General features: G+C 40.7%; 5 protein-coding genes across 5 annotated transcripts; 3 read left to right on the forward strand and 2 right to left on the reverse strand.

Moving 5' to 3' along the window:
• The first annotated feature begins 12297 nt into the window (after positions 1-12297).
• Positions 12298-49735, forward strand: doc2g (double C2-like domains, gamma). The gene is made up of 11 exons (XM_004549548.3): positions 12298-12444; positions 15590-15995; positions 16497-16576; positions 17141-17215; positions 20095-20204; positions 28138-28264; positions 29173-29229; positions 29830-29954; positions 39695-39776; positions 40018-40114; positions 46902-49735. Exons 2-11 carry the CDS (start codon positions 15608-15610, stop codon positions 47039-47041), a joined length of 1281 nt encoding a protein of 426 aa, XP_004549605.1. The 5' UTR covers positions 12298-12444; positions 15590-15607; the 3' UTR covers positions 47042-49735.
• Positions 49736-49791: 56 nt separating this feature from the next.
• Positions 49792-55715, reverse strand: serping1 (serpin peptidase inhibitor, clade G (C1 inhibitor), member 1). The gene is made up of 11 exons (XM_004549549.5): positions 55576-55715; positions 55197-55244; positions 54966-55077; positions 54723-54872; positions 54319-54618; positions 53970-54191; positions 52764-52907; positions 52469-52672; positions 52252-52391; positions 50521-50743; positions 49792-50270 (listed from the first exon to the last, which is right to left on the reverse strand). The coding sequence occupies exons 2-11, from the start codon at positions 55242-55244 to the stop codon at positions 50023-50025; spliced, it is 1791 nt and encodes a 596-aa protein (XP_004549606.3). The 5' UTR covers positions 55576-55715; the 3' UTR covers positions 49792-50022.
• Positions 55716-58666: 2951 nt separating this feature from the next.
• Positions 58667-67246, forward strand: tmem134 (transmembrane protein 134). Its single transcript, XM_004549550.2, has 8 exons — positions 58667-58898; positions 59260-59501; positions 61312-61379; positions 61466-61552; positions 61621-61697; positions 62196-62240; positions 66716-66769; positions 66874-67246. The coding sequence occupies exons 2-8, from the start codon at positions 59304-59306 to the stop codon at positions 66954-66956; spliced, it is 612 nt and encodes a 203-aa protein (XP_004549607.1). The 5' UTR covers positions 58667-58898; positions 59260-59303; the 3' UTR covers positions 66957-67246.
• Positions 67247-70445: 3199 nt separating this feature from the next.
• aip (aryl hydrocarbon receptor interacting protein) lies at positions 70446-75992 on the forward strand. The gene is made up of 7 exons (XM_004549552.3): positions 70446-70604; positions 71070-71252; positions 71338-71526; positions 72199-72375; positions 72521-72662; positions 74864-75093; positions 75221-75992. Exons 1-7 carry the CDS (start codon positions 70506-70508, stop codon positions 75224-75226), a joined length of 1026 nt encoding a protein of 341 aa, XP_004549609.1. The 5' UTR covers positions 70446-70505; the 3' UTR covers positions 75227-75992.
• Positions 75993-76254: 262 nt separating this feature from the next.
• On the reverse strand, positions 76255-82846 carry cdk2ap2 (cyclin dependent kinase 2 associated protein 2). Its single transcript, XM_004549553.5, has 5 exons — positions 82702-82846; positions 81275-81430; positions 80904-80995; positions 78481-78601; positions 76255-77026 (listed from the first exon to the last, which is right to left on the reverse strand). Exons 2-5 carry the CDS (start codon positions 81327-81329, stop codon positions 76959-76961), a joined length of 336 nt encoding a protein of 111 aa, XP_004549610.1. The 5' UTR covers positions 81330-81430; positions 82702-82846; the 3' UTR covers positions 76255-76958.
• Between the last annotated feature and the right edge of the window lie 29509 nt (positions 82847-112355).

Here is a 112355-nt window from a genome sequence, read left to right on the forward strand (position 1 = left end):
AACTCAACACTCTGCTTTTAATCATTACTTATTATCTCTAGCTCTCCCCTCATCCCCAACCGGTCGCATCAGATGGCCGCCCCTCCCTGAGTCGGGTTCTGCCTATCTTTCTTCCCGTTAAAGGGGAGTTTTTCCTTCCCACTGTCACTAAGTGTTTGCTTATAGGAGGGCGTTTGATTGTTGGGGTTTTCTCACTATTACTGTAGGATCTTTGAAAAAAAAATAGTGATCAAAAAGTCAAATCAAGAAGCCAGTGAATAGCATTACTTTAAAAAAAACAAAACTTGGTCATCTTCTTTGCATATTATAAATTTGATTCGGGTTGTTTGAGGCTGCCACTGATGATGGGAAACTGCTACATCGCTCAGCCAAAACTGCAAACTACAAACACAACCATCTCAGAACTTCTCTCAGCTTTGAAGCGAGTGAAGGATACTCAGAATACATCAGAAGGTGCAATTCCCACTGCAACTAACAGCCACGAGGTACAAAATGATGCAGATGAGCGAACTGCTGTATGGATCGGAGCTGATGTTGCAAGAAAAACACATTGAATATTTTCTCACCGAACAATACCCCCATTATTTATTTTTTTACTTGGCACATTATTGAGATCGTATTTTCTTCCTCTTTCTGCCACTTGCTTTAGGAATTTTCACAGCGACTACACCGCATCCATAAATCTTCTCTGATGTCTTCTTTTCCTCCTGCCCGGCAGCTCCAATACGTCCACTATCTGCAAACGTCCAAACCATCTCAACCTTGCCTCTCTAACTCTTTATTCCCAAATTTAGTCGTTTCTGATGCAAATTACTAAGAATAATATTAAGAAAGAATTCAGCTGTAAATTGTTGTTATCTGAGCTGAGTGTGTTAACAAATGAGCAAAAGCGAGACGCTAAAGAAGAGAGGCTATTGGAGGGTTTTGTGTTTAATGAAGTATTCACTTATTGTTGACTGATAATGTCCTATCAGGGACTAATTGCCTGCACGGTTGCCTCATTAAACATAGCATGACATCCTGCCACGGGACGCTGGCTGCACACCTCGCTGCAATCGCTGCGATCTCAATACGCTCCCATTCTCCCCCTTCATCTGCTGCCCCGATGCTCATGGTTGCAGTCACGCTCTGTTTGTTGTTTGATAGAAAAGACCATTATGAAAGGACCTGGAGTTCTGGAAGTGCTCATGGATTTCCTGTTTTTGCTGTGGAAATGTTTCATTCTCTTTTTAAGCTCGTGTTTATTCCCTCCTCTTTTCTTTTCTCCCTGCTTCCTGCTCTTTAAAACGCATTTCTGACTTCTTCACTGCAGTCACCTTCACACTCCTGATCTGAAGCAGTTGGCTCGTCTCTCCCCCTTCCCTCTCTGTCTATTCAACCCTCTATTTCGCACATGCCCACCGCTCTGCCTCTGGGCCACACTTCCCTCCACCGCTCCCTGCAACCACCGCAACCTCTCCCCCTGCTTTATTTATGGGAATATGCTGATGGGGCAAACCCAGGTAAAGATAGATTTCTTTTTTTTTAGGGCCAGAAACATAAATTGAAATAGAAAAAGGAGGGGGGCAGTGTAAGAGAGAAAGACCACATGCAATTAATCACTGAGTTGTCATTTTTTCTAAAAAGCAAAGTCATTCATCAAAAGCAGTGGAATAAAACTAAGAAATCAGGGAGCTGGCAAGGACAGCGAAAGAGTGTATCATGGTATCTATTCAGGATCTAATTGGGTCAGTGGCAAATAATGTGGCTGTGTTTGTGCTGAGCTTTGCTTCAGAGTTGAAACAGCAGGCTGGAGATCAGCGTCAGCAGGAGAGTAATTCAATCTCATGAGAGACAAAACAAGAAATAAGGAAACCTCAAAGCTCCTGAGCAACCCGACTCAGATCCAGCGGCATGTTTCTGGCTCCACACTGCACAAGAAGTTGCTATATGAAAACAGTCAATCGAAAGTGAAACAACAGCGAAGCTAAATGCCACAGGGGGGCATTGTGCACGTAAACTACAAAAGAGCAAGGGGACACATATAAAATAAACAAAGGGGGGAAAAAATGAAATAACACATTTAGCCTGAGGGAATATCCTTCTGTCAGTCTGTCATTTAATTTGACAGAGGTCATTCTTTCTTTTGCGTTGCTGGCTGTGCCTGTCACAAAACATTAGAAAAATGAAAACTTGCTTGGTGACATTGTGCGTGAATGTAGACGGGAAAAAAATTCCACACCTGTTTTTTTTTTTCTTCTTTTTTGGGGTGTGTGTGACCCTGCTTGTCAAAGTTAAGGACAAATCAGAGAGAGAGTTAATGGAATCTGTCTGTGTCAAAAAAGAAGAAAAAACCCTCAGAGGGAGAAATGGAGAAGGAGAAAGGCGTAGAAGTTGAGGTTGAGCCTGGTAGTAGATCATATCAGTGAAGGGAGGGAGGGCTGAGAGCGACTGAAAAACAAGGACGGGGGAGCGGCTTCTCGTGCGAGACTAGAAGCTCCGCATGCAGGATTTAGCATGTGGTGAGAAGAATAATGTACCTTGACAGAGCAGCGCTCTCTTCCAATGCGACCGATCACTCCACCCCCACCTCGAAGCGGAGTGATGTGGAGCGCGAGCACCACCTGTGACACCAACTGCCACCCTGGGGGAACATCCGCAGCTAGCCACCTGTTAAAAAATTCAGCCGCCAACCTGTCTGTTATATTCATTCAGTTCCCCGTTATTGACGTTGATTTGAAATGCGATGAGTGCCTCTTAACAATTCTTGAGCAGAATTCAAATGCCACTCAAACTGTTTCTCACAGGAGGAAAATTTGCATCATGCACATCATGTGCTCATCAGGAAACATCCTCTGGCGGCTGCTTAATAAGATGTTGATACAGCGCCTCACTGTTCCACACTTCAAAGAAGGAAAAACTGTCTTTGGCTAACGTATACACGAAGAAAGAAAATAAAGTGTTTTGCTTGATATAAGATACTGTTGATGTCCCCTTACTCCTTTTCCCAGTCTTTTCTATTCCCAGTGGCAGAAAGGTGCAGTTTCTCCAATGGCCACTTGAGGCTGGCTCCAAACGCAAGTCAACCTCCCATGACTTTCATGTTAAAAGCATATTTCAAAACTGGTTACACACTCGCACACACACAAATACAAACACTTTGTTTGTCCTGAAAAATAACATAGCCTACTGTGTGTTTAGGTGAAGGAAATTCTTGTGTTATATTAGCAGACACGTCCCTCAAACACAAACAAACACGACTGAAACAGCATTTTTATATTTCAGGTCAACAATGGTTGAAGTAAGGTGGCAAAAAATATAGAGTAGAACGGTCAGATTGTTGAGGTTGTTTCCACCTATTAAAGGCCCAGTGAGACAAAGCAACTGAACTCATTTTATTATGATGAAATGAAGAAACAAAATTTCTTTTTTTTTCTAGTCCTGTGAGCGATATGGTTTTGGCTTTTGGAGCTGAAAGTAGGAAATGCTAGAAAACGCTAAAACACAGCTGTGTCACGGGTGAATTTTTATTTTAGTTTGACTTTAGCAGCCATGCCATTAATGTGGCTTTGCTTTTTGCAAAAAGTAGCAAAGTTACTCGGGAACTTAATATAGTCTAGCAGTCTGTCTGCACACATTTGCAAGGGCAAGTGTAGGAAACGGTAAGCAGTTCTTTTGATCTCTATCAGAAGATTTATGCTGTTTCTTAGCCTGTGCTGTGGTCAAATGTTAAAAAATTCACCATATGCTAGTGCTGAAGTATGTAAATAGAGGTTTACTTAATCTCAGAGCTAATGGCTGGGTGAGAGGCTTGGGAGGCTGTGGTTATACACTTAATGGAAAACCTGCACTGCTTTGTGCTGTAGTAATGGGAGGAGATTATCTTGCCATGCAGAAGGACTGGATAAATGCTTCTCCACAAATTGCTCACAGCCTCTCCCTCCTTCCCACCAATCTCTTTCTCACTTATTCTAGATGTTTATTATTCATATTATACTCATGAGCGATGTGGATGCTTTAATCACGCTGACACGGAGGCTGAGGCGTGTGTGGCAGCTGAACGGCTTTGTTCAGAGATTCTGTTTTCCAGCATTGTTTCCCTCTTTACTTCTCTCTATTTTTTTTACTGTTTATTTAGGTTTTTAGTCGGTGATATCACTGACTAATATTTTCAGTTTATGCAGCTCCTTTCATCATTCTTTGTCAGGGTTTACGTTTTTTGTTTTTTTTTTTGGAACTCACTTCACTCGTTTTCTTTGGATGTTGCTCGCCGTGCTTCACTTTTGTCAGCTCATGGACAATGCAATGTTTACCCCTAAGAAAGATCAATACCTCAACACCACTGAGCAGACTTCATTCTTCAAGCACAATTGATTGGATTTCTTCCTCACAGCTTGCCTGGACATGTTAAACCAGACAAATCCATGACACCCTGAATGAAGAACAGCGTAAACCGAGCATGTGCCTGTTGAATGTACCACCTCACTCCCCTCATTGGTGAGCTGTAGTTATGATGTTTTCACTGCTAGCATTGAATACATTTTTTAGGTGTAGACTCCAAATTTGAGCCATTGATTGGGCAAAAACTCGTTTAATGGAAGTAACTCAAAATTTTGAGCTTTTATGTCATTATATAAACTATTTTGCCAAACCTACAGTTTCAGTGTAGCCAGTTAGGACGATAACTATTTGTACAATAACACACCACCACAGAGGAGTTTACAAACTGTGATTGAAGCATGGAGTTTCATCTTTAATTAAAGGATTTGAACAAAAAGATTTTGCATTAACTTTTTTCTGAATTACAGCCATCAGCCACAACATTTTCAGGGGCTCAAAAGTTATCAGACAAGCTAACATAATTTTAGATATAAGTATTATTTTTTAATGCTTACAAGAAATGAGTCTCTGAAGTCTAGAAGCTATGGACGGCACCAAATGTTGTGTTTGCTCTCTTGCTATACTCTGTCAGGCCTTTACGGCAGCTCGCTTCAGTTGCTGCTTGTTTACGGGGATTTCTTTTATTCAGTTTTGTATTTAATAACTAAACAGCATGCTCTTTTGGATTATGATCAGGTGACTGACTTGGCCATTGAAAATGTAATAATATCCCTTTTTTTGCTTTGAGAAACTCTTGGGCTATTTTGTAAGATGCTTTGGGTCATTATATCCATTTGCACCGTGAAGCACTGATCAGTCAGTTTTGCAGCATTTGGCTGAGTAGAGAGTCCTGTACACTACATTTTCACACAGCAGTCACACAATCAGCAATCATCAATAAACACTAGTGGTTTACATCTTTCTAGATAGATGTTGTGATGGTATTTTTCTTAACCATGGAAATAATTCAGTTATTACAGACTTAAGCTGTAATCTGTGGCCTCCAGACTTTTTGGAGCTGCTGTGCCGGCCAGGATTTAAAATGTCTTCGGGTGGAGAAACAAACTCTTTAGAACTGAGTTGTATGTGAACGGAGGGCCGAGAGCATGTTGGTGAAGGAAATAAAAAGCAAGATACAGGAAATCTTGACTAACTGCATTTTATATATATATATATATATATATATATATATATATATATATATATATATATATATATATATATATATATATATATATATATATATATATATATCCATCCATCCATCTTCATCCATTTTATCCGGGACCGGGTCGCGGGGGCAGCAGCCTAAGCAAAGAGGCCCAGACCTCCCTCTCCCCAGCCACCTCCTCCAGCTTATCCGGGGGAACACCAAGGCGTTCCCAGGCCAGCCGAGAGATATAATCTCTCCAGCGTGTCCTGGGTCTGCCCCGGGGTCTCCTCCCGGTGGGACATGCCTGGAACACCTCACCCAGGAGGCGCCCAGGGGGCATCCTTGTCAGATACCCGAACCACCTCAGCTGGCTCCTTTCAATGTGGAGCAGCAGCTGCTCTACTCTGAGCCCCTCCTGGATGGCCGAACTTCTCACCCTATCTCTCAGGGAGAGGCCAGCCACCCTTCGGAGGAAGCTCATTTCCGCCGCTTGTATCCACGATCTCGTTCTTTCGGTCACTACCCACAGCTCGTGGCCATAGGTGAGGGTAGGGACGTAGATCGACCGGTACATTGAGAGCTTCGCTTTTACACTCAGCTCCCTCTTCACCACGACGGACCGGTGCAGCGTCCGCATCACTGCAGCCGCCGCACCAATCCGTCTGTCGATCTCCGGCTCCCTTCTCCCATCACTCGCGAACAAGACCCCGAGATACTTGAACTCCTCCACTTGGGGCAGGAACTCATCCCCGACCCGGAGTGGGCACTCCACCCTTTTCCGGCTGAGAACCATGGCCTCAGATTTGGAGGTGCTGATCCTCATTCCCGCTGCTTCACACTCGGCTGCGAACCGTTCCAGTGCGAGCTGGAGGCCCTCACCCGATGAAGCCAACAGAACCACATCATCCGCGAAAAGCAGAGATGAGATTTTGAGGCCACCAAAGTGAAAGCCCTCCGCCACTTGGCTGCGCCTAGAAATCCTGTCCATAAAAATTATGAACAGAACCGGAGACAAAGGGCAGCCCTGGCGGAGCCCATCACCCACCGGGAACGAGTCCGACTTATTGCCGGCAATGCAAACCAAGCTCTTGCAACGGTTATATAGGGATCGAATGGCCCGTAGCAATGGGCCAGACACCCCATATTCCCGCAACACCTCCCACAGGACACCCCGAGGGACACGGTCGAATGCCTTCTCCAAGTCCACAAAACACATGTAGACTGGTTGGGCAAACTCCCATGCACCCTCAAGTATCCTCGAGAGGATAAAGAGCTGGTCCAGTGTTCCGCGACCAGGACGAAAACCGCATTGTTCCTCCTGTATCCAAGGTTCGACTAATGGACAAACTCTCCTTTCCAGCACCCTGGCATAGACTTTCCCAGGGAGGCTGAGGAGTGTGATTCCCCTGTAGTTGGAACACACCCTCCGGTCCCCCTTCTTAAAGATGGGGACCACCACCCCGGTCTGCCAGTCCAGGGGTACTGCCCCTGATTTCCACGCAACATTGTAGAGGCGTGTCTACCAGGACAGCCCTACAACGTCCAGAGTCTTCAGGAACTCAGGGCGGACCTCATCCACACCAGGGGCTCTGCCACCAAGGAGTTGTTTAACTGCCTCAGTGACCTCGCCTCCGGAAACTGGCGGGTCATTCCCCTCATCCCCAGACTCTGCTTCCTCCTCGGAAGACGTGTCAGTGGGATTAAGGAGGTCCTCGAAGTATTCCTTCCACCGCCTATATATGTATAATAAAATGATCTTCAAACTAATTTTAGAAGTTAAAAATGTCACACGTTATTCCAAAATAACTTCCACAAGAAGGAGGCCCTTCTATTCTACAGTCTACCTCACTTAATGGTGAGGTAGAGATTTCACTTTTAAAGACCATCAATTATTATCCAGAGTGTTTGAGTCATACTAATTTTTTGCCTTGGTTCAGTTTTTAGTAGCTATTAAATTTCATTTTACCTTGCTGCTTGGTTTAGGAATCAAAATAATTAGTAGTGAGGTTGAAACGTTCACCTGAGATGTTGCATGCACTTATTAAAGTAGCCAGAGGCTTCACACACCTATTCTGGGTTGTTTCCTGTTTATCACTGATGATGTCTACTAGCCACAGAAATGCAAGTAAATAAAGCTGATATCAGAGATTTAACAGCCATAACATTCAAATCGAGTGATTCTGGATACAGGGTACTCATGTTTCACAAACATTTATATTCCCTTCATTTTGCTCATACAGTGTGTAAAAATCACAGACATTTTCTTTCATAGGAAAATGTTACTGTGAAAAACAATGCCTGTGATTAATCCAGAGTAGCAGAGGCATTGTTTCTGGGCTGTGTTTTGGCTGTTTAATGTTTTGGATGGATGATTTCAGTGCTTTGAGGAGAGCAAACAAAATGAAAAAAAACTTCATCTGCAATGGTGTAGAACAGGATTTTAAGAAAACCCCACAAATCCTAAAATTATTCAGTTATTTAGACATGATTCAATAAAGGTTTTCTTATATAGTAACCTACATTTCATTTAAATGGTTCTTTAGAGCCCTTTTGTAAAGAGAGATAGATATAGAACAGCAAGAAGCTTTAATACACAGTGTTGATAACAGTATGGATGATTTCCTGAAGTATTCTTTATGCCATCAATAACTGAATAATGTTGAGGAAGAATGAGCTCCGCTGCTTGTGTGGTGATGAATGGAGCTGATGTGACAGGTATCCATGATGGAGAGCAGTTTTTCAGTGACCTCTTGTCCTCACTTACTCAAACACCTCCAGAATCTGGCCAGTGATGACTCCTGGCTTGTGAATTAGTTTGTTGATCCTGCACGGCTCTCTCCCACTGATGCTGCCCCCCAGCAGACAACAGTAAAATCGCCTCCACAGTCAGGTGGAAGATCTCAAGCATCTTTCTGCACACACTGAAGGACCTGAGCTTCCTCGGAAAGTAGGGTGTGTTGCTCATCCCCTTCTTGTACACATCATCACGGTTGCTCCACCAGTTCAGTATGTCATTCAAATGAACACTGATTTAACCTCCTCACCTCCTCACCTGTAGTTTTTTCCCCTCCGGGAATCAACCGCCATCTCTGAATGTCTGACATTCAGGAGCAGGTGATTTCTGCCTGACAAAATTCTTCACCGGCTCCCTGTGCTCCAACTGGTGCCCACCCCTAACACACCCAACCACTGCGATGTCATCAGTGTACCTCTGCAGGTGACATGAATCACTGATATACTCGATATCTGAGGTGTACAAAGTAAACAGGAATGGAAACAGGACTGGCCCCTGTGGTGCTTTGGTATTACTAACCACCACATCAGACATAATGCCTCCCCCAGCCACACAACTAAATAGCCTAAATACACTACCTACAAAAGCCAACCAATATAGCTCTCCTATAACCTTGTTCCTCTATATACCGTCCAGCTTAAAAAATAAAAAATAAAAAGAACAAACCCCCCTGGTGTTCCAGACACCACTCAGATAATTGAAAACTTTTTTTTGCAATTGTTTTGCTAAACTAACTCAGCAAAAGTGCCTCACAAATCTGTGGTTCATTGTTCATCCATGACCTGAACATGCTGCAAGAGCCCTCCTGGTGGACTACAGTGCACAGACACATGAAGACCGTCTGAGAGTTTTGGAGGTCAGCTATGAGCACTCTAATAACTGACGCTGTGGGTGGAGTGAAATTGCTCACCTATGCTTCTTCATTTTCACCAGACGGCTGAGTAGCTGTGTGGAAACCAACACCATGAAGACTTTGTGTCCGTGTAGCCAGAACTCAGGCAGATGTTTACTGTAGGAGAATCAATTTCAAGCCCCTCGAAGCATGTGGCGCATGTCGAAAGCACCTATTTAAAAATAGTTCATTTTGGCACCGGTACACTGAGTAATCATTTATCTCATTTCAACTCATTTAGCCAACATGTTCTTCTTGCAAATTAATGAATAAACAGTGTAATGGTTTGTTAACGCAATATTGATGTGGTAATCCTGATAGTGATGACATGCCCAGACTAAATCTGCCTATAAACGGATGAGCTGACACACCCACATGCATTTACCCCTCTTCTCCTCCGACCATTAACATAACTGAATATGCTTGATGTTGATCATTTGTTACTTTTTAACAATGCAAAATGACATTGTTAATGTTTACGCCAACCCACTGAGTGCAGCTCAGACCAGCATTTACTACATATATTAGTAATTATAGGACAGGTGTAATTCTGTAATTCTGAGAATAGCTGAGCTGCTATCAGACAACTCTTGTCATCTTGGTTGCCAGAATAAACACACTGTTATTATTAGACAAGGGTCAAAATGCTGCACTCCCACCTGAAAGCAATTTTTCAGCAGCTCCAGTGACGCTCCCCTCATCCACCATAAACTTTGTGCTCTATGACCACAGTACTCCACTTTACCCTTAGCATGACTTGGGGTTTTTTTGCCAGTCAAGATTATCACAATGAAATAGGAGGTAATCATAGACTGTATATAAATGATGGATGCAGCCAGCCTAATATTAGCCACTAGTTTGTACAAAGCTTGGATCTAACTGAAAACCGATGAATGCATGCTTATATGGTGGAGACTCGTCAATCAGACTAAATTAAGCTAAATCACATCCTGCTTTGTTCTGTATTTTTATCTGAATAGGACTTTAATTACATATTTAACTTGTTGCATAACTACTGAGGCTGTAATGTCATCAGGAATTTTTTATAAGATCATAAATTCAGTGAGCAGTGGGGTCAGTTGGGCTTCATCTCACAACCAGATGCCCTCTGATGGCCATTACAAAGATTTAGAGCTAAGACACTTAGACACTGGCTTGACTTTTCAGACCTGACGTTATGTCTGTTTTTCATATACAGATCATAGCTGGAATAAGTGTCTCAAACAAATCGGGTCATTTAAAGGCAAAAAGCCTGTTTGTGTCTCTGAAGAAACTCAGTTATATCAGACAAAACAAATATACTCACGTTTTTAAAATGCTTTTCTCAAAGCTCTTTAGACTGAAGGCGAATTTTAACCGTGGTAAATGGACTGGTTCTTATATAGCACTTTTCTACTCAAAGCACTTTATACAACTTGCCTATACAAGTGTTTTGTATCTAACATTCACACTCCGACAGACACATCTGCAGCAACTTAATATCTTGGCATGCTGACTGCAGCCAGGGATCAAACCAACAACCTTCCAATGGGCTCCCACTCTACATGACACATCATGTAGCGTTCATGTCTTTGTGCAGTTGTTTGTGCTATACACTATCGCTAGCTCACTTCCATGGCCAATTTAAAATCACTTTGTCTTTGGACTCTGGGAGGAAGCCAGAGCACCAGAGGACATGCCAACTCTCCCCCAGCTGGGATTTGAACCATGAACCTTTTTGCTGGGATTCCAAAGAGCTGCCACCCAGGTTTATTGGTTTACTCTCATTTTTCTCATTGAGACTGGATATTTTCTCTTTTATATCCATTTTTCCATCTTTGTTCTCCCCTTTTCCTTAGAATACTGGAGATGGCCCCTTCTTCACCCCTCCTATCAAAGCCTCGTGTTTTATTGATATTGGCTGCATGTCCCATCGACCTTAATGCTCCTCATGCTAACATTTACAAAATGTTATCTTTCCTTTAATTTTTCCTTCAGATATTCTCTTTTCTTTTGACTTGATTAAAATCCACTTCAGAAAGTTTACTAACCAGTCGCTTTGAAGATAATTTAATAATGTAACCAAACAGGACCATAAAACATTTTTATTGCACCAAACAGTTCACATTTTATGCCTTAAGGTCTTTGAATGACTAAAAAGTATAAACTATTTCATACATTTGGATGACTGCCAGGTCTAAATGCATGTTGAACCTCTTAGAAAATAGGATTTGGGGGTTAAAAAAGTATTATCACAACAAATAAAACACAAAAATCGACATACATGTCTGATTTGGAGTTTTCTAATGCTAATAAGCCCTCTAATTTTAAAAACCTCATAAACTTGCAGGGTTTAACGCACTCAGTCAGTCCTATTCTTGCTCATCCTTGTGTCCATCGCTGATTTCCATCAGTGACATCCCACATAAATCCACTGCTACTGATGCGTTGCTGCCTTTGATTCATTTTATTACTGTGGCAGGTGGCAGCCGTTACTATCAGCTCTTCTTGAATTGGACACATGCAGACAAACACACACGCACACACATATGCTTGTCTGATATTGGCTGTAGTCATAGCCCACACAAAGTAATCTGGTAGTGTAATTTAATGGTTGGCGGTGTGTTTTGTTGAGCTCAGTCAACACGTTGAATTTAATTTCCTTTCTGTGTCCTTCAGCTAGTGCCCCCGTCCCCCTTTTTCCCACCCTAAAGTAATGTTTCCTATTGTGTGCAGTCAGTGTTTTCACACCCATTTCCCTCCACATGTACTGTATGTATATATATATATATATATATATGCGTCTCTGTGTGTTTGTCTTTGCTCCTACTGCCTTGTGTTTGTCTGTATGTCTGTTTGTCTCCCCATCTGTCCCGATGTATTGCTCTTCTTGTCTGTCTGTCACTCTCTCTCCCTCTCTATCCCTTTCTGTCAAAACCCCACAAACACTTCTCCCTCCCAAGCCTGCCTTTTTACCCGGATTTCTCCCCACTGCCGAGAAAGTGAGTGACAGTACTATATGCACAGTCTGGAAACGACTGATGTGGATTTTAAGCACATACGTCACAAGTAAAGGGGAAGGGAGAGAGGGAGGGGAGAGGAGAGCAAACGATGAACAGAGACAAGGAGAAAGCAGAGAGAGAGAGAGAGAGAGTACAGAAGGATATATTGACTCAAAGCTGGTCTGCATGCTCCACAGAGTGTGAGAGACAGAGGATGTGAGAGCAGGCAAGATGGAGTGCTGGCACAGATGAAGACTGTCCCTGGGTATGTTTTTTTGAGGGTGGCTATAATTGTGAATGTGTGTACGAGTGTCTGGAAGTCTGTGTGTGTGTGAGCACATGTGCTCGCATGTGCGCGTCTCAGTATGTAGAAGGACGCGAGCGAATGAGTTTGCAAGCAACATGCTGCAAGTGAACATTTGAACGCGGGTTCCCAAGCAGCGAATTTAGGTGCTGTTACGTAAGAGCGGCGTGAGTGACTGAATGAGTGTAGTTGTTGAGGACGGGGACAGGCGGTTTGGGGTCTTTATGTGTGTTGAGGGTGTGAATAAATGTGTGTAATGAAGTATGGTCAGGAATGCGGGATGCTCTTACAGATGCAAGTTCAAAAGCGAGTTAAGGTGTTGACACAGAGGTGCGTTAAAATTCAGCCTCACATGCACGTGAATGTTTGTGCGTGGAGCTTCACCGTAGACTGGAGAGGAGCTACACCAATGCTGATGAAAACAAGGCATTGTTAGTCTGTTTTTGTTTTTCCCCCCGTTGCTGATTTTTGCTCGAGTTCTGACTCATGTAGATGGAGAAATTAAGCTCACTGTGAAAAAAGATGACATCGAACGACATTCCCGCAAAGTCTCATTAAAGCTCGAGCTCATTTCAAAGGAGGTGAAACAATCAATCAGTTATTCTGTGTGCAAATTGACAGGACAATAATCAATAACAATTTTCAAGACTGATTAAGTCATTTGTTATGCAAAAATGGCAACGATTCCGAATTTTTCCATGATTTTCTGTTTTTCGTGAACTATCTTTGAGTTGTAGACCCTTGGTCAGCCCACAGTCAAAAAAACCCAAAAAAGCCTGAAATGCTGACTTTAACTAATTTAATTACATGCAATTTTTTCATCTAATTTTCTTACAAAATTTTACATTTAATGGAATCTGGTCAAGTGAATGTTGCTTGAGTACAGTCTCAGTTTATACCAATTACATTTTCCTTATTAATTAATTATTTGCATGAATAAACCTTTGATTTTATTTATTTCAGTTGCATTTTACTCAGACTCATTGCCTCACATTTGCTGAGGGTGAAAAACTATTTTTTTAGTGCAACTGTGTTAACAATTTGGCCAAAAAGCTGGTAAGAGAATATTTTCAGTCTATTTGTTTTTTCCCTAATGAATCGCCCCCTCTGTGCCAAGAGAAACAAATCTTTCAGGTCTTCATCACACTACATTTGAACATTTAGCCAGTGCAAAACTGATGTGACACAACAAATATATATCGTCCGCTGCCGTCAGCGAATGCTGACTTGTTTGCAACACCATTCGACCGATTTATCATTGCATCTTTCTCTTATCTGACAGATAAGAGAAAGATGCTCTTGAAACATGCGTTAGGTTTTTTTCTGTGCACTTTTAATTAATAGGAAAGTCATCCGCAATGAAAACTGCTTCAGCACTTTCACACGCAACTTTTCAAGTTAAGGAAACGTTTGTGCCTTCAACAAACGAATCAAGTTGAATCAGTCAAACACTAAAGAGCGAAACCCTTTTATTTGGAAAGATGTGTGTGAAACACAAACTGCTCAGATATTAAGGAGCAGATGCCACCAGCTGAATCTAAAAAGCTGTGACATCATGGACATGTGAAACATATAGGAAGGATGACGACTGGCGTGCATCCTCACATGACCTGCTGTTGTGATGTGGCTGTCGACAGTGACTTCGTCATGCTCGTTCATGAAGTGCATCTGTATATTTTTGCACACACTAAGCCAGTTTTTTCTTTAATGGAGTTATTTTTATATTTAGCATTTTAATCTGGGACAGCGACAGTAAACAGTCTGAAGTTGGTTTTTCTTTTTTTGTTGTTGTTGGGTTTTTTTGTTTTTCTTTTTTTACTGTGACCAATAAAATCAAACAGGATCTTGAAATATTAAAGACTCAAGAGCACCGTGGGAGTACATGAGATAGCACATCTTCAGTATTTCTTAATTACTGCCAGGAAAATAGGAAATTAGAGCATTTGGCTTAATGATGATGGAGTCTAGAAACAGTCATTATGCTTCATTTAGGTACAAATATGCTAAGGACTGAGAAAGGCTCCAAGTAGTATTATGTAAATATTGCTCCGGGGAGTTGCAGATGAGAGAGAGAAGAGGGAAAAGAGGGCGGTAAGGGATGGATTTGAGAACCGATACACAAGTGACATCTCTTGTTCATACTCTACAGCATTGCATTTGAATATTCATTCAGAGCACAGACTCGGTGCTGACACAATGTGTGAGTCATGCTTGAAGTGCCAAAGGTTCTGGCAAATTCTATTTTGGCTTTTGACAGGTCAGGATTTCATCAGTGGATTAAAACAGGAACACATTTCAGTTTTTCACAGGATGTTGCAGATGCGTGTCATGACCACCTGTGACTGGATTTTCACCTCCCTGCTCCATATGCAAATAAACACATGGAAATATAGTGTTGATTTTAACCCGTGGGAGGCAGCAACGCGCTCCCTGTGCATAGTCTGCCAGAAAATAAAAGAAGAAGACAAATAAATACTAGCTGGATCCACTTATGTGGAGGGTGTGGGTTGAGTAAGTGGTCCTTCACTCTGGTGCAGGGCACATTTCTCATGGGAAAAGTTTGTCTTCAGTGGCTTTCTGCCACGCAGAGATTGGAAGACACAGTAAACATTTAAATGAAGGTGGGTTTAAACCGCAGGCTTTATTTTTTGCTATATCTACCTATTTTGGTGCCTGTATATAACTGAAGAAGTGAAAATAATGAAAGATATATTAAAAAAAAATTTTTAAAAAGCTTTGAGAGACAAAGCATTTCTGGCAGAAAGGTAAACTTTCTCCTTACATAGTGCTAACAGAAACAGCCCAGACCAGCTCCGAATGTGGTCTGAATGATCTCAGAGATCTGAGAGTTCTTGCATCTCAGTGCAGCCTGAATGCATCTCAGGGGACTCAGACCTTTGCTTGAAGGTGCCCACTAGTGATGGGTTCACCCATCCTTCCATGTGAATACGAGACCAGTGTGCTCTTTGAAAACCGCTGACCCCCTGCAAAGTGGAGTGTGACAGAGTCAGAGGAGGCTGACGGTGTTTTCGTGTAATTATCTTTGTCTTTCTCACCTTTTTTTTTTTGTCCTTCTCCGCTTCACTTCTCCATTTTTATTCCACAGTCCCGTCTGACAGTCCACATGAGTGTCTCCAAGCCCCCACCGCCACCCTCGACCTCCCACCTGGCCATCCCCCCTTCCTCCGCCTCCACCCCTTCCTCGTCCGCCTCCTCCCCCTCGGCGACGCCCCACTCTATCGCCCCGCCCCCGCCCTCGCCGGTCAAAATCTCTATGCAGGAGCACTTTGCCATTAACGTGTGCCCAGGGCCCATCCTCCCCATCCCACAGATCTCAGACTTCTTCCCGCGTTTCCACGACTACCCCTGCACGCCGCCACCTCCCAGGGAGAAGAAGATCCTGAAAGAGGAGACTTTCAATGGGGAGACGGGCGGAGGGTACAAGGATGGCGAGAGAAGAGGGGAGAATGAGGGTGACAGGGAGGAGCTGATCGACTCTGATGATGATGACAGTGAGTTTTGCGGTGGGGAAAGTTGTGTTCGAAGTTCAAAGTCGGGGGTTTTCATTCATGTGAAAATGACTAAGCACCGCAGCATAAAAAAACAACGCTGTTTTATGCAGTTTAGAGTGGAACATTATCTTGTTTTACTTGATTTGAGCTTCTGCTTTTTTCCCCCTTCCCCTTTCAGAAGCACAGCATATGCTTGCAGAGTAATTGTGGAGTGAAGCATTTTGTGTTTGTGTGTTTGTCACTCCCACTTTATGTGACACAGCGGCTCTAATGATTTATTACACCGCGCTGCAATAGCAGGGCTCTGGTTTCTGTTCTTTCCCAAACAGTAATCAAACAAGACAGATCAATTCATATTAGGCAGCATCGTATTTTGAAGAGCCCATCTGCTACAAATATGACTCAGAGCTTTTGAGTGTGTGTTAGACTGAACGTGTCTCTGCTTTTTACTGACAGTAATTGGTGTGTTTTGTGCGTGGTTGTTTTTCTTCTTTTTTATAGCCTACCTGGGAACGCTGGAGTTCAACCTGCTCTTTGATCAAGAAAACAACTGTCTGCATTGTACTATTCACAAGGCAAAGGTACGCGCAATTGTAAAATCTTCTTTATAACTAGGCTGTCTGTCTGCATGTGTGCCGTTGCGTAATCCTCCTTGAAGGCCCAGTGAAAATAATTCTCCTGTAATGCTTTTACGTTTGCAGAAGACGTCAGACTCCTGTCTCTCAACCTTTGTAGGGAAACAAATTTGCCACGTAGCCTCGGCATCTTGTCAGTTCAAGACTAAATCATCTCACAGCGCGACGTAATGCTGGATAATGTTGCTAGGTTGCTCTCGCAGACACATTTTGGTCATCGTGCAAGGACACGAGCCGTCCGTTGCATGCTGCACGCACTCCCATGATGTCAATTATACAAATCTCACTGAACAGTTCCCTTGAGGACATTACAAAGGAGGTAGAAAACACTAGCCTAGAGGGAGAAAACCGCCAGAAGAACTACTGAGATGTGACTGCTGTCAAACAGGTCCGTCGTACGTGCTGTCTTTTTCTGACCCTGACAGTTACGTGTGAATAGTTGGAGGGCACCATGACATCACCTTTGACACTATAGTACTTGTGTGTTTGTGTGTCTGTTTGTGTCCACAGGGACTGAAAGCCATGGACTCCAATGGGCTGGCTGATCCATACGTCAAGCTGCATCTTCTCCCTGGGGCTAGCAAGGTCACTGCTTCACCCTTACCTCAACAGCAATTATCGTAACATGCCGCCACGCTGGGATGTCCCAGTTACTAACTGTCGTTGAGCTTGTATGTCACGCAGTAACTGGTAGTAGAAGTAGATCACTTACTGAGGAAACCAAAAAAAAAACCCCAGATGCAGTTCTATGTGAAATCCCCCCTTGTGGATTCTTCCTTATGAAACATCATGAAGAGGTCAAAAGCCTGAAAAACAAAAATGCAACATGGGAGCAAGCTAATTTGTTGTGTGTGTGTCGCTTCAATCCAACAAGCAGGGAGCGTTTCAGTTGGTTACTGCTTAATGTGGCTCGTCCGGTGCTCCTCTTTATCGAGCGCAAACACGTTCTGGTCCACTGGACTTCTCTTGTCTTGTTTTCAGCTCAAGCAGCAGGGAAGATAAAGCTTGCCACAACAGCAGCAACCCCATAATACAACCTGTTGTCGGCCATTTTGGCTCAAAGTTGACTCCAAATGAGGTTATGAAAGTGCTGCGGGTGGAGACGATGAAGGCGGCACAGCCCGAACAAGGCAAACGTCTGAAGTCTTAAGGTGCCATAACGACGTCTGGGGGATTTTTGTCCTCCAGCCTTCCTCTGTCTGTCTTCTGTCCCATTGTTGTAATTCTCACCTCCCCACTTCGCCAGCCCTATCTCTGTCTCTATCTCACTATCTGCCTGTGACCCTCTTTGACCTTGAAATACCAACAGTGTGCAGAGAGGGAGACAACTGAGAGGAGAGGAAGAAAGGGGGGAGTGGAGGCAGGGAGGCAGGGGGGAGAGAGGGAAAGACAGATGAGGGGAGGACAGCAGCAGGTGGTTGTCATGGAAACAGGGAGGATTGTTACACGGCTCACGTCAACAGGCAATTGTTGATGGGGGGTGTAGGCGGTGGTGGAGGGACGCAGAGACGGCGTCAATGAGTAGTATCCATGAATGACTGTTTGCTAAATACCCACCACATGGGGTGGGGGGTATCTCTCCTCTGCCCCGGCACGTTTCCTTGCTTCCTTTCCTACTGTCTCACACCCACCGACACACACTCTTTAACCAGCAGACAGCTAAGCGCGCCTTCCCTCGCTGTCGAGTGCACAACAAGAACACATGCTCACCGTGACCTTGTACATGTGCTGACACATGCTAAGGATTTAGTCATAACCACACAGAGATGCTCCCACTTTCCCTCTCTTACACACACACGTAGAGTTGTAGTTCTTAGTGCACGTCTGTGATGGTCACCGTTATCTTCATCTCTCCATTACTAACCGACATGAAAAGAATATTCATTCAGAGCTTTGGGAAGTAGGGACTGAGGAAGAGGGAGTATGAAGTATGTAAAATGATCTATGCAGACAGATGGGGGTGGTGTGGTGGACAGATGGAGTGCTACTGATAAAACATTTAAGAACAAAGCAAAACAAAAAAAGGCAGGAGTACAGAGGGAAAACGGAGGATGGGAGTGACAGAGACGGAAGTGGTGTTTTTTTTAGTTTTTTGTTTGAAGATGGAGCAGAAACCAAACCTGATCCGGGCGCAAACAAGTGATGAGTATTACAAAAATAACTGTTCTGCTGAGTTGTGCTGGCACGCACACGGCAGGCGGTGAAACACCGCTGCAAGTCGTGATGCTGCTTAAGCGTGGCTCGTCTCGCACATTGATGAATCAAACAAATGACACGAATCGAAGACACTTGTTTTCCTCGATCGACCAACTTCTGAAGAGCCGAGTGCGGTCGATAAGCCAGATGTTTCCAGCAGGACACGGAGAATAGAGGAGGAGACAGAGATGAGGCAAGAGGGGAGAAGAGGGAATTTCTGCTCAGGCAGAACAATAGGACGAGGGGACAAAAACAGACAAAGAGAAAGAAGATGGCATGGAGCATTCAGCCTCTGGCCCTGAGGCATTATAGCAAGAAGCTGACAGTGGCAGAGAGGACGAGAGTTAAGGCATCTGACTTCACACACGCCTCAGACACGAGCAGGAGGGTATTAAGAGGGAAATGTGTATTTGTAACATACATACAGTATAATTTTGCATAGCCTGCAGTGGTGAAAGAAGAGCAACAGCACAAAAATACTCCATTAAGCAAAAGACTTGCAGTCAAATTAAAATATGCAAAGTAACTGTTGTTTATTAATGTATTTTTTCAACAGAGGGAGAAAATACACAAAAACACACATCTGCACTTTACTAACCCGTCAGTTCGTTCTGCCAGTGTCTCATCATGGTCCTACTTGTTTGTAGAAATTGAAGACGTTTTATGGGATGCAATCCAAATACAGCATATATGCATATATATACAAGTATATAAGCATCCTGATTAAACCTGAGATAAAAATCAAACAAGCTTAGAACTCCCGGAAGACAAGCGAGGCAGCACGTAGATGCAAACTTTATTTATGGTTGCTGAAGCCATTAGGAGCTCGGGAGCATTTCCTCTTCTGGAAAGGTTTAATTTTTCATGCACGGTTTAATTGGCTGCTGTGTCGTGTTGCGTTTGAGACGCGGTGTTTGTTTTGGCGGTCTGGCTGGTGCTAATGCACTCTCTAATCATGTTGAGAAGGAAGCAGACGGACAGGTGAGGTGAAGGTAGCCGTGCGTGCTTTCACCTCTTTTTCTTTTTTTAATAGCCCAGGCAGCAGATGTCTGTGATGTCCAAAGGGACAGTGAAAAATGATGCGTCCCCACTCTTTCACTTTCTTTTTTCTTGATCTATTGTCTCTCTTATTTTTTTCTTGTATTATGTGAATCTGAGCTATTGAATTTGCTCTCCTGCCCTTTGAACATTCCTGACTCTTCTGTTTGTTCTTTAGGTCTTCGCCTTTCTGTGACTCTCTTTTCATCTGTCTCGCTTTTCCTCTGCAGGCAAACAAACTACGCACAAAAACCCTGAAAAACACACTGAATCCTGTGTGGAACGAAACGCTGGTGTATCACGGCATCACTGCAGCAGACATGACCACCAAAACGCTCAGGTAGGCACTCAGCTTTGGATTTCAGTCCTGCTGTTACACCCCCGCCCTCCCTGAGAGCCAAAATTTATTATGCGAATGATGAAAACCCAAACTTGAAACCCTCCAGTGACTTGCCAACAGCCAGTCTGCTTCCCAGTGGGCTTTTCCAGGTACTGTAATTCATTATTCCAGCCCAGTGACACCAGCCAAATGTTCCACTTGCTACTGCTGCAGTAACTGCCCAGGTGTTGGCTTTGCCAGGAGGCTCCGCCCTCCTTCCTCCCACATCGTCCTGCATGCGGAGTGATTGAGGTCAAACGTAGCCATCTTGGCCCAAAAACTCTGACGCACGCGTGCCCGTCTGTGCGCTGATTCAGAGGCAGAGTTTTTTGTGTGTTTTGTTTGTGAACATGTAATCAGTGTCAGTTTAGTCAGAGGATTCATAATAGGTTTGGATAGCATTGTTTATCCTGTGGAAATGCAGCGGAGAAGCTATGCACGCATTCGTGCATGCACACACAGGGAAGTGCATTTACTCACACGCACATGAGTCCCATCTACTCAGCACACACAGAGGCTGGCAGTCAGGTGTGTTGCTTATCCTCTTGTGTCCATGTCAAGGGCAATCACTGGCAGGAAAGATCATGCATGGCCCTTCCTCTGCATGTAGTCAGAAAACACACATACACACACAAACACTCAAACAACAAAAGTCCTTGAGCGTGTACGTTTGAGACAAAAACATTTACTCTCCCGACCCAAAAAAGCCACAAAAAACCCACGCTTGACATGCAAACAACAGCTTGAGGAGAGGCCCCTCAAACTAGAGGAAACCCACCTGACCTTTGTTCAAGGACATAGCTCACAGCCACAGACCAGCAGGGGGGCTCTGGGTTGCCAAAATGAGAAAGAGGAGGAGGTGGAGTGTGACCAGTGCCAAGCAAGAGATGATGATGATGATGAGAGAGAGAGAGAGAGAGAGAGAGAGAAGTGGCTGCCAAGATCAACAAAAAGAGCAGGGGGGAAAGCGCGAATGATGTCGAGTGACAGATGAGGGTGCGTGGAAGAGGAAACTAGGGAGGCCAAGACTGACAAAGACGAGAGAAAAGAGGGACGCAGAGAATCCAAGAGGTCAACTGGCAGTGTGAGAGAGTAGCTGGAGTAGAGTGTAAGATGGATGAAATGATGAATGAAGACAAAAAAACGAGTAGAGAGCTGGGGAGGAGTTTTCTCAAAAGGGGTGGCCAAAGAAACGAAAGAACGAGGACAGTAATATATATGAGACAGTAAATGAGACACTGTCTGAAAGTAAGGAGAACGGAGGAGAAGGGGAGGCTTAAAATTGGATCAGTGTCTCTCTGGATGAGTTCAGGCACTAGCACAATACCTCAGACAATAAACAGACTTTGTTCTCATTACTCCCTAGAAAGGGGCAAGAAGTCAGAGAATGGGAAAGCAGATAGGGATCCCCAGAGAGATGTTTACTCGCTGGGGTTGTGCCCTGCTGCATCTGCTCTGCTGGGGATGCTGTAGTATTTGATCCCTGTGCTCTGTGCACTGCTGAGAGGGAGGGACTCTGCCCAGACTCGGCATTCTCGTAGACTCGCCCGAAGGCCTGGAGAGTGCAAAGTGCACTGTCAAACTGGGCCGTCCTGTCACATCCAATAGGTCCTGTGTTTAAGTGATGTGTTTTTATGTAAGCGCAAGGATTACGTCCACGCAGTCCTAAACCTGCAGTAACTGAGTTTGTCTGCGGATTTGGTGTCGAGCGGGTAATGTACAGCGAGTGACTCTTTGAAAACAGCTGCGGCCAAAAGGAGGCGCCGTGAGGGTGGTGAGAGCGAACCACTCGAGTAAAGTCGCATAGCTGTGTTACAAACTGATACGTGATACAAAGTTGTGTTGTTTGGCATGTTTGTTCTGCACAAACTAGTCTTCATATTGATTCAGTAGATTGTCATAAGGCTATAGTCCCTTATATTTAAGTGTGTTAACATGGTGTAGCCCATGATTGTTATGTAACAGTCGTTGGTCCACTCCTTAAGCAGCTGTTTGCCATTGTGCTCTCATGTCTAGCAGCTATAGAGAGACCTGATTTACACTGGCTGGCCAACAAAAGTCACACACCCTAATATTTCATTGGACCGCCTTCATATTTGATGACAGCGAGCATCCACTCTGGCATCATTTCCATAAGCTTATGCAGTGTCACAACATTTATTTCCATCCAGAGCTGCTGCGTAAGGTCTTCTCCTAAAGCATATCCCTAAGATTCTCACAGGGGTTAAGGTCTGGGCTCTGTGGGGGCCAAATGTGTGAAAAAGGATGAAAACTGGCATTGTCATACTGAAATATACCCGTGCTGTGAGTGAAGAAAAAATCTGGTCACCTCAGTTTTTGGGCACACAGTGTCGCAGTATGTAGACCTCTGATCTAATGGGAAGCTCTTACTTATTTCTTTATATAAACTCAGCTGTTTTTTGTTTCCAGCTTGCAGTGACAGAGTAATTTGTTTCTGTTTTTTTATAGTGCTGAAGTAAGAGAAGGAGCTGTCTTTTTCCTCCTCATTTATCCTCACAAAAAAGTGTTTCACTGTTACGTTGAGTGAGCCGAGGCACAGTGATGTCACAGGAGCACAGTGGCTCTGAAGGAGGTTTAGCTGATAGCTGCGTTTGCTCTGAAATTGGAGGTATTGTGTTAATGACAGTGCTTCAGGTGATTTACCTGATGAGGAGCTTTCGACTCATTCATGAATAAGCAGATCTGGAGCAAAAAACATTAGGAGTTTGTATCAGACAGAAAGAGCTCTGGATTGTGTAGCTGTCAAACTGGGTTGCATCAGCATTCTGGCACTCGGGACAGATGAAGCAGTGACATTTAGTTACTTGATTCTGTAGTTTTCCATGCCAAATATCTACTTAGGAAGCCAAAATCCCAGAAAGGCTCACGCTCTTGGAGGATGCTGGCTCACAGATGCTGTGGGCACAGCTGGAGAAAAGGAAAAAGGGGGTATCAGGATTTCCCAAAGTTAATGCTCTAGTCTTCAGCAGTGATTGAAGAAAATCAAACTTGATGTTCACTCTGAACCAACAAGTCTTTTTCTGTTTGATGGCTGTAGTGTCTCGCCACTTCACACATATTTTACTTTTACTTTTTTGTTGTTAGTGATTGGCCAAAAGCTTGTAGGTGTGCATTACTGCCACTTTTTTGGTAGTGGCAGCATGTTATTTACCACCAGGTGCTCATAAAAACAAATAAATAGATAAATAAGTACTTTTGGCTGCTGTCATATTCACGCAGGGCTCCACAGCAGGCAGCTCTGCATGTTGAGATTTTTATGCCGGATGCCCTTCCTGATGCAACCCCAAAGGGATTTGTGTCTCCTCCCAGGATATAGCCTGGGATTTTTGCTTGTTAGGTGAATGTGTCAGTGAAACAGATGCAAAACCTGTTTTTGTTTGTTTGTTTGCTGGGTTTTTTCTTTTTACATTTAATTACTCCTCTCAGTCTTTTCTTGCCCAGAAACAGTTGAAAATAACTGAGGATGGCACATTTGCCCATCATCACACTGCCTCAAAAACAGTGAGGTGGTGTGCACTTTGTGCAAAAACAACCACATTGCAGTAACCATGAGGACGTTGCTCTGGCAGAAGTTAAAGCGGATTGTGAACAAATTACGACATAATCAGCATGAAATATTCATGAATTCTCACACATATTAATGCCAGGCCTCTAGAGACGTATGATATATACGTGTATAATAGTCGTGCATTTATGGGGTTGGAAATGATTAGCTATAAAACACCAATGGGATAACCTCTGTGACAAATTCATCAGGGTTTCCATGATTGCTTTTTGCTGCTTTGTCATTTTTTTTATCTGACTCTTGCAAAAGGAAATTTGCTGTGAATCCCTCTTAGTCAGAATCTAGTGCAGGAATGGATAGCTTAACCACTAAAAGCTACTGCATAAAGCCATAGTTAGTAGATGTGAATGCATTACATGGCCACTGCAGAAAAACCCTGTACACGTACCAAATATGGGCTTTGATTTCATGGAAATTTTAAGCACCGTGTCTTCTGATGGTGCTAAAGTGGGAGTGAGAGTCCATCCTCCTGCGCTGCTCTTTGTAGAACAGGACATAAAAAAAGAGTTCTTCAGTGAGTGGGTTTATGCATTTATTTCTTTTTTTCATCTTTCATTCAATAATTTGCGCTAAGTGTGATTATATAAAACCATTATGCTAAGGCAAAATACAAAAAGGGAACGGCTAAATTAAAGACAGTTCTGAAAAAGCCCTCAAAGTTGTTTCAGCGTTATTGTTTTTTTCTTTACATCCTTTATGCAACGCCTCAATGCTTCAGTGTGCAGACTGTATCTCTGAGTAAACTAATAACTAACGTCCTCAATCCAGACTTTACGGTTGGCCTCATACCAGCTAATCCTTTAATTGGTGCGGCGGGCTGCCGGAGGTGCTTTCGTCTTGAGTGAAAAGTCCACTGCAGTAAAACAGACTGGAAAAACCTCCAACCTTGCCACTTATTTATACAGGTTATGACTCGCAAAAATTGTCAGGAAGGGTAAGACATTTGAGATCATTTTTGCACAGCTTCAGCGCTGATAGTTCGCTATAGATATATCTGCTTCCTTTTGAATTCTCAGGATGAGACAGACTCAGCCTGTTTTATCACTGCGGGGCCACGTGATTGTGGGATTAGGCCCAAAATTTCTCCATCAGTTGCCGCAGTGTGAATCTGCCTTTAGGCGGTATTTTTAATAATTTAGAGAGCAGTGAGAGTGATAATGTGATACCACGATCCAGCCCCTTATTTCAATGACACCACTCTTGTGTGCATTTTAATGCACACAAAAAATAAATAAATGCGATGAGTCAAACATGAATGCATACCTTGGGGACAATCTTTCAAAAGTCCTTCTGACATTTACAACTGAAACGTCTGTCAGGCTCTGAATGATCAGCAGAGAAATTGATCATGTGGAGGTGTGATGAGAGCCGGGTATCACGAGATGTGGTGTGTTTGTGCGCGTGCGTGCGTGTTAAAGGAGTACAAACATGATTTCAGTGCCAGCTCGAGTCTGTCTCCTTTCACTTTCTTTCCTCTCTCTCTCTCCATGCCTCTGCCTCATAATAGACTTCCACCGTCCTCGGATGTGGGCAGATAGGAATAAATCTGTGGCTTGATTTGGTATTAGATGGAGGCTGAAATTGCCATAACAGGTGGCTTAGATGAGATTCAGTCAGGTACAAATATGATCAAGGAGTAAAAAATATATATATGTTGGCTGGGTGTTAGATGTTGGGTGGTGATGATATTGTTGTTGGAGTTGACTCAGCTTTATAAATTGGCTTTAAACTGAACTATCAACAGCCATGAAAGTTTACACAGACAACGCCTCGTGAATGCTGTGCTTCAATTGTTGTTTAAAACTAAATACTGGTAAAGATTAATGTCTGTAATAGAAGAGAGCTGTAATAACTCTTGCTTTTGTGACTTCATTATGAGATCAAACTTGTCATTTTAGAGTTTGCCTGCCTCAAATACGATCTGGACTGTTTTTGGGTTCATTTTAATCGGCTGGTTTTTATCACACAGAGACCTGACAACCCTGATAAGGAAATTGTGTTTTTTATGCCACTTAATACTGACCTATGAATCATTCAAGCATTAAAAGTCACCTAACTCGATCTTGTATCTTTAAACACACTAACTAGATGTCACAAAAACACATCAGTAATTTGTAGAATTACAAGAAATGTGAACGATTACACAGTTCGACGGGCAGAAAATAGTATTTATGTAGCAAAACTGTGATTTCCAAAAAGACATTAGCTGAAAACCTGGCATATCTCCGCACTGTGTGCAGTGTGTCGTCAGAAAATCTGTAGAAAATGAAAGACAAAAGAAGAAGTGGCAGCCATAAAAACCACAGCAGATGAACACGATCTGAAAGGCACACCCTTAAGAAATTGGAAAACCTGCAGCAAAGACCTAAGACAGGATCTGAAAGATACATCTGGCCTTTCAGTTTGCTGAAGCCTCATTAGAAACTATCTCAGTGAAGGGCTGGCTTTTAAGAAGCCATTCTCAATGAAGGGAAACAGAAAGAAAAGGCTGAGGTATGCCAAATCACACAAGAACAGGACTGAAAATGAGTGGTAACAGGTCCGATGGAGTGATGAATCCCAATTTAAAAATTTTAGTTCAGATTATCTTCAATATCAGGAGAAGGGTGAGTGTGTACAGCCATCTGTGGACACAGCGGAGCTACATTTCAGCCAGTGGTGTTGGGGATCTTGTCTAAACTAATGGAATTATGAATGCAGAAAAATGCAGTTTGAACCACTATTAAATACCATCTCATCACCAACAGCTTCATTTTTCAGCATGAAAGTGATCCCGCATACTGCCGCTGTGTAATACCTGGACAGAAAGAATCACAGTAGAACACTATCAGTCATGGATTGGCCTCCCCAGAGCCGGGACCTCAACATTATTGATGCATTGTGGGATCGTCTGGACAGACGACACTATCATAGGAAACACTACTTAACCAAATTACACAAAAGCTTGTCTGAGGGAGGTCAGGCCCTGTTGAATAAAGGTTGTTATACCAAAAATAGATTTTCAAGTATTGTAAATCTTTTTTGCCTTATATACCATATTTCCATGAATGTTTGCACATGTTTCAATAAATCACTGCACCTATTTCCCCTTTTCTTACCAAAGTATAAAAAAACGAATGGTGCTTCTAGACTTTTTCACAGCACAGTATAAAGCCATTTTAGTGCCAGTCTTCGTAGTTGTTTTTAACACTATGAATGGGAAACCCTAATTTTACTCTCATGTGGTGGATTTTATCAAGAATATCAAACCAAACTTGGCACAAGAGGTTGAACAGATTCTACCAGCATCTGCTTGGTTTTATAGGAACTCCTAAACTGGGGAAATGAAAGAAAAATCATCACAGAAGAAGTTTGAGCAGAAATGGTGTCACATTGCCCGCCAACCTTTGTCTCAGTACAGACACCCTACATGTATGACAGAGCAAAGGGACATAAATCATCTGACAGCCGTGGTCGTGAGTCAGAGCTGTTCTGAAGCTTCTGCTAGAGATACTCATCCATTATGACTAAAAGACTGGAACCAGCATGTCAAAAGTCCAAATGTCAGCAGGACAGGGACAGAACAGGAAGAGGGGGAAGGTGTGTGTGAAGAATGTGCGTGTGTGAGAGAGAGAGAGAGCGAGAGAGGTTTAGAATGAGACAGTGAAGAAAGAGGTGAAGCAGCTACAGTCCCTCTGGGAATATCGGAGCAGAGAGAGAATTGTGGCGGGCGATGGGCTGTGAAGACTCAACTGTAGCTGATGAAAAACTCGCTTTCTATCAAACATAACCATCAGTTTGAATAAGTGCTCTCGGTGGAAGAAATCATTTTACAGAACCAGTTTTGTAGCAGTAGAGACAAAGTTATTGATTTAGTTGTCTCGCTTTAAATTCCGAGTGCATCTAAAGAGAAATAAACTATAGAGGCAGCTATACATTGATTCATATTATACGTACAAACAAATCCATGATTTCTGCAGTGAAACAATGTGTGTGTGAGAGATTAAAGATTTTATTCCAGGAGATCCCTGTAGATTTAATGTGCCAGCACGCGTCATTATTTTTCTTTTAGCTCCTGTGGAAAATGCTTTTTTTAAAACATCTTATGCCTCTTACATGGGAGTGGTATGTCTGATGGGCGCAAGACAATGAGAAAAAAACCCAAAACACACAGTGGACTGATCTCGTGTTGCGGATGCACTGTTCAGATGCCATTTGGATATTTTGGTGCATTATTTGCTTGCTTCAAGACTTTGGGGCAGAGCAGCACAGTTGCAAGAGGGATTGAAAACTTGCCACTAATTCGCCTGCACCTCTTGTCTATTGAAGGCTGTGCGTCTGTGACATGGACAGACTAGGACGAAATGAATTCATCGGAGAGGTGAGAGTGGCTCTGAAGAAACTGAAAGAAGGCGAGAGCAAACGCTACAACATGGGCCTGGAGAGAATTGCACAGGTATGTGTACATTACTCTGTGTGCGTGTTTGTGTGGACAAATATGTGATATTTATTATGTATGTGCATGGTCTTCACATAGAAAGAAGGTTTAGGTGATGTGGGTTGCACGAAGGGGTCCGCAAAGGAAATGACAGATGCGCAGTGAGATTTAAAGCGGAGAAAGATGATTGGACTAGAGCTTTGATGTCACAAACAGCTTGACAGCGTGGGAAAGTGGAAGTGACGAGAAGCTTAGATTTAGCCGGCAACACCTGGGAGCAGACAGATGTGAGACAGTCGATCAGCCGTCTCGAACTTACGCATAAGCTTCATTAGAAGACTAAGAATCTGGAGAAATCTCTGTGAGCAAGGGTGAAGGCTTCAGCACGGGATGACTGTGATCATCGTGACACTGCATTAAAAACAGATTTTGTCATGGAAAACACTGCATGGACTCAGCAACACTTCTGGAAATTTAATGTGTTGTCCAAAAGTGTAGGTTAAAGTTCCATAATGCAAAAAAGAAGACATATGTGAGCAAGACCCAGAAACACTGCTATCTCCGCTAAGCCCGTCAAAATGGACTGAGCCAAAGTGGAAAACTGTTCTGTCAGAGGAAACCAAATGTGAATTTATTTCTGGAAAACATGAGCGTCACGCCTTACAGACTAAAGAGAAGAGGGACCATGCAGGTTGTTATCAGTTCAAAAGCCTCCATCTGCAATACTGTGTCTATGGACATGGCACTTGCACATCTGGTAAAGCACCATCAATGCTGACAGATGCACTTTTTTTCCTTACATGCAATATAACGTCTCAATGATGTGCTTACGAACTGCAATGTGATTACTAAGTTACATTAGAGCATTACAGAAAAATGCAATGTACTATGCACTGTGATCTCTCTTCCTGTCTTTATTATTTCAGAATAAAGAAACTAACAATCAAACACAGGAGCAGGGAGCGCTAGTTGCAGAAGAGGAGGTAATGATATCAACCTCTTTATCATTATCGTTGTTTTTTTTAACTAAAACATGACCCACTGCCTTATTAATCTCCCATGTCTCATGCAATTTATCCTTCCAACAGTCCTAATCCTAATCTGTCATCTACTTCCATAATCTTAGAGGAAGTTTAATTATGTGTTTTTAATCAGTATATATGTTTAAGGCATGACCTTTGATAGAGAAGCTACAGTTTGTAATTTAGACCAGTACCGCTGCCACTACACTGATTTTTTTCCTCCCCTGGTGGTGATTATCTCACGTCTCTCTGCGATTCCAGAGACGAAGGCTAATAGCTTTTGGTCTCTGATTAGACTCGGCTTACGGTTCAACCTGGAGATTAAAAGGAGAAGGCAGCAGTGTCATTTTTTCCAGCCCAGATAAGACCTTTAATTATGAGCTTTAATTCCAAACCTCTCGGCTAACACGCTATATCCTACACGGTGAAAGTATTTCAAGTGTTTTGAGAAACTTTGCTGACCCGGCCGCAGGATTTCCCGCTGTGGTTATTCGCTGAAGAGGGAAATATCAGAGTGGAAACAGGTGCTCTGTCTGACACTGTAGCTTCTTGTGTCCCCAGCGTGGCCGCATCCTGGTGTCACTGTGCTATAACACGGAGAAGGGCTGCTTGCTGGTTGGGATCATACGCTGCGCCCATCTGGCCGCCATGGACTCCAACGGCTACTCTGACCCCTTTGTCAAAACGTAAGTCGTGTTAGATACCCGTGAACAACCTGGGATCCTGCAAATTATGCTCAGGAACAGCTTTTAATTTAAGGATTCATATTTAATTCAGGAAGTGTTTGGGTGTTTTTATGGTACTGCAAAATGAAAGGCATAGATTGGACTGCTAGTGTGCTGTCTTATCAGTGCTGACATTTATCTTATTTAGCTGTAATCACAACACCTTTTAACCATAAACAAGAGAAAGCCACCTGGTGTTTATCTGATTCCATGGTGGTTTTAGTTTAGGGATCTTTAATTGTTGACGCTCTTCAGAGATTAGAATAGACGCCTTGCAGTCGTAAAACAAGGAACACCCAGAGGCTGTATGTAAAAGAAAGATGTGGCCTCCAGGATTGAAAGAGAAGTGCCTCAAATTTACATCCTTGAAGATAGTGATTGAATACAAGTCCATTAGAAAATTACCCTGCACTTCTCTTGATTTATGATCTCAGTAACTACTTTCTTTTGCCAAAACCTCAGTTCAACATTTTCTGAGCTACAGAAACTACTATACATCAGACTTATGCTTTATTGATCTATCCAGGCCAGGCTGCCTGGGTAGATCAATAAAGCGGGCTTCTTTGAATAAATTACATGCTGCAGCAATCAGAATGCATCTTTAATATGATTTTGCTCATTAAGATTCTCAAACAAACATCAAAGTGTATTTACAAGGTTCAGAGTTTTTCACAGGACTCTGTGGCGGTCCTGTGAAAAACTAAGTACACCCCATGATTCAGTAGCTGGTTGAACCTACGTTTAGCAGCATGAACCTGAAGGAACGGATTTCTGTTTGACTTTGTGAGGCTCTAAGAACGCTGCGGAGGAATTTAGGCCCGCTCTTCTTTGCTGCCATTTGTTTATGCACAGCTCACTTAAGCTCTGGCACAGCATTTCAGTCAAGTTTTTTCAGTCAGGGGACTTTTTCTGGGCCATTGCAAAGCCTCTTATTCTCTATTTTTCAGAAATTCTGATGTAGAGTTGCTGCTGTGTTTGGGATCATTATACTGTTTCATGATCAGAATACTTTGGTATGTGGAGGAGTTCTTGGTTTACCCAAGGAGTGCAAGGTACCTCAGCACCTGTGGTTGTAAAACAATCCCAAAATCATCATCATTGGCGTGAGTTGTTTGTGCTGATATGCTGTGTTTGCGTTTCACCAAATGTGGTTTATTATTCTTACCAGACATTTCCGCTTTGATCTCATCTGTGCTAGTGATATTGCACCAGAAGTCTTGTGATTTGTTCAGGGGCAACTTTACAATCCTAAACCTTGCTGCCATGTTCTTTTAAGAAAGAAGAGGCTTTCCCTTCCAGACAAGCCAAACATGTCCAGGTTTTTTCTAATTGTCCTGTCATTAACATTTAACATGCTAGCTGAGGACTGTAGAGTCTGAGATATAGCTTTCAGGTGTTTTTCTAGTTTCTCTGAGCATTGCGAAGACTGACCTTAGAGTGAATGTTTTGGATCTCCACTCCTGGGAGGATTGTGGCTTTGTGTGTACACACACCTGCTTTTATAGAGGTGCTCACATTTTCTGATTATCATATAATCAAGTGCAGTTTATTAGTACCACCAACCTGCTCCTTAGACTTTTAATTCACATTGATTCACTAATTCACTTAGTTTTTGTCTGTTGCACAGAACTGCAAAGAGTTCTGCGAAAACTTTCTTATATGAAACTTTTTGGGGTGCTTGTAGAATCCACAGATTATTTTTAACTGTAAAAAGCTGTTTCATTTCTTTTGTTTCCAGGCTTTTATTACATTAGAGACAGGAATGTGAAGTCAACAAGAGCCTGACTGACATTATACACCGCAGTAAGCAGATCAGCACTCTTTATGAGCTGAGGTGTTTCTGCGACAGTCGCTGAGACACATGGAAGGTCCTGCAGAGTGGAGGTGGATGCATTCTGATCACATTGTACTCTCAGTGAGATCAATTCTTTTCTCAGCCAACGCAGGTCTCTTCAAAGTCTGAAACAGAACTATAGTTGATACTGTACCGGCTTGCCTGTAAGGCACGGTGACAGATAAAACCCACACAGCTAAATCTCCAGCGTGCCTGCTGCACTTAAGCACCAACAGTGCAGAGAGTGAAAGCTCCCACACAGGACAGCAAATCTTGTAACCAACGCCACCTCCAACAGTGGGAGGCTTCAAGGTAGAAGCAGCACAAGGTTGCTAAAAAATAATACTGAAAAGGTTGTAAAGCACCTTTCTGTTTTCTTTAGATGACTCTAACGATGCAATAACGTCATTTATGGTTTAACAATAGGTAATTTCGTTCTTTGAGCCTTCCATTTTTGAACCTGATGATGTTTGTTTATTGCCTAAAGGTGATGGGTAGTTTTCTCATTATTTATAATTTATGAATAAATGACACAGGGATGTAAAGAAAACACATCCCCAGTTGAAAAGGCATAAGGTTAAACATACTGTTTCTCTCCCGTTTCAACCAATCTAGTGGCTGAAGCTTGAAAACGCATTCATGTTTTCTCTTCTGAACTAAACTTTTGGAGAACCAGTCAGCTTGTCTGACACGCAGGCTTCCTGACACCCAGCTTCCTTGCCAATAACACCCTCCTCTGAGTACATCTGAGGTAAAAATGACATGCATTTGCTGAACTGTAAGTACAGGCTTACAGGAAAGTCTGGATGACGTATTCTACAGTGAGGTGAAGGAGTACTTTTTCAGTGCGTAGTAGTTTGATTTGAATAAGAGGAACACCTACAATCACTGCACTGAAAACTGCTTTTTAAGCTAATGGTGTCAAAGGTTCGTGCAAGTGGACATTTTCTGAGTCATTTTATTAACTGTTGACAACTGAAACAAGAAAGTCGGAAATGCTCATACTAGCAGTTTCTCTGAGGAGTTGTTTCTTTACTTTAAAGCCGGCACGTTGTACAGTATCGGTGTCTCTTCTAATACAATGTTTTAGAGAACAAAGGTAAAATTACATGTGCACCCAGAATGCACAACTGATTCTATCTTATATCCCTGCTTGGCTTTGTGCACACTGGTACATGTTATTTCTCTCAGTTGTGTCTTCCTCCTCTTGTTCTACATTATTGTACCAGCTGCTTCTTTTATGCTGACTCTTGTCGTTTATTATTCGTTTAAGCCTCTGCCCTGATCCGATTCGTATTTCTGGCACTTGGGTCTTTTCAGCTGCCCGTCTGCCAGCATTTCTTTTTGTTCCCTTCTGTGTTCGCGTATCAGGGACTTTGTATCCATCACACAGAGCCGTGTTTACCTCAGTTCAGCGGATGAGCTGTTGAAGGTGTGCAGCTCAAGGCGCTGTTTTTTTTGTCAGTGCACACCGTAGAACCAGCATAATGAACGCCGTGAAGTTTTAGTGAAGTTAACTTTGAACAAATAAGGAGTTAGGGGGTTAAATATGTTGCTGGCACAGGTAAATTACATCCCTTAAGTGTACTGAGCAATTAAATCGACAGGAATTAATTTACATAGTTCACTGATGTCCTGCAGCTGTAAAACCAGACATCCTCTGCAGCTCAAGCATATCTTGATGCCTGTGTGTGTGTGTGTGTGTGTGTGTGTGTGTGTGTGTGTGTGTGTGTGTGTGTGTGTGTGAGAGAGAGAAAGAGAGCTGATCAGATACAAACTGTTTATTAACATTAGGTGGATGATTATTTGGCACTCGTGATTTTGATTTTAATTTTAATTCTTCTTGTTGCGTTTAATGAAACTGGAAGAAAACCCAAAATTCTTTGAACATATCAATCAGCATGTTCAGGTCTATACAGACACACAGTATGTTTGATATTAAATAAAATATGCAGCAGTCGATTATCCATCCATCCTATTCCGCTTATCTGATTCAGGGTCGCGGTGGGGCTGTTGCCTATCCCAGTCACCACAGGGTGAGAGGCAGGGTAAAGTCCAGCCACAGCTGAAGCATACTGGTATGGTCATGCAGGCCTGAAAACTGCTCAGCAACCATCTGGCAACCACAGGTCTCTCTGTTTCCAGCAGGGAGCTGCACAAAAAGCCTCTTTATTATTTTGGGTGATTGCCAGTCATTTGCCAGTTGGCACAGAAGATGCTGACGTGTCTGTAAATACTTGCTACCTGTGGTAGTAAAATTAGAAAAGGAGTGACGTGAACCAGAAATGGGCAATGTTCACCTTCAAGGTAAAAGTTGCATCATCAACACTTTTTAAAAGGTTCGCCTTTTAACTTGAAGCTGAACTTCATCTTTTTCTATCGCTCAGAGACTAGCAGGTGACATTGGGCAACTGGGACAACCTGCTAGCAACCAAAAGCAATTTCAAGGAGTTTTTTGGTACAGCACAATAGATCTATTTGTGAGCAGTTTCACCCCGTAACTGCCAACATCTTCAAGCAGCAATTTGCCAACTGATCATGGAATACCCATTTTTCTGAAGCAACCTCAGGTTGCCAGGGAGTCACTGATGCTTTAGTAACTGATTTCACAGAAACTACGTGCCGATCGGTTGTGAAATATGCGTTTTTCCTCCGGTGACCAGCAGCTGCCAGGTGGTCTCTGAATAGTCTCGAGGCCTGTGTGACAGAAACTTTAGCCAGAAAAGAAATGTGTCTAAACATTCTCAGTTTTCCTCAATGACTTTCCTTTTTTGGATTTGGAATTCATACTGATGAGACATTTATGTGTGAACGTCCATGCTAACCACTGTTTTATTTCCCTGTATAGGCTACACATTTTTACTATTAAATAATAACATTATAAATAATATGGCATAAAGGTTCAAAAAAGCAACCATTCTTCATTTCTGTGTGCATATATTTATATATGAAAGCCACAGGGAACCAGGCCAAAAGAGAAGAGATGACTGCATAAGGAGTCCAGTCAGTCTCTCTCTCTCTCGTTAAGCTTTTAGAAGCCAATCAAGTGACACAAGGTCAGAATTATCTTAGAACTAATTTGTCTTCCATTTAAAGGACAAATTAGCATTTTAAAGACTAAATTATTCGACATCTTTCAAAAGAGCCCTGAGTCTTTTACCCTGATCTTTATGCACAATCTAAAACATGAAAAAGAAAAGTCTGTCGGAAAAAAAAAAGCCATGTAAGGGCAGAAAAAGTGCAAACATGTCAAATCCTTCATGCTGACCAAGCACACCGCCGTGCTTTACAGTTTGGTTATCTCTCTGTTCTTGCACAACGAAGTAAAAAGATCATGAGGCTCCGCTGCAGCAGGCATATATTTAGCTCCTCTCTTCTAATTGTGACTCCTTTTTTTTTTTTGGCACATCTGTGTGTCATAACTTATTTTTGTTCCCTGTTTTTAACGTTGGCTCCCTCTCTTCCATCTACCCCTGTCATTTTCAGCAATTTCCCCCCTCTCACTCACAGGGCTGCTCTCATTCTTCTGTCAGCCTCTGCCTCAACTTGCCACCACGGTGGTACCGAATTTTTTGGAGAGTTGTCAAGTCGTCATGTGGGTCCCATGGTGGAAAGAAACATTTTGGGCAAAAATAAAGAAGTTGATTCTGCTGTCCTGACTACACATTTCATTTAATTTTTAATGCATCTATTAAAATAACAACAACAGCATGGCGATGCAGCGGTTAGCACTGCATGCTTGTTAGGCTGATTAATGAGGTAGGTGTGCCGTAGGTGTGGATGTGAGAGTGTGCTCTTGCTTTGTTACCCCTGTGATGGACTGTCTTACTGTCCGGGCCAGTTTGGATATGTTGCTCCTATCAGTGAGAGTGACGGGACTAAATCATTTTTACTCTGCTAGCTCTCAAGTATAAAATCAGTGTGATGTCCATTCCCAGCATTTTCCAGAGTTCATGTGTCAGAAGAGCCTATAGGGGACTGGCATAATGATGAAATGAACAGTGCACTTCCATTAGAAAATCAATCAGCTGACCCTAATGGACCCCATTAGAATCAAATGATTATTTTTCAATGACTGTTTGACTAAACTGGGACATTATTTTGACACAGACGGAATTGTGACCAAAAGATGAACCTGGTATCAAATGCACTGTAAGTTGTTTGGACCAGCCACCAATGCTGGATGGTTGTATAACCCGTGCACATTTACCCAGATTTACTTTTTGAAGTTTTCTCCAGCTGCAGTGAGAGTTCTAACAGGGGCTAGAAAGAGAGACCATAGTTTTTTTCCCCATATTAGCTTCTGTTCATCGGCTCCCTGTTAAATCCAAAACTAAAAAAATTCTCCTCACATACACGATAGTGAATAATCAGACCCCATCATATCTCAAAGACCTCAGAGTACCATATTATTCCAATAAACAGAGTGCTTCACTCTCAGACTGCAGGCTAACTTGTGGTTAATTTTCCAGTCTAGTCATGCAGTCATCATGGAAAATAACCAGTTGATTCTAATGGGGTGAGTTAGGGTGCACTGATTGATTCTTATGGAACTGCCTGTACTATAATAGCCTCCACTATTGGCTTTTGTCACACATAAACTCTGGGAGGCAGAGCATTCAGCTGTCAGGCCTGTCTACTGTAGAAACAGGATGTTTCTAACTTTAGAGATATTGCACAAATGTGCATTGGAGGACATCTCCTAACTCTTAAAAAAGAAAGAAAAGGATATGAAAAATATTATTAATATATATCTTTATCTTCTTTTGACTCCTTATTTTAGAGGTCACCACAGTGGAACATCTTCCTTTATCTCTGTTTCATGCTCCTGTCACACCAACCCTTCACTCTGTGAATCTTCTCTGTGGTCTTCCCCTTTTTATACCCTTCATCCAGTACATCCACAATCCCTCTTCTGCACATGTCCAAACTATCTCAGCCTTGCCGCTCGATGTACTAATCCTGTCCATCCTGGTCACTCCCAGTAGACAAACCATAACATTTTGAGTAGTAGTGTAGCTGCATTAGATTTCTTAATAGTATGTGTACGGGGAGGCGTTCTCATTTCTTTGTCCACGCCTTACGGGGCTTTTTAAAGATGAGTCCTGCTTGTTCATGTTGCCTCACATTACAAACACAGTTTGTCTCGTGAACAGCGTTTAAAGGTTGTCAGCAGCAGCTGCGGTAGCTCGCTAACCTTATCAGTCACTGTCAGCCGGTGACGCAGAGCTAAAACGGTGTACGTATACGGCACATAAACATGTGGTTACTTAGTTTGCTGTTCCCCACTGTTCTTTTTAAAGAAACTGTTAGTGAAAAACTGAGGGGATTATCCTCCCGTATCTCTGTGGACCAGCATCCTGCGTCGTGAATTATTTTTCACATTGAATTTTCTGTGGCAATTTGGGCACAGTTCGGTTGCTCCTTTGTGGCCTTTATTTCCATTTACCCGATCTTAATTACGAACGTTGGTGTCAAAGAATGTTTTGTTATTCTGAAAATCTGAGTTCTCCCGCGTGAGTTGCCCTTGGAGGCGTATGCAGAATGTGAGTCGGCAGAGCTAAGGCTCGGATGTCCTCGAGCTTTCACTTCACCGCCTCACGTGCTGGGGGTTAAAAAGATGCTTTGCTTGGCCGACTGTCTTAATTGATTCATTAGTTTCTTTAAGATTTCTTTTTTATTTCTTGTGAAGTAAACCAAACTATTATGTAAACACCAGGTAGGATGCATCTTGTGGCGATAATGAGCTTTTTAATGCTTTAAACATTTAGCTGAGCCTGTGTCTCGTCTTTATACATTGTTTGAAACATTTAAGTTGATGGCTTTTACTGGAACAACACAGTAATTGGGACTTTAATAGGCACACAGTTAGTTTGTTACCCAGGGGATACTTATTTTGAATTGCTCAGAGATATTTAACTTCTCTCTAAGAAGACAGACTCTGATGCATTTGGTTGTCAGGCTAATCTGATGTACGAAACTGGACCGACTTTGAGTTGTATACACTCATTTGTCACTTTGTTGGGCTCACCGAAACTGGACAACAGACTGGAAAATGTTGCCTTATTTGATGAGTCTTGACTTCTGATTTGGCATTATGATGGAACATAAAAACATCTGTACATCATGGATGTATGTTGATTCATCATTCATGTTTACCCCAAACAGTCTGCTGGGTAGGCCGCACAGATTATAATGTTATTTCCTGCACTCGCGTTACAGCAGCCTAACTAAGTGAAAACAAATGACACCACAGTTTCTGGCTTTTTATTAGCTTCCGTGTAGATTATCTCAACTTATGAAAGATGAAGTACATTAACTTACTTTACCCACAATAAAGAGATTCCAGGCTTGCTTGATAAATTGTGACTATTACCATTGAACATGGGCCTGTTTCCTATATCTAGAACAGGATCAGCAGAGGAAATTAAAAAGATGTTGGATAAGCAGCACAAAGAGGAAGCACAGACCTCAGATTTAGATTCCTGGAACTCATCAGTACGAATCTGATCCAAAGCCTTAATAGTATTTTTATTCTGTTGTGTATTTTACATTAAATTGTTTTTTTACCCCCCACAGTTATGTCTTTCTTTGATACCATGAGTTTGTGGAATGAAGTTACTGGAGAGCCATGAATGGTTTGGGATGTGTGGGATGTAAATGTTGTCTTTTTGTCTGCTGAACCTGAACAAGCTGCAGTTTACAAACGCATTCACCTTGTCATGGTGGTTGATGTGCTGCCACCTAGTGGACACAACATTTGAACTCTCCATCATAAAATCTTAAGCATCTGTTGTTTTTTTCTCTTTCTAGTTGACAAAGAAAAGGTCTGCATTGATGAAGGGAGTGCACTCAGATACTAAGCTGACAGATAAGCATTAAAGTTTACATTAAAAGGCACTAGAATCCAACAGTAGATTCAAACTTTGTGCCACCTTGCTCTCTGTCAGTTCCCCCTCCTCCTGCTCCACCTGCATCCCCTCCATCCTTCACTCGCTCTGATTCCAGCTCTGCATGCATCAGCTGTCAGGCCAGGATTCGTCATTGACAGTGAAAGGCTGGAAGAGTGTGATATCTTACTGCCTGAACATCTTGACTTTGAATTTATGCTGATGATGAATCCCGTTGCCCTCCAGCGACCCTTCTGTTGCCTCTTCTCTGGAGCGTATACTCCTCCAACATCAGCACGATTATGATCTTGCTGTGGTCTACAATCCTCCTCTGTCTCTTTCTCGTTCTCTTTCAGCTGCTCTCTGTCCCTGCCATTGTTCAAAACACTTCTGGGTTGAAGTTATCTCATAAAGACATTTTGCAAAATTTCATTCTCCCTTTTTGTTTCTGCTATTCAGCAGACTTTACTGTCAACTTTACGGACAAAGATTTTTAAAAGTTGTGGATTAGCTGGTTTGATAATGAAGTTCTGGCTCTGTTTGACAGGAGTTCAAAGATCTCTGTTGCACAAACCTATTTTACATTTGAGATCACTCACTTTCTCAAACAAAATACAATCACTGTATGTTAATCTGTGCAAAACTGGTGGTGTAAGAATATCTGTTTACCATCCGTCTCCACTCCACTAGAGACAGATGGTAAACTGTCTCTATTTGTGCCTAACACTAATTACTGCACAGCAATGCTAAATATGCATGTGTGTGATCATTTCCATTTGTTTGTCAGTAACACTAACACTAACCTACAAGTAGCAGAATTTCATGAAATATAGGCAAAGATTAACTAAGACATTGACCGTGGCTATTTGAGTAATAGTTTCTGACAGCCTGTTTTCCAGGGGTTGTACAGCATGTTCCCTGATTCCCCAAGATCACGCTGAATTCATGTCTTTATCTGGTTTCTCTCTCTTTCTCAGCGTCTTACAGCCAGATATGGGGAAAAAGTCCAAATACAAGACTTCCGTGAAGAAAAAGACTCTCAATCCCGAATTCAATGAGGTACAGCTCCACACTTTCTCTGCAATTAACCACACCGCAGCTAACAACTTCTTTGATTTCTCTACTGAGCTCCCAATGTAAAGCATGGCAATTTAAGCATACCTTAAAGGGACTGTGTCATATCCTGCAGGTGCACCCAGCGTATCACAGAACACGTGCTGAGTTAGGAATTCAGTTCCTTTCAATCACCTGTTTATGAATCATTGATGTAAATATGCTCTCATGTACCCCACCTGCACAGGAGTTTTCATATGAAGTATCCTTGGACCAGCTGGCGAAGAAGACCCTGGAGATCACTGTGTGGGACTATGACTTGGGAATGAGCAACGACTTCATAGGTAGGCTCAGAAACGCTGTAGTGTGGAGGGGAGGAGTGGAGAGGAAAGCAGCGAAGCAAAGAATGTGACCGTAGCAGACTGTTGAAATGAAAGCGGAGCAGAAAGATAAAAAAAGAAGGAGGAAAAAAACAGGCTGAGTGTGGGTAGAGAGAGGGGGAAGAAAACTAGAGAGATGAGAAGTAATTATGAGGCTTGAGGAGAACGATTGAGCGAGCAAAGAAGAGTTTGAGTGGAACAGGAAATGGAGGGGAAAACTCAAAAAGGAAGACGATTTTCTCTGGGTCCACATCCTTCATAGACTTGGCACATTAGATGGTTGCAGCTTCATCAGACTGCTAAAAAGCTTTGGCATGGCCCGGTGTGTATATCACAGCAACGGAGAACATGGGAGCTTAAGGAGTGATGGAGAACTGGTAGGGAGGCACAGTGAGAATGGATTACCACCCTATGAGCTCGGAGGCCTTCAGATCAAAGCATTTTACTTTGTCTAATGTGAGTGTGCGCGAGTGTGCGCACGTGTGTGTTTGTGTGTGGGAGAGACGGTAGGCTGAAGGGAGACACCCCCTGTTTAGATAAACCCAATGACTTATAAGCCCTGCTGGGGGAAAAGGCCATCAGACCCACACACAGCCCCAGATAACAACCATTTCCCCGACCATTATCATTACAGGTTTAGCTACAGCAGCCTGCCCATGATGTTAATTGGGTCTGAGAGAAAAATGACACAGAAACAAAAAAAAGGAGAGATGGAGAAAAACAGTTGATAAAGAGGTCGAGCAAGCATAGTTCCAGTGCAGTGGTCTTCTGTAAGCGTTACCATTAGAAAACAGGCTTACTGTCGTAGCAGAATACAGTGGCTTGCAAAAGTATTGCAACTTTTCCACATTTTGTCACATTACAGCCACAAACATGAATCAGTTTTATTGGAATTCCACGTGAAAGACCAACACAAAGTGGTGTACACGTGAGAAGTGGAACGAAAATCATACATGATTCCAAACATTTTTTACAAACAAATAACTGCAAAGTGGGGTGTGTGTGTAATTATTCAGCCCCCTGAGTCAATACTTTGTAGAACCACCTTTTGCTGCAATTACAGCTGCCAGTCTTTTAGGGTCTGTCTCTACCAGCTTTGCACATCTACAGACTGAAATCTTTGCCCATTCTTCTTTGCAAAACAGCTCCAGCTCAGTCAGATTAGATGGACAGCGTTTGTGAACAGCAGTTGTCAGATCTTGCCACAGATTCTCGATTGGATTTAGATCTGGACTTTGACTGGGCCAGTCTAACACATGGATATGTTCTGTTTTAAACCATTCCATTGCTGCCCTGGCTTTATGTTTAGGGTCGTTGTCCTGCTGGAAGGTAAACCTCCGCCCCAGTCTCACGTCTTTTGCAGACTCCAACAGGTTTTCTTCCAAGATTGCCCTGTATTTGGCTCCATCCATCTTCCCATCAACTCTGACCAGCTTCCCTGTCCCTGCTGAAGAGAAGCACCCCCAGGGCATGATACTGCCACCACCATATTTAACAGAGTGTGTTCAGAGTGATGTGCAGTGTTAGTTTTCTGCCACACATAGCGTTTTGCATTTTGGCCAAAAAGTTCCATTTTGGTCTCATCTGACCAGAGCACCTTCTTCCACATGTTTGCTGTGTCCCCCACATGGCTTGTGGCAAACTGCAAACGGGAATTCTTATGGTTTTCTTTTAACAATGACTTTCTTCTTGCCACTCTTCCATAAAGGCCAACTTTGTGCAGTGCACGACTAATAGTGGGATGTTCAAGGCTTGGGAAATCTTTTTGTAGCCTAAGCCTGCTTTAAATTTCTCAATAACTTTATCCATGACCTGTCTCGTGAGTTCTTTGGACTTCATGGTGTTGTTGCTCCTAATATTCTCTTAGACAACCTCTGAGGTCGTCACAGAGCAGCTGTATTTGTACTGACATTAGATTACACACAGGTGCACTCTATTTAGTCATTAGCACTCATCAGGCAATGTGTATGGGCAACTGACTGCACTCAGACCAAAGGGGGCTGAATAATTATGCACACCCCACTTTGCAGTTATTTATTTGTATAAATGTTTGGAATCATGTATGATTTTCGTTCCACTTCTCACCTGTACACCACTTTGTGTTGGTCTTTCACGTGGAATTCCAATAAAATTGATTCATGTTTGTGGCTGTAATGTGACAAAATGTGGGAAAGTTCAAGGGGGCCGAATACTATTGCAAGCCACTGTATGTAGAGGATGTCACATCACAGAGGTGAGTAAACTCAAGCAATGAATCGAATGGATAAACTGAGGGAGCAACATGCGCATGAAGAGAGTTGGGAAATTTCATCTTCACCATGAGCCAAATCTAAACCTCTGAGCTGTTTCCAATCGGTTCCCTTCAAAGTCAAGTCTCAAAGCTAAAAAAGCGGATAAAGAGTTGATGAAAAGGCCACGCGAGCACAGTCTCAAAACAGTGGGACTGTGTTCCAAGTCTGATATCTCCGATTCAGTTCAATCTTGGTTTTAATCACGATGCCAAATCGCAAGAGACTTTATGTTTATTGCAATGTAATGATGCCACAACTGCACAGACAGAAACCCATGAATCCAGTTACTGCGCTGCCATCAAATCAAGCTCCAGTTCAAATTTTGAGGGCAGGTAAAAAGTGTCCTTTAGAAATTTTAAAGCCATCTGTGCTTCCCTTAGTGCTTTTCATTTAAAATGTGTTGTATTTGAACATGTTGCATTTAAAACTGTGGAAGTCGAGAGCTTTGAATGTATACACATACAAAAAAAAGACTTTAATTATTGCTTGATGTTTATGAGGGATAAGATCAGGTTACCCAAATTAATAAGCTTAATATTTAACATATAAAGCTATGCGACATGCTTGCTTAAAAAGTCAAATGTAATTTAATATACAGCAAGTCTTAATGGTTTCTCTTTTAAACACTTATTTACCTTAATTTACCTTCACCTACTCGTGTTCACCTACAGGTGTCAGTCCTGTGAGGGACTTTGAGTGATCGAACATTAATAGGTTGGTGTTTGTAAAACTGTTGATCTGATGGCCCAAAAACACTGCTGGACACGCCTCCACCCATAAAAGGATTGGAAAGTTGTGTGGAACAGAGAAATTCAGATGCAGTTCAGTGTTTCAGTAGGAACTTTGACGCCTATTGATTCTTTCAGATCTATGGCTCTGCTAAATGCTTGGTTCACCACAAGCAGTTATTCATCCGCTGGTGGGGTTTAATGAGAGGGATCTGCAGCGGAGGAGAAGTGAGGAGAGAGCAGGGGTAAAACCGTGCGAGTTTTGGCACGCATCAGCCCACCAGCCTGTGCGTCAGCCGCCACGTCTCCCCCCGGCTCCAGTTCCTCATCCTTCTTCTGTCCCCCAGTGTGTGTCAGGATGGCTGGCCATTCGTTTGTCACTATCAGCCAGCGGGCCCGGGGAACACTCCATCGATCACTGTTGGGAGGTGGTGGGAGTGCTGCGGGGGCGTGCAGCGAAACTGACAAAGTGTTGTGCGTGATTATCCTATCGAAACTCTGTCAACAGGTTTAGACCTGTTCTACAAGTTGCATGATTCTGTGAGAGGAAAGCGAGGGATGATCTGTAGATCGCTCCTCTTCTCCTCCCAGCAGCAGCGTCTCAGGCGACGCTCGGTCCCGTGCTCAGAAAAGGCGTAGATCAAAAACCGAGCTTTGTTTGCTCATGGCTGTCAGTTTCTGAGGCACTCTTATGCAATCACAGCCAAGAGAAAGACTTTGTATCCCCAGCGTGACAGCTGTGTGCAGCTTTATCATACGTTGCGCTCCTCCTCCAGTGGCTCCATTACCTCACTTGAAGTATTTCTTGTTTCTCCACTTGTTTATTCCCAGCGCATCCAATTCTTGTAAAATCAGTCATCAAAATTTCAATTTATTGTTATTTTCCAGCTACCTTAAATTTCTCTTTCTCTCCGTCAGGGAAAATTTGACATGAAGGCCTTTTTGCTTCCTTCTGTCCTTACATGACAGTCTGGCAGCAAATAAAGATATTTACATAAATTTTAATATAATGCATTGTTGGCTGTTCCTAATTAAATATTATTAAAGATTACTTTTTAACAACAAAGTTAAAAAAACAAAAAACCCCAACAACAACTGATTTGCACTTCTTCACAGAAAACATACATTTATTAATATTGCTGCTGTTCTTAAGGTCATGTAGTTATGATTCGCCCTGAGTGTTCCTCGACTTGCTTCCTGGAAGTCTAACTATGATCTGCAATTGCTCATCTCTATCCCACACTGGATTCCCTTCCTTCCTCACACTTTTAATTATATTTTGGGAAGGATGATCACATTTAGAAGCTGGATCTCAGAGCTACGATGATTGTGCTATGTGTGTGGTCATGCTAGTGGCCATGTTGGGGTTACTACTCAGAAGAAGGTATTTGTCACTTTTTTAAAAGTAATGCATTAATCAGTCCTTGGAGAAAAAACTAGTTGAAATACTCAGTAATTACATTACTCTTGTGTTACTCATTTAGCATAGCATGAGATGCATTTTACCTTCTAAACACTGACACAGATTCCTGTCTCAATAAGGACACCAGAGACCTTTCTTTTAGTGTTTAAATATGAGTACAAAGTCAACAACCCCAAAAACACTTTACAGCAATCGCCACAGTGGTGTTCTGTTAGAACATAAGACAAAAGTCCTGCAAGACTGACTGATCATTGCTGTTTTTGCTCTGGCTGCTGTGCTGGGGGGCAGCATACATACACTCAGCTTTAACTTCACTAGGGACGGGGATTATTAGTGTGCTCTCCTATCAATCAGTATTGATCAGTCATTGCCTATCAACTTATCTTTTCAGTTGCACTTGAGCTACAATCAGGTGATTTCAGTTAATGTTCAGGAGGTGGAAAATAGTGTGTAGAGTGGATATGGAGATTAGCATTATTTGTATTGTACAAATGGACAAGAGCACAATGATAAAGTCCAAACTGCATCCTGTAGACAGCATGCTAACGCTAAGCTAGCCAAGAACCCAGAGTGGTGATAAAGCTGAGTGAATGCTGACCCCAGCCAAGCAGCCAGACCCTAAATTCAACAGGTAACAAACTGATGATCGGTCAGGCTGCAGCTTTCCTTTCCACCTGTTCATGTTTCTACAGTAGAATCACTTGAAAGTCTCTGTGCTGGTTCTCATCTTTGCTTTGTGCTGTTAACTTTGTGTTCATACCTAAACACTAAGAGAAAGATCACATGTGTGTCCTCGTTAGGATTGGCATTTGTGTTGGTGTGTAGCCTCAGTTTATATTGTTAAATGGTAATTATGAGACAGTGTGTTTCAGGTCGTTTTACAGAGAAATTTGCATAAATGTAGCATTTATGACATGCTGCTTAGCGATGGTGGTCACTCTCAAAGCAGAGCCAGTGAGAACTCAATAGGAGAATCAGTAATGGAATCGGCAGCACTGAATTCTTATCAGTTCCCACCCCTACACTTCACTCTGTGTTCTTGGCTAGCTTTGTGTTAGCATGCTGTCTGTACAGAGAGCATTGGCTCTCTTATCACAAGCAATGGGTAGCTGCTTCTGTCCTGGATGCAATCTGCACTTTACGATCAGGCTATTGTTCTTATCATGCAATAAAAAATAAAAATAAAAGCAACATCCATATGCCACCTCTCAAAGGCTGCAGTCCACTCCCTGCCCAACTGAAATCAGCTGATTAGGGAAATGTTTAGGAGGAAAAAGTCGCATTTGATGATCATTAATCACTAACATCTGTAACAGTATTACAGTAGGTGTAATTATTGAATTCATCACAGTTCACGTTACTTTGAAGAAAACTGTAATGTGATTACCCAGCACTGGTAGGTGGATGGTGGCACGAGGGCGAGCTCCATAACTAAAGCTGTGTGCAGTTATGGTTCTTCTTTTGAAGCCTCGGGCCACAAATTGTGGTCCAGTTGGACTCCTTTGGAGCAAATTCACAATGCAAAACCCTGAAAGAGTTGATAAAGCTGTGAGCATATGCTCCTGCTTGTGCTCCTAACTAATGCCCCTTCTTCAAGCTTGGAGTCTGCAGGCTTCCCCAATAATGACCGCTAAAACTGGACGATTAACTCTCGTTATGTTTGGAACTTCTGGGGAGCAGTCCAAGCATAGCAGATGTGCCTTAATGCTCACAGTGCTTCACAAGGAGAAGATCTAGGAGCAGACAGGGGTAAAATTTAAAGCAGAGATGCTTTGTTTTTTTGCTTTTTGTTGGTAGATTCAATCAATCTTTAAACACGCCTTGTACTAATGTACCAATTTTCAGGTACTGAACTTGATTATATTCCACTCTACACTGCCACTCCAATTCATGAGAAATGTGTTACTTAAACTGTAAAGATAATGTTTTGTAAGGTCCCAGGATAATGTACAGTGCATTGGTAAGGATGATCCAGTATTTCCCAGATTTTTGGGGGCTCTTTAGAAAGATCTGGACCATTCTTTGGTCCCTGCAAACATTTCACATAAGTGAGTGTTGTGATTGTTTTCCCTCTGATAGCTATGCTAAAAGGATCAGGAATTTCAGATTCATAAAGAGTATTTAAAAAAAAATGAAAAGCAAACTCAAATTTTTCTTTCTTTAGTTTGTTAGTTATTTTGTTTCCTTATTAGTCATCTTCACCTCCTCCCAGTTTTTGTCTCCTTTTATCGTCCTCACCAGCAAACAAGTTTTCCTTCGCCTCTTGACTCCTCTCTGTTTCCTCTGCTTCTCTCTCTCTGTGTTTGCAGGAGGAGTGGAGCTGGGCATCAATGCGAGCGGAGAGAGACTCAGACACTGGTTCGAGTGTCTCAAAAACAAAGGGAAGAAAGTCGAGTACTGGCATACGCTCACGCAGCAAGGAGCCCCAAGCAGTGACAAACCGGACTAGATTATACAAGATATTCATGATACAAACGCATAAATGCACACACATGCAAATGCACTATACCACACACACACACATTTATGTCTCACTGAACGATGGCCGATAACAGAATGTGAGTAAGGAAGAAATAAGAACAAAGGATAAAACATGCAATAACAATACTGATTAAAATCTGTCTCATATTGCCAATAAATACGGCGCAGAGTATTAGTATATGATATTCATACTAATATTAGTGATGGTAATAAGGTGTAATCTGAATACTTTTCTTTTCCAAGGTAAACCAAATTGTGACAATGTCCTCATTAAAGTGTTGACGTAACAAAACAAAGCTCACTAAATTGTGCTTTAGACCGTACTGTATTGTAGAAGTTGCTCATGTCCATTCAAATTTTATGCATAATGACCAGATTTGAGACTAATGCACTCAAAATTCATTCAGTGAAAGTACCTGACAGTATGTGCACCCTTTGTGACTCATTATGTGGTACGCAGATGCAGGAGCGGGGGGGGGGAGGGATGTTACGAAAGGATGATTGTCGTGAGAAGTCTCTTATCTTCGTGGATGTCTATCTAATGCAAAACAACACACCGTATTATAAAGCACAAAAAGATCCGTTCGGTGGATTTCTACCTTTACCTTTTCATTGTTTTTATGTATTTTCATTGTCTTCTGGTGACAGTGGTGTTTTATCCACCTTCACATGAGACGATAATGTGTCAAAATGTGCGCGTGCGTGAAGGCTGTGAGACTATGAGTGCCTGCTTTTTCTGCCTGTGCAGCGTCTGTTAATCTGTATTCACGTCATGCCCCATTCAAAACGTCTCCATCCGAATTCAGAAGCGCAGAGGTGCGAGGGAATGTTTTTTAAAAAAGGACAAAAGAGAGAAATCCTCTGTTACCACCGCAGGCCTCAGTGGTGCGAGTGCGCCCGGCCACTTGTTCCAGGCCTTTGCTATCTCTGTCTCCCACTGCCAGAAAGCCAAAAGAGCAACTTTAAGAAAGGCAAATACTGTGGTGCGTAACCTTTGACTGCTCCTGTCTGATGAAAGCCCAAAGCTGTGTCCACAGCAGGCAAAACGATGTCTTTCAGAGTATCCTGCACTGTGTTGCAGCATTTCTGAAACAAATTTCATCTGGATTCAAGACAGTTTACCTCAGTGACTGTAATTTTTGCTCCAACAGAAACACCAGTTATGCAACATCTTCTTTCGTCAGTGCGGTGTCACATATTTTGAATTTAAAGATACAGGAATTTGATTAGTTCGGTTATCTGATTTTTATAAACAGCTCGAAAAGGTTCCCTAACCCACATCTGCACGACCTCAGACATTCGATATTGGTAGAAGACATCTGGCTGAAGGTGAGATCAGCCATCAGACGGAGTCAGTGTTTCGTCTGATTGTCCCGTTATTTTTGACCTGTTAAATATCAGGTCTCTTCTAAATCATCTACACGTCTATTAAACACAGGAATTCCTGTTCAGATACAACTTTGCTTTTGGTACAAGAGCCTTCCTATAATTTAACCTCTCGGTGTAAAGGGGGATTACATCCTTCAGGGTCAGTGGAAACGCACAGATCCAACAACAATAAGATCCCATTTTCATCGAGCTGCATGCATGCCGTGGATCTTTGTGCACATTTCAGCATTTTCATATATATAAAACTTATCTACATGCCTGCCAGGATATCAGATGTCGTCCCCTGGTTCATCTGTCACAGCAGCTCTGGCCATACACTTGTTCAGAGAAGCACATGCACGGTGGGTCAGTGGCCTCGGGGAGTTTTCTAACTGTTGAATCGATCTGGCTGCTCATATTCTTGATGTCCTTCGATAACCTTGTGAATGTCTGATTGCTGACAGCAAAAAAAACAAAAAAAAAAGAGAGAGAGAGAGTAGATCCTCCAAAGTTGGATTAGGATAAGAATAAAGGGCTTGGACACTAATAAAAAACACTTTTAGGCTTCAGGATATTTTCATTCAGAGCTTAAATAATGTCAGTAAGATTTGGAAAAGGGTGGTAGGTTTATTCTGCACTCTGTCTATGCACATTGAGACTCCCAGCACGTCAGCAGTGAGATAGATAATCAAACCAAAACAACATTATCGTATTATCCAGGCATTAAGGATACATTTCTGGTTGGCAGTGATCAAATAGAGTTCACATTTCTGGCTGGGTGGTTATTTGTTTCCGTCTCTGGATCTGTTCCTTTTGTTTACAGTCACTGAATTTTCTGACTCTTTGTCTATTGACCCTGCTTTGCTTATGTAATCATTTCAATCTGCAGTACAGCTGCATGTTTAGCAATCCCCATCAGCTTGTATAATAGAGTGCAACCTTAGCTGATCGTTCTGAATGCCGACGTGCCATGCATTCAGACTCCTCGCCATCTGTGTATTTGTTTGTGAATACGACGATTCAGGGTATCTTTTTTGCTCAGTTCGCTTCGCTTTTCCGAGCAAGCTCTCGCTTTAACGAACAAAAAACCTTTACTGTCGCCGATTTTGACACTCGTCTTCCTTGAATTATTATCAGTGGTGATGATGTGGGAGGGCTGAGGAGGGAATGAGATGGGAAAATCACTGTTGCAGTCCCTGTGTATTCACTGTCCATGTCAATCACACAGTATGGCTGCCATCCTGTGGTGGGTTTGTGTAAGTACTTCTCAAAATAAATCAGAGCTGTATCAGTGGGCGTCTGTCCTCCTTTGAACATGTGATTCTTCAAGAACATAAGATAAGCACCATGTGTGTTGTGTAGATATGTGTTTATTTATCATCATCTCGGAAGATAATCCAAATCCACAAGTCACTGCTCACTTTAGTAACTAGACTATTTAAAGCAATATTGATTCTTAACAACTGAATTTTCAGAAAAATTCTTCAAATTACTTCAAACACAGCAGCAAAGCAGCCTTTGTTAAACATTGCCTGTCGTTTCCTGCACATTTTACTCCCCATCCCTCGTTATGTTCTCCTCTCACGGCTCGGTCAACCTGCCAATAAAGAGCGGCACATTGGTGTGGTCACTCCACAGCAGCATGATGAAAGGCCGCAGGGCTGAGAAGGAAGGGAAGGAGCGGGAGAACGACAAGGTGGTGACAGCGCCGGCCTCCACTCCTTGTTCGGTCAGTGCGAGGAAGGCTCTGTGTTTGGCGTCGTCCAGGAACAGTTTCTCCTGAGGGTAGAGGCCACACAGGTCGGCACCCTCGTAAAGCACTGACAGTCCTGGAAAGGGAGTGAAAAGTACAGAAAAGGTAGTAGTGAGGGTGAAAGCAGGTAAGAGAGCCAAGCATGTGGTGGAGATGCTTTGAGATCAAAAAGCAAACGTAGAGACATATTTCATAAATGGGAACCTAATGTTTACTGCTAGCTAAACTGCACAGGATGAAGGCATGGGTGGTGTTTATTTTTGGTAATACAAAAAAAGGTCAGATGTTGGGTTGGAAAGAGAAGAGAGCACAGAAGATGAACCAACCTAGTTTCTTGATAAGCGTGTTCATTTCCGGCTGGAAATTCAGTTTGATTTTGGGCAGAGTGACCTCAATATGCTGAGGAGATGCTGTTTTCATGTTTTGTATCATTTGAACCACAGTCCTGTCGGTCATCTTCTGCTCGATCTCCTGCAGCTTTGCCTCTGTGTTGGTGGAAGGCAGCAGGATGTAAAGACTGCTGTCTCCTGTGAGGGCAAACCTCGCCACCTGTTGGCCAAAAAAGATAAAAAAAATACTGGAAGTGTTAATAAGTGACAAAAGAGATCATTATGAGACCATCTGTTTTTACCACTGGCATTTAAAATAAACCTGAGATGTAAAAAAATGTTTCTCATCATCGTAATACGCATGATAGTATCAGTGCCTGTAACTGTTTGGCTGGCATTAACTTTGTTTAAGTCATCTGGTTGTCCATGAGATGGAAATATTCTCTGTGTATTGTTTTGTAAGGAGTGAAAAAAGAAAATGCACCAGTGGTGCAGTAAATTTAGTAACTGTTGACTCTCTAACTCATCTGAGCAAAACCACGGTGCACTGAGGCCACCGACGTGTTTATCAACTTAAAGATATCTACTGTTGTGCAAAAGTCTTGAGCCATCGCTCATTTTCCTTGGAAAATGTTTAGCAATATAATGAAAATATGATATATATGACAAAAACTGAGTTTGTACAATTCTAACGTGCTTGAAAGTCAAAATGTGCTTTTATTCTTCAACACAGCCTGAACTCTCTGAGGAAACATAGATAGCTTTTGTTTTTTGGTCTTCCACTTGTCCATTTTCCTCTTTTTTTTTAAGGGCACACTGCACAGCATGCTGAAATACACCAACTCTTTAGATAAAAGCTTTTTTAGAATCACCTTGTTGGTGCAAAAATACTATTTAATGCTCTTATAACTGTGTTATCTTTGTTATTTTGCATAGAGTCAACAAAAAAAATATACAAATTGTGTTTGTGCCTGAAGATAGAATTTAAAATTGTTTCTTTACTTGTTTGTTCATTTCAATGGTCAGTGTTAAATGGCTTGAGGAACAAAAAAACTTTTCCCATTTTTGTAGTAATAGCATTCTTATGAAAATGGTCAGTTACACAGGCCTGGACTGAAAATGAGTGAAAGAAAAAGCAACCGATGTCCAAAGAAAAACTATAAAGGGACCTTCAGAAAGCCTGGAGAGCTGCAGACCACTTTAAAAAATGATACCGTCTGGTTCCTTGGAAGTAAAATATAAGGAAAGGAGAGGTGGCTCAAGACTTTTGCACAGGACTGCAGGTCGCCGGAATCATGGACTATCAGATGCTGGATTCTGGTTACGACTCTGACACCTGTCATAGCTCAAGAGACAAGACTAGAGACAAGAAACTGACCCTTTGGGGAACAGGAAATTGAATGCTATAGATCTGAAGTATTTTAGCATATTTACTTATACAGGAATAAACTGCATAGTAATTGTGATATAAAATTAAAATAACCGTAAAATGACAGATGAAATTTAAACATAAAGCTACTGTTCAAACTGTATGTTTTGTGAGTTAGTAGAGCAGTTTAGATGTGCATTAAAGATGAAAAGCTCAACATTAAAGAAACATAACACGCATGTTTCCTGTAGGAATCGATGAAGACAGGATGTCACTTCTGTTGCCTGTGGCAGAAAGGTCTGTGTAGGATTTAGACACATATTGCTGTGAAAAGTGTCAGTTGGTGGTTTGTTCCTTACCTGTGCCTTTAGGTGAGGATCATACATCATAGTTGCCATGTACTTGTCATGATAGAGAAGAGGCACCGTTACCCCATCACCATTAAATTTTGTGAAATATCCTTTTTTATTGTTTGGGTTAAACTTGACCTTCCACTGACCTAAAACACACGTAAACACAGTTTATCAGTCTCCACATTTTTGAAATGTGCACAAGGTGTGCGCACAGTTTACTGACCGCTGAAGGAGACGGCGTTGAGCAGGATCAGCTGTGAACTTTGTGGGACAAAGTCAAGCAACTTTGTGATTTTATTTTGGGTCTTTTCTGCCACCCAGCTGTTGATCATCTGTGTGTTTTCCTCAGTGGTATTCAGCAGCTTTGTGGGCTCCGCATCATAAAACTGGATCGACTGGTCGGTAAAGGACTCACTCAGATTCATGTCTAAGGAGGAGAGCCGAAATAGAAATCATTTTATCTCTTACGATCTGTGATTTTCTGCTCTGTGATATACTTCACACTGTGATAGTAATACGTGAATTATAGTAGATCTGAGAGGCCATCAGCAGGGAGCCGGCCAGCTTCTCTCTCAGCTTCTTCATCTGGGAGTGAACGCAGTGGAAGTCGTGAGGCACGCAGATAGCGCTCTCAATGGCCTTACGGGTATCGTTCCTTGCACCTGAAGGTACAATTAGACAATAACAATACGTTTAGTACATTATAGGAAGCTGCAAGCCATGTTTGATTTTAAAAATACAGTTGAATCCATAGATTTTTGAGACACTGGTGTATTTTTTGTCTTTTTAGCTGTGTACCAAAACATTTTTAAGTCACAGTTATTTGAAACATTTACTCCAGGGGCTCCTTTAGTTTAAGAAAAAAATATGGCATGACCTTTACACAGCCCTCTAAATGTCTTAAATGTAATGGGAAAATGCACTGTGCTGTGGACAGCTGTGAGCTTTTTTTTGTTGTTGTTGTTATTTCTTAATAAATTCAGCAGGTGAAAGATCTGAAGATTATTTCAGGTGCAACATTTACATTTGGAAGCTTTTTTTTTTTAAACTCATAACATCTGGTCAAAAGACATAATAGAAGAAAAACGGGCCATCCTTAGGCTTCATATATAAAACACTCTCCAACACAGAGAGAGAGCGGGAATATTAGGAGTGGTCAAATAAACAGTTTCACTAGTTACGCTGATGAGCTCAGAAACATTGTAAGTCCAGGACATTCACAGAAGATTGCAGTGCTGTATGATCACAGCATCATTTCTATTTTTGAGTTACACTTCAAAACATCCATTCAGTTCATTTCCAATCATCGATCATCTTCTACTCGTTTTCTTCAGCTGTCATAGGGCTAAAAGCTGGGCACATCCTGGAAAGGTCTATCACAGAGCTAACCACATAAGACGTTAACCAATAATACCTAACGAAAGCCAGACCAGTTCAGAAACAGAATTTTTTTTGGAAGAGGAACTTAATATCAACCTGTAACCTGTTATTTCTTTAGCTTTGTTCATTACTGTATTAATTCACCCTCTAAAATTCTGCCGAACTGAAACATAAAACGGTATCTTAACTTTTTACCTGCAGGTTTATCTGGTTGGTTTATCTCAAATTTAACATGGTGATGCATGAAACTGGAAAACTTTAAAGGATTCACTGGAGAACATGATGAATGCTAAACATTTGCAACGTGATTACATTAAAATAGCGACTCGCCTCTCTTTTCGTACCTAACAACAAATGGGAGAGCACCCCACCGATGCTGACAGGAGAGAAGAGCATGTTGCCAGAAGGATATATTTCTCTGAGATAATAATACAGCTTCATTGAAAACTCTGTCATGGACTCCTTCAGTATGGGTTCTGCTGTGCGGCTGTTCTCCTCCGGGCAGGGCTCCCATGGTGAGGTGGAGCCTTGGCATGTGTGAGGAAGAGCTGTAGGAGGAGCTAAAACTGAAACAAATCATAAATAAAAATGTTTTATGCAACTAATCGATCCTTTTCCCCCCCTTACTGACTCAACGCGCAGTGGAAATCATTAAATCTATTAAATCTCTATTAAATTTGACAAGCCCCCTACCTTCCACAGTAAGGTTTATAGAGCTCAGCTTTTTTCCATCATCCAGTTCACATTCATAAATACCAGCATCCTCCATGCCAGCGTTTATGACCATGATGCTCTGATCGTGGTCTAGTGGAAAAATCAGCTCTATTTTTTTATTATCATCTGCGGAGTCATCGTCAAGATTCAACTTTATTCTTCCGTTTGCACTTTCTTTGAACCACAGTGCATTGGCGCTGACTTCTCTGGAACTTGGGATATTGCAAGGGAGTTTAACATCTGACTTTGTAAATGCTTTCATTTGATAGTCAGTGAATTCTGCAAAAAGAAACAAAAAGCAGACAAACAGCAAACACTTTATTGTTCGTTGCTCCACTAACTGTAAAATTAAAAGTGGTCGTATGATGACGAAAGAGTCTCACCATCAACTATGACGTCAAACCTTCGTACTATTTCCATATCGCTCCCCTTTAACAGACACTCGTACGTGCCCTCTTTGGTTTTAGTGACAGACTGAAAGCGGAGGGAAAAGTCTGAAGCGACGGGCTGATAGTTTTGAAGCAGGATGGCACCTGTAGTTTAAAGAAGGCCATGTGTTATATACATATATGTACATAAAAGCAGCAAAAATTTGCATCACACTAAAAACAGAAGCCGTTTAAAACCATTGAATTTCCATGTGATTGCTTCCACTCCGATGAAGTGATTATTTGCTGGGAGACAGGGAAGCTCCAGCGTAGAGTCAGGTATCACCCTGATTTGTGTGCATGATGACAGCTGACCAGGAGGAAAGAAAGACATCAAATGAAACCTTTACAAATTTAAGAGACAAAACACCTGCCATTTAAGTTTCTGTGGATTAGTAAAGATATTGTCCTGCACTACTTCAGATTTACCTCAAAAATGAGCTGCAGGAGTAAGCAAAGTGTGGCCTTTTGTCCCATCTGCAAACGAGAGAGGATTTCAAAATTAATGTGGCACCAAGCCGGAGGAGAGATCAATATGTGGCGCAGTCTGTGAAGTAGTGATATCAGTCTGCATTCAAAGTTTCTTAAACTGTTGTAATTACAAGGATTTCACTGCCTCGTTAGATTTCCAAAAATCAAAAGACACATATGCACATTTTCCTGTTCATGTCAGATATGTTTACATATTTTAGGAAGTAGCTGAACATATTCGAGTTGGGTTAGTCGTACACACACACACACACACACACACACACACACACACACACACACACACACACACACACACACATGCAAATACATAACTTACAGCTCTTGAATTTCTGTGCGTCCAGATTCGGTCCTGATACGAGTATTTGTCAGTAAGGTTTCTCTGACATTGAACCAGTGTCCACTGCAACCAGCAGCTCTTACTATCTGCTCGCCTGAACTGCAACCAACAATGACTAATCTGTGATTGTTGGTTTAGAGATGTTTGTTTGCATAATGCAAGTCTTCTGACTTGTTGGAAATCACATGATTTCACATGTTGGCAACAGGTACTAAGTGAAAATATTCAAATTTCAGTGTTTATTTCACCTTCAAACATAATTTCAAATAAATTTCATTACTTCTAGTATCAGTGCTTTAGTGCAGAATTTGCAAAACACATCATCTCAGCTAAGAAAAATGAAACACGGGTATTATGGGGGAAGACAGACAGTTTCACTCCCTTTTATGTTAGTTTGCTGAAGGTTGTGGTGGGTAGAGAAACAAGGACATAAAAAAGTAAAAACCCAGCTTGTCCTAACTGGCAGGCGACATCTTTACTTTACTTACTATTTGTGTAGAAACATCTTACAACAGAACGACTTTAAAGTTTTTTTCGGTTGCTTCCTAATTCTCAAAGGGGTGAGACGGTGGGCAGCTCTGCATGTTTGATTTGGCAGATTGTTTTTTACATGTCCTTCTAAACACAACCGCAGAAAGATTTGTGGATCCTCTCAGGTGCAAAGCACCACAACATGGAGCCACAAAAACCTCATATAATATCAGTGGAAAAACAAAAACAACAACAACAACAACTGCTATTTCATTAATATAGATAAACCTGGTATAGGTGGTGTACCTAATCTGAAGCATAGTTTACTCAACGGTTCTCTACATTACTTTTATTTCCTAATCAAATTTTTTGTATTATTATTTATTGGATTTTCTTGTGCTTGGTTTTGAATGAATGAACAAGTGTTTGTTTGTTTGTTGTTGTTTTTTGCTGAGATATAATTTTTAATTTATTTGGGATTGGGATGTTACCCAACACATAAAATATGAAAATCATTTTAAAACAAATAAACATACATACAAAAAACCCAACAAAACTGCCAATAAAATCGGTTACAGTTAAGTGTTACCATTTTTGGAAACTGGCTCTCTTGCATCTTTTACAGTCATGTAACAAAGGCAGCTTTCACAGTACTCTATGCAATCCTGCACAGAGTACTGTGAAAAAATCGTACACCCCATGATTCAGATTAGCTTGTAGAACCACAATTTCTGTATAACTATCAGTTTCTCACATTGTTGTGGAGGAATTTTGACCCACTCTTCTTTACAAAGTCCCTTTGGTTCATTGAGGTTTACAGGCACTCGTATGTTTACAGTGCTTTTAAGGTCTCACCACAGCATTTCAATAAGAATAAGATTTCTTGTCTTTTTCAGCATTTCTGTTGTAGACTTGCTTGTTGCATAACCCAGTTTGGACTTTAGGTGCCAAAGAGACTGCCTCACATTTGACTCTGGTGTACAGAGGAGTTAAATGGCCAACTCAGTGGCTTCAAAGTGTCCATACCCAAGCCCAAATCATCACCTCACCACGACTGTGCTTTACAGCTGGTATGAGGTACTTGTGCTGCTATGCTGTGTTTGGGATTCAACAAATGTGTCTCTGTGCATTATGGCCAAACATCTCTGCTTTGGTTTAATCTGTGCAAAGGATAATGTCGCGTGCGTTTTGTTGTTTGTTCAGATGCTACCATGTTATTTTTAGAGAAAAGAGGCTTTCTCCTGGCAAACCTTTGTTGTTGAGTCTTTGTCTTATTGTATTTTTATGAACTAAGACGTGCAGTATTTTACAGTTTCTCTGAGCATCACACAGTTTGGCCTTAGGTGATTTGCTGAGATGACTAATACTTGAGGGAATATGGCATTGCATTAACACACACCTGAATGCGTTGGACAGCATCAAGTCCTGTGAAATATTAATTTTTCACTGTAGTGTGTCGACTATCTCAACTGGTTTTCCTCTTCATCAGCATACCCATAACTGGAGACATTTCAAAGCAAGTTATATATAAAAATAAATACTTCCTTAGAGCCTTTAAAAAAAATCATTCTAGTTATGGGAGAAGAGGCAGCTTTACCAAATTTATTATGCATGTAAATACAAAGATCCAGTAAATCTATATGTGTGTTTATATCCAAATGGAGAATACATTAATTTAGCTGATTTGTTGTTATCAGTTCTTAAGTGCACTGCTAATGAATATTGAATATGTTAAAACAAAATACACTAAAACTCCAGTAAATGAAAAGCTGGAATGCTGTTTGATTAAAAGCAAAAGATAAAAACGCACAAAATAGATTCCAGCTCTTTAATTGACATTATTTAGCCTTGGTAATATATTACTGGCTTGTGGGTACAGGATGCCTTTCCTCCATTAGATGACCACAGTCCATGAACACGAATATGCAAACATACACTTTTGTTGATATTCTGATAGGTTTTGCCCTAAACAACCAAGGTCAAGATGTTTTTGAATTGATTCGTGCTTTTAATAAAATAAATCTTTTTTTTTTATATTTACTGTGTTTTTACACTTGATCAAAATTATGAAAGAAGACTGACAAACTGCGTCGAATAAAATACAGCTTTGCTAGTTCTATACTATCCCTGAAGTTAGTGAGAACCAAACGTGACCATCTTTAACGAGATGCATTGTATTAAATTATATAACATATCTCTAACTTGCAACAAAAAGCTGCACACACATCATGTGACAGCTGTGTGACTTACGTTTGTTCATTTCTTTTCAGTTTCTTCCTATTCATTTTATCGTATTTATCATTTATCCTAACTTATTCGTTAATCTGTTTTAGCTATCTTATATTATTCAGCATACACACACGCACACAGTGAATGCCTTTTTGAATTATTGTCTCACAATTTCATGCTTTAAACTAAAAAATTTCCACTTACTGTAGAGAAATTTCGAGTGACTTATGCAATGCTTTGCCATCTATTTTTTCGTAGGAATTTCATAAATTGTAATGATTGACCCAGTTTCTTGAGTTTTTTCTCCTTCATAACAAAAGTTAGCGGATCGATCGATAAAACGACACTCGATTCGGCGCCCTGGCTCGCACGCGAAGAGAGCGCTTTGGGCGTAATCAGTCGTATCTAATCGATTGCCGGTTGCCAAAAAAAAGAAGAGAGTCCAAACTTCTAAAGAAGTCGCACTACAGAAGAAAAACTAAGATACTGCTAACAGAAGGCTTTAAAACCACTTTTTCCAGGGCTTACAAAAATGTGACTCGTCTCCGAACAAAGTTCAGAAGTCGAAGTTTCTTCGCAGGAGAAAGGATTTACTTAAGACAGTAAGTTTTCCTCCTGGTCATCTGATCGGACAGAAGAATGAGGACAAACAATGGCAGAGACCTACAGGAAAGCCGTGTAGCCTCTGCTCTGTTGTACTTAGCCTCGATCCCATCCGCTGTTACGTGTAGGCAGCACGGCAGCTGTTTTCGCCTTTTAAACTAATTCGAAAGTGGTGGAGTTACTTTATTTAGTTTTTATGTAGTGTAGCATGTATGAGCGAACTTTAAACTTTTAAAGGGAAATGCTGTGATTGGTGAGAGAAAACTCAGCAGCTGCTGAGTTAGTATTTTCACAGGCTGTTTCCTGCGGTTTGAGGGATTAAAAATCCATAAAACATTCGTTATTACTCTTAAATCACAGTGAGCATCCGGCTACAGGACCTCAGGGTGTAAGAGGGAATCACCATGGCAACACAGTTTACCATCGACGATGCGTTTGTGCTGGAGGGAGATGAGGAGGGGGTTGTGACTGACGGAGAGCCGCAGGGATGGAAGGACAGAGAAGGAGGAGAGATGACATTTGGCCCTTTGAGTTTCTCCAAACCTCAGAATCATCCCTCACCTGCTGCCGCCTCCCCTGAACCCACTAACCTCAAGTATCAGGTAGCATGCACACAAGAGATACAAAACATTGTTTGCATTTCTGTTTTCATGTTGCTGTTACATTTCCAGTGAGAGGCTGTCTAATTCCTTTTTGATTGGTATCAGTTTTAGCTTGTAGTGTTTTTATAACAACACTACGAATTCGTAGCTACAAACTCAAGAATTCAGCAAGTCCCTGTGAGCAAGGAAGACAGCTAACTTATCATTTTTAGGACTGAAAGAGAAGATCCAGGCTTAAGGTGGGCAGCAATCGGCAGCAGCCAGTGAAATGAAACAAAAGAAGAAAGAAAACAAGAGCATGAAAAGATGGCAAAGAATAAAGAAGAAAAGAAATAAACCTTGGGAGCACACAATTTTAATGACGTGTAACAATGAGATGATTTGAATCTATGTGGAGTGAAAGAGCAGGCTTCACGAGAGCTTCTGCTAGCAGCTTGAACATAAAGCAGCATTTTTTTTTTAAAAAAATTTTGCAATATTTCAACCTTAAAGAAAGGAAGAGAGAGGGTGTCTGTCCACAGCCTAAACTGGGAGCTATTTCCACAAAAGATGTGTCTAGTAGCTCAAGGCTCTGCCTCCCATTATACTCTGGAGAACTGTAGGAGCCACAAAGACTGACACTGACAGCACAGTGCTGTATTAGCACAACTTGTACACACCAATTATCTGTGATCTCTTTGTGCTGTTCTGCTGCAAACAGATATAGTTACCAACACTGAGAAAAGTTTAAGAAAAGTAGTGGTGGTAGATATTGTTTATACAGTAAAAGCTGCTCATTTTAGCCTGTTGCTAGGTGGTTGCTAGGCACCCTCATCCATCCTAATACTGAATGCATAATTAAACTTTTGTGGATGTGAATGAGACATTATTGCAATGAAATTAAAACAATAGGATGTTTTTACAATGTGTTATAGGAGCATAAAAGTTAAAACTGGTCATTTTGTGACTGGCGGTAGCTAGGCAACATAATAAAATCATAATATGTGATATAAAAAACAATTGGCAGATGCCTAAGTTGGGCTTGTGTGCCAAGTGTGGCTGTTCAAGTTATGAAAGTCAAGGAGGGATTTATGGAAACACACATAGATACAGTAAGTTCTGGTAAAATGGAATCTGTAAGATGTGATGGAGCTGGGCTGTTAACCGTGTGAAAAGAACTATTTTAAACGTGTCACAACATATTTGTGAAGGCCAGTGACTCTTGTAGATTACTGTTCAAAAGTCTTGAGCTGCCCTTCATTTCTATTTATTTTGCTTACAAGCAGCAAAGTGGTGTTAGGTATTAGTTCTCCAGTTTTTTTTTTCTCCACTTTACACTGCCTGCCTGAATCATTCAAGGATAAAAGCAGTATCTAACTCCAGGCACGAGCCTGTACTGTGTCTACACTTAACAGACAACTTAGCAAAGAACCAGTTTTAAATGATATTTCCTGGCACTTCATTCCTAGCAGCCTGTCACACAAACACATAATTTGTTCCCATTTCCTCTGGCGAATATATGAGCAATGCCAGAGATAACACAGTTTAACACAATGAAATAAACATTTGGCACCAACAAGAAGATTCCTAGCATGATGTGCAGTGTGTCCTCAAAAATAAAACTGGACAAACTGGGCATGTGTGGACAAAAGAAGAAGTGGGAGGCCTAATAAATTTCTACAGCAGATGAACATATCTGAAAGTCACGTCCTTAAGAAATAGGAAAAAAAAAACAGCGACTATAATAACAGTATTACTTTTGCTTCCTCTCTGCGAGCTATACATTTTTCTTTGCCGTTTATATGACATCCACCATCTCCTCTTGTTTTAGAATCTGGAAAATGAAGACGCCTTGGGCAACAACGGGAATTCCTCTTTCAATAACTTCTTCAAAATCAGGTGGGCTCTGTAGTTCAGGCGTGATTTTTCTTTTCCCTGCTTCTTCTGTGAATGTGAGATGAAGCGTGTTTCTGCTTTCTCCACAGTGACCCTGCAACGCTGTCTTACTGCAGCTCTCAGTGGTCCTTCAGCACCTTGAGTTCAGTCACGCAGCTTTCTGCGCACTGCTGCGGGTAAGTTCGGTCTTCTCTCACGGAGAAGCATAACAAACACGGTTACTTTAAAAACACGTTTCGCCTAGGTGGGTGTCCCATCCGCTGGTGAAGAAAAACAGAAGGGTTGTTCTCTCTTCATTCCTTCTCCTCATCACTGGAGTTGGTAAGTACATGTTTTTGTTACTTATTAAGTATGAAACACACAAACCAGAACAATTTACTGAGAGAAACTTGTTTTTCTCATGTTTACCTGATTCATTTTGGCTGTGGGAGCATCACAGTAACAAGGGCTGCCTGCTCCCACTGTAGATGGTTTAGTGATTTTAATTTAATTTTGGTTTTAAACTCAAAAGAATTGCTAATCTCCAGTTAAATGACTGCAGTCGAAAAGGACAAACACACCTCTTCTTTCTGATTCTAAGTTCACTTCAAAATGACGCTCTAACATTAACACAAAGGCACCACTCCAAATTGTTTTGCAATGCTACACCAGGTAGTTTGTTCCGTGTTGTGTCAGGCAATGATAGTCTTGGCACTTTGCACAGTGAACTTTGTCCCCCTGCACTGATCAACAGATTATGACAGAGTTATTGCCGGAATAACCAAACTAATAAAAACAGAACCTTTCAAACCTATAATGTTTGTGCTGTTTTTGTTTTAGCTCTTATTTTCACAGGTATTGTCATACAGCTCAATCCAAGTGCAGGTAAGGAAGATAAAATATTGACATGCAAAGCATTTAGACTGTTGTTGTTGTTTTTTAGAAATGCATGTTAGTCCAAATGCAAGCATACACAAAGAAGCGCGTCACTTCTCAACTTCTTTCAAATCATAAACAGACCAAACATGAATGAATGCAGGACTTATATAGTGGATTAAATAGTATAATTCAGAATGGAATGTTTTTATTAAGAGTCCATTAGTGCTGGTGTGCTTTCCCACAAGTGGGAGGATCTCTGTGTTATCTTGACACACAAAAGAACACACAGAAAGCTGCCATAGTCCTTGCCTGCTACAGGACAGTATAGTTCTTAGTCCAGATCTCACAGTCTGTCTGCTTTTACGACTGGAGTGACAGAATCATAACAAGAATCATGTACAGTGGGCCTTTTTTGCTTGTTTCTTTGTTTTTTGTACCGCCTTATGACAATTAAGGTGATAATCCAGCCAAAGTAGTCGCTCTGAGGTTTTCAATCTCCTCCAACAACCACTGCCAACCAGTCAGAAAACACGTTTCCCTAGCAACCGGTGGCTTTATTATATCCATGGTAGATAACTGTCCTACACTTGAAAGTGAAAAGTGCAAATATTTCATGCTGTCTGACCTTAGTGCATAGGGGTCATCTCAGACTTGCCATGATGGTTTGTCTCAGTCAGCATCTGCTTTTGTTGAGAACAATTTAACCCTCGCTCAGCATCTTCAGCATCTGAACATTTTTGGGAGGTTTTGTAAATAAATGATAACATGGTGCATAATCTTTGTAGCAACTAGTTGGCCGACTTCCCGCTAACCTCAAACTCCACTGAACCTCTTTAAATCCTCTTTTTCTTGGATGCCTGGAGGTTTTACTTTATGGTTACACCTGGGGGAACAGCCACCCTGATAATTTAAATTCAGCTGAAAAGTCCCTCAGTTTCTGGGAACCGAAGGAGCATTTGCACTTGGAAATGACAGATGGCTTAAGGTTTAGGCTGTAGACGGTGATCACAAGTTCACCTAGAACACCTAAAACTTCTACTTGTCCTCTAAAATAACTTCTTCAAGCTTACGCATTGTTACTACACAGCAGAATGTTTGTAATGTAGCAACAAACCTATACAAGAATCACTGTTTCTTACTGTCAGGGAAATCTTTAGTTAGATCATTGTAAGTGTAGTATGGGTGTGAATAAAGTTCATAGTAGTCCACAGCTGTGTATCCCTCCACATTATACCTGCAATGTTTTGCAGACAGGACAGGCTTTGCCACGTTGGAAAAATCTTGTGGAAATAAAATATCTTTTTTCCAGTAAGTTGACCATTTTTTCTGAACCCTCCATTACTCACTGTGTTTCTATCTTTGGCCAAATGGAATTCAATTGGTTGGTGATTTCGGTATGTCTTTGTGAGCTGGGTGGATACTGTGATGTGTCGTATCCACCCTTGCTTTTATGGACATGAGCTGACATTGGATGATTCATGTTAGCAAACATTGCATTGTTTTTCTTGGCCTTCATCTATTCATATACTCTTGTGGTGTGTTTGCAGGTGGTTGAATAACTTAGTTCGTGTTGCCTTGCAGTGCAAACTCCTTGCGTATGAAGTATTCTTGGTTAATATCTCTTGTGCTAAATCTGAAGTATTACCAAACAGCAGATGAGGATCTGCTTCAAGGAGCAAGCTCTTCACCTTCTGCCTTACCAGACATTTGAATTTTGTTATTTATGCAGGCACGTGATGAGGCACTGATTTAAGGGGCGCTTGATTTACTTTTGCTTTGTACTCAATTGACAGAACAAGCATTTGCAGCACTGGTCAATCATGTTTGTGATTGAGTTTCAAATTTGGTTAATTGTGCAGCCCTAGTGCAATGCTCTGACTGCATGCTTGCGATAAGTTTGTATTGAATGAGATCACACTTCACATTCCATATAGTGCAGAGGTCTGCTGGGCCCGGTAGTGGCTCTGTGTGTCACATGTTTAACTATCTTGAACCTCTCTTGCCTTGTCTTTGATTAGTAGTGTCCCTTTTGATTTTTCTGCCTCCAAACCTCTAAAAAGCTGAGTGTTCAATACTTCTCATCTTGTATTTCTGTCCAAACCCAGTGCATTTTATCAAGTATCTATATGTTCAGAACTGTTATTCAGAATTTCTTTGGCTGTACAACCAGGATTCATAATGAATTAAAGTCTGTCAGGCAAGTTTTAAAAAGTCTTTTCAGATCAAATGAGCCTTGCTTTTCCCCTTTACAAAAATCAGCACCTCCCATTAAATTGGTCAACACATTCCACGAATATCAGCTTCAAATGCTCACCGCGAGTTAGGCACTTTAAATTAGTCGTGTCTGCCTTTTTTGTATAGAGTGTCTCCTCTCCAGCTTGAGGCAGAAATCAAGCAATTAATGTGCTCTTTGGGATGAGCTCACCCACAACATATTAAGAAAATGTCACCAGAGTCAAAATAGATGAGATTAGATCAATTTGCCTTTCATAAGTAGCTACAGGAGCAGGTGCATCTCTGCAATTAAGCTGTAAAATCTGCTTAAGAACTTTCTTATCTAAAGTTGACTGGGCATACTTCCATAACCCCGAGTCCTGTTCAGAGCAATTCATACTCTTATCACTGCTCCCAAGCCTTTTCTTGAGCATCATCACCACAAGAATTGTGGGTGGGTGGGGGGGGAGCTCTCTTACCCCCTTTTTTTTAAGTAGAGAATTTTGAAAGTTAGCAACACATTATTAATCACATCTGCATCAACTTCTGTGCTATTTTGTCATACATTAGTTGATGAATTATTCTACTCACCCCTTTAAGATTTTCTTTAAAATGTACATCTGCTAAGTCACCATCTGCCTCCAAATGAACTAGCATAATAGTAATTGTGCATACGGCTCAAGTATTGCATTATTTAGTAACACTTTATAATCACAAAGAGAGTATTTACCCTGTAACTAAAAGGAATTCAATGTATTTAATTTGAAATTACAATATAATTATATACTTAAAGGTAACAAGCCAGATTTTTACAGGAAACAAAGCAAAATTATACTCTGCAAGTAAATTTAAGTAGAGTGTAAGTACGTTTTTAAGTACTGCATGAGTAATTTTAAATAAGTAATTTTGTAGAAAAACAAGTTAGGCAAGATCAAGCCGCTGCATAATATGGCTCAAGCTTGTCTGTTTGTTTTCCCACTAAATTGCTTACTTACTTAAAATTACTTACACACTACTTACATTTACTTGCAGTATAATTCGTGTGAAAAACTGACTCGTTACCCCCTTATTCTTGTGTAACTACCTTTAAGTATTTGTGGGTAAATCTAATTACAGTGTCGTTTTAAATTAAATCCAATAAAATTCCATCTAATTATAGGGGCCTTTAGACATGTACTTTTAGACATGTACTTTAAAATGTTGTAAAGTATGCACTATTTTTTCCTTTTGCTTATAACCAGAAAGTCTGTAAGTGCAGCCCAGCTGTGCAAGCATTCTTTTTTCAAGTGTTTTACACTGTTCAGACTCCTTTCATGTGCAACATAAAATGAGATCACATAGTGAAGGAAAGAGGCCAATTATTTCCTGGTTTGTTTATGAAAATTACAACAAAATTCTGTGAGCTGTAGTTATAAATGTGGTTTGCTGTTCCCACAGGCAGCTGCAAATATCACAGATTGAGCTACAGCTGAAATCTTTGATACCACCACTTAAATTTTGCCTAACTAAAGTGAAAGTACCATCGATATTGATGGTTATATATTAGGAATTTGCAGTTTGGCTGTTTCTGGTGTCCATTTCTGGGGTGGCTGTAGCTCAGGTGGCAGAGCAGGTCAGCCACTAATCAGAAGGTCGGTGGTTCGATCCCAGGCTGCCTCCTGGCTGCATGTCAAATATCCTTGGGCAAGATACTAACCCCATGTTTGCCTACTGGTGGTGGTCAGAGGGCCCGGTGACGCCTGTGTCCGGCAGCCTCGCCTCTGTCAGTGCGCCCCAGGGCAGCTGTGGCTACAATGTAGCTTGCCATCGCCAGTGTGTGAATGGGTGAATGACTGAATGTAGTGTGAAGCGCTTTGGGGTCCTATGGACTAGAAAAGCGCTATACAAATGCAGGCCATTTACCATTTCTCCATTTTTATGCCTTCCTTTCAGCCACATAATTTATAATCATAAGATACTTTTTCACCTTCTTGTTCACACCTTTTATTAATGTTGTTAGAAAACTAAGCAGTGATTTCCAACAACAACGTGTTAATCTTGTCAAAAGAGTAGTTAGTCATTTTCAATATTTATGCAGCTGTAGCTTCAGATTTACTGTACAGGCAAACTTCATCAATCCTCTAATTTAACTTAGCATTTCTGGCTGTTTCAGAGCATGTAAATGTTAAATGGACCGGTAGTTAAGTAGTACTTTCTTAATCTAATTAAGAACTCAAAGCGTTGTGTGTGTTTTCTCTTGACTGTAGCTGATAAAACTGTCCCCACAGGTATTTCAAGTGCTATTTTCTTCATTCCTGGATTTCTTCTGTTTATCCCTGGAGGTAATTTTGTTCATTTTATCTCTTAAACCTTTTACTTGTCTTTTTATGTGCAAAGCTTTGTTTTGATGAATGCTAATATTGCCATTCTGTGTGTTCGCCCGCAGTGTACCATGTGATTTACATCAGCTGTGCAGTCCGTGGTAGAAGAGGCTTCAAACTGTTCTACCTACCTTATTTTGAAAAATGAAATTTCATGTGACCAGACATGTTCACTACATTTCTTTCAACTATGTTATAATTAATGGTATTTTGACACTCATAAGATATATTGACCTGTTTTTTGTTGTTTTTCTTTGTTTTTGGTTTGTTTGACATATTGACCACTCCTACTTTTACCACTCAGCGCCTTCACTATATTTCCACTCCATGAACTGACATTACTGTATGTGTATACCAAAAAGACCACCGTCTCGCCTGTGTATTCTGTTTTAAGTGAAAGATGACTGTGAAATTACAATAAAATGTTGTATATTTTAATTTGTGTCAGTTGGTTTTAATGAAAAGCCATTCCTTTAAATCATGATATATTTCACAATATATATTTAAAATGTAGATGTTATATTGTTCAAAATCAGGCATTTACCTCTGCATCTGTTATTGAGTGCATTTTTCAGAGAAATCTATTTTTGACCTTCTGCTATTTCTTGGTTCTAAGAACGTGTTTACTCACTCTATTCATCCACTGTTCTGAAAGGTATTACGCATTTATTCAATTTGTAAGGCTAATTGAGAAGTAGCTTTGGGTCTGCTTTTAAAGGCTGATGGATCAAATCTATTTAACAGAAGCATTAGGATTGCACAAACACACACATACACACACATATATATTTGTTATATACAATTTCATGGTCCAAAGTTTGGATATATGTAATAATTGCTGTTAAATTTACTTTCAATTTAAATGTAATACTTTCTTTTTAAATGGTCCATTGACCTGCTTCCAGCATGTTTCTTTTTCAGATTTTGAGGCCGTGTTTGAACCTGTCTGAACAAGCTATTAAGGATAAAAGCCTGAAATTTGATCTGAACCGGGATACATCAAAAAATCCTATTGCCTTAAAATATGAAAAAGTCCCATATTTGAGCACACACTAAAAAAAACTAATAAACTTCACATTGCAAAAGTCAATTAGTGATCATTTCTGGATGGTATATGGTTATATTTCACAGTAATGTAAAATGAAACATGTAGAATACTTTAACATAAAATTTTTAGTCACAAATATAACAAAAAGGCTATTTTCATTATGCTGGCAAATATTACAAAATGCACCACAAAATAAGTTAATTAAAACAGTAAAAAAAAAAAATAGTAGATAACATTTTTGGACCTACTGCCCTGGAGGAGTCTCATCATTTAGCTTAAATTAAAAATGTGCTTAGAGACACTGGTCTTGAGCAGTAGACCGGTCCTTGTATCTAACCATTTTTATAGATTTTTATTTAAAATACTGACCTATGAATCATTCAAGCATAAAAAGGCACCTAAATCAGTCAGTGTTAGGTCTACCTGTAACAGACAACTAAGCAAAGAACCAATTTTAAGCCTGTGATTAACACACATGATTTGATGCCATTCCCTCTGTTAAATCTACAAAACAATTCCAAAGTGCATTAATTTGTTTTTCACATAAATAAACATCATATTAATTAGAGTATTAATTGATAGGACAATAAAATGAAATTTGGTAAGATTTGGAGGAGCATATGCTGATCACATCTTTTTTTAATGAGCAGAAGCAACAACAGGACAGAGCAGGTGAGAATAGAGAAGATGAGGCATGTGGCATGCACATTAAAAAACAGAGGTAGTGGAGAGGTGAAGATGAAGAGAGAATCAGTACTACAGAAAAGAGCTAGAACAAGTTTTCAGAGCTCACATTTGCCATAATTCAAAAAGTGGCCAGATCAGATAAGACATGACACCTGATTTGATCCTTGTACATTTTTAAAGCAAACTGATAAACCTGCACTTTCTTTTATTCATTTAACCTTAAAACAATATAAAAATATAAAGTCTACACATCTAGTAAAAATGCATAAGATGTATGAGTCTCCAACATTTCAAACATTACTCTGGATGCTTATACCTTAGTGAATGTGGTGTTTCTAATAGGGTGTTACTCTAGGACAGATGGGTTTATGGCTAGAATCACAGTATATCTATTAGAATGAATTGAATTGCAGCACTGTGCTACATATACTGCCACTGGTTTGGTACTTCAAGCCTGATCAGACCAGTTATGAGTATGACAAACCAGCAGGCTTTTAATCTCTGTAGAGTGTGCATATGAAAGTAAGCTAAACAAGCACTTGAATGTTCAGGGTTGATTTAATTGACTCTTAAAAAGAGCAATTGGACCCAATAAACAGAAACTATTTCCATTTAAATTGACAATAGATTATTCTAAATATCTAAATCTCCAGTGATCCCAGTTTTAAAAAGAAATAACAGCAATAATAACAAACCCAATGAAGGACACTTGGGTTCTGCTGCTTTCCTGTCATACTGGTCAGATAACTGCTGAGCCAGGAGTAAGGTAGCACTTTCTTAAAAATAACAGGGTTCTTGGTGATCTGCACTGATGATCACTCTGTATGAAGCTACAATGTTTGGACCATTATGATGAGAAAAAATAGTGGTAATTCACAAAAATGATGAAGTCCATCTGCCGGAGGCTAGCAGGTAGAGTGTGGGAAATCAATGGGTTGCAGACTTTCACATCCACACAGAGGAGGAGAAATAACAGATAAGCATGGTGTGTATGCTGCTGGCAGTGTGTTTGAGATAACTGTCATGCTGAAAATGAAGCTGTTGCCCATCAGATGCTTTCCAGATTATATTGCATGGTGGGTCAAAATCTGATGGCACTTTTCTGTGTTCATATTCCCATCAAATGTGGCACGATCTTCAACATCACTGGCTGAAATGCACCGACCACGACAGAGGCTTCGCTGTGTTTTACAGATGGCTGTACCTCCGCCTTTTCTCTCTGGTCTCCTTCCTTCAGAATGGCTTCCTGACAGCCACCCTTCCAGTTAGACAGTTTCTGATGAGTCTTCAGTCAACAGTAGATGGCTCTATTAAGAATCTCTCAGGTCCTGTGTCAAGTCTTCACTGGATTTGTTTTGTGCTTGAATGATTTGTGGGTCAGTGTTAAGTTACTTAACAAACAAACAAACATTCCTCTAAAAATTGTAAGGTACAAGGTCTGGACTGAAAATGAGTAAAAAAAACTTTAAAAAAAAAAAAAAGAAAAAAGCAGCCAATGTCTAAAGAAAATCTCTGAAAGACCTGCAAGACACAATTAAGTCTCTCTCCTCGGAAAGAAAATATAAAAAGGTGAGGGGGTGGCTCAAGACTTTTGCACAGTAATGTACATAGAGAACTCATAAAAAGTAAAAACATATGAAACGTTTTGTGTGTGTTTGTAATTAAAACAAATACGTTGCATTATCCCGATATTCGAGAGCGCCATCATCTGGCGACATCGGGACTGTTCTTACCAGGAGGTAATATCAATGTAATAAAAGCGTAGGTAAATAATAATCTTTTTAATCTATTTATTTCGTTATTTTGCGTGTTTGTTTCTGAGCATCTACAATTGTAAACCATTACAGCTGTTTTTCTTTTAAAACGAAAAGCTCGCGCTAGATGACGCCCCTAATGACGTCTTACGAAACGACAGCACTCGCGAAAGATCGTGATATCTCGTGAACTGAGAGTCGACCGAGGATGGAGGAAGAGGCTCGCAAGCTTCTCGCGGAGGGAATTAAAAAGAAATTAACCAGTCCCGGTAAAGGAGACTTATCGACCTTTCCCAATGGAACTAAGGTAAGACCTCCGGTCCCAGCGACTGATCGGGTTCAATCCAGGCTTTAGTCTGAGTAACGCGACGAGGTACGTTAGCTAATGCTATCGGCGTTTATACCTTTGCTAACACTTTGGACTCGAGTCAGTCCGAGTCTTTGCTGTATCGGACGCTTCTGTGTACACACATCACCGACAAGCTAGAGTGTTTTGTCGATTTATGGTGATACAGTAGTAGACGGGGTTAGGATCGTTTTAGGCCTGGTTCGTTTCCCCCCCTCCTCTGTTTCATCTGATGGAAAGATAGGGGCGGGAACAGGACGGCCTGTGTTTGTAAATTCTGATTCGTCGAGCTCTCACGTCAGTCAATTTTTCATTTTTGTGATTGGTCACAGTGTGATACAACGCAGACCTTTACAGATATGTCATTTGGGGGTGCTAATTCTTCCTTCTTTTAGGTAATAACACCATTTCCCTTTTTATGATCAGGTGGTCTTTCACTACCGCACCAGCCTGTGTGAGGGCACCGTGCTGGATGACTCCAGAACCATGGGGGGCCGCAGTAAACCCATGGAGCTCATCCTGGGCAAAAAGTTTAAATTGGCTGTGTGGGAAAGACTGGTCATCACTATGAGAGAAGGAGAAGTTGCAGAATTTACCTGTGACACCAAGGTTGGTAAGCTGGTGATACTGGAATTGATTGGTTTAACAGTTCGTTCTTCCTCAGGGCTGATTGTATCTCTGTCTCATTCCTCAGCACACAGCACTTTATCCGCTTGTGTCCCAGTCCTTAAGAAACATCAGTGTTGGTAAGGACCCTCTGGAAGGCCAGAGGCACTGTTGTGGCATTGCCCAGATCCACTCGCACCACTCTCTGGGCCACAAGGACCTGGATCATCTCCAAGCCAATCCACAGCCACTTGTCTTTACTATCGAGCTGCTGGAGGTGAGCAGGAAGGAGAGCAACATCAATGGTGGTGCTGGGTTGGGTTCCAGTAATAGCACCAACACAGTACTTGAGTTTTTGTACATATATATTTTTGTATTTTCTTTATTGATTAGGCCATTAAAGATTGTGCTGTTAGTCCAAAGTGACACCTTAATTATGCTTGTTTGATCTTACCAGTAGTCCAAACTTAATAGAGCTTTTTTTTTTTATTCACAAAACGTCACCACAGCAGGTAGCTCTGCATGTTTGATTTGTCAGATTTTTAAATGTGAAGGATAATATTATTATTTTATTATCATTACGTTATCCATTAAGTAGATCAATGACTAAATGAGCTAAAAGGCAGCAGAATCTCACTTGTCAAAAGCTGGTACTGTAAAAATGTGTTATTTTTATATGAAAAATCATTATTAGAATAATTTTCAGTTAATTAGCTATAAATCAAATAGTTGTTTCAGCCTGTATTAACTTTGTATTAACTGTAAAGTTGTTTAATCTATGTTATGAAATATTTTCAAGCTTTTCATGGGATCATGAAAAAGGAAAGAAAATACTAGTGAAAAATATATATTTTTCAAATTTCTTCCTCAGTAAATACACTCATTATATTCCATTAGTAGGTGCATCAAATATACTAAATATACTTCATGTGTCTCTCTACCTGCCCAGGTTCTTCCTCCCGGGTCATTCCAGCTGGATGTGTGGGCCATGACGGATAAAGAGAAACTCAGTTTTGTGCCTCAGATCCACGAGGAGGGCAACAAGCTCTTCAAAGAAGGCCACATCAGTGAGGCCAGAGACAAATACTACAATGGCATCGCCTGCCTTAAAAACCTACAGATCAAGGTTGGGGGACAGTCATGCATTTTGTGCACTGATAACCATGGACACATTGCTGTCATACATTTCCTTCCTTGAATATGTTTTCAAGTGGAATTAAGATTTGTGTCTCTTGTCATTTTGTTAATACTTTGTGAAATCTTTTATTCAGGAGCAACCTGGAGATGAAAGTTGGTTAAAGTTGGACGGGATGATCACAACACTGCTTCTCAACTACTGTCAGTGCCTCTTGCTCGAGGGCCAGTATTACGAGGTCATCGAACACTGCTCGTCCCTTCTCTTCAAATACGAGAGTAAGGCTGCATGACTCAAATTTAGTTAGTTTGCACCAATTTCACTGCTGACGGATGACACCACTTAAACGTTAGCGCAGGGCTCTAGACGAACTTTTTGCCATGGGCGTACCGGTACGCCTAACTTTAAAAAGTTAGGGGCACACAAATTTTATAATAATTGATATAATATAATGTGTTTTTCTGGATACACTGTGCTTTTTCAGCATTCAAAGATTGATGACACCGTGTCAGAGCACTGGCTATGAATTTCAGACGGATCAGGCCTTAACTTAACAGAAAAGTTAGCAATAGTTCTTTTCCTATTGCAGCTACATCCACTTCTGTCGTGCCTAGGCTGCTCACTAGGGCTGGGTATCATCACTGATTTCTATAATCCATTCGATTCCGGTTTTCAAAAAGACGTTATCACAGCGCGGAACGGACGCATCAGAATCGCTAAGCTCCGACAGCGTGTCCGTCTACGGGCCGTCGGGTGAGAAAGCCGAGAAAGACAAAGTTGATTCTGATGCATCGGGTCGTTCTGTGTTTACGTCTTTGTGTGGAATCCGTGTACCTGCTCTCATTTGCTGTTTGGTTGTTGTTGAAATGGTTTTGTGAGCTTTAATCTGAGAATCTGGCGTTTCTGGCAAAACACAGTTATATTTAAAAGTCGATTCAGGATTTAATGAATTGATATCGCTTTATTCAAGCTACTCACCTCCCACTTCCACCTGCACTTTCAACTGGACCACGGCCAATCAGAGAGGTCCCGCCCCTTACTATCTCTGATAGGTTATTCCACGATAGGGGCAAAATGTGTGTCTGTTGTTGACCACAGGGAAGGTTGCAGATTTTTTTTTTTTTTTTTTTTTTTGCTACCTGAACAGTTGGTCGCACAGGTGCAACCAAATGGTTTTTTTTTTTAGTCGCACCACTGAAAAATTTGGTCGCATTTGCGACCAAATTGGTCGCACTCAAGAGCCCTGTAGCGTCTTGCTTAATACAGCATTAGTTGCTTTCTCCCTTTTGCCTTTCTGTGGCACATCATCGTTGCTAAGAAACTTGGTAAAATACATCTTTTAATCTTTTTTTTTTTTTTTTTAAACAAATGTGACTCTGTTAGAGTCAGTTTTGTCAAAGTTGTCGCAGATTGCATAACTTCAATTATTTACCCCTCTTACGCTTGACTCTGACACCGCCACAACTACTAGCCTCATCGTCAAAGATAAGTCGCACCTCCTGGCTTAGGTCTGGAGCTGGGTCAGTGGATCACCTGGTTCCACCTCGTGCCCACAGATGCAACCACGCATCGATGTCATGCCCATGTCCTTCGATCCACTCCGGGGTATTACACAGAAAGTTGAACAGACGCAGAAACCAGCCTGAACCTGACTGATCGTATCAGTTGTGGTTGTCGTATTAGTCTTGTTTTTTTTTTTTTTCATTTCTATATTAAAATGGTAAAATACTGTTACTATTTTTGGCATTTATTCTTTACCATTTGGGAGTTTTATCACCAACACAAGGGTGCTCAGCATAATAAAATAAATCATTATACGTAGGTTATTTTACTTGTGACAGCTGATTGCTTCACAATTGCCCTCTGCACATACAAACACTAAACTATATCTCATGCCATACAAGTGAACTGTGCAGTTGTTCAGGGTTATTATGGCATGGAAAAGCGTCTCACTGTCATTAATATTATTGGACGCTGCTATTCTCGTTAGCTCATCCGTCCGAAGGATTGATGTGATGGCAAGGCACAAGAATTGCTCCTCCTGCTACTGTGGTAGTCAGATTTTAATAAAACGAGTGTTTTCGGGCCTCCTCGACTTCTCAGTGGATTTAAATTCTTGTTAGGTTTAGAAAAAACGTTCTTTCTGCATGTCACACATTACAATAATTTGCAAATTATGATGGATAACAAGCCAGTTGAGCTCCTATCTAATAATGATGTGTATGTGTTAGTCTCTGTAGAGAAATTACTCCTCTGCATTTAACCCATTCACCCAGTGAAGCAGTGGGCAGCCACCAGTGCAGCGCCCGAGGAGCAGTGGGTGGCTACAGTACCTTGCTCAGGGGTACCTCAGGGTAGCCGTTCAGTGGATTCGACCCCTGACCTTCCAATCATGGGCAACCACTTTACCTACTGAGCTATCCCTGCCCTGTGTCACCAATGCTGTAGTTTGAATAGCTGTTCTTCCTCCTCCTAACAGACAACGTAAAGGCCCTTTACAAGCGCGCTAAAGCCCACGCTGCTGTGTGGAACGAGACGGAGGCGCGAGCTGACTTCGCGAAGCTCTTGGAACTGGATCCTTCTCTGGGACCGTCTGTGGCCAAGGAGCTGAAAACCATGGAGGAGAGGATCCGCTCCAAACAGAAGGAGGAAAAGGGTCGCTACAAGGACCTGTTCAACTACAACACGCCACCAGCTACTGCCACTACAGTCAGTGCAGTTTGAGTTTTTCCTAATTGCACTGATCATATTCAGAGGCCCGCAAGTGAGGAGCTTGTTTTGTAAGTAAGTCGTATTGTGTTTTAATGAAGCGTGTTATACTCCTTCCTTCTTGCAGGGTTGAAGTCTCGATGAGTTGGACTCGAGAGGATGCCTGTTAATTTCAAGATGGAGGAGAGAAACAGTCGGTGCGCTCGGCGTTTCACTTTTATTCCATCCAAGCCAAACACCCAGCCACAGGTCGATGCGCAAACAAAACTTGCATTGCAGCTTTAGTCCTCTAAATGTTAAATGAAGATTTTGATTTGAAAATGTTTATGTTGTAGCTGGAATTTAAAGTGAAAACCCAGTTTTTTTAGAGGACTGTAATGTAAGGCACAGCCATTAATTCAGTCTGTAATATTAATTTAAAGGAAGGTTGTTTTTTTTTCCATTTACCTTCTTAAAGGGAGCGTTTTCCTTTTAATGATCAACTTATCTGCAATTTGGGAGCCCATTACCATGATCAAAATGATCAGAAAATCTTGTTTTTTTGGACAATCATGTATCTCATCTTTGTCTCGCACCCCCTTTCTATTATGGTCACAGCAGAATCACCATGACTACATGATACGTGGGCCATGAAACGTAACCTCTGCGACAATCTTATAAAACACTTTCATTGTCTTTGCTTTCTACTGTGTACTTATTTCACGTATGTACTAAATACTACCTTTATTTTTATGTCAAGATGTACTCTGCGCAAACTCACAGTATCTCATTCACTTGCTTAGAAAGAGCTACTCTACTGTTCATGTGAAGCAGTGCGTCATTTAGCCCAAGCTTGCCTGCAGTGACATGTTATTGAGGTTGTGATTGTGGAACTGTAAATAAATCTGTGTTTATCCTCAGCTTTGTGTTTTGTTAAATACGGCCTATAGAGCTGGATTTATTTAAAAAAAAAATTGGATGTTTTCTATCAATCAGAAGTCTTGAGTGAAAAAAAACAAACTGTCCTTGCTCTTTAAACGTTTTCTAGATTAAGGCCGTTGAGTTTAATTTCCTAAAAATAAAGAAATAAATCTGCCAAGTATGTTGTCAAAACACTATTTCCAAGGTCAATAAACATTTCAACTACTTTTATAAAAACAAAAAACACTCCATTCAAAGATGTTGAGTCACATTTGTTTGATAAAACCTACTGTAACATCTTAAAAACCTAAAAAGCATTTTACAGTTTTTTTGTGATTTTTTTTTTTATTTATACATACCGAATCTCAAAAATCTGGTTTACAAAATTTCCATACTAACAAACTGACATGAGATATACAGAGTTCTTGGGAATGAGAAACATCCGATGTGTGTTTACAAAATATGGAAAACAAAACAAGGGTGAAAGGAACAGGAGGATATTCAAGATGTACAGAATAACAGAAAATGCTCATGGGTTGAAAACTGGATGTTCAAAATCGACACAGGAGCACTGGTGCAGTGGGGACATCTTTTAAAAAAGTCAACTTTCTTGGTCAAATCCCATTGTTGAACAAATATAAACATTCCCATCCACTTTGATATCCCCAGCTTGACCTAAAAATGTGCTGAAATTCCCCACATTTTTAAAATAGATATAAAATTTTCTGTTTGCGTACGCCCAACGAGTTGCAGAAAGTTTGTCTTTACCAAAATGGGCGAGGGGGAAATGCTGTGAACAGATACAAGGGGGCATAATGCACCTCTAAAAAGCCAGTGGAAAGAGGAAGGATTTAATTTATAATAACAAACAAAAAAAAAAAGGTTATAAAACATCGAATGGGGATCACGATGTGGGCAGGTGTCACAGGAAAAACAGTGCCAGGTGGAGGGATTTGTCCAAAAGGTTATGTGCGGGCGCTTCTCTCCGTCTCTGCAAGACACTCCCTGACCAGTGCACGGGCATGGATTATACCTGTATGACACAAACACAAGGCAAGTTTACAAAAAAATAAAGAAATTTAAAAAAACCTCAAATACAACAAACGCAACAGTCATTACTGCCAAGTTAGAGGTCTCTCATTAACCAAGAAAACTGAGTTGATTTAACCCATAAAAGTATTTCAAAGAAGACCCGCTAATGTTGTTTTCTTACCTAATTAGTGAAAAGTTGCTGTCATTTCATATTCCAGCTATACCTCAAAAACACTTTTTGGTTATCATGCCATTTAAAATTTTAACTTTCCTTTTATACTTTTAATAAAATTCTAGTTTTTGTGTTTTTACCCCAAACTTCCTGCATTTGTTTCCTATGGAATTACCCTATATTCTTACAAAGTGTGAGTGTCAGGAATATATTTTTGTGGACCACAAAGAGTGCAACCACTTAGGTTATTTTACACAACAAGAACTAACACACAGTTTATCCCCAGTGATTGTGTCACTGTAGACAAACGCTTGTGCCATTCACGGGAAGGTTCAGATTTTTACAATATAATCCAAACAAGCCCGTCGAGTATGGCCTAAAGATCTTCTTAGTTTGTGATGCACAAATCTGGACTCAACAAAATGGTGGATGAAAATACCAGAGAAGGGAAAAAAAGCACAACTGATCCTGTTCTACAATAAGACCAAAGGAGGTGTAGATACTGTGGATACACAAGACTTCTGGAATGATGCATTTTGGACACACAAGACTAAAGTGGAGATATTCTGGGTAATGCACAGCACAACACAAATCAAACACAGCATATCAGCACAAACATCTGTCTTGAACTATCAGAGTGGTGGAGGTACAGAACAAATCCCTGCAAACTTCAATGAACTGAAGCAGCTTTGTAAAGAAGAGTGGGATCATTACTCCAAAGATATGAAACTCAGCCATACAGAAAATGAGAACTTATTTTTAGTTATTGCTGCTAAATGTACACAAGCTACCAAATAATAGAGTGTACTTATAGTTTCACAGGACTGCACAGTCATGTGACAAACCTTATCTTTTAAATGCATGTATGCAACTCAGTTTCACTAAATTCTTCACTGTGCCCCACACTTTGACAAATGTGTCTTAGTGGATAACTGACTGTGATAACTTCCAGCTGTCATGGGGGGCTTTACCTGGCAAATTTCTTATAAATGTGTTTATTGGGCTTTAAGTCTTCAGCTGGAGTCAGAGACAATTTTCTTTATATAAAAGGATAATAACAGAGCACTGTTACTGCAGCTAGTAAATAAGCATTTTCAGAATAAGCTGTGTGAAATCCACATTCACCAAAGAGCTAAGGCAAGTGAACAGTTCACCAGTCTTCCTCTGATACCATTTGCATAATAGATGCATTAAAAAAAACAAAAAACTTCACCCCACCCCCCAAACAACAACAACAATGATCTGAATCCTACTGACATGCACTTTTGACTACTAAAACATACCTCTCTTTAGCCTCTCCATAGCGCTCTTGCTCCCTGCGTACGTGGGCCTGATCTCACGGCTCATCTCCTCAATGACAGACAGGAGCTCACTGTAGGTGGACCCTTGGGACACTTTCACAGGCTGTTTGGGAAAGTAGTAAAAAACGTTAGTCATGTCACAGTTCCACATACACACCAGACATGAATGAAAAAATGTAGATTTTTTTTCTTTTTTTGTAGAATGACATGAAAAATATGTTTGCTTTTTACAGCAGATGTAACAACAATGTTCCCTGTAATTTTTCATGTGTCTGAGCGAACACACAAACTCCCTGAGCGGACCCTTGGACCACTGTGAGCAACAGCAGACTTGTGCACTGTGATCACGCCAGCATCGAATCCATCCAAGTTACATGGTTTATTAAAATAATCAAATTACAGCATTTACATTTATGTTAGACTACTTTTAATTAACTGCTTTAGCCCACTTACAATGAAAATTTAAAAGAAATCTTGTTCATGACCTGTGTAGTATGTTAACACTATTGGAAGTACAAATAACTTGAACTCCAATTTTGAAAACACAACTTTATTTTTTTTATAAAGCTCTGACTTGTATTATGAGTCTGAGTCTGTGGTCTGGGTGAGAGTCCTGTAACTCTCTGTCTGCAAAATACAGTATATAAAGACCAATGCTGGGCAATTAATTATATAGTTACTTCTTCAAAAAAGTAACTGAGTTTTGCAAACAACAAAGTTTTTTGCAGCTGTTTACCTAAAAGGTTTTTTTTAAACAAACATTTCACACTATTTACAGAACAATCAGGTGTTCTGCATCAAATCTGATGCCACACAAATTATTTGTGCCACCAAGAAAATAATTTCTGTCCACTATGATAAAGGAGAACATCAAAAGCCTGATACCTGCAGGCCTGACAACAGGAGATGCATCACTCCTGTAACACCTGTAACATTTAGTTCTGACACACACAACAAAACTATTGAATACACTACACACTAACTACACAAGATTTGCGCTAAATGTCCCAAATCACTCACATCTCAAAACCGCCGTAACTTCTAAAACTTCCTCCCGTTTCTTTACAACTAAATGCCATGTTTTGATTGCTCGACATGGTACATTTTTCGACCAATAGGAAAGAGTGGGGGTGTTTTGGTTTTGTCTTTGCTAACAGGCGGAGATTGCGTTCGAGCGTTTTCCTTATAAAACGCTGTTTTTACTGTTTCAGGAAGGAAGAAAGAAAACCAAACATTGTATATTTCTTTTTTTATCACAACTCTGGTTTCACATGACCTATCAACACAATTTAAAAAGTGGTATAAAGTCCAGACTTTTTCCCGTCTGTCCTGCTCACATCTCCAATGGTTGTACACGTTGTCATTAATGTGGCTTCACTCCACATCAGCCACGCCGCTTTGCTGGCTAAAACACCAGTGTCGGCACAGAAGGATGCTGTCATAGCCTGTCAACGACGTTGATTAGCTGCGTATATACGAATGTGAATCGCATCATTGGCTGGACTATGGGATAAGGTGGCATCGTTCTAATCCCATAGGGGAGCAGCCAGTCACTCACTGACTAACACTATAAAACAGAATTGTTAACGTATTTACTTTAATTTCAATTCAGGTAAGGATTTTTTTTGTGCGCAATGCAGATTTTTTCTGCACAGAGACTGTGCCAGCTGTGCGCAATTGCGCACGCGCGCAGCTTAGAGGGAACATTGTGTAACAATGATGAAATAATTATAATACTGCAATGATGTAGTATTGTAGTGTTCAAGTATTCACTGTCTCATCTAACAATAATGTAACTGCTCCCATGTCCTCTCAGAACTCTTTTGAAATCAAGTTCCCTTCAGTGGTTTCAATTTATGCTAATGAAACATGCTTCAGTCAAACCGTGACCGCCTTCCACTGCCAACAATATTTACTGTACTTAATCAATATAGCACTAATAAGTAGTGCAGAAAGGCACATTTTTTTCTACTACCTTAGAGGGTGACTTTACTGATAGACATTTCTATAGTATCTTCTTGTATGTTGTAATGCTTTAACTTAACTTACTTAAACTTAACTGTTTAACTCCTAATGCTTCACTTTTTGCTGGATGTATGGGAACAAAAACAAACTTCTGTGCAGCTTCAAATAAAGCAGATTTTATCACGCCTTTCAGAAATAATTCAGTAACAGTAAAGAGGTGAATTTAATCAAACCCCAGGCTGGGACATGAGTGTGAAAAGTATGTGAATACACAAGTTGTTTTTTTTTTTTAATTTATTTACTCAGTTAAGGTCCAGTATTGACATAATCAGAGTGGTTGAAAATCCATGTTTGGTGACCTATGCTTCAGTAAAAACATGACAACTCTTTACTAAAGCAGTCTGTATTCAAGTATCAGAGCAATTAAATTGTTGTTGTACCTGAACAAAGCCCATGGAGGGCGGGCCAAAGTCACTGAAGGCTGGCCTGAAGTTGGACGACGATGGAAGAGAGGGAGAGGGCACAGAAGACCCTGGCCAGAAGGAGAGAAGAGATAGAACACATTAAAGGCTGAACCTAAAACACAAGCAATTTTGTTTCAAATGTAAAATCTTAAAAAATAGTTTAATAATACTATTATGCTGTATTGTTAATGACTGATAAAATATTGTGTGGGGCAGCACTGGTTTATGAAGGCAATGGGACTGTTGAACATAGTCACAGTGTGAACTGTTTTATACATACACACCACAGGAAACTGACAACATGCTAATAACGGCACTGCACAACATTAAAGCTGGTCCTAAAGTACCTGGTGGAGTGTGGTTGGAGCCAGATGGTGCAGGAGCAATGGGTTTGTAACTCATGGCGATTTCAGCAGGCAGCTCCCCGTACGACGTGCCGCTTCCTTCAGTCCCGTCAACCCGATACTTATACAGCTTTACAGGTGATGATGAGCTCCTAAGAGCTAATGCATAAAGATACACAGAAACACAAATGCAATTCAATCCATGAATAGAAGGAAGCAAAGGAAGCTGTGAATCAGAATAATCAGGAATCACCATCAACAAAAGTCGGAGAGGAAATGAGCACAATTGACCTTTCTTTAACAGCAGTAGCAAGACTTGTCAGCCTGGATGTGTTTGGGAGCAACACAAGCATTTTTTATGTAAAAACGGAGCACGTTTGCCTTAGGTCACACATTACACAACAAAATTTATGACCTGTCAGTGGAAACGTTTCTCATTCAGGTTGCTTTTGCAGCAGAGAGATGAGAAAACCGACAGGAAACCAAGGTCCTCACTGCGGACATTTTATACTCTGTGCTAAAATGACGCCTTTTCTTAGGTTCAACTTTAACATTTGAACTTTATGGCAAAAATTAACAGGCTTGAATTCAGAAAAGATCATTATGCTGTAGTCACATTTACTTCTGATCAGACATTCGCAGAGCACTTGTTTTGTACATAAAGCATAACATTTCTACCCATCCCCATGTCCTCTATATATATATATAAATATTAAACCTTATACTGCCCCATTAATTATAGCAAAGTTATTGTGAAAATTTAAAAAAAAAAAGTTAACTCATTCACAGGGGACCAGGTGGATTTCAATGATTTTAGCTGACCCATGATAGTAACTTGCACTGTATGGGAAAGTACATTAAATCTTCCCATTCAGTCACAAAACAACAAGTGCCATTAAAAACATACCCATGCTCGTGTTCAACCAAATGAGCTTTCACAGGTCATCTAAGAGTCCGCTGGACTCTAATTTAACAATTTGCAGCAAAAACATCGTAATTACAATACAAGTTCCCTAATCTGTCAATGGTACTCTGACTGCAGAGAACCATAGCTTAATATCAGACTACACTGAATGTGTCAACCTGTGAACTGTACTTGTTTTGTGTTTTAAGCCGCCTCTAATGAAGCTTTTCATAGGCTGGGTGAGTGTGAATGTGGTCACTCAAAGTCGCACGAGGGGAGCCCAGAGGTGCTCAATGAAACAAAAGCTGACGTTAGCATTTACATAAAGCTGCCAAGCTAACTACTACTTGGTAACGTTAGCCGGATTAGCTTGCTTTTGCCGGTTACCACAAAAACATAAGTAAACCCCAACCAAACAGGCTTACCGTTTACATTCTAATACAGACAGCGACTATTAATAGCGTTAAACTAAACTTGTGACCACCGATGACACCTGAAACGATACAAAAAAGTGGCAATTTTGTACCTTTTTAGGGAGACGTGAAATCCTCTGTGGGACGCGAGCTCTGACTCTTCCTCAGTGACTGAGTCTGCGCAGACGAGGGGGCTGTTTTTTCTTTTTTTTTTTAATCTTTACAGCGATTTGATTGGTCGGTTTACATGTGACATATGTCCTAAATGTTTTCGTCGCCAGAAACTACTACCGCGCCAAACCCGCGTCATACGTAGGGAAAATGAAAATACGAACGCTGAAACAAATGGCAGATATAGTTATAGATAAATACATTACGATATTTAGGAGAGAAATTCTTTCCCATTTACATAATAATTATAAAGTCTAGAAGAACTTTTAGACTTTGAAACATGTCTGAATAGTTAATATGAAATGGGAACATTTTACCCCTTGATGTACCTTCATTTTTCTGTTTTCACTCCCACATTTTAAATTTAAATATATATTTGCGTAACTTGATTGAATGCTTTACTCATGATAAAAAATTGTTCCCATTAATACTTTATTACATAGGTAATTACAATTCATGCGAGGGCATAGATAGATAGATAGATAGATAGATAGATAGATAGATAGATAGATAGATAGATAGATAGATAGATAGATAGATAGATAGATAGATAGTCAAGGCTGAGAAGGTCTGGACATGTGCAGAGGGATAATGGATATACTGGACAAGGGATGTAGAAGGAGAGAAAGGGAAAGATCAGAGGGTTGATGTGAAAGAGAAGAATGCAAGGGACAGGGTGAGATGGAGGCAGTTGAGGCGCTGCAGTGACCCCTTAAATGGAGCAGCCAAAGAAGAAGAATAGGATCACAAAAGATGTCCTTTTTGCAGTACTTCAGCATGTTTACATGTTACACATTTCGATGTTTTTTTTCCTCGCTACCTAGCCTGACCTGCCAATGTGATGTTTGTGTATTGCATGTACGGTCGGCAAGGTCGGTCATCTTCGGGAAAAAGACCTGCAACTGACAAATAAAGGCTATCTCATCTCTCATCTCACATTTCCTGTAGTAAAGCAGCGGTCCCCAACCTTTTTTTTGCGCCACGGACCGGTTTATGCCCGACAATATTTTCATGGACCGGTCTTTAAGGTGTCGCGGATAAATACAACAAAATAAAACTAGTACCGGTACCGAAAAAAAGAAAATTTATTCATAGCACACGTGAAAAGACCAAGGAAAACCAAGTAAACGATAAAAACGATAACAAAATAACGCTGAAAATTGATAAAAACCCTGAAAACTATACATTTCACACCTGAGCCTCAACTCTCGCGGCCCGGTACCAAACGACTCATGGACCGCTACCGGTCCGAGGCCCGGGGGTTGGGGACCGCTGTAGTAAAGTACCAACATTCGAGTTTAAATACACTGAGCTGAGCTTATGATAACTGTATGATGTTAAGTTTTCATGTTGATGATGTTAAGTCCTAATATGCTGTAATAGTTCTCAGATAAACTCGGTGGAATAAAAAAAAAGAGAAATATTCCCTCTTAAATACGGGAGCTGGAGTATAAAGTCAAAATACTAAGGTAAACTACAAGGACCTTAGAAGAGGTATAATAATTCAACAGGTTATTTATTTAATTTACATTACCTGAGGTGGTGGAACTATTCTAGTTTAGCATACAGATTTAGCCTCATCTGCTCCAAAAGAGTGAACAGACAACTATGATTTTGTGGAGATGCAATGTCATCATGCCCCTGCTGTAACATTATGACCCTTTGAAGTACTGGAATCAAACACTGTAGCACAAAAAGACCCATTTGCACTTCTGCATCATTATATTTTGGTACAGGTGGGAGATGTATTTATGGATGGAAAAGAGATCACTTTAACCTGCTCCAAATAAATCACCTATCATCTTAATTGCTGTTTTGACAATGCACTTGTTTGCAGTGTGAAAATGATTTTTGCTCATTTGCAGCAAGGCTTTACTGTCTGCAATGACAGACATTATTAAAGTATCATTACAAAAGATTGCACATTGTGTAAATTGTAAATAGAAAACACAATAATTATTTGCTAATTAGTAACATATTCAATGTATCTGAAAACACAAAGTACCAAGACAACATTGCAAATACTTGCAAATACTTGAAACCTTGTATTTTCTTGCTTTTAGAAAGAGATTTTTTAATTTATTTTTATTTATTTATTTATTTTTTGCCTGTCCCGTTTGGCTCTTTTGCCATCAGAATTGTTGTCTAAAGGCAAAGAAAGATGCCCAACGGATTTACTTTACCAAACTGACCATCCCAGCCTTGCCGTAATGGTCCATTTGATTCACCTTTTATTGTTTATTTTATTTTCACTTGCTGAATACGGGACAGACTTGACTGGGGGAAAGAAGGGGAGAAAGAAAGAGGGAAAGAGAAACAGCTGAGAAGAGGGACGGGGGAGAAGGGCAAAAGACAAAAACCAACAGAATGGGCAGGAAAAAAAAGAAAAAAAATGCATCTATCGATCACCTGTTGAGAAAGAAAAAAGAAAACAAGCAGAAGAGAACAAGAGTAATAGAATAAACAGCATCACAATGATATATGGGAATATGACAGTAAATACTAAATATTAAACATTATTGTGCAGCACATAAGATCAACAGAACACAGTGTGCTTTGAGGTAGGAGCCAAAAAGGGTGTAGTTTGTGGGTGTGATCACCACCACCAACGCACCGACACCTGAGGGAGTCCGCCACTGGCAGGGGAAGTGGTGGTGGGGGGAGATAGGCCTCCAAACCTTGGAGGGCCTGAGATGTCCCCAGAAAGGTGGCGTCTGATACCCAACCTGATATATAGACACAGACATACAGGCACACACAGACACAAACATCCATTCCCCCCCTCATGCTCTCATATGCACTTACTCCACACTCAACCAACGTGGAGACAAACATAAAGAGACGCTGTACACACAATCAGACTCCCCAAGCGTACTCTACGAACCGGGTCTAGGTACCCTTGCCCCTGGAGGGGGAACTGCACCCAGACCCAGGTGGTGTTACCCTTTTCCCTGCGGTGGGGGGAGGCAGACCGCCCCGACTCCGCAGCAGCAGGGAGGCCCCACACTCCAGACCGCAGTCGGACGGCCAACTCCTCCTCCTAGCCCCCCCGCTCCAGCAGGCCGCAGAGAACGGGGGTGAGAGAAGACTCCAAACCTCCCTCTACCCGCTCATTGTAGTGTGGATGCATGTGTGTTCTAAGGTGCATTTAAAACCCAGGAGGGCATGGAGCTACCTGCCAGAGAGCAGCAGGTAAGCGCATAGTCCCTCCTGCTAGCCCTCAATGTCTACGTGTATTTAAAATTGAGAGGTGGGCAACGACGCCAGGGGTGAGGTGTACACCCTGATGGACCAAACTATGACACCCCACACCCCCTCTAGGTGATGGAGCTGATCAAAGGAGCCCAGAGCAATCGATCTCATGTGGAGAGCAGTTTCTGTATCAAGACTAATGTAATCTAATAGATAATTTCTATATTGGTTAGAATTAAGATTATTTTTATTTTTCCAGTTCATGAGGACTGTTTTCTTGGCTATGCATAGGGCAGTGAAAACCATATGGGCGATATTCTTTTTTGAAGTGACATTATCTAAACTGCCCAACAAACACACAAAGGGGGAAGTTGGAATGTTACATTTCAGACACTTTGATAAGTCCTCACATATCTCGCGCCAAAACTTCTGAACTGGTGGACAGAACCAAAGAGCGTGGATATAATTGTCCGGTGAATTGGTTTGGCAGTGTGAGCAGTTGTTGGTAGACGTAAAGCCCATCTTGAACATTTTTTGAACAGATTTTTTAATTTAATGGCACCAACACATTTCCAGAAGGCCGGGAGCATTGTGTTGCATTGCGCTGCATCTCATCTTCTTTTAACAACGCTGTAACCCTTTCAGAACTGAAAGGATCATTTACTGTTCTTTTGAAAAGAAAGAGAATTGTTTTTCCATTCTTGCTTGATAAGCAGTACTGTTCAGCTTCTGAGCAGCGCCTCTGTGACATATTTTTCAAATCATAGGTGTTTTGCTGAAACACGCAACACGAGTAAAAAATGCTGTCTAGATTACAGTATATCTGGATGCAAACTCTTAAGGCTACATATACAGGAATATGAAAAAGAAAGTGTCTAAAATACTTTATCCAGTCCTGTTAAAAACTAAGTACACGTTTACTTCTTTCCATAGGTAGTAAGTGCATAAGTAGCAGCTAGGTGCCGATAATCAAATTCACTTGATTAATTGATCATCAACAAGTATGACCAGCTCTGTCAAAACAGAAGTTTGGGCAGCTTGATGACAGCAATGTCAGTCATATTTATCAATTTTTCCCTATTGGTCACTTTGGATTGATGCCTGTGTCAGAAGTCTCTTCCTGTCTAATGAGGGTTCTTCCTCCTTAATATCGCTACCTTTCTACTGCTCAGAGGGGATCATCTAATTCTAAGGCAGGCAAAAGATTTTCCCAAGTGGCCACATGTGAACATCGAACTGTAGTGAAAGGCTGCACCAATAAGCTGAAGTTCATTCAGCTCAGTGTTAAATTTATCTCTTTGTAAGCTTATCGGAGTTGCCCTCCACAACAGTCCCAGGAAATATTAATTGGCCACCAATGATCTGAGTTCTGTCTTATACGTTGGGTCTTTAACTTGCTATTTCATGCATTTTAATGACACTTCCTCTCTGACAGGCACGTGCAGAGGGGGGGGGGGGGGGGGGGGGCGGCTTGAGCACCCGCCCCTTTCCTGATGGGTGCCCAAAGTGCCCTTTTGTTGAGGCAACTTTTTTTTTTTAAATTATTATTATTATTTTTTTAATGTGTGCGTGCGAAGTCCTGTCTGTGCCCCTCAACAATAATATTTAACTATTAATCACAGTTTTGCTAAATAAAAGGATCTGGCTTGCATCAGTCACATGATCACTATTAACCAATGATCGCCCTTGACGGCAGAACGCGCTGGTTACGAGCCGGGAACGAGCTCACAAAGAGCACGCGCATTTGTTGCGGTCCGGAGCTGTAGGAGAAACACAAGTTAACTCAGAGACACAGACTGATTCACAGACAGAGCCTAAATTATTTCTCACAGTTTTTTGTGTCCTTATGGTTCCAAGCGCTGTCACCAATCTTTGCATTTTGTTAATATCTCATGATACTTGTTTAATCAGCTACCGTCTCTCCTATGGACTTTTTAATGTCTAGAGTCTCAGATCAACACAGCCCTGCCCTCCAGCACTATCAGCAGCAGGAGCAGCAGAAACCCCTCAACAGCAACATTGTACTGTGGCTGTAGCTCAGGTGGCAGAGCAGGTCAACCACTAATCAGAAGGTCGGTGGTTCGATCCCAGGCTGCCTCCAGGATGCCAAATATCCTTGGGCAAGATACTAACGCCAGCTTTGCAGCCTCTGCAGCAGAGGGTGGATTATGCTCTTTTACCCACACCTGCAACTCAGGAGATAGCATTCGTAAATATTGCTCAAGGATGATGATTTCCCCAATGTCCTGAATGGTTTTATCTTCAGGGTGGACCCATTTTACATAAAGCTCCTTCAGCCGTGCATACAACTCTTTAGGGCTTTCTGCAGGGTTTACATCAAGAGATCGAAATCTCTGCCTATAGGTCTCAGGATTGATATCATATTTATAAAGAATAGCTGCCTTAACCTTGTCATAATTCAAAAAATCATCAACATCCATATGTACATATGCACCTCTTGCTTTGCCCGTAAGCAGCGGTACAAGGTGAAAAACCCAATCATGTCTCTGCCACCGACAGGCCATTGCAATGCGTTCGAAGGTAATCAAAAAATGTTCAATATCATCCTCGTTGGTGAGTTTTTGTAACTTAGGCTCCAGAAAATGGGACTGACCTGATGAACCAGTAACTGATATACCAAGACCAGCTTGAGGAAGAATGTCATCATCTAGAGATTCTGGATCAGGTGATTCAGCTGCCTGACCTTCAGGCACTGGAGAAGTGCGGGCTTGTGCTTCTACCTGTAACAACTGAAACTGGTGTTGAAGTGCTTTAAAACATTGTTCTTGCTTTGCACTTTCCTCCTTCTGTTTAGCCTCTCTGGCCTCCTGCTGGCCCATATGTGAATGGAGAAGAGAGATCAGATCCGATATCGTTGGCTCCCTACCTTGGCCCTCAGTGCTGTCTACCCCTCCAGAAGCTCCATTCTCCTCCTGTTCTGCATCGACTTGTCCTTCTGAGCCCATTTGCTGGCTTGGTACATCTCCTCGGACTACTCTCACACTCCTTGCTCCTCTCTGCATGGTTTGATAAGGAGTGGGGAGAAAAAAAAAAAAACCCTGAAACTTTTATCTCATGCAAATAGTCATTTGCATGCAAGACAGTCCCATTGTTGTTCAATAAATGTGCCTTGTGAAAATAATTTTCTATTCTGTTGTAATGCATCAAACGTGTCTTTTGAATAATTTGATTAGCTAATTATCTTATTCACTAGTTATCTGGTTCATCATTCGGTTTTTAATTGTGTAGTGTATATAGCCTTTGTGTCTCAGATTCTATCATTGTATCCTGATATGAAATATTGTGATGATGCTAATTCTGAATGTTGGTTGTTGTGGAAATGGTTATTAAATAAACTAATCTTAAATCTCAAAAAAAAAAAACCCCCAAAAAAAACAACTGTGCCTTTTTTGTGTGTGTGTGTATTTTTTTTAAACTGGCTGTATCCCACTGCTGCCACCAATTGTCATGATCCAAGCAGCCAGGAACACACAGGCACAAATGTAATCTTCAAAAAAATGGGTTTTATTATACCCCCAAAAAGGACAAGATGATTACAAAAATTCAAAATAACAAAAAATAAAGTTTTTAAGAACCAAGTGGGCCCATAAAAGAGGTTAACTTAACAGACCGCCACTCAAAAGTCATTTAACAAAAACATAACTCAACAAACTGCCCTGCCCAAATGAGAAACAGCTCCAGTTATATAGCAAATGAATAAACCATTATATACACCAAAGGTGAAAACTAAAGAGATAACAGCTAACCATCATTCAAGAAGAACCCCATTCCCCCTGCATGATCACAATAGATGGTCCAGTCCACTTTATTGGCTTCTGCATTTAAACCAGCTCCACCCTCAGCCTCCTCTTTCAGCCAAACCAGGAAGGACTGGAGCGGAGGTCAGGTAACTAAGTATCTCAGTTGTGTGGTTGCATGCATCCATCACAATTATATACAGAGATTTATGGTACTGCAAACTTCCTGGTTTTCATTCAGAGCCAGAGTCCTAGCAGGCTTTCATTGCATTCAGATAAACAGCCTGTCTGGAGAGCAAAAGAATGATTGCATTTGCCAAAATGAAATCCCATAGCCATTATCAGATGAAAGCGCAGCCTTTTATTAGCTTTTTAAAAATTGTTGCATATTAAAAAAACAACAACACATGACACAGGAAGTTTTGAGCTGGATATCCCTTATCTGGATTTCCTGGATACACTGAAAACTCTGAAATGTCTTTCAGCAGATGATTAGTCAACAGACTTTAAAAATAAATAAATAAATAAATATCAAATATTACGGTTCAGATTTCATAACTTGTTTGTGTATTTTTCTGTTGCTAAAAACAAGCAAAGAAAAATACCGCTGGCAAATCTTCAAGTCTAAAGTTTCTCAAAATGAAAAAACAGAAGTGCCTCTAAATTGTAATTAAGTAGTGTGCAGTACTTAAGCTAATGTGCTTAAGCCACTTCCGGGAGAGGCTTTGAAAGAAACGTTACAGCTTCAGTATAGAGCCACGCAGGTGCAGTGTGGATGGCCAGGGGAAAAATATGGAGTGAACCTAAAACAGAATGATATACAGGTAATTTGAAAATGTGCAAGATCAGGGCTTAAACCTGGTTTTAAGAAGAAAAAAGTAAAAAAATAAAATCCATAAAACACAGAAAATGTCCTGGCAATTTTCTGCCAGCACGTTATACATTTTAAATCCTCCTTATTTTAAAACAGTACATTGCACATTGTACATTGTGTGTATTTATGCATTTTTGTTCAGTACAGAGTCGACTGCTTTATCATCACTTGCCAAATGTTTACTTTAATAGCGATGGAAAAATAAGGCATTTTGATGTGCTTTCATTTGACCTTTGTGATGAGAAGGGTTGTATTCTCACCCCATCTCATCAGCTGTGCCTTTCATCTAACATAAACTGCATCTCCCCCAACTCCAGTCGAGCATGTCTTTTTCAAACGACTAAAGCACTTGTAGAACCTGCGCTTGAAAGATTATATTCTCACATCAAACACTGAATAAAGGGTGAATCTCACCCAAAAAACACCCCAGATAACAAAAAACCCCTAGCTGCTTGAACAGACTTGATCTTTGTCTGTATCATATAATTCAATCTGGAGGTGACAAACTGTGTTCTAAATAGTAGAGCCTTAAAGCATTGCACAGGAAAGTGAGCTTTATTTGGCTATGAATTCCATTAAATTATTATTCTAGCAAGCTGAAAACATTTTTAGATTTTGTGTGTGAAGTGGTGCTGTATGCATATGCTTTTTGTTGGCTGCGTAAGAATAAGCAGGTACATGCAAAGTGCTCCATTACCTCCATTAGTCTCACAGTGGCATGTGCAGCCATCAGAAATATCCAGTGTTGGGTAAGTTACTTTAAATTAGAAACTTAGTTACATTACTAGTTCCATCAAAAGTAACTCAGTTACTTCAAGTTACTCGTTACTTTCAAAGTAACTAGTTACTAGGGAAAGTAACTTTGGTTTTACTCAGAATTCTCTTGTTAATGTGCTGCTTCCATAACTTTGCCAGTCTTCTAGCTTGCTTACTTGCCACAAGTGCACTGTGCCACCTACCAATAGAAAGGAAAAATAATGTGCATATTTCCACGAGAGAAATCCCACACCTGGACCGTCATTGACTGCTGCCATGATTCTAGCCTACGTCACAGCGTCATGTGCGCTTTTTACATCCAACACAAAAACTGCAGTCGTGGTGATTTTGATTGTACTCAGAACTCGGAAATTCAGCCTTCCGAATAGGAAGATGTAGGTAACACCAGACTGCAGATGAGCTGCACACAGGGCTGGACTGTATTTAATAATGTACTTAATAACGCGTTAGTCCCAACACTGGAAATATCACTGTTCAAACAGCACGTCTTTGTGTACTGATATCTCTTGCTGTGCTTAAAAATGGTCAGCGGGAATGCACTTTTCCATTTAGCAAAAAACAAAAAACAAACAAAAAAAACCAACTGCCAAAATGCCTTAGCAGGATTCGAGAGTGTCCATAAGTGCGGCACTGTTGCTAGTAAGAAGTAAGTCTTTTTTTTTAATGCATGGAGCTGGGCTTCTAATGCTGGTAAACCAGTCAGAATGCTCGTTACTGCTGATGTGCTGTAGATATTTTAAACGATTTAAAATTCAGATTTTTAGACAGTTACGAGAAAATGTGCTCCCCTCAAAGAAAATGTGTTCAAGAGGAAATTAAAACTATTAGCAGCCAGTATATGCTGTGAGCTCTATGCATGACACATCTGTGTGGTTTCTGCCCGTTTCCAGCTTCACATGCTTAGTCTCACACAGGTTGTCGCCATGGAGATGCTGAAAGCCTCAGAAGTCTTTCAACCACATTTTGCGCTCTTTGAAGGGTTCAGCTTTTCTGATGAATTTGAGATGCTAACAACATAGAATGGACTGTTGCTTTCTAGTTAAATTCACTTGCTTTCATTATTTTTGTGCACAGGTGAACAGGTACTGTAGCACTTATGTGCCAGGACCAGATTTTTCTCATCAGTCTCATGGAGGTCAAATAAAAGCGGAAATAGCAATCGCTGTCTACACTTTTAGCGACCATCTTTAGATGAAAGGTTTATTTCTTTAAATTGGTGCATTTTAACACGAGTCAGCAGGGACTTTTGAAGGCAGCCTTAAGAAGGACTGAATAAGGCTGATTTTTGAATTTGATTTTGTTTGAGCTCCTAAGGTTGGTGCTTATACTGAATATTTGATTTTCAAGAAATATAGTCAAAAACAAACAACAGCAAAAAAAAAAACCTTTTCCCTATTTAATTCTGTATACTATGTGTGTGTTTTTACTCTTCTCTCCCTGAATTGTTTAAAACAAGAAGGGACTGATCGAAGAACATAAATGTTTAAATTTATAAATTTACTTTTTGTCTTAGGTACAAAATCAATATAATTTAACCCTTCTGAGTTTGAATGCTCTCAAAGTTATAAGATGCAATTGTATGAGTTAGGGAACAGAGGAAAAAGCTTCTGGCAACTAGCAAGGATTTGCATAAAACAAAAAGTGCTAGAAGCATTAAGCCACTTTTGAAAACACCAGCTGAACATGAAAACATATTTTTACTGAGAAAGGCTGAGAGAAAAATAACAGGACACGGGATTTGTACAGTTGTTCAAAGAGACACACACACACACACACACACACACACACACACACACACACACACACACACACACACTTAGATTATTTTTTATGGAGGTGACAAAAACTTTGTTTGAGCAGAAAGACAGTATGAGATATTTAACCCCTGGGGATTCAAAGTGTTTGCAAAACGCTTCTCTTCAAATTAAATGCCAGCAGAACATTTTTTTAAAACCTTTTTTCTGAGTTTTTCTTCTAACAATAAGCTGCAGTGCAGGCTTTGGATCCTTGTTTAAACAGTGTAAACTTAGTTATAGAAAAATTCTGTTATAGTTATAGATAAGATCTGCTTGTAGATAAAGAGCTTCGCTTGGTAATGCCATTCTTATCAGCGCTTTGCATGTTTACTTGACATTATCAAAGAAAGTAATTGTTAATGTTTCATCAGGGTGTTTTTCATGCTGCAGTGCACATCCTGCTACTCCCACTGCCCACTTGAAGGTGAAACAGGGTTACATCGTCTGTTCTGCCTGATCCACTTGTGACCACTTTCACATTAGTTTTCATTAGCAGCCTGCCAAGTTGTTACCTTGCTTGCCTGATAGAACTCGAACTTCCTTGTTATGGTCGAGGCCATTTCTATTTTGCTTCATATTTTATCAACAGTGCAGCTTTTACAAACTAATTGCACTTGTTTTGCTGCTAATTTACACATGCTTCTACAATTCTAACAGGTATATAACAAATTAACAAATTCCTCTGATGAGGAAAAGCGGAAGGGAATGGATGGATATTGAGGGAAACATGAAGATGAAACCAGGAGATGTCCTTACTGAATCATCAGAGCTGAAGAGGTGATGGAGAAACAGGTTTACCTTTTAGGTGACATGAATGAGTTGAAGGGAAGTTATGAACTGTTTCTGAGAGACAAATGACACCAGGATCCTTTTTCTACGTAGCTGACAGCTGGTAACTGTGCAGGGGCGGGTCTAGCAAAGTTTTTCCAGGGGGGCCAGGTAGGGCATTAACAGGGAAAGGGGGGCACAAAGAAATACTTTTTTCTTATTCTCATTTAAAATGTCTCGCTTTTATTAAATAATTATCTGAATCTTACAACTATTAGATTATTCTGTTATTATATGTTACCTTATATATGTAATCAAAGTAGATGAATTAGAATACTGCTGTAGATCACATTATACCCTTTAATATAGAGTGTGTGAGCTGTATGTAGTTTAGTTCTCATTATACTTTTGAGTTAACAGAACATATTCACATATTAGTTCATTAGATAAATGTGCATCACTCTGTATCCTTGATCTGCTGGGAATGTGTTACACTGTTTTCTTGACATGCTTAATTGTTGAATCATGAAGAGAAGGTTGTAAGCAGGAGACTCTGTGTCTAAAGACAGGGGAGATAGACAGACCACATTCCACACCCCCACCTTACAGAAAGCAGAGAAACAATTGCCGAGGCCATAACTTAGGCGCTGTAACAGAGAAAAAATGTGATGTTTTGGCTTTTACGACTAGCTGGGGGCCACTAGAGACTATAAAAAGCTGAGCAACCCGTCACCATGTTGAGACATGTGCCTGACCCTCTGGTAGCATCTCTCCTGTCCGGACGTTGTAATGCTCTAACTGTTGAATTGTATGGAAATAAATGATTGTTGATTGAGCATTGATACACCGAGTATTGTCCTTCCTTCAGCCCAAAGATTCAAAGAATTGGGAGAATTCAACAACTTGGTGCCGTGTGACCCGGATCTTTGGTGTGCTGAGGAGGTGCAGATTTGACCTTTGGTGAGATCGTGAGGCGAGGTGAACAGAGGACCGGTCCAAAAATAAAAAGGTAAGCACAGCCTGTTGTATTATAAATACCAAATGTGCATATTGGGCTTTCCAAATTAATCTGTTCACTGAGTTACACGTATTTTCACAGTAAATTTGTCGGTGTCTGGTTTTTGGCGCAAGATACTAACAACATAAGTTGAGGCTGAATTCCAGTGTGTTAAATAAACTGCTTCTACCGAGATACTAATAACATACTACGTTGGACTCGTTGCAGCCACTTTACCTTCCACATTTAATTTTGTCTAATACTGGCTTCTGTAGCAATAATACATTAGAATTTATTCTGAAGACGCGGCCATTAGTCCAGTACATTGAAGTCGAGGTTTGTTTATTTTGTTTATGGTGTCAGTGACGTCCTGGCTTTTGCCGGCTATGAAATAGAAGTTGATTTAAGGAAAAGCAGATGCTGGCTTCACGGTGCAGTTGAACGCTGGCAACGCGAGAGCGAAACACGTCCGTAGGTTTGGTTTATGATACGGCGTGTTCCGGTGGTGCGGCCGTGAAGTGCAGTAGTGGTTGGTGCTAGTTTTAGTACATTGGATAGAGGTTTTGACGGTGGTTTGTGGCGTCAGTCGAGTATAAAGGGCTGCGGTCATAATACAAAGTAAAAATTAAGTACATAGCAACACCTGGTTTATGATGTCAGGTATAACTTCGGGGATGCAAGCATCACTTTTATGATGCGACTTTGCCCCGTTGTGGCGGTCATAAGCGCAGAGAAAGGGGTATTTTGGTCTATGGTGCAGTGTGCTTTAAGAAGATCTAATAGTTGAGCTCAGAGGTTTCTGTGTAAAATTCCCGCTGAGGAAAAGTGTTGTGTGTGAGTGTGAAAGCGCGCTCTGGGTGAGAGAGTGTGTGTGAAGCTGCGAGGCGCGCTCTGGGTGCTGTCTTGTGGGTAAAGCGCGCACTGAGTGAGAGTGAGTGAGGCGCGCTCTGAGTGTTTTTTGTGTGGAGTGTGAAGCGTGAACACAGTGACAGTGACGGTTGATGTGTTTGATTAGGAGGACATTAGAGCAAATACACATTTTAGGATCAAAGGTTGATGCCTAGTGTACCTGTGGAACTTTGCCCTAGGAGTGGCGACCCTCCTGTCCGTGGACGCGTGGCCAGGACCGGCGTCGTCCGGGTGCCAAGGTGGTGACTTGGGGAGGTGAGGGCCCCCGCATAGCTACGGAAATAACACTGGAACGGCCGTGTAATCACGGGTTCACATTTATTCCGGACTAGAACAAGACACATTTTGCGAACAAACGTTGAGTCTAGATTAGTAAAGAAATATAAAAAGGTTGAATTCCTCGTTTCAGTGGTTGAAATTGTTGTGTGCCTGTCCCCTGACGAGTGTGAAATTAAAATAAAGAGGGAATTTGGAGCCACATAGAGATAGACGGGCATAATTGGGTGTATTACTCTGTGGTGTAATAAAAATAAAAAGGAGAGATAGTAAGAGGTGTGCAGTGGAGAATTATGGAGGAGTACAGAGAGGAATGTGTTGGGAGACTGGCGTACAGTTTACGCTGTCAAGGTAGGCGTGTTGCCTGCTTATCGGTTTAAAAGTGATGAAAATGAAATTAAAATAAATCTCTTAGTGTGTTAATACAGGAAGCTGCGGACCTGGACCAACTGCCCCCACAAGCACAGCGGCCGAAGCAAAATTATAGGTAATGGGAACCACACCCAGCACGAATCAGCAGCTGTGAAAAAGACAGCAGCGAGGAGAGAATTAGAGGAGAAATTAAGAGAAGTTTTAACACATAAAATTGGGGCCAACGGACTTGTGGAGGTTGGGAAGGCGTCCGGAGCATCACAACAAAAGGTGAAACAAAAACACACACAAGCAGAGAAATCTGAGAGAAAGGCTCCTTTTAAGGTAACGCCTAGTTTGAGAAAAGATAAAATTAACCTGCTTTTATACAAATGCACATACACGCAATGAAGAAACAGCTTACACTCATGAACACGTGAAGATTTTCCAGCAAGGTTAAAGAAAAATTAACATACTTAAATGATGAAGTCTATACATTACTGACAAAGAAACCCTCTGGGTTGCAGGACAACAATTTAACTAAAAAAAAAAAAAAAAAAAAAAAAAGGAACACTGGTCTAACCAACCAGGCAAGACACAACAAATTTAGTGGTTAAAAGATTCAAATTGTGACATGTTTTCTGTTGATTGATTAATAAAAGTGATTACTGGATGAAAGAAAGTTCCTTTTTTGGGCTTTTAAACATGATCTTAAGAATTTTAACATATACCGGTGTTGTCCTGTCAACTTGGTGGGTTAGGAGTTGATTATATCGGGAGACAAAAAACAAAAAAAGGGGGAGAGAAGGCTGACACAGGGCCTGGCCCCATTGTCTCCCCTCTGAATAACACAGTCAACACAACATCATTTTCCTGTTCGTTTGTTTTTGTTTTTTGTTTGTTTTTGTTTTGTTTTGTTTTTGTTTTTTCTATACATATTTAATTACAGGCTGCTTTGCCGGCCCTGAAAGCCGAGGCTGACTGGACTCCTGCTCTCCCCCATACGTGACACTGACCAAATGCTGCAACAGCTGGACCCACAACAACGACCTGAGAATGTCAACAGACCTGCAGGAATGTGATCTCATGCAGCCGAGACGGAGAGCACTAAACCTAAGGCCCGTTTCACTACACGGGGGAAAATTCCCAGACTGCGTCAGCTGACAGAGCTGTGACGAGACGCCCGCCAAGCCCGAATGAAAAGTAAGGCCGAGCGAAAGAATGCTGACCTTGATAACTTTGCATTCACACTGTGCAGGACAGTGATGGACCAACACGGATGATCGGGTGGCGAAAAAGGGCGTGACCGAGATAAGAGGAGTAACTGAGGACAGAAGGCACCTCAGAATGGACAAAAACACAGAAGAAGATGCAGGTTTCACCTGCGGTGAACATCGACACTGGAGAAAGGACTGCCCCAATTGGGGTCAGAACCAGGACGGACTGAATTTTGAGCAGCAGCAGCAGCAGCAATGGTCGCAAACAAACTGAAAAAGGAGGGGGGCAGGACCCCAGGGCACGCTTCAGGCCGTGGTTTACCCAGAACACCAGAACAGGAAAGTGATGAACACAAACACCCACACAAACACACACATCTACATGCACTGACTCAGAATGAAGAGAAACACACACACACACACACACACACACACACACACACACACACGTCTCCAAACACACAGATTCAGAATGAAGTGAAATACACACATGAACACGTGCACTCGTTGAGTGAGTGAGAAATGACACACACACACACACACACACACACACACACACACACACACACACACACACACACACACACACACACACACACGGGAATGTTGATTCACTGAGAAGTGATGCACACACATACACATGCACACGCTTGTGCAATGAAGAGTGGTCCACATACGCACACACATACACGCTGATGCAATGAAGAATGCTTTGCTTATGCTGATATGCAAAATGCTGCACACAAACATCCCAATGCATAATTTTTATGAGGAGCCATTGATTACTTAGAATGTGTTATATGTCACCTAGAAGGCATTTATGTAGATTTTAGGAATAAGCTCTAAAACGGTTTGGTTATGAAAACAATGTCTGTGCGTGATGTCTGTTTATGGCTCAAGGCCTTGACTGAATTCTTTGCTGTGCTTCACACAGCCCTGATGAGGAACAGTGGCACAGAGTGAAAATGATGAATTAATAGTGTAAGTTTTAGGTCGGAGTACGGCATTTTCTGTGATTGAGTTTTAATTCAAGGAGGAACAAAAGGTGTTACGGCACCTGAGGTTCTCATTCCCACACAATATTGTCCCGGCAGGAAGCAAAATGTTCCTGTGAATTTCTGGTTGATTGTTTGGTTTTGTTTAGCGCTAGCTTGATTTTATCAGTGAGCTTTGGCTTGTGTTCTTTCTCGTAAGCGAGAGAGGGATAGTTTTATGCTTGGACATGTCTGCAACGGGCCCTAATTTGTGTTATTTTAGTAGTATTTTGTTGGTTATGTCTGTTTTCGTTTTTGTTACAGTGCACTGGAGAAAAAACATCTGAGAGGTGTGATCCACCGGTGGTGATATGTTGATATTTTGTGAGTTCATGATTTAACAATCAGCTCTTTAAACAAGGCCTGAAAGATTGAAATTTAAAGCGCTATAAAATATTATTACTGTAAACAGTTGCAAAGTGTGCTTCTCCATGATTGTAATTGGCTTGGGAGAAATTCACTTATAGGGAACACTGAGAAGTTCTGAGTCTAAAAGGATTGCACCGAGTCAATCCAGCCCAAAAAAAAAAAAAAAAAAACAAAAAAAAAAAACAAAAAAAAAAAAACAACAAGGAATTGTTTTCCTTTAAAAGGATGACGTCATCTTGCTGGTGATGGATGCTCGAATAGGTTGCGCGTGAGACTCCATTATCAGCAACATCTGGTATGAATGTGTATGGAGGTATGCATGTGAATGGACTGTGATGGACTGACAACTAAAAGTTTTGACTGACTTGATACTGAGACAATGACTGCACCCACTTTAGGATTAGTAAATGCCAATAAACAATTCATAAACAATTCACCCAGCCGACAAGAGAAGGGTGGATGCTTCGCTTTGTTTTGTTTTGTTTTTTCAGGAGCAGGAGGATAAGAGAGACTGGAGGAGGAGACTCTAGCTTCACATAAGTATGAACTGCAGACTTAACACTGTGGTTGCTGATTTTGAGTTACTGATGTTTGCATTAAGAAAACTGTGCTATATTAGCTGTGTTTTGATTAAGGTATCATGTTATATTATTGGGAATGCCAAATGCTACAGTGGAGAAGACTTTTGATATCACTCATGACTGGAACATGTTACTATTAACCACAGCAGGCCACTGTAAAAAAGCCAATTAAATTTTATAGAGGAAAATCGCCAAAATTGAACAATACCTATGAATGACTGGCCACATTCAGAATAGAGATATGCAATAATAAACATTGGTCCACATGATTTAGGTTCTCACTTGAAATAGTAAGTTATTAAATGTAGAATATAATCGACAGGGACATTTGATAGGATGTGGTACTGCAAAAGAACAAGAGCAAAGTAAATAAAGAAAATATTGTGTTTAGTTTGGATAAATTCAAATTAAAATGTACCATTACACTCAGAGGATCAATATGGAATAAAACATATGCAAAATTTGTATGAAGTACATGACTGATAACTGTTCTGTCCTGAGCATTTGTTTCTAGAGCACCCACTTGACCACACCAACAGTTTCTCGCCACCGAGGAGGGGTACTTGCAAAAAGAATAAAATAAAAATCTGAGTTTAACAAAACAGTTTTAATGTAAATATCAAGCTTACCTTTCTTTTTCCATGAAATGTGCTTGTGGGCACGCCAGCCATTTTGAAAAGGTGGGCAAAACAATTGGCAAGGCCACACCCCCACACATGTGATATAATTTTAAAGGTACTGTTGCCCTCTCTAAGAAACATCAGGACTTAGAGGAGTGGCAAGTAGAGTATGCGAGCTACAAGCAAAAACTAAAATGTGTACTACAGTGTGCAAAAATGAAATACTGGGTCATCAGGGGGTCATGAGGGACATTTATAAAACTAAAAGTCCCACTAACCTTAAAGTGCCCTTGAAAAGCCCACACAAGCAGGTTAACCTAGCTTACCTAGAAGACCTCATCAGGGGGAGCACACTCCCCCTCCTTGAAGAGCTCACCCACTCAACCCGCATCCCCAGAAAACAGCTAACCCCAGATAAGGCAGCGTGATGTATCCCGAGACAACAGGACTGGGACATCTAAATAAAGGTGTGAAACAATCGCCTTCAAAAGGTTATCAATTCACTTGAACCAAAATTAGGACCACTCGGTGCGGCAAGAGTTAATAGTTATTAGTCTCAACACCCAAGGATAACCAGAAGAGCATGACTGATATGGTGGGACTGGGATTTTGTTACACTTAATTTTTGCAAAACACAAATAAAACTAAATTGAAACTAAGGATTTTCAGAAAATAAAAAACTACACTAAACTAGCAAAGAATTGGTAAAAACTAATTAAAACTGATATAAAATTGAAAATCTGAAGTCGAAGCTAAATAAAAATAAAAACTGATGAAAATTGCAAAACTATTACAACCCTGGTGCAGAGATTGGCAAATCTGACCAGGAAACGTTATAAAATGGATTGTCAGGATAGTCAGCGTTAAAGCCACTTTTGACAGTCCATACTAGGATGGAATTGGACATCTTCGGGGCAGAAAAGGGTTGGTGTGACCAAGGTGTGGTTTGGCTTGTTGTATGTACATTTCAAAATGTTACAGCTCTGGATGGACCAGTTACCAGGGCATGGAAGGATGACAGACTTTATTACATGAGGAGAAGGGACATTTTCGGGATCGAAGATCCTCAGGGATGACAAGGCTGGAGCAACGGTACTCGAGAGAAGAATTTCTGATACTTTCTGAGATATGATGTCACTAACCTTCTCTTTTAATTGTCTAGCTCCAATGAATTGACACATGGGAGTGTGTCAAAAAGGGGGAGTTGAGTCCGAACATCAAACAATGGTTTTATGAACATCTTATGACGTTATTTCTGTGTTTAATAATTTAGCTATGGTAAAACTCAAGCTTATAATGTGTTAGACTTAGAAAGGGTTCACTAATTTTTTATTTCTTTTGCACACACATAGATTATGATTAGAATAAGTCCTGAACATAATATTGTAAACCAAATTTGAATCATTAGAAGAACAATGGATAACAATATTAGATTATCAAGGCTAGGGAGAGAGGTGTTTTGGTTTTCTGTCTCTTGCAGAGACAGGAACAGACACCAGACGGGGACCCGGAGATGTGAGGACCCTTCACAGCAGAGACAGATGTAGGGACAGCCGAGACAGCAACTGGGGTCAAGTGTCATGACGTTTGGGCTCCTGGAGAAGATGGATCCCACAGACACAGCAATAACCATGAAGGGGTTGGCGAAAACCAGGAACACCAGACCAACGAGGTTCGAGAGGCTCTTGGCAAAAAGGGGGACACGCCGGTGAACCCAAAACACACAGATCCTTGTTTGAAATCGGGGCAGAATAATCCCCAGAACTGTGCAATGACTAAAGGGTGGTCTAACCCCGGAGGTCGAAGAAAGAAGCTGAGAATCACCCAACTGGAAGACACTGGTAGCTGCAGCAATAAAAATAAAGGTTAAAAGCTCCTTAGACAGAGGTTCTAGTCTAAGTACATTTGAAAGGTATAAGGGGGCATTAAAATGGGAGTGGAAAACTGGAGCACCAAAATAAAGCTGTGGGAAAATGGGGAGTGATGGGAGTGTCATCTGTAACTGCTGTTATGGTTGTAAATCTAACTTTGCTTGCATCTGAACTGCGTGAACACAGAGGTCATCCCCCATATGGTCCACCCGTTAAAGGGGGACAGAGGGCCTCAGGATCAAGAAAACCTGGACCTTGCAACGCTGAAGTGCTTGTTATTAGTGATCTCTTTAATGAGAGATCAAAAGAGGGTATTGTGATATTATTCTGTTATTATATGTTACCTTATAGATGTAATCAAAATAGTTGAATTAGAATACTGCTGTAGATCATATTATACCCTTTAATATAGAGTGTGTGATCTGTATGTAGTTTAGTTCTCATTATACTTTTGAGTTAACAGAACATATTCACATATTAGTTCATTAGATAAATGTGCATCACTCTGTATCCTTGATCTGCTGGGAATGTGTTACACTGTTTTCTTGACATGCTTAATTGTTGAATCATGAAGAGAAGGTTGTAAGCAGGAGACTCTGTGTCTAAAGACAGGGGAGATAGATAGACCACATTCCACACCCCCACCTTACAGAAAGCAGAGAAACAACTGCCGAGGTCATAACTTAGGCGCTGTAACAGAGAAAAAATGTGATGTTTTGGCTTTTACGACTAGCTGGGGGCCACTAGAGACTATAAAAAGCTGAGCAACCCGTCACCATTTTGAGACATGTGCCTGACCCTCTGGTAGCATCTCTCCCGTCCGGACGTTCTAATGCTCTTATTGTTGAATTGTATGGAAATAAATGATTGTTGATTGAGCATTGATACACCGAGTATTGTCCCTCCTTCAGCCCAAAGATTCAAAGAACTGCGTGTTTTCAACAAATCACAAAAATGTAACATTTTTTGTAAATTATGTGAATCTCAGGCAGCTCGTCTTGCGGGAAGTGTTTCCAGCTGTGCGTCATGTATCTGGAGTCGAGTGTTTTAACCGATGCATGAAACAATACATTTTTAGACATAAGTTGTAACGGCCGCCGTTTTCTTTGTGAGTATTTATTACACGGCGTGCTGCGGGGAAAAGCTTGTTCTAACGTTTGAGTCTAAGGTTTTTTTTTTAGCACCTGGCGGCTCTTTTTTTAATTCTCAGCCGTAAATAATCTGCTCTTTCACGTGATTCAGTTTATTTTGAAAAGTCTCAACGGGACTTGAGCTTTATTGTGAAAGGTTTATGTGAAACATAAACAAGCGGACACGCGATTGTGTTACCGTTGTTGTTGCTAACGACAACGCATAAAAACAGGCGCTTGTCCGTCTGTAGTGTGGTTATATTACATATAAGAGAAAGAGAGAAAGAAGAAATTAATATAGCCATTACAGTGACCATCAAAAGGATGAAAAAATGCTGTAAACAGTTTATTTTGTGACACCATGAAACAAGCGATAGCATAAAATGAAACGATAGACGTTTTTATATCGTCATCCGATATATATCGTTATATCGAACAGCCCTAAACCACAGGTAAGCCAGCAGTCTGAGAGCGAAGTGCTCTGTTTGGGGTTACTAATACAATAAAATCTGTAAATCGTCAAGACATTGCATGTGAGGAGAAAGATTTTAAATTTCATTCTAGATTATCAGTAGGCCAATGAGGAGAAGAAAATATGGAAAAGCTCAGGTTGGATTCAAGTTTTCATGTTGTTTATACCAAATTCTGAACCTGCCATCCAAATGACAGCAAAACTCGAGACTCATCAGACGAGGAAACATTTTTCCAGTTTTCTATTGTCCAATTTTGGTGAGGCTGTATGAACTGTAGCATGAAGCTGCATTGATTTCCAACAGTAGCGTCTCTTGTGAGTTCTGCAGTGAGTGATCTTTTTCTGCATAGCTTGGCTTTAAAAAGTGGTTATTTGAGTTAATGTTGCCATCAGATCAAAGCAGTGTGGCCATTCTCCTCTGACGTCTAGAATCAGCAAGAGATTTTGACCGAGGGAGCTACAGCTCACTGGATATTTTCTCTTTTCAGACCATTCTCTGCAAGACCGGAAGAAGGTCTAGTAGAAAATCCCAGTAGGTTAGCAATTTCTGAAAGACTCTAAAATACCCAGCACCAACACCTACAGCACATTCACAGTCGATTAAATCACCTTTCTTCCCTTTTCTGTTCAGTTTGAACTACAGCAGGTCTTCTCGACCATCTCTACATCCATAAACACACTGGGTTGATGCAATGTGATTGGCTGATTAGAGATTTCTGATAACGAGCAGCTAAATACGTGTATTTACCAAAGTGGCCATTGAGTTTCAGTTCATCTTACTTATGTAAGGCATTTTGTTCGTTTGTTTGTTTTTTCAGCTTTAACACAAAAACTTTTGCAATAAATATATCTTATCTCAGCTAAGAATTTGCAGTACAAAAAAGCTAAAACTGACAGTTCAATTTGTAACACATGTCGAAAGAGTAACACCGATAGTAAGTGAATATGAACCATTTTATTAGAAATGTTGAATTTGCAGCCTGCCTGATGACACACTGGTAAAAGCTGCATATAACCTATTCCGTGCATGGCTTCAGTGTATTTAAATAGCCACTGAAAATGTTTTGGAATACTTTATATCAGTTATATAACAATAGAAACTTTTGTTATTGCTGATCTTCAATCATTCCTGTAATTATAGCCAGTGCCTATATTTTAGTTTATCTTGCCTTTCAATGGTTTGATCGTGAAACCCTGCTTTTATCAGCAGTCTACTAATGAATGCTAGTCAAAATAGGCAGTGACCTGTAATCTCACAAAAAACACAAAATAGAAAATCAGCACTGAAAACTACCAGAGTGTGCAAATCTGAATTCAGCTGCATTTAAATGTTGTGCAGGTAATTAGTAGTCATAAAGTGGCATATTGGTAGGTAGAGACCTAAAAAATACAAAACATGGCTTCAGAAACAAGCCAAATGCTAACACATGTAGGCATTGTTCAAGTGAATTTCATAATTCAAAATACACTACTGTTTGCTGGTTTAACAGATGGGACATAATTGAGGAAATGTGGACTCTTCACTGCACCAGTTAAGTGGAGTCGCAGGTGGCAAAAGGCAGTAAGAGTAGGCACTGTGGTGCAGGGTAAAATGCCAAAAGAATAAAATGCAGAAAATTAGTTGTATTAGTATGCTACGTAAAGTCTTCCAGAATAATTTTTGACCCATTAGTTTTTTCCATCATTGCACAGATGAAAATCTCAGTCGTGGCATTTTCATAACGCCCAAATGTACCACAGGTCAGATGAAGGATGACTCATGCTGAGTGCAGAGTGTGCTTCTGTCCCATCGTCCTTCCATTAATACGCAACTCTTCCAACATTCATGTTCTGCAAATGACTCTCTGCTGACACCGTGGTTTAAAGTGACCTTTGATGGATTACAAGCTCTTACTCTTTTTCTAGAATCATGTACTGGGCTTGTAAAAACCTAAGAATCGGTTTGGAAACACTAAACCACATCATTACGTGTGTATGTCTTCACTTTCCTGGTAAGTCCATAGTGCCATGGGTAACAGCAACAATGGCAGACTACACTAGTCAAATGTCATCACTTAACGATGTCATTTGTGTGTTTTTGGCTATCAAGCACAAAGAATACCTGGAATTCCCTCTGTTCAAACCACAGGATTGCATGGCAAACAAATGGAAATAAAATTGTTTTGCTTACCAAGTGATCAGAATTAGTGTTGTTTATTTAAAATAAGAAATGCAGTATACATGGGGCGATCGTGGCTCAAGAGTTGGGAGTTCGCCTTGTAATCAGAAGGTTGTCGGTTCGAGCCCCGGCTCGGACAGTCTCGGTCGTTGTGTCCTTGGGCAAGACGCTTCACCTACCGCCTACTGGTGTTGGCCAGAAGGGCCGATGGCGCGATATGGCAGCCTCGCTTCTGTCAGTCTGCCCCAGGGCAGCTGTGCCTACAACTGTAGCTGCCTCCACCAGTGTGTGAATGGGTGGATGACTGGGTACAGGCCATTTACCATACATTAATTATTACCATTTTTAAAAGTAATGCATTTTGTTACTAAAATACTTGCAGGAGAATAAAATTTGTTACACTGCTCGTTACATTACTTTTACATTACTCTTTCACATGGTCTCTGATGCACTCTCATTGTCATTAGTGTTACTGTAATGCTATAATGTAATGCATTACTGTTAGTTCAGTAATCACATTACGGCTAGATATGTTGTAATTTGTGTGACAAAGGTTCGAAAGTTATCTGCAAGCTGGACAGAATTTTTTTTTAAATTTCACACAAAAGTTTTTTTGCTTCCTGTGCAGTTGTGCTACAGTCATTTACTGATTTCAGTTTGTGTGGTGGAAGAGGAAAATGCTGGAGTGGAGATGTGCAGATTACTTTTATTTTTATTGCAGAAAGGACAAGAGCGTGATGGTAAAGTGCGAACTGTGCCCAGTAGAGAAATGGCTGTATTACACTGCTAACACAACTTTAAAGTAAATCCATATTTCATTTATATTTAATGCTTAAATGTTTTGATTTTTACATGTTTGAATGTTTACCTGTACATAGTAATAATTATGTGTTGAAACAGCCCATTTGGTTTTCCTGCATTTATCTGAGTCCAGGACTTCCTGCAGCCTCACGTTTTTATTGTTACCTGATGATTATGTGACAATGTGTCTCAGGTCACTTTGTTGAGTAACAAGAAAGTAATGTAACAAATTACTTTGTCCAGAAAGTAATTGAGTAACCTACCGCGTAACTATTAAATTACTTTTTTTTTTCTTTTTTCTTTTTTTTTTTTTTTAGAGTAACAACCCGAATACTGACCGTCACATATTTACCATTTAATAATATAGATCTTAGGCTACACGTCCATATATCCATATATGTTGCACAAACATTTGACATCAAATTTGTTTGATTTGTAGAGGGTGGGGGGGCAACTTCACTCACAACAATTACCTGTATCTGTGCCTCTAGCTCCTTGATGGTTTTTGATGTATTCCCATTCTGTTCGTTCAGTCTTGCCTCTGTGTTTTGAGTCTGTGTCAAGTTAGTATGTCTGAGGCTTGGTCTCACTGGTAGTTGTTTTCATCTGGTGGCCTCTTGTCTCTTGTGCTTTATATTTAGTGGTGGTGTGCGATACTTTAAATTTTGGTATTAATCCAATGCCAAAATAAAATAAATGGCTAGTATTGCCAATACCAAAACTGATACATTTAACTTTTAATAAGCAGCTTATGTATCAAAGAGCAGTGTGTAATTATTTATGAGATGAAGCATCATGAATTTGCATTGAATTCTAAATTTTAACAACCACTAAGTCACTGTGATTTTTAATTTCCACAATAATTAGTTAGCACAACAAAACACACCATTCAGCTTTTCATGTATTTGAAACTGTTTTTTTGTTTGTTTGTTTGTTTGTTTTTTTAAACATGAAATGTATATGTGCCTGTTTCTAAAGCACTCTGGGTCAACTTCTGTTATTTAAATGTCCTATGGGATATAAATAAAATAGATATGATAGTCAACACAAAAAGGTTCAGATATTTTTCAGAGTGCATGTCTGAGGTGTATCTATTTATTTCCTAAAAACAACTAATTGAAGACATTCAGTGGGCTACATGCTGCTGAACTTAGAAGACAGAAACAAAGGATCAATCCTATCAAGATACTCTCACTCTGATACCATTTCCAGCATTGGTATTAATACTGTCAATATCTGGATGGATCTGCTCACCTTTAGTATTTTCCTCATCATCCTATGTGGACATATTGTCTTAGTCTCAATCTGCTCTTTTTGTTCTCCCTCATGGTTGGTTCCCTCTTCATTGTGTGAATGAGAATTAGTTGAGCTGTTATTATTTTGTGCTTTGGTAAAGGCTAAGCAATAAAGCTGCTTCTAAGTTTACCTCTTGTTTCCCAAGTCTGACGTTTTAGGTCCAATTCCTGCCTGCTGCACAGCCGACCTTGACCTATTCTGGTTGGTTAAAAAAATGGAAGTGTACTGTGAATCTACTCGCTAGTGGGACAGCTGATCCATTGTCAGTTTTAATTACCTTTTCTCACTGCGGTGCAAAATATAACACCAGACTATCAGATACCAAACCACTGATGATATGGGAGTAACCAGCACCTCTCACTAATGTTATAATCCAGTGCATCAGGGCACAGACTGCTTTGTTAACTAATAGTTCTCTTGGCTTTCTTTTGTTTTTCTTTTGACATTGGGTGACTTTTCACTCATTTTCAGTGAAATGTTTATTTTAGGTCACTCATAAGTCAATGAGTAATTCAAAGGCAGCTAATTCAAGGGATGAACCAGCGTTTTGTCTACACTCAGACAACTTAGTGAAGACCCATTTTTAAATTGTATCTTTGGCATTTTGTTAGTAACATCCTGTCATGAAAACACATTTGTTTCCTTGTTTTTGGTTGAATCTATGAAAAATGTCAACGGTAACACAGTTTAAAAGGTATAATCGTGTTTAAGTAATTCCCAAGTAGCTCACCAAACTGAAAATTAACCTAATGCTAACATATCTCAGCATGCCTCAGATAGTTGATTCTGTCCATCTCACAATGAACAGAATTGAGGAAGTTCAAGGAAATGGAAGAAAAGAACACTACATGTCTTTAAGAAACAGGTAAAAATACAACAGAGCTAACACCGAACCTGAGAGATTCATCTGGCCCTTCAGCTGATCTGTTCACTGATGCCTCATCAGAATTGGCCTAAATGGAAGGGTGGCTGTGAAGACCGGAGATGGAAAAAGGTTCAAGTATGCCAAATTACACAAGGATGGCAACAGGTCTCATCTTTAGATCTAGTGTGCTCAGTGTAATTTTTTTTTAAAGTGTTACTTTTGTCATTTAAACAAGTGGACGGCCTGGTGCATCTGGGTTTTGTTTTTGTTTATGTTTTTGAGAGGACGAAGAGAATCAAACTTTTCTACAGTGTGTTGGTGGCTCCTTATATTTTGTGGTCTGTGATGTAATTGTACTTTTTGTTGATTTACATGTTTAATGACCTCCATTAGGTTTGAGCCCGTCTCAGATCCAAAAGTATGTTTGCATTCTTACTCGCATTGTGCTACAAATTGATGAATGGAATTTTTTCTGTAGTTTTCACTGATAAATATAAGAGCAAATTAAAATTTGGTGATATTTTTGTGACACTTTGTGGAAGCATAAGAAACTTCTTAAGATATTTTTGTTATTTATACTGATGCCTATTGGCTGAGTGCACAAAATTAATAGATGGAATCAATATTAAAAATAAATAAATGAATACAAAGATCAAAGGTAAGGTTTAACTTGACTTAAAAAGAATATATTTTAAAATGTTTAATTGTATTTGTATAAATAAATAAAAATGAATCACTGTAATAACAACAACAATTAACTTTACTGAATAAATACTAAATTACTATCAATAAATATGGAATAGATTATTTATTACAAACACAAATGCAGATTCATAACTGATCAAACAACCAGATAATCCCCTGTGAGCAAGTGACTGGCAACAACGGATAGAAAGAACTCCTTTTTAACAGGAAGAAATCTCTGACAGAACCAGGATATGGGCAGGGGAGGTATCTGCTTGTAACTGGTTGAGGAGATGACAGCACTGAGAGTTACATAGTGGAGGAGAACCTCTGTGCATCCTGCACTCTGAGCCTGCAAAGCTTAAGGGATGGTTCAGAGTCACCTGAGGTTTAATCAAAAAGGAAAGTTTTGTTTGATCTTAAAAGTAGAGACAGCATGTGTCTCCAAATCTAAACTGGGAGCTAGTTCCACAGGAGCAGAACCTCACAATTATACTATACTTTTTACTGATGACTCAGGCTTCATGCTTCCTTGAGTAAGACTGAGTCAGAAAGTAAAATGTCCAGTTACGCCACCGGCTTTGAAAAAACAAAAATAATCACAAAGCTAAATCCTTCAAGTTTTTTAAAGCTGTATTATATACAACACCAATCGTTTATGATTAGACAATATTAGTTTAAGCTATTTATACAAATTCATAGCAACTGATAACACTTAGCAAACTTTAACCACAAAACGTATTTAATTTCCAGAACTTAAAAGGAATAATACAACCCTTATTAATCAAATGCATTTGAATAATTTACATATTGGTTGCTGTTATCTGTAGTTATAGGGGGTTTTATCCCCTAAAATAAGAAAAAGCGTAATGACAGCCATTATGCTCCTGGTGTCAGCGTAATGACTGAACATGTATAATCTTATCTCTGAGTGAGCAGCGCATCAAACTGCAGTGGATCTGTATACAAGGATAACAGAAAAACCCTGACCCTGCTATTCACTTATATTAGAGATTCACACAACGAATGAATGAACGAATGAATGGATGAAGTATTAGGTCAAAGTCAAAACACAAATAAAACAGCTGGAATCCACAGCTGTGCGTGTTCATGGAGCTTGCATTTTCACCTGCTGGACATCACTACCTGACAAGTTTAACTGTCTTCAGAACATTGCAGAGGCCTTATTGACAGTATTTGGCTCTACATATCTGCGTGAGCAGATTTTCTCTCACACGAAGAGTGTCCTCAGGTAGCCGTCTGCATGCTGGACACTCGTAGACCTGTGTCTCTGAGTGGGAGACCAAAGGTCACATTAACATGTCCATCTAGGGCTGGGCGATATGACCCAAAATTCATATCTCGATATTTTTTAGCTGGATGGCGATATAAGATATATATCTCGATATTTTTTTAAAGCCATAAAGTAAGAACAAAAAGAGAGTTCTTAGTCAAAGCTGTGTCTCAGATGTCACACAGGCACTTTTATTAACATAAAGCACAGATGTACATGAAAAAAACTACTCAAAAATAAATTATGAGCATTTATTAAAAATAATGCTCCATAAATAAAAGAAAAGTATGTTGTTTTTGTCCATAACAAAAAGCTCACAATTGTGCAGTCAAAATGTAAACTAAAAGACGCTGAGCATAATAACAAGGGCAGATTTCACAGCTGCTCTGTTCCCAACTTCTACTGCGTGACTGACAGCCTGGAGTTTGAAATCCGCTTCAGGTGCCATTTATGGTCCTTATACACACACAATACGGTAATATTACGTTGAAGCACAGTGCATATTACTACGCGAGGCTCCTCGGTAGCCGTAATGCTCCGACAATCCATCAAGCGGTGCAGCTCCGTAGCTTACCAAAGTCGTACTAAAACATTTTTTGACAGATTGCTGAGCGCCGTGTTCCACATAAAATCGGTTCGCGGTCATCAAGCACAACCAGAATTCATACATAAGGCGCGCTGTCAACTTTTGAGAAAATGAAAGGATTTTAGGCTGTGCAGCCCCTGTGGGCTGCATGGCGTTAGCGTGGTTAGCTCGTTAGCACGTTGACACCGTCCAGCCCCACGCACGGAGCGATGCGCAGTAACTCGTTAACGGAGATTTGCCGTGTTCATCTTGTCGCTGCCTGCAGGTGAAGCTATGGGGGAGGAGGGGGAGTTGTGTTCAGTGAAGGAGAGGCGAGGCCGAGTAACGTTGCGTAGAGACAAAAGTGGACGAAAGAGAGGCAAACTTCTGGCTCCACAACTATAATTATAACGTATATATCGATATAAAGGATATGGTCACATCTTATATCTAATATAAAAATATATCGATATTTTTTAAAAAACTCGATATATCGCCCAGCTCTATGTCCATCCCTGTATTAACAAACATGCCATATTGGCCCAGTTTATTTTTCTTATCATTGTTTTGAGGAGACCAAAAATAGCATTTACATTTTCTGTTGTACAGTTTATTTGCTGTTATGGAGTTCTTGTTACTGATGAAAAAAAAGTGTATTTTTTGTTTCAAAATAGCTGATCTACTCTATGCCAACATCTGCGAACAAATATAATTCTATAAAGTTGGTCTATATAGTGTGTAACTGTTGATATAGAGCGTTATTAAATTTATTGCTAATGCAATCATATGGCACGTTGACTTCTAAGGAAATTTTAGATGGCACTTATCATCAGAAAGGTTGCTGACTCCTGGGTTAGACCTTCATATTAATTTTTTTAAAAAACTTTTTTAAGAACGCATTTTAACATTGGACTCAAAAATAAATAAATCCCCCGCTAACA

Source organism: Maylandia zebra, linkage group LG6 (genome assembly GCF_041146795.1).
Source record: "Maylandia zebra isolate NMK-2024a linkage group LG6, Mzebra_GT3a, whole genome shotgun sequence".
NCBI lineage: Eukaryota > Metazoa > Chordata > Actinopteri > Cichliformes > Cichlidae > Maylandia > Maylandia zebra.

Bases quoted from the DNA above. Each gene is read 5' to 3' on its own strand.
- doc2g (XM_004549548.3), top strand. From the start codon at position 15,608: ATGAGTGTCTCCAAGCCCCCACCGCCACCCTCGACCTCCCACCTGGCC. The intron at 16,577-17,140 runs GTACGCGCAATT...TTGTGTCCACAG, and splicing joins GTACTATTCACAAGGCAAAG to GGACTGAAAGCCATGGACTC. The intron at 40,115-46,901 runs GTAGGCTCAGAA...CTGTGTTTGCAG, and splicing joins AATGAGCAACGACTTCATAG to GAGGAGTGGAGCTGGGCATC.
- serping1 (XM_004549549.5), bottom strand. From the start codon at position 55,244: ATGGGACAAAAGGCCACACTTTGCTTACTCCTGCAGCTCATTTTTGAG. The intron at 54,873-54,965 runs GTTTTAAACGGC...TTTAAACTACAG, and splicing joins AATCACATGGAAATTCAATG to GTGCCATCCTGCTTCAAAAC. The intron at 50,744-52,251 runs GTAAGGAACAAA...TTTGGCCAACAG, and splicing joins ATCCTCACCTAAAGGCACAG to GTGGCGAGGTTTGCCCTCAC.
- tmem134 (XM_004549550.2), top strand. From the start codon at position 59,304: ATGGCAACACAGTTTACCATCGACGATGCGTTTGTGCTGGAGGGAGAT. The intron at 59,502-61,311 runs GTAGCATGCACA...CTCTTGTTTTAG, and splicing joins CCACTAACCTCAAGTATCAG to AATCTGGAAAATGAAGACGC. The intron at 61,553-61,620 runs GTAAGTTCGGTC...CGTTTCGCCTAG, and splicing joins CTTTCTGCGCACTGCTGCGG to GTGGGTGTCCCATCCGCTGG.
- aip (XM_004549552.3), top strand. From the start codon at position 70,506: ATGGAGGAAGAGGCTCGCAAGCTTCTCGCGGAGGGAATTAAAAAGAAA. The intron at 71,527-72,198 runs GTGAGCAGGAAG...CTACCTGCCCAG, and splicing joins TTACTATCGAGCTGCTGGAG to GTTCTTCCTCCCGGGTCATT. The intron at 72,663-74,863 runs GTAAGGCTGCAT...TCCTCCTAACAG, and splicing joins CCTTCTCTTCAAATACGAGA to ACAACGTAAAGGCCCTTTAC.
- cdk2ap2 (XM_004549553.5), bottom strand. From the start codon at position 81,329: ATGAGTTACAAACCCATTGCTCCTGCACCATCTGGCTCCAACCACACT. The intron at 80,996-81,274 runs GTACTTTAGGAC...CCTTCTGGCCAG, and splicing joins CTCCAACCACACTCCACCAG to GGTCTTCTGTGCCCTCTCCC. The intron at 77,027-78,480 runs GTATGTTTTAGT...TGTGTCATACAG, and splicing joins TATGGAGAGGCTAAAGAGAG to GTATAATCCATGCCCGTGCA.